This window comes from Pistacia vera, unplaced genomic scaffold (assembly GCF_008641045.1).
Source record: "Pistacia vera cultivar Batoury unplaced genomic scaffold, PisVer_v2 Contig1145, whole genome shotgun sequence".
Classification (NCBI taxonomy): domain Eukaryota; kingdom Viridiplantae; phylum Streptophyta; class Magnoliopsida; order Sapindales; family Anacardiaceae; genus Pistacia; species Pistacia vera.
In genome coordinates this window covers 15,887-151,634 of record NW_022195188.1, presented here as the reverse complement: position 1 = coordinate 151,634, position 135,748 = coordinate 15,887, and the positions used below count along the sequence as shown (strand labels likewise).

General features: G+C 37.2%; 10 protein-coding genes and 4 pseudogenes across 12 annotated transcripts; 5 read left to right on the top strand and 9 right to left on the bottom strand.

The window, feature by feature from the left end:
* Positions 1 to 6,193: 6,193 nt before the first annotated feature.
* Positions 6,194 to 10,132, bottom strand: LOC116145831 (vacuolar cation/proton exchanger 3-like). The gene is made up of 12 exons (XM_031431265.1): positions 9,683 to 10,132; positions 9,219 to 9,482; positions 9,032 to 9,099; positions 8,709 to 8,737; positions 8,202 to 8,398; positions 7,869 to 8,081; positions 7,470 to 7,607; positions 7,093 to 7,209; positions 6,962 to 7,015; positions 6,716 to 6,832; positions 6,414 to 6,510; positions 6,194 to 6,246 (listed from the first exon to the last, which is right to left on the bottom strand). Exons 1-12 carry the CDS (start codon positions 9,734 to 9,736, stop codon positions 6,194 to 6,196), a joined length of 1,401 nt encoding a protein of 466 aa, XP_031287125.1. The 5' UTR covers positions 9,737 to 10,132.
* A 1,584-nt stretch (positions 10,133 to 11,716) lies between these two features.
* LOC116145822 lies at positions 11,717 to 15,017 on the top strand. Its single transcript, XM_031431258.1, has 4 exons — positions 11,717 to 11,824; positions 12,182 to 13,347; positions 13,494 to 13,566; positions 14,099 to 15,017. The coding sequence occupies exons 1-4, from the start codon at positions 11,717 to 11,719 to the stop codon at positions 14,261 to 14,263; spliced, it is 1,512 nt and encodes a 503-aa protein (XP_031287118.1). The 3' UTR covers positions 14,264 to 15,017.
* Positions 15,018 to 17,569: 2,552 nt separating this feature from the next.
* On the top strand, positions 17,570 to 35,679 carry LOC116145810 (zinc finger BED domain-containing protein DAYSLEEPER-like). The gene is made up of 4 exons (XM_031431252.1): positions 17,570 to 17,624; positions 33,467 to 34,260; positions 34,468 to 35,535; positions 35,638 to 35,679. The coding sequence occupies exons 1-4, from the start codon at positions 17,570 to 17,572 to the stop codon at positions 35,677 to 35,679; spliced, it is 1,959 nt and encodes a 652-aa protein (XP_031287112.1).
* A 12,957-nt stretch (positions 35,680 to 48,636) lies between these two features.
* LOC116145875 (glucose-1-phosphate adenylyltransferase small subunit, chloroplastic/amyloplastic) lies at positions 48,637 to 53,077 on the bottom strand. Its single transcript, XM_031431313.1, has 9 exons — positions 52,774 to 53,077; positions 52,005 to 52,301; positions 51,535 to 51,804; positions 51,262 to 51,441; positions 51,026 to 51,129; positions 49,913 to 50,024; positions 49,623 to 49,721; positions 49,303 to 49,422; positions 48,637 to 48,794 (listed from the first exon to the last, which is right to left on the bottom strand). The coding sequence occupies exons 1-9, from the start codon at positions 53,047 to 53,049 to the stop codon at positions 48,678 to 48,680; spliced, it is 1,575 nt and encodes a 524-aa protein (XP_031287173.1). The 5' UTR covers positions 53,050 to 53,077; the 3' UTR covers positions 48,637 to 48,677.
* A 13,086-nt stretch (positions 53,078 to 66,163) lies between these two features.
* On the top strand, positions 66,164 to 67,078 carry LOC116145800 (annotated as a pseudogene).
* A 10,710-nt stretch (positions 67,079 to 77,788) lies between these two features.
* Positions 77,789 to 78,866, bottom strand: LOC116145911 (ethylene-response factor C3-like). The gene has a single exon (XM_031431348.1). The coding sequence runs from the start codon at positions 78,772 to 78,774 to the stop codon at positions 78,046 to 78,048; it is 729 nt and encodes a 242-aa protein (XP_031287208.1). The 5' UTR covers positions 78,775 to 78,866; the 3' UTR covers positions 77,789 to 78,045.
* A 5,664-nt stretch (positions 78,867 to 84,530) lies between these two features.
* On the top strand, positions 84,531 to 85,224 carry LOC116145790 (ethylene-responsive transcription factor ERF098-like). The gene has a single exon (XM_031431234.1). It carries the CDS (start codon positions 84,703 to 84,705, stop codon positions 85,222 to 85,224), a length of 522 nt encoding a protein of 173 aa, XP_031287094.1. The 5' UTR covers positions 84,531 to 84,702.
* A 2,681-nt stretch (positions 85,225 to 87,905) lies between these two features.
* LOC116145782 (ethylene-responsive transcription factor ERF098-like) lies at positions 87,906 to 88,599 on the top strand. Its single transcript, XM_031431228.1, has one exon. The coding sequence runs from the start codon at positions 88,078 to 88,080 to the stop codon at positions 88,597 to 88,599; it is 522 nt and encodes a 173-aa protein (XP_031287088.1). The 5' UTR covers positions 87,906 to 88,077.
* A 325-nt stretch (positions 88,600 to 88,924) lies between these two features.
* On the bottom strand, positions 88,925 to 89,720 carry LOC116145944 (ethylene-responsive transcription factor ERF098-like). The gene has a single exon (XM_031431373.1). It carries the CDS (start codon positions 89,718 to 89,720, stop codon positions 89,247 to 89,249), a length of 474 nt encoding a protein of 157 aa, XP_031287233.1. The 3' UTR covers positions 88,925 to 89,246.
* A 1,799-nt stretch (positions 89,721 to 91,519) lies between these two features.
* Positions 91,520 to 94,094, bottom strand: LOC116145931 (dehydrodolichyl diphosphate synthase 6-like). 2 transcript variants are annotated; one of them, XR_004130446.1, is made up of 3 exons: positions 94,015 to 94,094; positions 92,034 to 93,363; positions 91,520 to 91,774 (listed from the first exon to the last, which is right to left on the bottom strand). XR_004130446.1 is itself a non-coding variant. In XM_031431361.1 (2 exons), exon 2 carries the CDS (start codon positions 93,344 to 93,346, stop codon positions 92,450 to 92,452), a length of 897 nt encoding a protein of 298 aa, XP_031287221.1. In that variant the 5' UTR covers positions 93,347 to 93,363; positions 94,015 to 94,094; the 3' UTR covers positions 91,783 to 92,449. The 2 variants fall into 2 exon arrangements, 1 of the variants encoding a protein (XP_031287221.1); XM_031431361.1 differs by lacking the exon at positions 91,520 to 91,774 and having other exon boundaries at positions 91,783 to 93,363.
* Positions 94,095 to 96,517: 2,423 nt separating this feature from the next.
* Positions 96,518 to 109,627, bottom strand: LOC116145772 (annotated as a pseudogene).
* Positions 109,628 to 110,061: 434 nt separating this feature from the next.
* Positions 110,062 to 112,927, bottom strand: LOC116145898 (GABA transporter 1-like). Of its 2 annotated transcripts, XM_031431342.1 has the most exons (7): positions 112,617 to 112,923; positions 112,269 to 112,499; positions 112,080 to 112,177; positions 111,624 to 111,810; positions 111,422 to 111,552; positions 111,018 to 111,251; positions 110,067 to 110,734 (listed from the first exon to the last, which is right to left on the bottom strand). In XM_031431342.1, the coding sequence occupies exons 1-7, from the start codon at positions 112,729 to 112,731 to the stop codon at positions 110,354 to 110,356; spliced, it is 1,377 nt and encodes a 458-aa protein (XP_031287202.1). In that variant the 5' UTR covers positions 112,732 to 112,923; the 3' UTR covers positions 110,067 to 110,353. The 2 variants fall into 2 exon arrangements, with proteins under 2 accessions (XP_031287193.1, XP_031287202.1); XM_031431333.1 differs by having other exon boundaries at positions 110,062 to 110,734; positions 112,269 to 112,927.
* A 760-nt stretch (positions 112,928 to 113,687) lies between these two features.
* LOC116145955 lies at positions 113,688 to 115,933 on the bottom strand (annotated as a pseudogene).
* Positions 115,934 to 116,453: 520 nt separating this feature from the next.
* Positions 116,454 to 128,621, bottom strand: LOC116145762 (annotated as a pseudogene).
* Positions 128,622 to 135,748: the final 7,127 nt, after the last annotated feature.

Sequence of the window (135,748 nt, the reverse complement as noted above, 5' to 3'; positions counted from 1 at the left end):
AGAGGACTTGCTTTAGCGGGTAACTGGTCATCACATGGATTGTGTGGGCGTGGAAGTAAGGTCGCAACTTTTTGGAAACGATTAGTAGGGCATAAGCCAATCGCTTCATTTCTGGATACCGTATCTCGGCAACCAGCAAACGCTTGCTCGCGTAATAAACCGGCCATTGAACCCTGCTCTCTTCCCGAACTAAAGCTGCACTGACCACATACTGAGAGACGGACAAATATAGGAGCAGAATTTCTTGCGGGAGAGGCTTGGACAGAGATTTTCCTAAGGATACTCCGAATGAGCATTTGAAAGGATTGAGCTTCATTCTGTACTTCCGGAGGATGTCAAACATCTCAACGAGATGCATTATGTGATCTAAAGTGACATGCGACTTAACTAGCATGTCATCGACATAGACTTCTATTGACTTTCCAATCTGCTCGGAAAACATTCGGCTAACCAGCCGCTGGTAAGTCGCTCCAGCGTTTTTCAGGCCAAATGGCATAACCCTATAACAATACAGCCCCCGATCTATAACAAAGGAGGTATGCTCTTCGTTCGGCTCATACATCGAAATTTGATTGTATCCTAAGTATGCATCCATAAAACTCAACAGCTCGTGTCCAGAGATGACATCAACGAGCTGGTCGATCCTGGATAAGGGAAAACTGTCATTTGGGCAGGCTTTGTTGAGGTCGGTAAAGTTAACACAGGTCTGTCACTTTCCATTGGGCTTCTTCACTAGAACTGGGTTGGCAACCCAACTTGGGTAAAGAGCTTCTCGGATGGACCCATTCTGAAGGAAATTATCTACCTCGATTTTCAAGATAACATATCGCTCTGGATCCATCGCTCTTCTTTTCTGGCGAACCGGCCTAGCTTCACTATCGATGTTCAAGGCATGGCAAATTATGTCCGGGCTGATCTTAACCATATCGGCACGCGTCCATGCGAACACATCAATATTTTCTCTGAGGAAGCTGGTCAGGTCATTAGTGAGCTGGGGGTTGAGATTGCTTCCAATCTTCAACACTCCGCTCGACTCGTTCTGGTCGATTGACACTTTCGATAGATCCTCAACTGGCCCACTGGAAGGGCATTCTTGGATATGAGGATCCATATTATCCTCGGTTGGGCTAGGCTGTGGTTCAATCCAACTGATTGTCATTGCCTGCTCGGGAAGCCACGGGGGATGCCCTTCCCCTTGCACGCCATCTGCACTGCCCTTACATAGCAGTCGCGAGATGCATGCTGAGATCTGCTTACTTCCCATATCCCCGTTGGGGTGGGGAACTTCATCTTAAGATGGTAGATCGAAGTGACTGCCTTGAAGCTTCTTAGTAAAGGTCGCCCTAAGATGCCATTGAAAGCGGAGGGGTAGTCCACTATCAAGAATTCAGTGACCCTGGTCACCTCGTCAAAGTCACCCAGCGTGACTAGAAGATAGATCATTCCCTTAGGAATCAGGTGATCCCCTATAAAACCATATAGAGGGATTGAGGCAGGCTCCAGGTCGGCCTCATCCAATTTTATTCTTTCGAAAGCTCGTTGGAACAGGATGTTCACAGCGCTTCCGTTATCCACCAACATTCTGTGGACATCGCAGCGCCCTATTTGGGGCGTGATGACGAGAGCATCATTGTGGGGATGATGTAATAGGACTGCGTCTTTTTCGGAGAAGGTGATTCTCCTCTCTGCGAACCTTTGATGGTCGCTGCGTCGTGTTCATCACACGAATAGGGTCGTGATGGGCTACGTGAGCATATCTTTCTTGGGCACCTCGTGAGTTTCCTCCGAGATGTGGTCCCCCAAAGATTATCCCCATACTACAGATACCCTTGCGATCACGACGCTTCTTACTCAGTTCCTCTCGATTTTTCTCCCTTACGGGAGCAGAGTCATCAATATATTCTTTGAAATGCCCCTGCTTGATAAGATCTTCGATTGCCTACTTGAGAGCTCGACACTCATCGGTGTGATGCCCATTGTCCCGATGATAACGATAGTACTTTTTACTGTTTCTAGCTGAAGAGGGATTTTTCATGGGCTTAGGCTCTTCGAGCAGGTTGACCTCTTCTGACTTGTCAAGAATGGCCGAGACAAACGTATTCAAAGGGGTATATTGATTTCTGTCGCGATCGCGATGAGGAACTGGAGCATAAGACTTCTTGGGCTCAAACCGTTGTTTCTTTCCTTTTCCCTGATCGTCGTTAGCCCATCGGCGATCAGCCCTTCTATTTTCCCCCCGACCTGGCACACTGCTTGAAGTACCAAGGTCATGGCGGTGGAGCACCACCACAGAGTTCTAAATACGGAGGTATTTCTCCGTAAGGCTATAAAAGCGGGTGAGAGAAACATCGTCCTCTGATTGTAACTCTTTCCACAGATCTGTCTGTGGACGAACTCCCGCTATGATGAAAGTCCGAACGGACTCTTCGAGAGTGTGAGTTACTTTATGGAGCTCTTTGTGGAACCTATCGATATAAGATTGGAGGGATTCATCCCTCTCTTGCCTTATGTTGCTGAGGTAGCTCAAAGGCATTGAGAACTTCTTGTTCGCTTGGAAGTGTCTCAAGAATGTCGAGCTCATTTGATTCTATGAGCTGATCGATCCCGTCGAGAGCGACCTAAACCATCGTTTGGCATGAGATGTAAGAGTCAATGCCAAGCATCGGCATTTTGCCAAATCAGAAACTTGGTGAAGTTCCATCAAGTCGTTGAATTCGTACAAATGATCCTGCGGATCAGAATTTCCATCGAACGCCCACATATTGGGCATTCTGAATCTGAATGGGAGAAGGGCGGCTAACACAACCGAAGAAAAGGGAGACGCATTTGCGACCTACCCTTGCTCATTTTGCTGAGCCTTTAGCTGATCCAGAGCTCGATATAACTCCTCAATCTGAGGCAGCGAAGCCATCTGGGGATTGCTTTCCCCCATGCAGGTTCGAACCTCGCGATTGCCATTGTGGAAAGTCCGGAGGTCAGATTCCTCCTCGCCTCGGCCGACAGTTTCGATCGCTCTTAACACATATTGGCTAGAGTCGTGCAATGGCGATGAATGGTCCGGGGAACCTTCTAGACCTCTGCGATGGTGCGACCTGCAGACTGTAGGAACTTCCCGCGCAACGACGATCGGGGTTGTCATTTTGACGATAGGGGGAATCTCCCCGCCTTACACTTTTGTGGGAGTGCTCGCGCGATGTGGCATGGAACAGCTCGGGCTGCGACCTGTCACCGAGTCTTTGCGCCATGGTTATTCTACCTAGGGTGCGGTCGGTGTCGCTGGTCCCTCGGAGCCTCTACGCCCGTTGTTCGCCACCTGCTTTCCCATCCTTTGACGCGTTGCAGTGCGCGCGGCATGGGCTATCACCCTTTTCTGCACTTTCATGCGACCTGTAGGCGTTTTTGGCGGTGGCACCACCTTATTTGATTCAGGTGGTACAACCTGATCCAAACGATCCAGCCTTTGGTTGACCGTTTGGAGAATATTGTTAAACCTCTACAGGCAGCTCATGATGGCTGGATCAAGCTGTGAGCTTGAAGGAATATCCCCCACAAGATTTTGTGGAACTGGGGTCACTTCGGAAGAAGTGTCCTCTTGCACTTGGGGGATTTCTTTTCACCATGATTGGTTCACTCAGGTTCGAATCTGCGAGCCATTTGCTGTTGTAGGACCGATTAGTTAGAGATTATCCTGATGAAGGACGAATACTAAATCAGGCCCTCCTTCTAGCGCCAAACTGTTGATGCCTGATTTTGACACCAATTAAACGCACGTGGGAAATGCTGAGCAGACTCAGAAGACACACGTGTACAAGGGTATTGAAAGGAATAGAAGAAGAAGAACAATGTTTAAAGTGGTTCGGAAGCTTAAGTAAGTGAATCCTACGTCCACTGGTATCGTATTAATGTATTTGAGATTAGGTCGAGTTCAGCGAGCTGACTTACAAGAGGTTATAAGAGAGAGAGAGAGAGAGAGAGAGAGAGAGAGAGAGAGAGAGAGTATATATGTTATTCTAGAGAGAAATTAGCTAATCCCACAAACGGGAGAAGATCCCTTTATTTATAGTGGGATGAATTGAGGTAATGATTACTAAATCAGGGAGTAGGTTAGATTGTCGTGTAAGTCCTTCCTAACGTCCTGTTGCTCACCTGCTCGAGTGATTTTCTTGACTCTTACAGGGATTGGACACGTGGATCTTCTCCAGCTTTTCACCAGCCTGGCGCACACCTACTGTACTGGCAAGAGCATGTCGCTTGCGTTAGCGTGCGACGTAGCTGCGTCTGAATGGCTGCGGGACTTACCTAAGCTCTGATCGCTTACACTGACAGGGCTCTGGATCGGCCTTACTTTTCCAGGCATAACACATTTCTATTAATTAATGGAAACTACATTAATAATTAACCTGGCAGCGTCCTTGTATCTTCGCAATTGTTAAAGAAAATTAAAAATTTCCTGATAGCATGGGCATCAAGTCAAAGTTTCTTATATATAAAATATAATACAATATATGGATATCACAGCTGTGCAAGACTATACTGGATATTCCAAGAGATCTAATAATGGAATTTTCGTTGATTCCAGGGCATGAAAAAGACCTCCATTGTAAGTTAGTGAATAGCATGACCATCAAGTAAAGCTGAAGCAGTCCTGCGTTCAAGTTCGTAAAGCCATAGGATTTGTGCTAGCTTGCTGATCCTGATTACGTATATGATCATTATGAGAATATAGTAGAAAAGGATATGGGAAATTCATTTGAAGTTGCCGGCTGGTCTAGACCTGCAAAAAAAACAAGCTTTCCTGAGCAACACTTTTCTACATTGCCATATATATGCTATGTCAAAAACAATTCCAGGAAAAACAAAGTGGAAAATGAAGTATTTGCCAGTTTAACTGGTCCCATCGGATGCCGGCCAGTTCAGTATTTACAGTTTCATGCCTTTAAATTAAAGTCTTTGTTATCCAAGTAGATCGATGCTTCTAATTGTAGTTGCAAGGGAATCTTATAAGGTCCTCAAATTAAATATCAAAAGAAAATGGGAGTAAGTCTTAATAACTGCAGCTATATTTACCAGTGGCTTGATGGGGCTGTACGTAGTCATTGTTTCTCTGTCGTACGTACAGGGTGAGGACAAATAAGGGTCAAACTAAGTTTTAGACACCAACATATTGACTCAAAACTAAGTTATGGTATCACACACACACAAGACTTTTCATTCCTTTACAGACACTCAAAATGGGATATGTAAACAAATCTAGAAATATTTGGCTAATAATGCAGAATTTGGGTGGTTGACAAGGTAAGAAAACCAATCCTCGTACCGTTCACAGGTGTTCCCTGATGCAGCCCGCAGGACAGCAAAATATTAAGGTCAAAGTTTCATATTATGGTTCACAATTTCATTATTCACAACTCTACAATTTCAATATTTCCTAAAATGATGAGATCGATGGCCTAAAATTTCATGGGTTAGTCCTGTCCGTATTAGTAACTTCACCAACTGTTAAGTGAAGAAAAGGTTGCGGAAATTTATTGCTGTGAGCTGAGAGACAGCCCACCTAGAATGCTAATAATTTTGTACATAAACAATGAACTGTCAGTATTTAGTATATATAGATGCCAGATGTATTTTTTTAATAAATGATCAAATAATTTGAGTTCTGCAAAAGAAATATATATATATCAAGAATTCCTACTCTATACATTTCGTATAAAAGCTAGAGCCTATCCCTAGCCATCCTCTTTATACCGAAGCCACTACTACTAGGCACAAGAAAGTAAGAAATGGTTGTGTCATTAGGAAAGTTGCAGTGAAAACAAGATCCGGGAAGTTGTAACTGATACAATGGATATTTACGCAGAAAACTTCAGCAGCAGCAACAATTAAACCCGAAGCTTCAGAAGGTCAACCTCATGGTCACGAAAGCTTGAATCCAGGTAGAATGATTAGAAACAAGAGCTCTCTGCAAAAACCATTTTCCAGTGTACAAATTGACCTTGAGCTCGAGCCAATCCACCGCATGAATCCAGTGTATTCAGCCATGTTTGTGGTGTTTATCCTCTACAAAACCATGAGTTATAAAATAAGCAACAGTAGTAAAAGATTATGAACGCAACTAGAAGTCATATAGTATTGACAAGAGAAAACAATAGTGAGAAAATTTTTGGAGAAAGAAAGGGGGAAATTAGAAAAGAATTCATTTTGTTGCCAATGGCATCAAAATACACCATTTGATCTTCTGCAAAGTAGCTGTTTCAATAAAACACAGCAAGAAAAGCAGCAGTTATAAGGCCTGTCTAGCTCAGTCGGTAGAGCGCAAGGCTCTGGATTCGAGCCCCACGGTGGGCGTAGTAAAAATCTTGCTGTTATTGTTTTTATTTATTTGCCACATTAAGCAAAGAGGAGCAATAACTTACGCAATGAAGCAGGATCAACATGTACAAAAAAACTTGCAGCAACTATCACGTAGCAAAGCATTAGCATTAGTCCTTTAAAGTAGTTAGAAGTTCCTTCCTGCAACCCCAACACAAAATAATATGTGAACAACAAATTATAAAATGAACATAATATTTTACAGACAACAAATTTTTTTTCTAAGTTGGATTTGTTGAAAAAGTTAAAGAGATGCTTCTCAAGATTAAAATATATATTCAAGCATAGTTTTGTCCATATATTGGCAGGTATGGAAGCAAGAACATAATTTTCAGAAATGGCAAACCTGCAGCATGAAGGCTACCACTAGAACAGTAATTATAAGTGTGGCTGTCTCAAAAAGTTGAAAATTCAAATCCATAGGCTGTCCCATGATCCACCCAACAACTACACAAAAGGGAACCTGCACTCATAACAACAATAATATTAGGCTCAGGGGATTGATAATTCAAAGAGGGGAATTAAAACAAACAATTTGAATTGTCCTCAAATCTGAAAGTCCTCTAGAATACATGTTTGGCTTGCTACCTACCCCAAACATAGCTATCTGTGTTGACGAACCAATTGCCACTCCCAAAGATATGTCCTACAGAAGAGATTTAAGTTTTAAGAATAATTAATTGTGTTCAGTTGCAATATGAAATCAACAGAATAGGCACTTACAAGCTTATCTCTCATTGCAAACATAATAGCACCCGCATGCTCTGCCGCATTCCCAACTATTGGGAGTAGTATAACACTAATAAATGACATTGGCATTTTCATCTCAATAGATGCTCCCTGAAAACTCAACCATATATGCTCTAAGCACAAATATTCAATAAGAGTGCAGAAAGACAATTTTTTCCATTGTTCAGCTAAATAAAAGAGGCTGCATGCAATGGATGAGAAGAAATGCAACAAATAAAATGTAAATAAGCAAGTTGGAGAGATTTATTGCAGGTACCTTGGTCATCATCTCATTATAATATGCATAGAATGTATTCACAGTAATTTGTTACACAAAAGACGTTGAGATATATTAACAAAGAAAATATTACCTCAATGGCATCAACCAAGTATTCTGAGAGGATTGAAATCCATGCTGTTAAAATAGACAGCCATATTATTGATTCCCATTTTGTTATCTCAGGAGCTTCTTCATCGTCTGAATCCACCCGTTCACTCAGACACTCTCCCTGAGTAATGCCAGTTATTATAGAAACCATAAATAACGCTTGGGAAATGAAGTGAAACTACAAGTAATTTTCAAAAGTATATGAAGAAAGTATCCTCTGTGGATGTAGACAATATGAAGTAAATTCTTCTGTCCTCTGTTCTTTTCTCTTGCTATTTTCACTACTCATTTAATATTTTCCACTGCACAACACTAGCTTTCTAATTATATCACTGCTCCCAAATTATATAACAATAGTTTTCTCCAGAGTGATGATACTAACCTGATCAAGTGGATCATATAGATTCCGCTGGCTCCTCAGCTGAAAATATAGATAGGCAGCATAAGCTACAAGCATGACACAGCTACTAAATCTTGACAAAGCCAATTCAGACTTCCCAAAATGCAACTCAGTGTGTGTAGCATGAAGTACAGCAGGGAATAGTAGGCCCATGACTGCCATCAGTAGCAATCCAGAGTTCACTGAAGCAACTGCCTATCAATAAACAATTTAGGCATCTTTGTCAAACAAGTAGTTAAGGATATCAAAGAAAGAACAACTTAACCATTTTCACCTTGGTTTAATACATCAAATTTGATCAAAGTGTTGACATACCTTGCTAAAGACTTGTTCCCTCTTAGTAACCACAAGTCCCCCACAGAAAAACGCACAACCAAGCACCAGTAACATATTTGACAGAATTGAACCTAGTAATGACTGTTGAACAACACGAATCATGCCATTTCTTAATGCATAAATTGATATTATCAATTCTGTTGCATTTCCAAATGTAGCGTTTAGAAGTCCTCCAACTGCAAAGCACATCTCAGGGCATTCAGAGAAAATAATATGAAGAATATGTTTACTTCAACTGAGAAAACTCCATTAACAAATTAACTGCTGTTACTATTTCTAATGCTTTTGATTTTTTTTTTCTTTTCTGAGTCTTTGGACATATTCTATATTTGTAAATGGTGAATTCATAAAGCTTAAAAAAGTAGAGAATTCTGGGCGGGGGGTGAATAAAAAAGTTCAAAAAAATACGAACTTTAAGAAAAACTTCAACAATCAACATCTGGCAAAATTTAAATTTTTGAATGTAAAGAATGAAAAGAACATTACTTGTGGGTCCAGTATAGAAAGCCAGCTGCCTGCATAAAGAGTAAGCTTAAGCTGCATTAGGAACTCATCAAATCATGTAATTAATCACTAAACACAATGAGTTTTCAAGTCTAGTACATGTCCAGATTTCAAATTTATCTAATTTTGATAGTCTAAGACATTGAAACACATCTAAACTATAAGAAATTCTCCAATTTGGTTACCTGTTCAAAAGGGTTAACAGGATATGTAAATTCAAATAATTGGATGATTCCACATGACACATGTATTCTCCGGAAAAGCACTTAAATAAACAAAGAATCAGATTATATATAGAAACTCACTCTGTAGCAAAGCCGAGACGCTCAGCCAATGGTATGATCCCCAACAAGTTCAAAAGAAAAACCCAACTCTGTAATGCCCTCAAAAGTTTAATTTAAATAAGCAAAGCATATAATTTGTTTATATATATATATATATATATATATGATTGTATAACAGAACAGCGCAAAACAAACACAAAACACTCACATGATTTCCAGAAGTTTTATCTACAACAATCGCAATGGGGCCAAAAATCATGAGTATATTAAGTTTTGTAGAGAATATAACGACCTTGATGCTCTCAACAAAACCACCCATATTGTTGCCCTTTAGATATAAAGATTCATTGATATCATCTAAACCACCTTGAGATAATGATCTGTTTTTAAATGGATGTTTCTTTCTTGCAGGACTCTCCATGGCCTCATCTTCAACCTCAAGCACTGCTCTTTCTTGCATAAGTGACCCCATCTACACAAACAATCAACATCCTTTTATCAAAAAACAATATTTACATAACATAAATAAAATAAAATAAAAAACAAAAAACAATTCAATACCCTTTTTTTTAATCAAAAATCAATAATTACATAACATTGAATACGAATGCTAGAAAAAAAGGATATATAATATTCAAGACGGGATGAAAAGAAGATTAAAAAGAAACAAACCTCAACATGGGAATGACTATGAGTTAGTTCTGTATTATTGCTTGTGGTATCCATGTTGTTGTTGCAGACTGATTAGACCAAAACAGAAGCAAAAATTCCATGTCCAAGCACGAGCATTACTGCTCAGTCATGTTCTCCACAATGAAAGATTGATAAATTATTCACACAATCATCCAAGAATCGTGGAATATAATATATTCTTTGAAGGAAGTTTCAAGGAAAGTATGTTAGAGAAATAAGAGCGGGATGCAAAGAAAGTGTGCGCGTAATTGGAAGTCAAATGGTGGGTGGTTCTGGCATTGAATAAGTAAAGTCTAAACAAAGAAAAGAAAGATTAGAGACAGAACGCGGGTATTGGTTAAAAATGTTTTGTTAATGGGCAAGCATTAACTGTAAAGGGCTGATATGGAGGGGCTTAAAAACGAGAAAAGTAAGTAATGGAAATTCAACAATAGCCACTCGCATGCGCTGTTATCGCCTTCAGTTCTCTTCTTTCTTTCTATTTTCAGACTGAAAACGTGTTGCTGGCCATGACTTTGTGTCTCTGTAATTTCTTTTCTATTTCTACCGGAGAAATAGATGAGAGAAAAATAAAATGGTCTCCATTAAGTCTTGAACCTTACATTTAGGATTGTACTTTTAATGAAACATCCAATTCTAACCCACCATCTCTCCTTTCTCTCAACTACCAACTGTTATTTAAAAGATAAAATATTATTATATTCATGGATTATATATCACGCAGCTCAAACATTCTCTCCTTCTTCGTTGAAGAGGAAACTATGCGTCGTTAGATAAAATCGCAATGTAAATATAAAACAAAACTTTAAAGTAAAATCACAACTAAAGTTCATATTTTAAAAATTATCAAATCAATTAGACATAGAATAATGCTCTATCTTCGTTTAATACTTTGAGTAAACGATTTTTTCACCCATAGACTTGTAAAATAATATTTTATTATCTAAATTTATATTTCGTATCTGATTCCAGTATCGTTGCAATCTCATATTACCACTGTTCTCTTTTCCGATCATCACTCATCAAAATCCTTCAAACCCTACTCTTGTAGACCATGTCAATTGTCGACAATCGAGCGATTAAGGTTTGTACAGTCATCTCTCCTAAGTCAAATTTTGATCAATCATAACCACCAAAATCTAACATTCCACTATCAAAAGATTTGTTAATCTCCTTTCTTCAAAAGCTCTAACTACCTGGATCGAGTTTGCTCTTTATTCACCACTGGAATATAAATTTAGATAGTAGATTAGTATTTTAAAAATATATGGGTGAAAAAGTATCATTAAGCCATTATTTGGGTGGGAAAAAGTCGTTAACTCTTTAGTACTCAATAAACTATGATTGAATTAATGTTGTGCTTCAGACTCTAGTTAGTAAATTCGCGAATTATTTGCGAATTATACGCCCATCGATATAATTCGCGAACAGCTGTATTTTATAAGCCCAACCATATTATTCGCGAATTATATGCCTCAACCGTATTATTCGCGAATTATTCTCGTATCCGAATTTTTGCCGAATTTTTATAAACGTATTTTTCACCATTTTTCGTATCTTACCCGTAAAATTCCCGTACCATTTTTTTGCCGTACCCGTATATTTGAAATGTTATATAGATTTTAACCAAGTGGCCTATGAAAAGTGCTAAAACTAGGATTGATATTGCCATATTTTTCAAAACGTATTATTGACAATGTGTCGTATTAAACATGTATATACCCGTATTGTATTTTTTTTGTATCCGAATTTTATGGCCGAATTTTTACAAACATATTTTTTACCATCTGTCATATCATACTCGTAAAATTCTCGTACCATTTTTTTGCCGTACCTGTATTTACTAACTAAGCTTCACACAAAGAACCGGCTAATTCAAATTTGGAAAACCCATATAGATGGGAGATAAGCTCATGGGCCATGGCCCAAGAAACATTTCTTTTACCCAAATTTCAACCCAAGCACACACACACAGAGACGGATCGCACAATTGTGTCTAAGAGAAGAGAAGAAATGAGAACCAAAACGCGAGGTGGCAGAGCTCGTCTCTCTAAATTGTCTTCACCAACTCTACCTCCAACCGCCAAAACCTGCTCACTTGTTTTTCCCACTCTCAAACTGGTACTCTCTCTCTTTCTAACTATTCTTTTTTTTTTTTTTTTTGGGTTACGTTTGTGTCTCTGCAAGCATTCCGGTAATAGTCGCGAAACGACGTCGTTTCATCTCCCAATAAAACGAGTGGGAGAGAAAACTGTACTTGTGGATTTGTAATGCTTGGTTTTTTATAATTATTTTTCAATTATTGGTGATAGAAATGAAATTCTTTTGATTTTTTTACATTAGGAACTTCAAATCGTGACGTGTTGTGTACGTTGTGGTAAAGTTACCGAGATTTTTATTCTCTGTTGATAGGTCTTTAGTTTATCAGTTTTGTTAATTAAATGACTAGCTTTTTGAATTATTTGGATATTTAAACAGGATGAAGCAAATGGAAACAATGATGATATTAATACGGCTTCAGCTTTTAGTGATATTGGGACTGATAATCTAGTAGGAATGCCTGGTGGTCTAGGTTTCAGTGGAGAGTTTATGGAAATGGATTGGTCAGATGGAGAGAGTTGTATTATATGTGATAAAAGTGGCAGGAATTTGTTGGTTTGTAGTGAAATTGGCTGCGCACTTGCCCTTCATGAGAACTGCATGGAATCTGGACCTAAATTTGATGATGTAGGGAACTTTTACTGCCCTTATTGTTGGTATAAGCGTGAAATGGTGAGGACTCAAGAGTTGAGGAAGAAAGCTATGGAAGCAAAGAGAGCGTTGCTGCATTTTATTGATTCGAAAATGGATGGTGATGATAAAGGGAAGAAGAATGGTGGAAGAGATAAAGAGGAGGAGCTGAATGTTTCTCCTCCTGTTGGAGAGAAAAACTTTGGTGATTGTGAGGATAGGAAGGATGATAATCAACTTGAGAGTCAATTTGTGGAAGTCGAGGATGATCAAGAAAATAATGAGGACACTGCAAAATTAGTTGACTCCTGTGATCAATGTAAGACAGCTGTTGAACACCAAGGTGAACCTCTTTCAGATGATCAAAGTATGAAGAAATCACCGGGGGTCAAGTCACCTGTGAATATCACAAATAAAGAAGGATCCAGTAAGGAAAATTTATCTGAAAGTCATGAGTTTGAAGTTTTAGAAGATGAAGAAGAAATACGAGTGGAGGATTCAGGACAAGTTGATGATAGTGGAAACGAAAGGACTGTTGAAGATCCACCACAAACAGAGCCCTGTATTGCTTCCAGAGTACAAGAAAATGCTGCGGATGGTCCACATCAGGAAGAAGGAAGAGAAATACGTGTATCTTGTTCTGTAAAGCTAAAGCGAGGAAGAATGGAGGATGAAGAGAAAATTCTCCCGGAAACATCAGGAGCTGAAATGTCTGATTCTGATGCACAGACACTCTTAATGCGTCAGAGGCGTGTTGGACAAAAAAGTAAGAAGAAAGCGCATCAGAATGTTGATGCACCAAAGAAACGATCCTCCCGACTAAATGCCACTCCAAAGAAAATTGCTAGGACTCACAATGAGAAAGTAACTGCCTCAAAAGAGCCTAGTCTACAAAAAGCAGCCGCTAAGAAATTGTGAGTCTTCATGTACATATGGCTAATTTATTCTCTGATAAAGTTTCATGTTGGAAATGTCATAGTTTTGTTATAATAGGCATTAGTTGAGTGGTTGAATTGTTTTTGTTACATAATTCGAAATTAATTTTCCTTTTATGTTGCAGCACAAGCCAGATGTTTTGTAATGAGAAGCGTAAGAGACTACACTGGACGACTGAAGAAGAAGAAATGCTCAGGGTATGGACTTATTGACATAGCCTTCCTCCCTTTTCTAAACTTCTTGCTATTAGATTTTCTTAGGTAAAATATTGTGTATGGGAAATTTTTGTTCCCTGAACTATTTCCGAAACACAGATGTGCTGGTTGTGATAGGTTTTATTTCAGCAACTACATGAGGATATAAATCTATATAACACGAGTCTCTTAGTGGATAAGTACCTGTGTGTGCACCCCATCGGCTTTCAGATAAATCAGTATTTTTTTTATTTTCTAAAATGTTCTTTACATCCATTCGATTGCTTTGGTTAGTTCTAAACTTTATAAATTACAGGTTCAAAATTAACAGCTTCTGTTTAATGAATTACTTACAGGAACATAATTTGGCATATATTTTATGTGTTTTCATGTTTTTAAATGTGAAGTACAGGGTCAAATTCCAAAAAGTTAAATTGTTGTTTTAATGGGGTGTTTAATACTTAGGATTGAGTCAGAAGATGAAATTTCCATTATCTGATTTGCCGAGTTGTTGCCATCTATTCTTGTACTGCAGGAAGGAGTGCAGAAATTTTCAACTAAAGTGAACAAAAATCTACCTTGGAGAAAAATTTTGGAATTCGGTCGCCATGTTTTTGATCCAACTCGTAATCCAGCTGATCTCAAGGATAAATGGAGGAACATCATGGCCAAAGAGTCCTCAACTGTCAACAGGAGCTAATGTTGATTACATTGGTGATTGGACTCAACAGGAAGAAGGTTTATCAAATATAGCTGCGAATTGCATTTTGGCCCCAAAAGAATGTGGTAAGCGGAGTTAGAAATACCATCATCGATGTAGTCTTAAGAGGCTATTTGAGGACCCTGACTGAACAATTCAAGGCTGTTTTACCCTCGAACATAATCAAGATCTAAAATGTACAACGCAATGAAGAAAGAAAGCAATAGAATATCAGCTCTTTGCTAACCAGTTCATTACCTGAAGTAAATCCAAATGTCCGCTAGTACTGCCTTTCTGAGGCAGGTATACCCAGTAAAATTCGAAAGTATATTATATTATGTTGCAATTAAAACTCTGTATCAGGCTTCTTAGACATACTTAAAGAAACAAAATTTTGAAATGGAAATAAACCACTAAGAAATTGTCTTGAAAGCAGCCTGTTTTAGTAAATGTGTTTTGTGTTGTCTTTCTCTCTGCTGACGGGAACTCTAGTCAGCCGGAGCCTGAGGATTGTTCGTATAATTATCAATACTCCAAACCCGAGGAATCGCATGGACACGGCCCAAATAGTTGAGGCGAAGTGCAAGAATCAGTATATGCTAAATCTGTGTGGATAAATTTTCAATCCTGGAGCATTTCCTATCTGTAATTCACAGCTTTATCAATAAAGTTTATTATAAAATATGAACATTTATAAAATAAATGTTTTGTTTGTAAATTACAATTATTCGTTTCTTAAAAGATAACATCCAATCAAGTATGTGTTGTAGCTTATTTCTTTTGTCGGTGTACTACCAATGAAAATTGAAAAGTTGTGAATTTTTGTTTTGTCAAACTTATTATTTTAACCTTTGTGCTTTGCTTGCAGTTGCAGTTGCAGCCTACATCTTATTAACAATGAGTTCATGGCCTCTACTAACTTGTTTAAGGTAAGCTCTTTGGAATGTCTTTTCAATGGTTGACTCACCGAGTCTTCAAACCACAATCCCACCCTGTCCCCGCCCAAATCAAGCCTATCTTTTAAATTTTCAATCCAATGCCGTGTTTTAAGTGTTGTGATATACAGCAAACCAAACACGTCATTGTTGGCTTCTTTTTGACATTTTGTAACGGCGATATGATTACAAGAGGTTTATATTTTTGACTATTTATTGTTTCAAAATGAATGGTGCAAAGAATTAAAGAATTGTCAAATAAATATCTCAATCGAAGTGGTTCTCTTTTTCCAATTGAGACTTGTTGAATGGTAGATGCGGTCAAATAAATACAGCACAAGAAGCATTAAATTCAACTGGGTGGGGATTGGTTACGTCTTTATATATGTATGTCATTGAGTCATGCATTTGATAAGATATTGAACCAACTTAGCAATGAAAGTGTTCTCTAAGAGTGTTCCTGTTTGCGTTTTGCTTGTAGCCTACATCGTATTAACAATGACTTCATGGCCTCTACAAACAGAAGCAAAAATTCCAGAATTCGCAGCTATCCAAGGTACAAATAGCTTCATTTTTTCTGATTTACATGATGGGATATAGCTTTTAACTCACATAATGTTGCAGTTAAAACTCTGTATCAGGTTTTCTTTGACATACTTGAAGAAACCATATTTTGAAAAGGAACAGAACCTGTCTGTTTCAGTAAATGTATGTGTTTTGTGTTCCAGTTGTTAACTTTTCACTCTGTTCTCGTGTTTGTCTCTGCTGACAGGAAGTCTAATCCGCCGGAGTCTGAGGCCAGTTCCTGTAACTCTTAGTAGTCCTAGTAAGAATGGACTGCGTCAACAGTTTGCTCCGTTGTCACCTGGTTTAAAATAATGACTCAGTATATACCGCATCTGTCTTGGATAAATTTGCATCCTGGAGCATTGTCTATCTCTAATTCATGTATTTATCTATAAAATTCGTCCAACGTTTGATATTAATTAATAAAATACATATGCTTGTTGCAATTCCTTCTCTTACATTATTAATCGTCATATAAATATGTTTCTCTTATTAGTTATCATCAAATTAGGTTGGCAAGAAACTTGTTTACACATCCTAATCAATTGACAGTTCGTTTTAGGAAAAACAGTTAACCCGCTGGATTGAATTCGTGGATGATGACTGATGCAAAGAATTTATGTAGAACCTGACGGAAATGAATTTAGCAGTACAATTAAGGGCACCATGATAATGGGAGTAGCTGAACTCATAAACCAAAGGAAACTGCTGGATTGTTCAAAGTTCAGAAAAACTAAAAAACTTTTTCTGGCATGTTCAAAGTTTTGAAAATAGAAATACAGTTGTTCTTAATAGTAACTACAATAGCTATCATGCCGCCAAGGAAATTATCGACTTAGAGAACTCGAAGCGTAAAATTTGACTTTCTTCCTTCTGAGTTCACAATGTTGTTTACTTTTCAAGTTTGAGGCATTCCCATGGTGGATAATCAAATATAATTTAATACTTCTCATTCGTTTTTTTTGGCATAGAAAATGCCAGGTTGCCGAATTTTTCCGGTATCCAAGGTTCAAATCTTGACAAAAACTTGGGGTGATGCATTTATTGTAGCATATTTAGAATTTGAAATTATTCTGCAAATTCAAATTAAATGGAACAGAAAAGAATTACCAAACGACTCACCTTTGTTTATTTATTTTTTGCTCCTAAATTTCTCTTAATTAACCATGCCTTTGCCCTTGACACTCAAGAGGCAGAAAGTTTACTCCATCAAAGTATGACAGATGGTCCAATACGTCGGAGCCTATAAATATATGATTGAGTAAACTACATGTTACCACCCAAGGTTTGACGAAATCCCAAGTTAGTATGCCAAGTTCCATTTATTCCATATTCCCACCCTTAAAGTAACGGGAAATGGCTAGATATAACGGCTCAGGGGTAAATTGGTCATTTCACAGAGGAGGCGCACATTAGCAGACCGCAACCCTTGATAAAGTTCTGGCACACGTTAGCCAACCTCACCGCCGATGTTTTTCGCCCTTTTCCGACTATTCTTCCACCCAAAATCACTCTTGTCACCACCATTCGAACCCTTATCCTCCCCTCTACAAAATCGTACCCTTAACAACCCCTTATCACTCACCGATCGCCAGCCACGATAGCCGCCACATGCGGCTGGTTTTCGTCGATCTCCACCGGCGAATGACCACTAAACGGTTGCTGGGACATAGGGGTTTTGTAGATTAGGAGATGCTGGTTGTAGTGGTGACGTCGAATTAGATTTTCATCGTCGGAATCGACCGGAATCCGACGAAGAATGACAAAAACCTAACCCTGACGGCGCCGTCGATTGGAGAGGTCAATGAGTCGGGAATCAGAGGGGTTTTGGATGATGGATGATGGGGAAGCTGATGGAGGTGAGAGGGGTTTCGCCATCATCGAAAACAGCCCAGATCCAATGAAAATCGAGACGGTGCACAGTCACTGAGGGTGTAATTGAAGTAATTTCAAAACAAGATGGTTAATTTTATAATTTTAGTAATTTAGGGGCTAAAATATAATTTATTAATTTAGGGTTAAGGGCATTATGGTAATTACACCCTCACTACCCCAAAAAATGTTAACAATGTTATTTTAGGGGTGGGAATATGGAATAAATGGAACTTGGCATACCAACTTGGGATTTCGTCAAACCTTGGGTGGGAACATGTCGTTTACTCTATATGATTCCTGAAAGCGACAGAAGTTCGAGCCATGGACAAATTAAGGGATGCACCCATCGGAAAAAACAGGGTTAAAGTACTAATTAGCAATAACAAACAAAGTTGAGGGTATTACATGTCTTAAAAATCTGCTCTTTTAGAACATTGTCTTTGCATTACTAATAAAATGACACATATATATAACTTATACAGCACGCAAACAACTAAATTTCAAGTCAAATCTTTTTGGAATATTTTAAATAGTTGACTGACCAAGTCTTCAAAGTTCAAATTCAAACAACTATCACATCACATGCGCACAAATGAAGTGCGATCCATTTAGTGACTTCTATTTGACTTTGTACAATGCTGAAAGGATTACAAGAGGCTAAATTTTGCATTTTTTTTCAACATGAACATTTGACTATTTATTGATTAACGAATAGTTAAGATTGTGATTTGAGCTCTCATGAATTTTTAAAAACTTTATAATACAGCTCTTGACATTGTGGTTAAGATGTGCTTCCATTTTTCTACAGTCACCTAACTTAGCATTAATATTTCAATCACCATAGAGTAATTTGATGATTAAAGAGTAAAAGGGTCCAACATGATTCTTAAGTTTGAGTTCTCTTAAACACTAATAGAAGTGGTTATTGAAGGGATTTACATAATCGCGTGCAAACTGGTGGAGAGTTCTTGATCATAAAAAAAAAAAAAAATATATATATATATATATATTGATTATTTCAACTAGGATGGCATTAATTTTGTCTTTAAATATATCACTTGACACATGCACTTGATAACCTATTCAGAGAACTAGGCAATGAAACGGATTGTGAGTGTTCCTGTTTGTGCTTTGCTTGTAGCCTACATCGTATTGACATTGAATTCATGGCCTCTACCAACAGAATCAAGAATTCCAGAGTTCGCAGCTATCCAAGGTTCAAATCATTCTTCTGATTTACGTGATGGGTTACAGCTTTTAACACACATACCATGTATATAATCACTCCAATCTTGGGCTGTATCGGACTTTCTTTGACATACTTGAAGAAACCCAATCTTGAAATGGAACAGAACCGCTTAGAGATTTCTAAGAGTGAAGCCTGTTTCAGTAAATGTGCTTTGTGTTTCAATATCTAACTCATCACTCCAATCTCGTGTTTGTAACAGGAAGTCTTGTTCGCCGGAGTCTGAGGCCGGCTCCTATAACTAATAGGAGTCCTAGTACGAATGGAGTGCATCAACAATTTGCACCCGCATCACCTGTGAACGAAATAGAGACAACAACAGGAACAAAATATAATAATAAAACAAATCAAACAGTAAACAAAGAAAATAACACACGCGATTTATCCTGGTTCACTCAATATGGGCTACATCCAGCTGAGTCAATATTATTGCAATATGTCTCACCTCTCTCGTTTACAATGAATGAATTGCTCTCACATACATAACAAGAGAAAAATATGTTTATATACTAGGTTTAAGAGACTAAACATAGTTTTACAATGATTCCTATTCCTAAGCCCAACACAATAAGGAATTAGTAACTTAAAAGAAATCATACAACGGTTATACATAGAAAAGCCCAAAACCGCCTACGGGCTCGGGGGCGCTGCCCCCACGACCCCCGCCTGCTCACCGGGGAGCGGGGTACCCGACCGCTAACCTGGCAGTAGGACCCCCGATTGCGTCTCCGTTACCCATTAATACTAAAATAGTCGACAACTCCAACAACCTGGTCTAATTAGTTGACGCCGAGTACAAGAATCAATATATGCTGCATCTGTCTGGAAAAATTTGCATCCTGGAGCATTGTCTATCTCAAATTATGTTTTTCATCAATAAAATTCCTTCCAAAATGAATGTGTTTTTTGCAATTGCTAGGCTAGTTATCATCACATCAAGCATGCATGCGTTGCAGTGGCTTCTATGGCAGCTTGAGCTTCTTTCCTAATGGTGGCGTACCAAGGGTTGTAAAATTTTGTTTTGCCAAACTTGTTATTGTACCCCAATTATCCTAAACCTTCGTGTGAGTACAATTTTTACCCGTCCTCTTATATACTTACGTCTTACAATAAATTCACCATTTAAGTTAGCTGGTTTATTAATTATAACGAATCAAGCTCTAGTCTCAGGAATACTCACAGGTTGGCCAAATTTTGTATATACTTAGTAACCAAATGTCCATGCGCTGAAGAAAAAACAGTAAACCTGATAGATTAAATTTCTGAAATAGAAGAGGAATGAAAAAAGAACTTATGTAGTCACATTAATGAATTTAACAAATGTAATTACAAACTGTAATCAAGGGCACCAAAAAGATGGGTAACTAAATACATAAAACCAAAGGTAACTGCCGGCTCGTTCTAAGTTTTGTATATTCAAGCTGTCCTTTTGACTTGGACAAATAAAGCTTAAATTTAATAAACTGGAAAAATATAAAGTGGAATGAAAGCATTCTCCATGGTGGATCCTCTCTGGTTGCTATCCTTATATAAAGAGTTCGCTTATTTCTAGTAAAATGTTTGAACTGTAATCAGACAGAAATTAACAGTGACAGATTCTCATTCATTTTTTTAGAATAGAAATGTCCAGTTGCCAAAGGAATGCTGCTGTATCAGCTTTACTTGTTGCCTACATTGTTTTACAATCAATCTCCTCCTCTCATGGGCAGAGGATAAATTTTGAAAAGTTGATTACAAATTACTAATTCCACTTAAATACTTTCTACACCTTTTTTTTGTTTTTTGGTTCAATTCATCTAGTCTTGTCAAGTCAATATTTTCCTCCCTGGGCCTTTTTTTATTGGACTTTACTTAAAGTTAACTAGCTGCTTTCTTAGTTAACCCCTGTAAAGTTTCCATTGGGCTGAGCTCATCGTTTTTGCCCAATTACAGCAGCAAATCCAGCTCCTACAGGGTAAATCCTACAGCATCATGTGTCTTCTCTGCATCCGGCAAACTCAACACGAAACTGAAGCAGTTGGCCTTTCTTTTCTTTTATCTTATTATTAATTTAGCGTTTGAACTTTCTTTGGTCATGCCTTTTCTTGAACTCTTAATTGCAGAAAGTTAAGCTAATAAAAAATATGACAGAAAGTCCCGCCCGCCTGAATCTGAGGCCACTTCTTGTAAGCCAGGATACTCCAGTAAAAGCTTTGCCGAAGCGAGTGGTGGTACTTGAAAAGAAAATCATGGACAAGCTTTTTACTTTTTACATGCATCGAAGGAGATCTGGCATTCATCAGTTTGACACTTATGTTTCAGTTTTCTTGTATTAGTAGAGTTCCAGAACTCCAGCAAGCTACGACGTACCAGTCTGAAACTAAAGCATTTTTAAATTTTGATTGATTTTGTAGTGGTAGAAGCAAGTGTTTGAGTTTGTATAATAAATTTCTTTCTCAGAATTGCACTTCACTGGGATTATGTTTGAAGATGTCTGATAATTTTTCCTTCACTAAGCTACATGGTGAATACTTACGAACTAATAATAACGGTTGATATTGAGACGACATCATACCATGTTTAGCAAAACACTGTCGGGTTGCAAATGTCAAATTTATGATGCTCCTAATAAACCCTATACATAACCCCATCTCCTCATTATCAAATACACCAGAAGCAGGCCTGTACACAAATTTATCAATCTTTTAGTACGTCTTAACATGAGTAACACATTTAAATCGAAATAAATGGAAACGCATGGCCAAACTCCATTTAATATAATTTTCCACATAAAATCATTAATAATGTGCATGCATAGTATTTGTGAAACCATGGAACGAACGTTTACAAAGAGAAATAAATGTAGCAGATGTGTCCTCAGCAAAATCCCATCATACATAAAATCATCTCCATGAAGCTGCACTTGAAGCAGATCACCTCACATGCCATGTTGATAATTAATGACAGATGATGGATACAAATTAGTATGTAACTCTCACACCATTAAGACCAAAAATGCAAAAAAAAAAACTATATATGAACCTTTAGTAAACAGTACTGAAATAACGGTGTCTTTTGTATGATGCTAAGATCACCTCTAACATAAATTGGTTTGGATATTGAGCTTCTGTGATCCTATATGTTGATGTTGGATTTTGACACCAATTATTCGCACGTGAGCAATGCCAAGCAGGCTTAGAAGTCACACACGATAAGAGAGAATTTAATATAAAAAAAAAGGGTGAAAGACGATGTTTAAAGTGGTTTGGATGCTCAAAAAAGAATCTTACGTCCACTGATATTGTATTAAGGAGAGTAAGGTCAAATCGCGTTCAGCGAGCTAAGTTACAGCTTAGAGAATACAAGAGATAGATAGATAGAGAGAGAGAGAGAGAGAGAGAGAAAGCAAGCTATTCTAGAGTGAAATTAGCCAATCCCGTAAATGAGAGAGGAGTCCTCTATTTATAGTGGGATGAATCAAGGTAATGATTACTAAATCTGTAAATGGGTGGGTACCGTGTAAATCCTTCTCTGCGTCTCATTGTTCACCTGCCCGAGTGATTTCCTCGACTTGTGCAGGGATTGGACACGTGGACGATTTCCAACCATTTGCTAACCTGGCATTCACCTATTGCACTGATAGGGGCATGCCACTCACGTCATCATGTGACGTGGCTGCGTCTGAACGGTCGTAGAACATTCCTAAGTTCTGAACACGCCACACTGACAAGACTCCGTGTCGGCCCTACTTTTTCAGGCATAATAGAAGTCCCCTAGTTTTTAAGGTTTGAGAATCGAATCTTCAGAACTTCACAATTATGCCTTGATTTGATATGTTCCGAATGACGCTTGATCGATCCGACCTAGCTACAAAGAGGTCATAAGACATTTCCTTACGAGTGACCTGATATGGTCTCCTTCCGACAGGTCGAAGACCTAGACCAGACCCTATTCAGTGCCATATTGATGTGCCTCTTATCTTAACTGAGGTCCGTGACCTGGTTATACTTAGCATATTTTTGCTGAAGGCAAGGAGTCACATCGCTCCGCAACGGACATGCGACGAAGAGTGTTTTGTCCCAACGACCTCTTCAAATGTTATCCGTTGCGCTTGATAGCTAATCCATTTAATGAAGTGTCTTTTACTTTGACAAACGTGTCTTATGCGCAATAAGTGCTAGTCATGCGCAATAAGTGCCAACCATGCGCATTAAATGTAAGCCATATTGAAACGATATTATTTATCAGAGCATTAAATGCGGATGAGAGCGCATTTAATGTGGAGGAGGGAAACGAGTCATTGCTTGATTATTTCAACGGAGAGAAGTGACGATTGAATTTCTCGAAACGTGGCGGTTACTTCTTCTCGCCGATTGATGACACGTGGTCATGATCAACGGCGAGAGATGACTTTCGCCCAAACGTCGCTTGGCTTTGGGAAAACCAATCGTCACTTCCTCCACTATAAAATCCCAGGCTCACCTTAAGCAATGTGACAACACCCACTTTTTCAGAAAAAAGCAAGAAGCTTTCCAAATTTTCCATCCTTCGAGTTGGTGCGCATTTGACGTTCATAGCAGGAAGTTCAATTTCCACACCCAAGAGGTAAGGAAGATCCTTCCATTACTTTCTTTTTTCTGTTTTATGGATAACCATGCAATAATGATGGGTGTTTGTGGGCGGTCAAACAGAGAATGGGCTTTCTTCTAGGGTTTGAATCTTTGGGGGTGGTCCCTAAGGATTCTTAAGGTTTTTCTAGGGTTTAAGGAAAACACATTGTGTTTATCTTTTCTTCCACGTCATCGTACAAAACTTTGTACGAAGACTGAGTAATCCCTGCATGTCGCTCTTTTTCAGACCGTAGAAAAGATGGACCCTTTAATGACCAAGATAGGCGAGGGGATGAGCTCGCCGGTGCAGGATGCCCCAGCAGGTCCCTCGTAAGAAATTCTGTCAATGGCCACAAGAGAGGAAATACAAAAGGTGGTTGACCAATACGCAATTAACGTAGACGTCTACCAACACAGGACGTATACAGCTCAGAATCTACCAGAGGGAATGGCTGCGATCTCCGAGCGGAATGCTGATTCCCTTCCATCCCTTTTATAAGGTCGATCCTCGATCACTTCGAGGTCACACCTCGAGGAAATCTACGATCGAGGGAGGGATATTTAATTACCACAGCAACATCGGGGCATATGAGACGAAATTTTCCTTTTTCCCTTACGATGGCATTTGCCATTTTAGGGAACCGAGTAGGTTTTCCCTTCTTTTACTTGGTGAATTTCCTTTCTTTTAATCTTTGCTAATGAACTCTTCCGTTTCTTCGCAGTAAACAAGATGACCAAGTTGTTGGCTCTCACTGATTTTATCAGAATAACTGCTTTCAGTCTTCTACCCGATCAGAGTCGCGACGCAAAACTGCTCGTGACAACTGCTAACTTAAAGAAGTACAACTTCTTTAATCCTGAAGCGACCTTGGAATCCTTACCGAGTAAGTGTCCGTAACTTTAGCCAATCTTATTTCTTGGATGCAACGAATTATTTTGCTAACGATTTTTGCATGCAACGACCATGCCACCCAAGGTGCCCAGGTCGTTGAGAGCCAAAGGGTTTGCCTTTCCTCGGGTTGGTACCATGGGACTAGCCAGGTGGACCCCACCGGTCCTACCGTCGAAAGAACGCTGGCGAGGACACCAACTCAGCCAGCGAACGCTCCCCAGCCTACGGCTGCTCGTCCTAAGTAGAAGAATGTGGCCTAGAAATCTAAGAAAAGGAAGCAGCTTCAAGTCGAGGAGTCAGAGTCTGAGCCGGACAGCTTGGGCGTTCAGCCTGTAGGGTTGCAGCCTTACTAGGCCTTTCACTCGGGAGGGCCCCCTAGGCGCACGATCGGCATTACACTTGCCCCTGAGGGTTCACGTAGAGGGCAACGGGAGGGTGCGACTCTTGGAAGGAAAGCAGGCAAAGAAACAGTGGGTGAGACGCCACTTGCTGTGAGAACTGTCACGCCTGTGCTAGATTCTATATGGCAATTCCCGGAGCACTTGCAGCTGGTGATGTTCACCCTGCTAGAGTGCCAACTAGCTTCATGGCCTCCAACCCTGTGGACTTGATGACCATGACTTTTTAGTTGCAAAGCCAGGTACGAGGGTTCGTCCTCGTCGAGGACTTTCTTATATTTCCCTTACTTTTTCAATGAAAATGAATTTAACTCCCTGTTCCCTTTGCTATGCAGTCTGTCTCTACTCGCCATGCACTTGGCCTAGCAGAAAACTCAATTGGGAGCCGTTGAGGGGCTCGTCGAGCTGAGAGAAGAAAACGTGTGGCTGAAACAAGACTTAGAGACCGCGCAAATGAAGATGAACTTGTCCACCGTTTAGGCGAACCAGTACCTGTCAGAAAGGAATGCTGCTCTCCGTACGGTGGAATTCCAAAAGGCCGAGCTGGAGAAGATGGGAGAAGAGGTTAAAGAGCTCCAAAAGACAGTGGCCAGACTTACCTAGGAGGCTGGCGAGAAAGAGGTAGAGCTACGACCGAACTCCGAGCGGGCCTTGCCAGCAGAATAGGAGAGAGCGCAGTTGTGGGAAACCACCGAGAAACAAAGGTGGGCACTTGAGGCGGAACTTCAATTGTCCTAAGGACGCGTCACTTCGTTAACAGGAGAGATAAGGCAACAAGAGCTGGAAATTGAGAGGAGAGCTGTTGACTGGTCGATCCAGTCCATTTATGCCCTACGACCAAAGAATCCGAACATAGACCTCATTGATCTCCCATACAACTACCAGAGGATTCTCGCTTCCATGGAGTAGGCCGATGACGAGGAGGAAGGTCAAGGGCCTTATCCGGAAGATGAGCATCCAGAGGAGTACATCCCAGAGGAACCGGCGGCTGACCAAGTGGTCAATGACCAACCTGGAGATACTGAGGTCGCACCTTCAAGGCCTAGGAACAAAGGCCAATGATGGTTTTTGCTTCTGTTTTTCTTTTTCTTATAACCGTACCTGTGCTCTCATTTCTGTACTTGCTTTCAATTATAATAAATAAAGAGACTATTTCTTTAATCATTTGTGAGTACTTATAATTTTTCGTGCCTCACAAACATTACACATGTGGACACAATGTTGCTTTATAACTTTTTGTGATAGTATTTGTACAAACATTACATATGTGAACAGAAAGGCACACATGCGAGAAACAATATTACATAAGAGTTCTCTTACTTACAAGGCTTAAAAGAGTAAATCCTTTACAAGAAAATTAGAAAATGAGTTCGGAATTACTGATAATAGGGGCGAAGATGTTCAGCATTCCAAGCTCGCAGTACTTCGGAACCGTTGAGCCTTTTAAGGTGATAAGTCCCTAGTCGTATCACCTTAGCGACGCGGTATGGGCCTTTCCAATTTGGCCCCAATACTTCTGCACTTGGTTCTCTCGTACCAAGAAGGACTTCTTTCAAAACTAGGTCACCGACCGGAAAGTCTCTTCTCCTGACTTTAGAGTCGAAGAATCTTTTCGCGCACTGCTGGTAGGCCGCTATCCTTAGCTGAGCCTTACCGCGATGTTCTTCAACTAGATCTAGACTTGCACGCATAAGCGATTCATTGCCTGTTTCATTAAACAGGTCTCTCCGAAGTGAACTAGTCCCTATTTCCACTAGGATCATTGCCTCACAGCCATATGTTAGCGAGAAAGGTGTTTTTGAAGTAGACGTTTTCGGAGTTGTCCTATATGCCCATAGGACTTCTAGGAGGTCGTCGGCCCAATTACCCTTGGAAGCGCCAAGTTTAGCATTCAAAATATGCTTGATGGTCTTGTTGACAACTTCAACCTGGCCATTTGCTTGCGGTCTTGCGACTGAGGTGAACTTTTGCTCATCGCAAAACTACTTGAATTTCTCGTTATCGAATTGCTTCCCATTATCAGAGATGAAGGTATGAGGAATTCTATAGCGGCACACTATGTTTTTGAAGACGAAGTCCTTGAGCTTTTTGGTAGTGATCGTGGCCAAGGGTTCGACCTCGGCCCACTTGGTAAAGTAGTCCACCGTGACCATCATATACTTGACCCCTCCCTTTTCCACTGGCATGAGTCCAATAAGATCGATTCCCCACATGGAGAATAGCCAGGGACTGATCATGGTTATCAGCTGATGGGAAGGAGCTCGCGGTATATTTGCGAACTGCTGGCATTTGTCACACTTTTTTACAAAGTTGAAGGTATCCTCTTGGAGTAGGGGCCAGTAATACCCTTGACGAACAACTTTGTTGGTGAGGGATCACGCAACAGTGTGATTACCGCAGATCCCTTCATGTATCTCCCTCATGATATAGTCTACTTCCTCATCAGTTACACATCGGAGGAGAGGAGCGCTAAACCCCCGCTTGTACAATTGATCTCCTATAAGTTTGTAACGAGCAGCTCTAGTTCGCATGGTTCTTGCCTCGATCTTGTCATTGGACAAGGTCCTATCTTGGAGATACTGAATAATTAGGGTCATCTAGAACACTGTTTCTGTCACATTCACAGCCTGTTCGAGCGAGCTGATACTAGGGATCTCTATAAACAAAACAGGAATATTTTCTGGTGCATCTGAGTCCAGCGATGAGGCTATTTTTGCCAAGGCATCCATGACAGAATTACTGTCTCTAGGGATTTGCATGATCGTGAAGTGCTTGAATGGCTCGAGCGTGGCCTTAGCTTTATTTAGATAACTGATCATGTTTTCTTCCTTAGCCTGATATTCCCCCAAGATCTGGTTAACAACCAGCATGGAGTCGCTATGAAAGCTGATCACGGTTGACCCCATTTCTTTTGCCAACCGCAGACCAGTGAGCAATGCCTTGTACTCGGCTTTGTTGTTGGTCGCTTTGAACCCAAATCGAAGAATACCATGGATGCAAGTCCTTTCAGGACTAAGGAGGAGAAGACCTGCCCTGACCTTTTTCCTGTTCAAGGACCCATCGACATAGAGGCTCTAGGTCGATAGATTCTGAATTATTTCCTGGGTGACCTCACTGGCATGTTGCTCGGATTCCTTAACCAGTTGGTATGAGAAGTCCAAAATGAAATCGGCAATAGCTTGCCCTTTAGTGGTTGCTTTCGATCTGTATTGCAGATCAAACTGACTTAGTTCCATCGCCCACTTAAGCAACTTACCTGAAGCCTCTGGTTTTTTGAAGACTTGCTTGAGCGGATAGTTGGTCAATACATGGATTGTGTGGGCGTGAAAATAAGGATGCAATTTCCTGGAGGTGATCAGCAGAGCATTAGCTCTATTTCTGGATACCGTATTTCGGCGTCCAACAGACGTCTACTCGCATAATATACCGACCATTGGACCTTACCTTCTTCCCAGATTAGAGCTGCACTGACCGCATGCTGAGAGAAGGACAGATACAGAAGAAGAATTTCCTGAGGGAGAGGCTTGGACAGAAGAGGTGGCTTTTCGAGGTGCTCTTTAATGCTCTGGAAAGCCTGTTCACATTCGGGAGTCCATTCGAACCTCTTGTTGGCCCTGAGTATATTAAAAAATGGCAAGCAACGATCTGTTGCCCTTGATATAAAGCGATTGAGTGTCGCTATTTGCCTATTGAGACTCTGAACCTGTTTTCGGTTGGTCGGGCTTCTCATATCAAGGAGAGCTTGGATCTTTTTGGGGTTGATTTCTATTCCTCTCTGGTTAACCATATACCCCAGGAATTTTCCCGAGGATACTTTGAATGAACATTTGAGAGGATTGAGCTTCATTTTGTACCTTCGGAGTATACCAAACATCTCAACGAGATGCGCTATATGATCTGAAGCGACATGCGATTTGACCAACATATCATCAACATAGACTTCCATTCATTTTTTTATCTGCTCAGAAAACATTCGATTAACCAGTCGCTAGTAAGTCTGTTAGTGTATGCCCTAGGAACCAATTGTGTTGTCGGTTTCATGACATTATATCTTGTAAATGTATTATGAATAAAAGAAAGTGTTCTTATTTCACATGTTGATTTTCTGCTTCATTTATATTATATTATATTATATTTAATATTGCATGTGAAATGTCCGGATGACATGGATCTTCAGAAGATCAAATCATCAAAGAATTCCCTACGCAAGTAATGTTAATTGGGCAATAACATTGTGTAGTAGACATGCTGAATGTCTCCATTGAATATCATGCGATGGTATTAGTGTGGGTGATTATAAGAGGTATGTCACTGATAAGAGTGTAATTTATATATTTTTTTATTCCTTCCATATTATGTTTTTTGTTATGTTTTATGCCTAGTTGAGTTGATTAGAGTTTATTTTGTAAGTTTAGCATATTTGGATAGACTTTATGAAATAATTGAGAAAAGATTAGGAAATTCCAGATTTTTTGTTATTCTGACCAGTGCTGCGTTTTTTAGGTTTTTCATGGAGTCAGATTTCTCGATTGCAAAAGTATTCTTCAAAAAAAGTAAAGTAGACGAATCAAGCCTTCCAAGAAGGTATTATGGGCGAGAATCTGAGTTCGTTTGGACCCTCATTAGTTGTTGCAAAACCAAACCTGAAATCCTATTCACAGAAGGATTTCCTCGCTGAGTATTGAGTCTTCGAAAAGGCCTAACTGGAGCTTCAAATATTTAAAATAGGTGATTCAAAAGCCCAAATTCATCTGCACATCTAGGACTACAACTTTTATGAAGTGACCAAGCCCAGAAAATTTCTTTTACATTGTGAGAATCCTGGTGCAAGCTGGATTACGAATTCTGTTTTCCATATCTGATAAGGAATTGACAGTTTTGGAAGTCTATCGTTTAGGAAAGGTCTAGGAAAGTAATTTTCATTTTTCCTAGGGCAGAATTGAGGTAAAACACATTATTTATTTATGAGTTGTTAGGTTAAACAAGGGGGGGAGAATGGCAGTGGAGGTTTTTGTTTTTGAGGTTTTTTAACTTTCTACGTCAATATGTGCGGCTGATTTTTCTTCTTCAATTCCAGGGGATTTTGAAGCCTGAATTCATGTCATTGGTGTAACTTAACTTTAGTAACATTGTTCTTAATCTCGTTCTTATTGGAATTGTTTATGTTATTCTGTTTTAATTGTTTATGATTTTTGTTTGGGTGATTTAGTAATGGCCTGCTAAATTGTTTAATCAGAATTTTATCTATTAGAATTAGGAATTCTGATACGTAATTTTCCTCTTTCTATTTTATGAGTAACACATGATGATAGATGATTACGGACAAGTTTTCAGTCTGTCACCTTGAATAACATAACCTAAGTTTAATAATCCGATCTTGCGTGATTGTTGCTTGGATTGATCTATTTTCCTAATTCTTAAGGCTGCCATTGAATTAAACTTAGAGAGCTTATTCTATATTGTTCAAGGGTTAGGATCTAATTGAAGAGCTTATTTCAGTAGTAACAATTAAGGGAAAATTCAGGTAACAGAGCTTGTTGTTTCTTAGGGTCAATAATTTCATAATAACGAGATAGAATAATGTTACGGTTAGTTCATGTCCATTCATGTTTAGGTGGATCTTGAACTGAGAACTGGTTGTTTTTAATCTAATATTTTCTACCATTGGAGATTTATTCGTTTCACTTTAGATTGCATTGTCTACAACCCCTTTCATTATTCTGTTGTCATGTTTACTATTTAGGATTTTATTTTATTTTATTTTTCTGTTGTTTTCGTTGTGGTTATTGGTCAGAATATAGGATTTAATCGAATCATTCCCTATGGGATCAACCCTTGCTCACCCTATATGCAATTTAGTAGTTAGGTTAGTAAGGTTTTTAATTTGGAGCATTTGGCAAGCTACCAGTCACTAAGGCATTAGCATGGATAAACGGTTAGTGAACTGTTTATCGAATACGACCGATTATGATGAATCACATGAATATGGTCAATGATGCATCGTAGGATCGTGCTAGTGTACCACTGATCCTTAGACTTGAAACATTACGGTTGGATTCAACATAGGATGCATATGGTGTATAAGCACGATACTAGTCATGTCTTGTGTAATAAGTCAATTTGGTCATATGTTATTCATGTGCGAGGACAAGTGATGGTCAAGATGGGATCCGTTAACTCAAAATAGTCTAATCTCGAGTTCCCAGACGAATGTCAATAAACATTGGAAAAGGGAAATCTCTGGCCAGAGTATAATGAATGTTAGATGAAAAGTAGTTTCATGTTGATGAGCTCCATTGTATCGATTGAAAATTCTATTAAAGATTAAGTTAAATGTTTTGACATACCATGAACCATTCTTAATCAAGATTAGATAACGGAGGGATTTGACTACACGGTATGTACGATCAGAATAGGTTCATTGGAGTTTACACTTCATTGTGGTTTAGGGGTTATGGAACATTGCTAGACGTCTACCATAATCAGAGGGAGTTTCGATTATAAAGAATTATAACGAAACATATCAAAATCAGATATTGGGCCCATGGCTAGATCACAGTGAACCAAAATGGTCACACATAAAACCAAGCTCAAGGAGAGAGAGTAATACATATCATTAATCAAATTAATGATGTTCGGATGTAAACGGTTGCATCCGAATTAATGTATTAGTGAGAAATGATTATCTATGGATAGCTAGCACTAACCAAAGGTAGGATTGTAAACGAGCCGAGCCGGCTCAGCTCGACTCGGTTAAAGCTCGTTTCGAGCTCGACTCGATTATTATCGTGTCGACTCGGCTCAAACTCGGTTTGTTAACCGAGTCGAGTTTGAACACAGTGAAGCTCGGCTCGTAGGCTCGCGTAAACACTGTGCACTTACATAGGGTGCTTTGGTGATTTTTAAAACCATTAGGTATTAAACTGATATTTTCCAGTGAAAAAAGTTCAAAAAAATGACAGCCCCCCCAAAGTGCAAATTCGTATAACACGATACACCAAATCAATTTCAATTCCCACTTGCCCTAAATCCCAAATCGCAAACAAAGACCCCCAAATCGCAAACTAGACACGATTCCTCGCCGTGAAATCGATAATCTTCGTCGCCATCTCTGATCTCGGCAACTGGAAAAAGAGGCCCGAAATCGTAGACACTCTGAAAATCTCTGAAACTTCCAGGTTAGTTTGCTATGCGTGGAGTGTAGCTTACTGGCACTTTTTTTTTTTTTTTTTTTTGATGCTTTTTGGATGAGTTGGTACATTTTCTTTCTTAAATGTCTCTCTACCTATTTGTTTGAAATGGGAGCAGTTGTAGATGCTAGAATGTTAGCAGAGATGGGGTCGACTTGGTTGAAAATTGTTAAACTATTTGCTTTCTTAAATGCATCTCTGCCTATTTGTTTGAAATGGGAGCAGTTGTAGATGCTAGAATGTTAGTAGAGATGGGGTAGGCTTGGTTGAAAATTGTTGGCAGGATCTGATAACTATTTGCTTTCTTGAATGTCTATCTGCCTATTTGTTTGAAATTTTCGCAAATGAGCCTCAACTCTCCTGTTACCATCAACAACTTAGAGCACACATTTCTTCTCATATTACATCCTTTGATTTGATCATACAGCCTGTACATTACATGGGATAAAAGCTAGGGCAAAGTTTTTGATACAAAAGCAAGTACTGAGAATTAAAGAGTTAGCTAAAACAAAGTTGGGTTTACTTCTCGCAAGCATTTTCTTTCACTTTGTTCATTTTACTAGAGTCATTTAGTATTCACATGGACCCTCATTCACGCCTTTAATCCACAACCACATGAATTTCCTCAAATGGATTTTCACATTTCAGTATTAAGTAGGGATGAAACATCTTCTACTTTGTGGCTGCAAGAACCGCTGGCCCTTTCACCTGAAATTTCATCCCACCAAATTGACAAAAATGGAAATGGAAATAATAGTGACCTCAATTGCCTACTTTTTTTTTGTGGGGGGGAGGGGTGTAGAGTGGTTCCCAAGAAAATAATATTTTAGACACTTTTATTTTTATTTTTTCAAAACACTGGAAGGAATAATTCATGTACATGAGTCATTTGATGTCACTAGATTCTTGATAAGGGCATGGACATTGACACATATACATATAGTACTTATTATCCAACAAATGCAAATGCATGAAGTATTCAATTCCAAAAACATTTTATATGTTTTTGGAAGTAAAAGGGATAAGTAAGAGTCGCTGCCATGTCTCAAAAAATGATTAATAAAAATAATGTTTTTATTATTGTTTTTATACATGTGATGCTAGAGGAACAAAATAATTGTGATTTATGTTATTTTTATCAAATTTTAAATAATATAATTTCAATAATTTTATGGTTGCTTACTACTGTTCGATTGTCTATGATTTTTATTTTTTTGATACATGTGTCTAACACTAATAATTTTAAACCACCAAGCAATGGCTTTTCAGTTTGCTTAATGGTCTCTATTGGCTTTTTGAAGCCCTCAAAAGTATAATTCTAACCCATGAAAAATATAACATATTTTTTTTTTTTAAATGAATATATATTATGTCAAGCAGATAACAACCACAAATGAACCAGAATTTATTTTATTAAGCATGTCAAAAATGAACCAGAATTATCAATTATATATTATTTTAACTTTATGATATTGTCTAACAATAATGGTTAATTCATTTTTCAATTGTAGGTATGGAATCGGGAGACAGTTCCTCAAGCACCCCTACATTGGATGACATCGACGATTGTGTTACGGTAAGAGCAGTCGATCGGGGTAACATTTATGGAAGCACATGTGATACCGAACAAAGTGTGAGTAGCCCCAAAAATGTTGAGGACAGTGACAATCCACTAGAGAGGAAGAAGAGAGCAAAGACATCAGCTGTGTTGTCAGAATTTAGGGAGGTGGCTCTCCCTGGTGGTACAAGGAAGGGAGAATGCATTCATTGTAAAACAAAGTTGAAAATGACTGCTAGTGGAAGCACAACACAATTCAATAGACATTTGAAAAGGTGTGCGAAGAAAACAGCTCACTTGAGGCAACAACAAATAAATTCCCCCTCTTCCAGTTCTCAGGGTGGCTCTACTATCCTGCCTCCTCCACGAGGCCAATTCAGTATGCTGAAGATGAGGGAGCTTATTGCACATTGGGTATTGATGCATGAGCATCCATTTTCTATTGTGGAGGAAGAGGGGTTAAACAACATGATGAAGCACGGAATTCCTGAATGGACTCCGATATTCCGTAATACTTGTAAGAATGATTGTATGAGAGTGTTTGAAAATGAGAGGCAGAAGTTGCTGACCCTATTGAAGGGTGTTAAGAAGATAAGTCTGACCATAGATCTATGGCATTCAGGCAACCAGAGGATGGAATACATGGTCTTGACTGGGCATTGGATTGATGATAATTGGAAGTTTAATAGACGGGTGTTGAACTTTATTCATTTCCCTCCTCCCCGTTCTGGTATTGCCATTGCTGATGTAATTTTCAAGTGTTTGATGGACTAGGGAATTGAAGCTAAGGTCCACACGATATCGGTGGATAATGCTTTAAGCAATGATATTACAGTAAAAGTGTTGAAAGATAATTTCCAAGCTACGGGGAAGCTCATATGTAGGGGCAAGATGTTTCGTGTGAGGTGTTATGCACATATCTTGAACCTGGTTGTTCAAGATGATCTTTATTAGATTAGACACATTATTAAGGACATCCGTGATACCGTGGCATATATCAATTCATCGAAAAGTAGACTAAAGGTGTTTACAAAGATTGTTCAGATGCGCCGATTGCCATTTCGCAAGCTTATTCTTGATTGCAAAACACGATGGAATTCAACATATGATATGTTGACAATGGAAATGAAATTTAGGCATGTTTTCCCTTGTTTGAAGGAGAGGGATTTGAGTTATCATTATTGTCCCAAGGAGGAGGATTGGGACAAAGTTGAGAAAATTTGTTCAATTTTAAAGGTGTTTGGTGGTGCATCGAATTTGATATCAGGGAGTGATTATCCAACATCAAACTTATTTCTAAATCAAGTTTTTACAATAAAAATTATGTTGGATAGTAAGAGTCAAGATGGAGATGGGTTTATACATACCATGATTTGGAAAATGAAAGAAAAGTTTGACAAATATTGGGGAGAATGTAATCTATTGATGGGTGTAGCTGCTATTTTGGACCCTAGACTAAAGATGAGGGTAATTCAATGGGCGTTCCCTAAGATATATTTTGAGCCTGAATCGCAGGCAAATATGGATGTTGTTTCAGATGCCTTGTATGAGGTATATAGGGAGTATGTTGATGCCAGTCAAGCACTAACAGCTGCCCGTGCTTCTGTATCTACAAGGGGTGGAGTTCAGGTTGTTGGTCAGGGGTCGGGGGCAGCAACAGAGAGGGCGGATGATTGGGATGATTTTAGTGAGATTTTGGATGTGGTTGAGACGGTTGAGCCAACGAAATCAGAGTTAGACTGTTACCTGGGAGAGGGATGCCATAAATGTGTTGGGGACCTTATGGCGTTTGATGCTTTGACTTGGTGGAAGGCTAATTCAACAAAGTTCCTTATCTTGTCTATCATGGCTCGTGACATATTAGTCATCCCTATTACTACGATTGTTTCTGAGTCTACTTTCAGCGTCGGCAATAGCGTTATTGACACGTACCGATCGTCGTTGACTCCCAACACGGTGGAGATGCTCTTATGTGGATGTGATTGGAGCAGGACATTGAATGGGGTGAAGAAAGGATGTAAAGTAGGTTATATACTTATATTGAATATTGTTTTTATTAAATTTAGTTATTACTTTATATTTATACTAACTAAACTTCAATTACTCCTCCTTTGTTATTTTCAGGAAGAGCAGCAACCGTTAGAGATCAACCTTCCTATCCCGTAAGTTCCTGGGATTCAGTGCATGGTTTGGCTGTGGTAGGAGGCATGCATAGGTAAAACTTTTATTCCTTTTGCTTTTGTTTCATGATTATAAATATTTTTCTCTTGTCATAGTTACCTTAAAAAATACTTACTAAATTGAACATTTTCTACAAGCAAGGGGAAATTGTGGTTTTTGTCAAAGACAGGCCTACTGCAAACTACTGGTGGATAGTGATTTTGATTGGTGGACTGTATTTTCATACCTTGGAATGTTATTTGTATATATTCAGAACTGTTTTTTGATTTTGTAAAGTAATAGGCATTTTGTAAAGTTCGAAACTGTCATGGTTAATTCAATATTGGATGTAAATATGAAATGTTGTATGCAAGAAGATTGCTGTAAAAAAGGGGAAATTGGCTTGATCAAACCTGGAGAAATGGTGGTTTGATCGAGCTCGCTAGCCTTATCGAGCTCAAGCTCGATATCGGGCTCACGAGCTCGTTATTGAGCCGGCTCAGCTCGACTCGAACTCGACCAAGCTGGAGTTCGAGTCTCAATTCTGAGGCTTGCTAGGCTCGAGTTCGACACTGTTGTAAACGAGCCGAGCTCGATAAGCCAAAAGCTCGGCTCGGCTCATTTACAGTCCTAACCAAGGGTAATAAGGATTTATTAAATATTATTATTGAACTGGATTCAATGATGGGGGACAAAAGTGCATTGGTTTTATTCTAATGGGTTAGAATATTTAATGGAATTAAAATTTGGTCTAATTATGAATTAACCATAAAGCCAAGGACTTGACATAAATGTTTATTCTCAAGTTAATTTTAAATTGTTTGAGGCCTTCCCAAAACAATTTAAAATTACACTTTGTGCCAATGGTATATAAATTAAGTTTTACACAATTTTAATTCAATTGAAACAAAAAGCAATCTCTCACTTTCTCTCTCACTCTCTCGGCTCTCTCATCTTTGGCTTGGGTGGACTTCATTTTGAGTTTCTTCATTCTCTTTTGAAGAATCTAGAATCCAAGTTTCAACATCAAGCTTTTAATAGCAAAAGGAGTTGGTAATATTCTATCATTTTCTTACATTAATATGTTAATGTTATAATGGTTTGTTTTCTACCTTATGTCCATCATCTTGATCATCATTTTCTCTCCATTTCCATGTCCAAAAATGCATGAATCCCAACAAAGTCGCCCCAACGTTCTTTTGGTCAAAGGGCATAACCTTATAGCAATACAACCCCTAATCTGTAACAAAGGAGATATGCTCTTCGTCCAGTGCGTACATCAGAATCTGATTATATCCCGAGTAGGCATCCATAAAACTCAGCAGCTCGTGCCTGGAGGTGGCATAAATGAGCTAGTCGATTCTTGGCAAGGGAAAGATGTCCTTCGGACAAGCTTTGTTAAGGTCGGTGAAGTCAACGCAGGTCCGCCATTTTTCGTTAGGCTTCTTTACCAAGACCGGGTTGACAACCTAGCTCAGGTAAAGTGCCTCCCAGATGGATCCGTTTAGGAGGAGATTATCTACCTCAACTTTCAAGGCAACATATCGCTCTAGATCCATTGCTCTTCTCTTCTGGTAGACCGGCCTTACCTCACTATCAATATTCAGGGCATGGTATATAATATTCAGGCTGATCCTGACCATGTCAGCATGAGTCCATGCGAATACGTCGATATTTTTCCTAAGGAAGTTAGTCAGGTCGTTGGCGAGCTGGGGGTTGAGATTACTCCCGATTCTTAACACTCGGCTCGACTCGCTTTGATCGACCAATACCTCAGATAGGTCCTCGACCGGTCCACTGCAAGGGTATTCATGGATGCGAGGATCCATGTTATCCTCAGCTGGGCCAGGCTGTGGCTCAATCCTGCTGATCGTCATTGCCTACTCAAGGATGCCGATTGGAGTTCCTTTTCCCTTGCACGCCATCTGCACTGCCTTTACATAGCAGTCGCGAGATATGCGTTGAGATCCACTCACTTCCCCTATCCCTGTCGGGTAGGAAACTTCATCTTCATATGATAGATTAAAGTGACTGCTTTGAAGCTTCATAGTAGAGGTCGTCCCAAGATGTCATTGAAAGCGGATAGACTGTCCACTACTAAGAACTCAGTCATTTTTGTCATCTCGTTGGTCTCTCCCAACGTGATCGGGAGTGAGATCGTCCCTTTAAGAATCAAATGATTCCCAGTGAAACCGTACAAAGGGATAGAGGAAGGCTTCAGATCTTCCTCGTCCAGTTTCATCTTCTCGAAGGCTCGCTGGAATAAGATGTTCACGACACTTCCATTGTCCACCAACATTCTGTGGACCTTGCACCATCCTATTTCAAGCGTGGGGATGATACAATCACACTGCGTCTTTCTCAGAGAAGGTGATTTCCTCCTCCCTACGAACCTTGGCGGGTCGCGGCGTCGTGCTTATCACACTTATGAGGTCATGACGGGCTGCGCGAGCATACCTTTCATGGGCACCTCGAGAATTCTCTATGAGGTGTGGTCCTCCAAAGATGATCCCTACACTTTAGAGACATTTGCGACCATGATGCTTCTTTCCCGATTCCTCTTGATTTTTCTCCCGAACAGGAGCAGAGTCATCGACATATTCTTTGAAGTGCCCCTGCTTAATGAGGTCCTCAATCGCTTGCTTGAGGGCCCAACACTCATCGGTGTGGTGCCCATTATCTCGATGATAGTGACATTATTTTTTATTGTTTCTAGCTAAAGGGGGATTTTTCATGGGCTCGAGCTCTCTAAGCAAACCAGCCTCCTCTGATTTATCCAAAATAGCCGATACTAAGGCATTCGAAGGGGTGTATTGACTCTTGTCACGATTGCAACGAGGAATTGGGGCATAAGATTTATTAGGCTCGTATCGCTGCTTCTTTCCTTTTCTCTGATTGTCATTAGCCCATCTGCGATCAGCCCTCCTGTTCTACCCCCGATCGAGAGCACTGCCCGAAGGACCGTAGTCGTGGTGGTTAAGTGTAGCCATGGAGTTTTCAATGCGGAGGTACTTTTCAGTAAGGTTGTAGAAGCAAGTGAGGGAAACATGGTCCTCAGATTACAGCTCCTTCCACAAGTCTATCTGCGGACGAACTCTTGTGATAATGAGAGTCCGAACGGACTCTTCGGGAGTGTGAGCTACTTTCTGGAGCTCCCTGTGGAACCTGTCTATATAAGATTGAAGGGATTCATCCCTCTCTTACCTTATATTGCTCAGATAGCTTAGCAGCATTGAAAACTTCTTGTTCGCCTAGAAGTGCCTCAGAAATGTCGAGCTCATTTGAGGCCACGAGCTGACTAATCCTGCTGGGAGCGACCTAAACCATCGCTTGGCATGAGAGGTAAGGGTTACCGCCAAGCAACGACATTTTGCCAAGTCATAGACTTGGTGGAGTTCCATGAGATCGTTGAACTCATACAAATGATCCTACGGATCGGAGTTTCCATCGAATGCTCGCATGTCAGGCATTCTGAATCTTAATGGGAGGGGAGCGGCTAACACTGCCGGAGAAAATGGAGGCACCTCTGCGACCTGCTCTTGCTTATTTTGCTGAGCCTTAAGTTGATCCAAAGCTCGTTGTAACTTCTCAATCTGAGGCAGTGGAGCTATTTGAGGATCACTTTCTGCAACATGGGTTTGACCCTCACGGTTGGGGTTGAGGAGAGACTGCAAATCGGACTCCTCCTTGCCTCGGCCGATAGTTCCGACCAATCTCGACACACGTTGGCTGGAGTTGTGTGATGGCATTGAGTGATTCGAGGAATCTTTCCGACCTCCACGGTGGTACGAACCGACCCGCGAACGGTGGGAATCCCCTACACGATAACGATCAAAATTGTCACTTTGGCGATAATGGGAATTTCCCCGCCTTGCACTTTTGTGGGAGTGCTCGTGCGACAGCCGTCCCGCGCCATGTCACCGAGTCGCAATGCCACAGGTATTCTACCCGGGGCACGATCGATGTTCACTAGTCCCTCAGAGCCTTTGGGTCCGTTGTGCACCACTTGCTTTCCCTTTCTCTGACACGCTAAAGTGCGCGCGGTATGGGCTTTCACGCTTTCACGCGACCTGCAGGCGTTTTTGGCGGTGGCACCGGCTCATTGGATTCGGGTGGCACGACCCAATCCAATCAGTCTAGCCTTTGGCCGACCGTCTAGAGAGTATTATTGAACCTCTCCAGGTAACTCATGACGATCGGATCAAGCCTTGAGCTTGAAGGGATATCCCCAATGATATTCTGCTGGGCTGGTGGCACTTTGGGAGAAGTGTCCTCCTGTACCTGGGGGATCTCTTCATTGCCATAATTGGTTCGCTCAGATTCGAAACCACGAGCCATTTGCTGTGGTAGAACCTATTAGTCAGAGATTTTCCTCATGAAGAGCAAGTACTAAATCAGACCTTCTTTCTAGCGCCAAACTGTTGATGCTGGATTTTGACACAAACTATTTGCACATGAGAAATGCTAAGTGGGCTTAGAAGTCACACGCGATAAGAGAGAATTTAATAAAAAAAAAAAAAAAAGGTGAAAGGCGATGTTTAAAGTGGTTCGGATGCTCAAAAGCGAATCGTACGTCCAATGATATTGTATTAATGAGAGTAAGGTCAGGTTGCGTTCAACGAGCTGAGTTACAGCTTAGAGAATACAAGAGATAGATAGATAGATAGAGCTATTCTAAAGTGAAATTAGCAAATCCCGCAAATGAAAGAGGAGTCATCTATTTATAGTGGGATTAATCAAGGTAATCATTACAAAATCTGTAAGTGGGTGGGTACCGTGCAAATCCTTCTCTGCGTCCCATTGTTCACCTGCCCGAATGATTTCCTCGACTTGTGCAGGGATTGGACACGTGGATGATTTCCAACCATCAGCTAACCTGGCATTCACCCACTACACTGACAGGGGCATGCCACTCACGTCATCATGCGATGTGACTGCGTCTGAACGGTCGTGGAACCTTCTAAGTTTTGACCATCCCATGCTGACAAGACTCCGCGTCAGCCCTACTTTTTCAAGCATAACACTATATAAATGCATAATGAAATGCCCCCAGTTGTATTTGTACGTCAATAGGAATACTGACGCAAAGACTGCAGTAAGCAGCATATGAAAAATGAATTTAATAAATGTAACCTATGGCTCAGTAGCAAGAATTTCAACAAATTAAGCTGTGTTCTTGCATCAACTCACATTTATAATTCATAGGGATTTCAATCTGCATATAAGCTCTAATATGCTAATAAATTATAGGAAACAGCACAGCTTGGCCCAAATCCCCATTATTACACTAATTACGCACATCCTAAAAATATCAATGTTTTTGCCTAAGAAAAATAACCAAGTTAGATTGAATTTGTCAACACGCGGTATTGATGCAAACTCAAATAATTTAGGAAATGCGATGATTCTTCACAAGAAGTCTCGTGGGAAGATGCTACTCTATTTAAAGGTTTGTATATGCAGTTTATCTGATAATGTATACAAGCTTTCTCCAGTTCCTTTAATGTTGTTCAACTGTCCACTTCACAGCACGATGTTATATTGACTTTTTCCTCCACACAGAATTTTTTTTAAGTTCTATTATCAACTATAGAGTCATCAAGTCATAGGAATAATTTATATTTATTTTAATTAAAAAGAGTTGGGTCAGAAGACCTACAGGGTGTAACGTAACTATTTGTTGAGGTTACCACCTTTGGACAGATGGTTTGACTTGATGATTTGGATCATGAGCTACATGTTTGAAACTATGACACGCACCTCAACCAAATATGTATTAGAGTTTTATTCATTATCTATACAGCGCTTCACTATCATTTTTGTAGAACTTGAGAATGCAGAAAATATTCTTCAGAAACACTACTGTATTTGCTTTATATGTAGCTTTTATATTGCTAACAACCATATGGTGTTCTCTCTCGACAGAAGCAAGAATTGCCCAGTTCTCAGCCATCCAAGGTGAAAATTTTTCTAGTTAGCTTCAATTTTTCTCTGTTTTGCTTGCTGGCAATAGCCTGTTTGATTAGTCAGATGTTTTTTTTTTTTTTTTTGGTGTGTGTGTGTAATTATATCACGTTGTTCTAAAATCTGCAAACTTAATTATATGACAGAAAATTTGGTGAAGAGGAGCACCAGGGAAGTTCCCATATCAATATACAGTCCAGTACCTAATCCAACACATGGAAACACCCAGCAGTAAAACCAGGTTACTTATGTAATCTCATGTGCCCTCCATCTTATGCACAAATTAGGATGATTTGATTGTCTGCCAGTCAGATTAATCTTCTGACAAGTGGTTACTAATCCCAATAAAAATCCGGTTTATGCACGACATATTGTCCTCTACCGCCGGACGACATGCTGTTTGTTTCTGAATGCAGTATCGGATGCAACAAGTTATGATCTGTTTCATATGATTGTCGTTTGGTTCTTAATATGACATGTATTTTATTGTCATTAACTTTTCTCCTGCACAACATTCCAAACTCTTCTTGTAATCTATAATCGATCGACTTCGACTTTGATGCTGACCATTTGGTAATCCCATTAGAAAATTAATGAAAATAAATGGCGAAGACGCAGAGAAAGTGTTATAATTTAATGTATAATTAGGACTGGGTACGTGATGAAGATGTTGGAGCTCTATATAAATATTTGTGGCAGATGTGCGTTTCAATGTCTTGCAAACGGCACGAAACTTGGCTGCTCCAGAGTATTAATGGTTTCTTATTTGGTGGCAATCTCTTAGTTTTCCAAATTGTGGTGGCGTTTTTTATCATATCAATGGTTGTGTTAGGAGGATTGGAGGAGAGAAAAAAGATGATGACAAAAGGGAAGGCGGAATTGTGGTAGGTTGTTGCTGTGGGTGCTGTCGATGGGGGAGGTGGCCATATCTAGCTGTCGTAATTTATTGATAATCCATCCATGTTATATAGAATTTGAATGAAATGATCAAAGTACTATATTTAATTAAACCATATTAGATAATGAATTATATAATCATTAAGAGTAATTACGATAAGGTCGGGTGCGTTTGTTTCTTTATTTTTGCCCCATTTTATTCCTATCATTTCAAAAATACTCATTTGTTTTCTATTATGATAATACTATTATATTTTATTCAATTTTAGACTCTCTAAGTTTGTTAATTTAACTAAATACCCTCCAAAAAAAGTTTAAAAATTGACAAAAACACCCCATTCACCCACATTTTTCAGATTCCGACCACCACCATTGAAAGACGCACCAATCTAGCCTTTTCTGACCAGATCCACATTGGATCTGGACCGAATCTAGTCGTAGATCTAGCCTTTTCTGGCTAGATTCACGGTGGATCTGATTGGAAAATGTCATATCGGCACACGACCAGCCAGATCCAATCGGTCTTGTGTCGATACAACGTCTCTGGCCACCCTCTGACGGTAGTGGTCAGCTGTCGGTATTTAATGGGTGGATGGGGGTATTTTTATTAATTTTTAATATTTTATTATAGGAGTGTTTAGTAAAATAACAAACTTAGGAGAGTGTTTTTGTTATTTTTAAATATTACCTCGTAATAACCAACAAACTCTTATTTTTTCAAAAATACTATCCAAAATACTAAAATAAATGCACCATATATTAATTCATCAATATGTATTTTCCGTTGAGTGGGATCCCGGATTATATTTAAATTTATTACTTTAAAGGGCTGAGAATAGAAATTTCATGAAGTACGTATTTTGCAATGTGTTTTTCAAAACTTTTATTTTCCAAATGTGCTTTTAAATTTAAATGAAAATATTTTAAAAAACTACCATATGTCTAATGCATCATTCATCACGTCATTCATAGGTAAAACAATAAAAAATGTGTCGTATAAATAGTTGTTTTAAAAGCCATCAAATATCAATCATGTACTGGTGCTGTTGAGATTGATGAAAGAGAAAATAAATATAGATAATTTATATTTCTTAATTTGTTGCCTATGGTAGATTTTTCTTGTAACAATGAATGGTAATTAGTTGATATCCATGTTTAAAATTATTATATTGTTTTTATAAAAAGAAAAAATAAATAAAAATTATAAAGCATTAATATAAATATAAATGTGAAAGAGATAGAGATAGAGAGACAACAACATGTCTTGGTTAACAATATAAAACATTTAAATAATATAAAACATTTAAATTGTAAAAGTGTAAGTAATGATTAAAAAGATAGTGGCAACCATTGTCATACTTATCCTGCATCAATATTGTTAAAGAATAAAATTACGTTCATTAACCAATGTTTATTAATCCAAATACTAATATTTAAAATTTAAAATTTTTAAAATAAAAATTTTAAATTTTAAATATTAGTACTTGGATTAGTACAAATTAACTAATACATATAATATTAGTCATGTTAAATTCACATCTTATAAGTTGATATAACATAATTTATAGAATATTATCAAATCAACTGTCACATCATACATAATACTAAGCGTAAATATAATATTATTTCTCTTAAATATATTTTTTTATCATGTATTATTGATGTTAGAAAAACTTAAAAAAGAAACTTAGGTCGACCTGCATAGTATTGGGGTCTCAAAAGTCTTAATGTTCAGATTTCTTTTTATAAAATTCATAATAAAGATATGAATTTTCACCGAAATAAAAAGAAAAGATTTCACAAATTCATATGAATGGATGGTGTGAATTTTAGGGAAAATGTGAAAAAATGGTATGAATTCTTGGGATGTGTTTGTTTTATTATTTTGAATAGTATTTTTTTTAAAAGTTAAGTTGGATTATTATTATTACAAGAAGAGAATGTGAATTTGAAAATGTGTTGGTAAGATTATTTTTTGATCCTCTATATTTATTAATTTAGTTAGACACCCCTCTATAATAAAAGCTTTAAAATTAATAAAAACATCCCATTCAGTTAGAAGGTTTAAAAATAGTTGAATAGAATAAAATTAGATTTTATAATCAGAAAACAAACAGAGAATTTTTTGTGTGGGTGCATTCCACTTCGGATGGGAATAAATTACTAACTAATTTGGTTGCATTCAGTTATAAAGTAGCATAATCATCGGATGACTTGTCCTCTACGACATGATATGGAAACCAAACGTCAATTATGGGAACTATTATTAACCGTCATGTCGGATATGTGTAAGATTAGGGAGTAACGTGTCGTCCACATACAGAAAGTAATAACCCACTTGTCGTCCAGCCTTGGCTTTTGTAGACAACATGTGCAATATGGTTAACGATGGTCGACTCGATGCTTGTTTTTGGCTTGAACGAGAAGATTTTTTTGACAATATCTAAAAGATTTAAGCTAAATTTGAAATGTTGATCATCAACATTTCTGTGTTCACTGAAATATACTAGTAATCTATTAAGTGGGGTGTGGGGATATTGAAAATGGAAAGCACGAGACCCCTTCTAGAATAAATATATGTAAAATAGATCAATCAATGTATTTCATGTTGAAAATGTTGCACTAAATTAAAAGAATATTTTCTTGACAATATTATATATAAATATGTTTATCTTCCATGGATCAAGCTGTACACCACGACTTACAGTTGCAACTCATCAATGAGAGAAGATAAGAATACGAAAGCCCACACTAGATACTCTTTACTCTCTTTCGCTACCTGGCTTCCAATTCTTCTTTTAGGATCCAATTATTAGGGCAACAATGGATTTCCTTCCTACTCAGGGATTGTTTACCTTCTTCTTTTAGTGTCAGGCAACAACAATCAGAAGGAAAATATGGAGCTCATGAAGTGAAACATTCTCTTTGTTGCGTTATATAATTGTTTTGATGGTTGAGAGTTGGAATGTGCATTTTGAGAAACAAGTAAATAGATAAATATTATTGGTTTGTAATACAGAATGTCAAAGTGTTACAAGATTAATGTTGGTGTATGTGCTTTGCTTGTTGCCTGTATAGTTCTATCAATGAGTTCATGGCCAATGGTAACAGAAGCGAGAATTGCCAAGTTCTCAGCTATCCAAGGTGCGAATCTTGAAAACTTCAGTTTTATTTGTTAAATCGACCCTGCTTTTATTTAGTTTGTGTGTAGTAATCTTGTATTTGAACTGTGAATGACAGAAAGTTTAGTCCGCGAGAGTACAAATGGAAGTGTAGTGCGACGTCGTCGAAGTCTGAGGCAAACTCCAGTACGTCAGGCGACTCCACTACCAGCTCCACAAATTAGACAAAATGGTTGAAGTACTGTCCTTGGAAGATTTTGATTGCAAAGTTATGTACGAAATGAGTTGTTGCCTGATGTAATTATGTATGGGTGATTGTGGAGATGAGTCTGAGCAGTTGGATTGGTTTTCACGGAGGGATCAAAGGTCACGAAATGTCAAAGAATCCACTGTGTTTTTGTGAAATTTCAAGGTTTTAAATTGTGTTGTTCTAACATTAATAACTTTTTTGTGGTGTTGTTTAATTAGGATTTGTTGGTTATTTAAGGGGTTGTAAGACCCTGACCAAAATCAGTCAATTTTATGTTGTTTTATTATCAATAAAATCTGTTTATTCAACGAAACAACTGCATGTATTTATCTTTCTTTCCCCTTTCGTAAGAGGATATATGATTTAGGGCTATTTGGATCACGGATAAATAAGATAACAGGAGTAATCTTTGTTTATTTTGCAAGATTCCTGTGTTTGGTTTGCAAGTAATAAAATATCGATAATCTTTTATTGCAAATATTGTTTACTGTTAGTAATGCGAGGGGTAATTTTATTACCTTGTTATAGGTTGTTATTAAAGCATTACTAGGGTAATATAATTTTTCTACCCATTTTGCCCTTAGTTAAAAACCATTTCGGACACAATTGCTCTCAAATGTCTCTCAAATAACAATTATCCAACCCCCCTACATTTAAAAAATTAGCTATAACACCCCAACCACAAAAAAAGTTTAAAAGTCAACAAAATTCCCCGAACCACCCAAGATCATCGCCGGCCATGACTTACCACCGTCGGCCGTCGGCATCAGTCGTCGTAATGGTGCACGACAGACGGGATCTAGCCGGTCGTGCACCGTTAAGGCCTTTTCCAACCATGGATCACAGATCTATGGCCGAAAACGGTCAGATCTAGCGTTTCTATGACCGTTTCACTGCCAATGCCAAAGATGTGGCCATGAAACGACCACAGATATGGTTGTGAAACGGTTATAGATCTGGCCATGAAAAGGCCAAATCTTTGGCTGTGCCATTCACAACAACATCTTTGGCCGTAAATTGACCATAGATTTGTGATCCATAGCCATTTCTGGTTTTGTCGACACACGGCTGGCCATATACGGTTAGTCGTGTGCCATTCTGTCGACTGTCAGCAACGGACGGCGATGGTGGCTGGCTACCGACAGTGGCTTGGGATGGGTGAGGGTGATTTTGCTACAAATTAAAGTTTTATATGGTTGGAGTGTTTTAGCAAAATTTCAAATGTAGGAGGTAAAAAAAATTCAAAAAATAATAATAAAAAATACAATTATATTAATAGTTAAAAATGAGGGCAATTTAGTAATCTATATAACATACCTACCCATTTATCCTCCCAACCAAACATATTATTCACCAATTTATTTGAACAAACCAAACACATTTTTTAAACATTTCCTAATAATATTCAAGGTGATATTTCTTTATGTTAATATAATATACCTTTATGATAAAACATTATATGATCTAAACACCAATTTATCTAATAACAGCGTGTTACCAACATTCTACACTTTTTGATACTCTCTTGTTTTAGTGAATAGCAATGAATATATAATATGAGGTTTCTCTCGTAAGTCAAAGACATCTGCTTCATTTTGAATGTTGTTTATAAGTCTTGACTTATTAACTAGAAATTGGAAAGGGGAATCCTTCTAGAACAATATTTTCTCCTTAAATCAAGCAACGTATTCCAATGTTGAATATACTGCACTTATTTTGGTAAAACTTCTTTCTCCTTATCAAGTCAAACCTTAAGTCCTCGGTAAGATGAGAATATCAGACTAATTCAAAATTCAGCCTCTTGTAATAAGAATCCGACTTTGTGAGTCAACCACTAAAAATATTCCAAAAACGTTGACTTGAAATGAAATTAATTTATAAATTCCAATGCATATAACTTACAGACAACTGTGGTACATTTACTAATTCAACATGACAGCTTTTTAGTACACCTGCTCTTACCGTTTTGCTTGTTGCGTCCTCTATACTTGTTTTCATCGCCTTCTCAAGTAGAGGCGAAAATTACCAACCTCTCAGCTGTTCAAGATGCAAATCTTTACAACTTCAATTCTTTCAATATAACATCTTCAACGCATATATTTTCTTGTTTATAAAAACATGTCTTTCAACTCTGATTGACAGAAAGTTTGTTAGTTCGTCAAAGATCAACGGGAAGTCTAGTCCGTCGAAGTCTGAGGCCAGTTCCAGTTTATCATAGCATTCCGGATGCGCCAAAAAGGGTTACTTATTCTCCGGCTAGCCTTCCTTATTCTCCATTTGGAAGGGTTCCCTACTGTCCGGGATCAAAACTCGTAAGTACTGGCGTGGACTGCAGTGTTCTAAATGCTTTTGTTTTGATAATGAATTAATGATATAATAAATGTTGTTATTACCATATAATTATATACTCCCCTTTTTTAATCACGGCATGAAAGGGAGTCTAGTCCTTTATTCTAGGTCAGTTTCTATCCAGTTTTTCTAATCAGTATATATATATATATATATATGTGTGTGTGTGTGTGTGTGTGAATAAGACCAAAAAGTAAAAAACATGCAAGTGGAGATGAAAAGCTTTTATTTCTGCATAACTAGACCTTTACAGCATAACTTTCCAGGTCCTCTCTTCCTCTCTCTTTTAATTACATTATAATGCCCGGAGATATACATACACCAATATCAAAAAGGTAACCTAAGCAGAAGCATAATTGCAATTACGACATACTCAAAGAGCAACAAGTTGAAGGGTAGGTGAAACTGAAAACATGAAAACTCTAGATTATGGTTCCACTGGGAATCAGGGCATCCTTGATTATGGTGACTATCCCGCTTTTAATGAAGTACCCATCGGTTTCTCTTGCCGCTTCTTGCACACTGTCGCCGTTTATGATCTGAGATAACAAAAAAAAAAAAATTACATGTCGGAAACAATCTTTCAGGACGCAAGCATGTATTTAAGAGTTAAGACATCAAGGACTATACATATAAATTAAATGGAGTTTATGGAGCAATACAATTATACGACAATCCAGTGACATTGGCTGTATGTATCTTTGAAATTAATATACATTTAAAAAAAAGAAAACGAAAAAAAAAAACTATTGAGTTCCAGTAAGTTAAAGCTCTTATCAGATAGTTTTCTTGGTGGCCAAAATGAAATGGACCATCAACAACTTCATTAGAAAAATAACTAGTAACTTACAAAACTGTAGCAGGAAAAATAAGAAAAAAATTGAAGCATGTGGTATTTTAGTGATTTAGCAAATTACATAGGGCTATATAATATAACTTCCCTATTTTTCCAAGCGGAGGAAGATAGAAGTTGAAATAACACATTAACTAATCAGCACAAATTCAAAAGATAAAACCCACGAGAAAAGATTATGAAAGGATTATAACCTTCACGTTGTTCCCAATTCGAGCATTTTTGTCAATTATTGCCCTCTTGATGTGGGAATCCTTGCCAATACCAATTGGTACACTACCCTTTGCAGCCAGAAACCTCCTGTCTGCATCCGTCTGAAACAAGAGAGAATACAATCATATAATGAAACAAGAGTTAAAATTGTCACTCAAGACAAGTCAACCTCCAAACTTTTACAAACATGCAATGCATAGTATTTCAGAACACAAACTACACATCTTGATCGAATAAACAATTGATAATAAGTCATTAATGTTTTTGATAAGATAAGTGATTAATGTTTAGGGCATTTTACCTCATAATAATCAGCTCCCATGAGCAATGTGTCTTCTATGATTGCACCTTCTGATATGCAAGATCGAAGCCCAACCACAGAATGGTGAATTTTGCAATTCTACAGAGGGGTGAAAAAGGATAAGAGGATTGAACTCTATGAATTACATACATCATAACTGCGACGACTGGAATAGAAAGTAAATTCTGTTTGACATTGAAAAGATTAATAGGTGACTGGCTGTACAATGAAGAGATCATAACACGTAATAGCCAGCACAACATCTTAATATCCAGCCTTCAAGAACCTACCTTAATCACACAACCTTCACCAATGACACTATCTGTGACATCAGCATCAAGCATCTTAGATGGAGGCAAATATCGAGGTTGGGTGTAGATTGGAGCTGAGCGATCATAAAAGCTGCAAAAAAAAAAGAGGGTCCAAACTATTTAGACACTGTTAGAAACCCCAAACTTCACCTGCAAAAGATCACTCACAAACAACCACCCAGACCACTCTGAAACTCCAATAGTCAACAACCCAGAAATTCCAGTCAGACTAGAACAGTTTAATCAAGTCAAAAAAATTGAAGAACACAAGTTATACTGAATAACCTTAATTTATATATAGAATAGCAACTCTGTGACAACACTACTCCAATAACAGTTCATCTACAACTACAATTCAGCATAACAGAAGATAAACATAAACCAAACCATTTAAGATAAATTTGCTAAGAACAAAGAAACCCGCTGGACTTCTAGGGCCAGCACCTCCCCAACCCTTTTCCCTTTTTACTATTTTCGAATGATCCTAGACAGATCCCTCACATTCTCTTTTATTCTTCGTACTCTCTTCCTATAACCGAATTCAGCTCCCCATCAATCATCACTTGCCACTTGTCACTCTCTCATAAACTTAATACCACCCACACACTCACACATACAGCCTGACAATTAGTCCCTCATCAATATCTAAACCTTAACATTTTTTGTTCCAAGACTCTGTAACCAAAAATGGTGGACCATGGTTGTTTGCAGGAATAGAGGATCTGGAACACGCGGTCTACCAGGATGCCAAGTTGAGGAAAATAATTCAAGAGCTGATTGTTAACCCAACTAGCCAATTGCTTTTCAAACTGGTGGGAAACCAATTGATGTACCATGACAGGTTGGTCGTGTCACGCACTGGTGATCATATTCAGACTTTATTACAAGAGTTTCACTCATCTCCCATTGGGGGACATTCAAGTTTTTTTCGCACTTACAAACGCCTGCCAAACGTAGTGTATTGGGAGGGTATGAAGAAAGATATCCGAACATTTGTCGAAGCATGTGAGGTTTGCCAAAAGAGTAAATATCATACACAATTACTATCAACCTAGTCGCAAGACAAAAAATTAAAAAACTAATTGTAACAACCTGAAATCTGGTATTGGCTTTTTGGTGATTCCCAGATTCGCATTATAGAAAGCCTCAATGGTACCAATGTCTTCCCAATAGCCATCATACAAGTAAGCTTGCACCTACAGAGATTAAAAAGAAATTAGATGTACAAATACAGTAAACTTCATCGTAATTTAAAATTTTCCAATGCAATACATAATATCTGCAATGCATAAGAGTTCCGGAAAGAAACAGAAGAAAGAAATAAGTACTCTCATCCCAATGGAAGTTGCACCAGGGATAACTTCACTTCCGAAATCATTAGCTCCTGGAAACTTATCCCGAAGCAGATTTAACATCACGTCTTTACTGATAACATATATGCCCATGCTAGCAATGAAAGGCATCTCTTTGGCTCTTTCATCATCAAGACCTAATATAGTAGTATCAACCTGAAATAGATCATTGAGACAGTATATGAAATTAATGATTTAAAATGGAAGAATAAATAAATCACAAAAATAATAAAAATAAATCGAATTTACCTTCATAGCTCTAAGTTGCTCTCCTTTTGGCTTCTCGGCAAATTCAATTATGCGTCCTTCTTCATCAATCTTCATCAGACCAAATGCAGTAGCCCGTTGTTCATCCATCGGCAGGGCAGCAACTGTGATATCTGCATCGGTTTCTCTGTGTGCTTGAATAAATCTCTCATAATCCATTCGGTACAAATGATCCCCAGCAAGAATGAGAAATTCCAGAACATTGTGCTCCTCGAACAGCCACAAATACTGCCTCACTGCATCTGCTGTGCCCTGTAAATTTCAAATCTAACTTCCATGAGAATCACCGCTAAGTAAATGGATACCAATCAAGGCATTCTTTCTATAACCCAAAATAGGAAACCAAACCAGTAACATCCAATTGATTATTTATCAATAGTAAATAATAGCTCACAAGTAGTAGTATAACAAAAAAAAAAAAAAAATTTACAAGCATTGCAATGCAATATCACCTGGAACCAGTTGGGATTCTCGGGGCTCTGCTGAGCAGCAAGAACTTCAACAAAACCTTCATTCTTGTAACCACCCATGTTGCTAGCATACGCCCGTGAGAGGTGACGATTGAGGGACGCTGAATTGAACTGCGTGAGCACATAGATCTTGGAAATGTTACTATTCAAACAATTGCTCACAGGAATATCAATCAGTCTGTAATTTGCTCCCAACGGAACAGCAGGTTTCGCCCTCTTCTTAGTGAGCGGGTACAGCCTCGTTCCTGCTCCACCTCCAAGTATAATTCCCAAAACACTCTGCCAACAATTACCCAAAAGAACAATCACATTACTTGCATCAACGATCTTTATAACTCATGACATTACTATAGAAACACATAACTTGATGTTAGCGTGTAGTATACAAATTCTACACCAACATTTAAGAAACATAATTGACAAATATTACCATAATATTTTTTAATGCAACACGACGTCGTATAAATAAATAGTATTAACGATTTTAATAACTCTTAACATCATTTTACTGATTAATGAAATGTAACGTCGAGTAAAGATACAATAAAACATGATCCATGATTCAATAATATATCATCACATTTTCAATTCACAGTTTCTATGATTTCTCGTTAGTTAATCACAAAAATCCAAACAACAACAACAACAAAAATGAAATTGACATACGGCGTCGAACTGTAGTATCAGAACTCTGCTCCATTTGTTTAATCAGAATTATAACGTTTAAATTCTAAATTACAACAAAACTTACTCGACTGGCTTCAGGATCAAGACAGGTCTGAGAGTTTCTTGAATCCGACACGGCTTTGGGAGACACAACAATCGGACGTCTGTCATTCGCTGCGCTCCGCCGATCACCGACAACCGCTTGGGAGCAGAGCTTCTCACCTGCAAGATGAGAAGACGAGAACGCGAGTCGTTGCGAAGGAATGATCCTACGAGTGAGATTCGACGAACTAGACGGTGTGGAGGAGGATGATGAAGAGGACGGTACTCTTAGTGCTCCGATCGAAGCCATACTTGCCATATTTTTGGAAAGCGAGTGTGCGAGTGAATGAGTGAGTATTTAGATGAGTAGTGGAGAGTTGTTTCTAACTCGTGACTTTATGTGGAGAGTACGATTTGATGGGTTTTTGGGAGTCGAAGTGCTAATCATTTTCGGAGGAATTTACGGAACGAACCTTACGGGTCGGAGAGAGAATACGGTTATTGGGTTGAAAGTGGGGGTATTTTAGGAACATTGAAAGGAAAAAATCTTGGAAGTGTTGAGGAATAATTGGTGGATGTTATTTCACCATTGGAGGGATGATACAACACTCACGTGGAGTTGTTTGTCTTTTGAAAAAAATTCAAACAAATTACCACCGTCCATTTTTTTTTTTTTTTTTTACTAACTATTTCAATAATCATTCTTGAATAAAAAAAGAGTTTTTTTTTTAAGTTAATTAGCACCGTCCATTTCGTATCTTTCTACAGATTGTTTCAAAAATTAAAAAGATTTCATTTACATTTACTTGTAAAAGGGAAAAGAAATAAAGCAACGTAGATGAGAAGAGTAAATGGCAGCTTTGATCATGTGAGTTTTGCTTCACATGTAGGGATATACTTTTGGATTACTTTGTTCCTTATTATATAGTCTATAATACATGAATATTTTAGAAGAGGTAGCTTGCAAGAATGTATTAATGAATGAATCAACTTTAGGGATGGCTGGGTTGAAAGATAAGAAATTGTTTCTCTTAATTAAAGAATTTAATAGAACTTGGATTTTATGCTAAAGGACATAGTCACGTTGGAGTGCATCAACAGCTCTTATTTAACTTTATAGTTTTTTAATAAAATGTGATTGTGAATGGATCTTATCATAATATTTCAAGGGAGGACTGGATGAGCAGTAAATGGGCCAAGAGGCCCATGGGCTAAGGTCCTGTAAAGCAAGCTATGAAGCGGGCTCGGAGCCCAAAAACTCGGAATAATGATTACTGGGGGCACCATCACACGAAANGAAAAAGGAGCCAAAGTCATCCTTAATCAGTGCGGGGAAAGTAGAAATGCATTTCTTGGAGCAAAAAGGTCAAACACACAACAAAGAATGACGATAGGCAATTAAATTTAAGTATTACATGGATCTCACTAAGACGAAAAATTAAAAGAGAAAAGTAGTTTGATCTCCTTAAGAAAATCGACAGTTCCAACTGCTCCATTTGTTCCTACCCTCTTTAGAAAACTTCAGGGCTATTGATATTGAGTTGATTAGCCTAGTAATTTAAATAAAAGTGAATACAGAGATAAACAACACAATAGATCTCATAATCTTGAACGATTATCTTACCAATTTTTGTACACTAAAAATGATAAGATATTTGTTAAGAAAGTTGCGTTCATATTCTAGAAGGGCAAAATTTCCATGAGAATGGGAAAAAGCAAAAAAGTGAAACCCCTAAAAAGATAACTCTGTCTTTTCTTTGGAATAAACTCTCTTTCTAGGCATAACCACTAGAACAACACACACTCTACCCCACATCACACCCACAGAGAGAAATTGACAACACGGACACAGTAACATGAAGGTTCAGGGAAACTCAGCGCAAAAAAATAATTAAATATTCAGATAAACAGTGTCATATAAAAATATCCTCAAAAAAGAAAAAGAAAATATCAGGTTATTATAGAAGGGGAAAAAGTTGAGCAAAACTGAATTCATTAATGTAAGATTACAAAACAGATTCCACTTTCATCTGTATCTAACAGTATTGGATTGTTAAAATAATTTAATAATAAGATGTGATACATAGATCCAATTATCATGGCCAGTATATAATCCACCATCATGAAAATAACATTGGATGAAGCAACTCTATGGTTTTAATGCTCGTTTCTAAACAATTATAATATGGAGTAAGCCCCTTATTGACATGATGCATAAAAGAAAAACGTTTCATAGTTAGAACATTAATCCAAGAAACATGCAAAACTCGAAAAATGAATGCGATGCAAAGTTAAAAGGGAATCTTGCATGCATGAAAAAGAGAAGAAGTAGCCTAACCTGTAAATTCGGTCGTTTAATGGAGGAACAGAGAGAGTAATGTTACAGAAAGAGAGAGAATAATTATGCGAAATAAAACTGGCAGATTTGTTAGTAATTTATAGTGGAGAGGCAATTCAACCAACTGAAATATTCGACCGGTATATTCCCCTTCTTTTGCGCGCCAACCCTCGGGAAGCCTCTTGGGCTACACACCTCGCCTTATCACTTTAGGGGCTTTTGCCGTTATTTAATTACATAAAATAATAGGCGTCAAAAACGTCAACAACTGTCTTTTTCTATATTTAAGTCAAAGGTAAACTAGCATAGCGTGTGAAATAAATAAATCCATATGAATGCAGACAATAAGTATGAAATTTCTTAGATGGTGAAGTTCCTCTGTATGATTTACACAAGCAAGTTTCTCAACTGCTCCAAAAATTATATGAGGATGTGGGTCTTGTAACAAAGTTGAAAATTCCAAGTCTCCTCCTGCACATGGTCTTCCTATATAATTAAAACTTAACACTCATATTGAATATTCAATCTTATATAATTTCATTTTCATTGACCCACTTGTACTGTTGTTGGAAAAGACCCATCACACGTGATTTAATCATATACACGTGTCTACCATTGATTGGGTTTTCAAATCATTGACTTTGAAGTCCGCGAATATTGGTATTCCGTTCATATTTTCCAACTTACCGAAAACGCTATGACTTTGGATGTGGATCACTTCAATAATAGGGGGGAAGGGGATTAAAAAATAAAAAATCTTCCTGATTAATTAATATAAATATATACGTCACCGTCAAGTGTAAGTTTTATCCAAACTGCCTCCCCTTCAAATGCCTTCAATTTTCATATACAGTATTATTTAGTTTACAGTTTTATTATTATAAGTATTTAATTACAACCCCTTGAAAAACGAAACAGCTGTGAGCAAACTCTTGACTCAAAATTCAACAATAAAAATTACCTTAAAAATTGAATTAATGTTCAAATTTCAATTTATGACTCTGATTAATTTTGTAGAGCCAGGGTTACATCATTGCGGAAGAGAAAAGAATTTAAGCTGATATATTAATTTTAAAGAGTAAACGGCTTTTTCCCAACCAAAGGTTTGTCTTTTAAAGACACTTTCTCACCTAACAAATTTTAAAACACCACTTTTCAACCTAACGCTTATATTATGTTAATACTTAAAATATACATCACTTTCTTAACTGACATTCAGTCAGTTACCAAAAGCTAGGATAAGAGGGTTTTTGAAGTGTGAACGCCGGTGGGTCAAATAGTGATGACCAATCGAATATTTGTCATCAAAATTAACCGAAAATCAGCTAAGAATAAGAAACTATAGTTTTTTAGTGACCAGCAATAGACGAGAAATTAAATACCAAAGTGAGAGAGGTTTTATAAAAAGGAGACCGGAAGTTCAAATAGTAATGACAGAGAGAATTTTCACCACCAGAATCGGCTTTGGGTAGTATCGAAATATTAACTTTGGATAGAAAAGTGGTATTTTGAAACTTTTTTTTTTTTGTGGAAAAGTGTAAAGCTTGGGTGGGAAAAAGTCGTTTACTCTTATTTTAAAATACAGGAGCAATCATAGTTGCCAAAACGCCACTTTCCATGGTTTAGATGAGCCAACAATTGAAAATTACAACATAAAAGTCAAATTAGATTAATTTAATTGTTGAAAATTCATGTACGTTACTTTAAACCATATTTATAACAATCGTGATATGCCCATTGTGAATAAATACAACCAAGTTGGTGATTAACTGTTAACTTTCAGCCAACACTATGATGTTTGCAACCATGTGATTTTAATATATTAATGTCCATTCTCAAGGGCCAAGGTTTAAAGTAGAATTTCCTGGAGCTTTTTTCACCGTTAATGTACATCTCCAATCAATAACTATGGCTGTGAAAAAAAGTCGTCACAAAAATCTTATTCGATCATGCTCATGACTACTGCAGCCTGAGAATTCTTTAATTTGTTCTATCTGTCTCCCCACTTTTGGATTAGTGGGAAGCACAGTGAAAACTTTTTAACTTAAATTCAACTGCATATTGAAATGGTATCCCTCAAACTCCCTAATTCTGTGTAACGTGGCTCAATAAATGGAGTACTGTGAAAGAGAGATGCCCAGAATTTATCTTTAGAAGTTATGGATTGTCTCATTTTTAGTGCTAAAACTTTCCATCTCATGAGAAAGAGAGAAAGGAGCATGAGAATTGAGTCGACAGACACCTGATATTTTATTATTCATCCATAGAACAAATTAAGCCCACCATTACTTAAAAAAAAGTAGCATTTTCTTGATTGTTAATTCTCCACCTTGAATCAATGATAGTTCTTAATGTCAGAAAAATCTTGTAGATCATGGTCATGACTGCTGCTTTGAAACTCTTCAACGTGTAGTGTCTCCCCACTTCTGGTTTAGTGGGCAGCACAGTGAAAATTTAAAGTAAATTCAATATAGGCGACCAGCATTTTTCCATAAATGCAGAATGAAGTTCTATCTTCTCTTCTTCTCCTTTATTGACAAGAGCAGAGAAGACTCAAGAGGGAGCACTTGGAACGTGGGTTCCCAGAAACTCCTCAAATCCTCGTGCTGGTGCTGATGGGTTGTGAAAAAGACAAATGCAGCTTTAAAAGTTGTGGATTGTCTCATGTTAGTAATAGTGGGGGCGAAAGTGCATAAATATCAAACTTCTCATGAGACTGAGAGTCCCAATAGGCCATTGTTCAACTGTTAACTGCTTAATGGACCTATGTAGTTATGTTTAGCATGAGAGACAATAGTTGCCTGCAGAATAATTAGTGATAGATTTTCGGTTTTTGACAAAGACAAATTGATAGCCTTGATAACTGATTTTTTTTCCTAGATTGGATGGTCACTAATTATATGTATTCATGATATCAAATAGTATAGTATATATACAGTATATAAACATCAACATCCTAGAATGACCCAATAAGTAGTGATTTATTCTGAATGGAATCTAACTAGACCAACAACACATTAGTGTATGGGAGGAAAAATAAAGGTGTAAAAAAGCGGATGAGGGACTAATTGTTAGGCTGTATGGGTGAGTGTGTGGGTGGTATTAGGTTTATGAGAGAGTGACAAGTGGCAAGTGATGAAGAGAATGGGGAGTAGTGTTGTCACATAATTGCTATTCAATATATAAAGAAAAATGCTACAGACACTAAATACTGGTGTCGAAATTTTACACCGATCTATGTGGTATCTGACTCTGACGTGCCACGTAGGACACAACATAGGTATTCAGTGAATGAACAGCTATCCAATAATTATGGACATCCGTCCATATCTTATGGACGACCATTCATCACGAATAGACGAGAGTCTAGAAAATATCAATGGACTCCAATCCATATATTATGGACGAGAGTCCCTTTACTATAGACGATCATCCATATATTATGGATGGGAGTCCCTTTACTATGGACGGTCATCTATATTATTTAGATGAAATATTCATTTTTAAAGCACAAAATTTTTAGATGAAATAAAATAAAAAACTTTGATTTTAAGTAAAAGTATGGACGACCATCCTCATTAGATGGACTGGCATCCATTCTCAAATAATTTTTTTTTTTAATTAAAATATTTTTTTTTCATTTATAAACAAAATGCAAAGTAAGAGAGAAATGAAACATGTTTTGGGAGGCCTAAATTTTTAAACATTCTAATTGAAAATTTTAAATAAATTTTTTCATTAAACTAAAATTTGGGTATGGACAGCTGTCCATCTTACACGGACAGTTGTCCATATAAGATGGATGCCTGTCCATTATTTGTTTTAAAACTTTTCTGGACAAGCGTCCATCGTCTATAGTAAATGGACACCCGTCCATATTATATGGACGGGAGTCCATTGATATTGTCGTGGATGATCGTCCATTCATGATGAACGGTTATCCATAACGTATAGACGGCCGTCCGTGTAAGATGGACGATCGTCCATTCACGGAATCAGTATTTTCTGTCCAACGTGACTGCGTCTTAGTGGATGCCACATCGTTCGGTAAAAAATTTCGGTGCACAAATTCAGTGTCCATAGCATTACTGATATATAAATTGAGGTTATTCGGTATTGCTTGTGTTCTTTAATTGTTTTAAAGTGATTAAACTGTTATGGTGTGATTGGAATTTTTGGGTTGTTGACTATTGGAGTTTCAGAGTGATATGGGTGGTTGTTTGTGAGTGATCTTTTGCAGGAGAAGCTTGGGGTTTCTATCAGAATCCCTGTTCCGTTTTTTTATTAACATTTAAATTTACTATTTTATCCTTTAATAAGGCTTGAGAATTTCGTATGTGGTTTGTTTGCTTTAGCAAACATGTGCCTACCAGTATAAAAGTCCCTTGTACATCCCTATAATGGCAAAAAAAAATTAATTCACTTTTCTGGGATTACATCTTTAGGTTGTGTAGCTCTCACTAAAACAATTATTTATAGCTTCCCATTTTTGGATGAGGGGGAAACACAGTGAAAACTTTTTAACTTAAATGCAACTGCATATTGAAATGGTTCCCTCAAACTCCCTAATTCTATGTAACGTGGCTCAATAAATGGAGTACTGTGAAAGAGAGATGCCCAGAAGTTATCTTTAGAAGTTATGGATTGTCTCATTTTTAGTGCTAAAACTTTCCATCTCTTGAGAAACAGAGAAAGGAGCATGAGAGTTGAGTCGACAGACACCTGATATTTTATTATTCATCCATAGAACAAATTGAGCCTACCATTACTAAAAAAAAAAGTAGCATTTTCTTGATTGTTAATTCTCCACCTTAAATCAATGACTCTACAGCGGAAAGCAGTTCTTAATGTTAGAAAAATGTGGTAGATCATGGTCATGACTGCTGCTTTGAAACTCTTCAACGTGCCACTTATGGTTTAGTGGGCAGCATAGTGAAAATTTAAAGTAAATTCAATATAGGCGACCAGCATTTATCCATAAATGCAGAATGAAGTTCTATCTTCTCTTCTTCTCCTTTATTGACAAGAGCAGAGAAGACTCGGGAGGGAGCACTTGGAACGTGGGTTCCCAGAAACTCCTCAAATCCTGGTGCTGGTGCTGATGGGTTGTGAAAAAGACAAATGCAGCTTTAAAAGTTGTGGATTGTCTCATCTTAGTTATAGTGGAGGCGAAAGTGCATAAATATCAAACTTCTCATGAGAGGCCCAACAGGCCATTGTTCAACTGTTAACTGCTTAATGGACCTATGTGGTTATGTTTCTAAGTCAGCGTGAGACAGAGAAAGACAATAGCATGACCATAGTTGCCCAATAATGACCTGATATTTTTGTCTGCAGAATAGTTTGAGTATCCTGGATAATTAGTTATAGATTTTCGGTTTTTGAGAAAGACAAATTGATAGCCTTGATAACTGATTTTTTTTCTGGATTGGATGGTTACTAATTATATGTATTTATGATATCAAATAGTATATATACAGATCAATATTAACATGAACATCCTAGAATTACCCAATTAATAAGCAGTGATCTATTCTGAATGGAATCCCTGTTCCATTTCTTATTAACATTTAAATTTACTATTTTATCCTTTAATAAGGCTTGAGAATTTCGTTTGTGGTTTGTTTGCTTCAGTATAAAAGTCCCTTGTACTTCATTATAATTTAATTGGAAGGAAGATTGTGTGGTGTAGGAGACTTTTGTAATCTAATAATGCTCTACTAAAAGAATTATTTATAGAGTTAATTACACTCACCTCCTCTGAGGTTTAAATATTTCACAAGTACATAAAATTGATGATTAGGTTCACACAACACACCATTCCGTTAGCTTTTGTTAGGGCTCCATTAAATAAAAATCTCCCTTACATCCCCTCAAACATAACAATCTGCAATTACCCACCACTAACTTGTATTTCTTTTGAAAATTTTATGTGTAAACTATTTTTTTTTAATTTAAATAATTGGAATATCATTTAATTTTTTTTTTTTTTTTTTTTTTTTGTAAATTAATAAATATATGATACCGGATCCAGGCAGAATGGGAATATACACCTCTAGATGACCGAAGAACCAAAACAGATGCTGGTATAATATGGGGTCTCCCCCTCCAGCGGGATCAGAAAAGGTTGTATTAAAGTTTCGATCGGTTAATAACATGGTAAGTGCCCTTGCCAGTTAGAGGTGGCGATGGGCCGTATCGTGTCATGTCTAAAAATTCAAGGCCTATAATGTCGTGCCAAGGCCCGCAAAAATTCGTGCCTTGTTGTGTCGTGCTGACCCACCAAATTTGAAGGCCCACGGCACGGCCCGCTATATATCGTGCTGTGGGTAGGGAAAAACATTTAATCTTGATTTATTATTAATAATTATTATAAAAATATTTTATATGTTATATTTAGTGACATTTTGTATTTATATTAATTAAAATAATATATAATCACTATAAAATATAATAAAATAATGAGACATTGAAATATTAATTGAATTTCAACACTTTTTATTACTTATAAGTTATAATTATAAGTTACAAATACAAACTTAGAAATTAGGATTAAGAATTATTATACATCTTCATTTTCATTAATTTCTAAATTCTTATAATTTTAATTTTTTTAATTTTTTTAATTTTAATTTTTTTGGTGCTAGCCCATGTGCCTTTTTTAAGGCCCACAACACAGTCCACCTATTTTCGTGTCGTGTTGTGCCGTGCTTTTTTTCATGCTGTGCCGTATCGTAGGCCGACACGGCCCACCATTGGCTTTACTGCCAATACCGAAAGTGATAATAAAAGTGCAAATGTTGTCACTAGAACGTACCATACAAATAGAGGTGATCTATGCATAATCGTTCAAGGTCCACGCATGTTGGAGATAGTTGTTATAAATTTGATAGAACCTAAAATGGATGAAACACCACATAGATGAAGACTAGAAATTGCTGGTGTAAAGTAAAAAATATAAAAACTAAAAAAATTAAAATATACTTATTAATATATTTCTTTTTGTTATTTGAAGTTTCAAAAATTAAAAAGGAGATTGTTGATTCTACTGATCTAAGAATGCTGGTTTCGGCAATCTCTATTAAATATTAAATCTATTTTAATTTTAAAATATTTTTTTATTATTTTGAAATATTTAATTTATAATTTTTTATTATATCATAAAATTTTTATTTTGCCCTGCTATTAATTAACTATAATACCAAAAATTTTCGATAGGAGGTGTAGATGTAATAATTTTTTTTTTATATTTCAATTTACAAGAAAAATATATTTTAAAAAGTATTTTAATTTTTTTTTTAAAGTTATTTATATTTTTACTTTACAAAATATTTTAGTTTTTTATTTTGTATTTATTAATTTAAAAAAAAATTAAAAATCAAGTTTCAACCAGTGATTAGAAACCCGACCCGTGCAGTGACCCAGCCAGGCCATCGAGTCACGGGTCGAGTGGTTTGATTGACGAGTCAAACCGGTGTCTAAATGTTTGAAATCTAACAAAAACACCCCTGAAAATTATGGAAGTCCCCATAGGTTTGAAATCTTGCAAAAAAAAAAAAACCTCAAACACTACCATTGGCATTGGCAAATAGGGCATGTTTCCAACGACAGCAACACTCACCAATCCCCATCATCATAAAAACACTCCCCTCAACCTCCTGACCAAAACCAATCTCATCCCTCCCCCGTTTGCCTCCCCAATCGCCGATGATAGCAGACTTTTTCCAGTGACATTGTTTTGCGATTTCTGGTCGATTCACTCATCGAAATTGACGCCGTTGCCACCATTCTACTCATCGGCCATTCCTCCTCAAAAGCCATAACATTCCAGTCTTCAATTATTCACGGATTGATGTCCTTATTTCTAGGGCTTTGAATGAATAGGAAATTTTGTAACCTGGCTCGATGAACGTCACGGGTCACAGTTGAACCGGCCGGGCCGGGTCAGGTTCCTAATCACTGGTTTCAACATTTTAAAAACTTTAAAATTGTTTAGTTTACTAATAAAATGTTGAAAGAAATACAAGTGTTTTCAATAAATTGTTTAAATTTTTTTATGAATTTTTTTAAAAAATATTTATGGGTATATATGTAAATATAGACGATGGAGGTATCATTAAAGATATTTAGCTAGTTAGTGGTGGAAACTGTCAAGTTTTATGTTTTACGGGTGTAAGGGAACTTTTCAGTTAATGGAACCCTAATGGAAACTAAGAAAGTGGAGTGTCTATGTTAACCTTATCATCTTTTTTTATGCACCTGTGAATGTTGAAACCTTTCAAGGAACGTGTAACGCCCCACTTGAGGTATGTAGTTAAATTATTGTTGCATTGCTTGAATGTTTATTGATTTGTTCTCATTTGAGCTTGCTTGTTGTTATTTTTGGTTGGTTGGCCCTTAGTTAAATTTTGTTAAAGTTATTTTGAGAAAAATGTGAAGAAAATCTCTTAAACTTTCATTAGGGGTAAAATGGTCTTTTCACTCAAAATTAGTTGAAAAATTGGGTAGTGAAAAGAGATAGAATTTCATGGAGAATGTAATAAAAATGAGGGCATTATTGTATTTGACTAAGGGACATAGATGAAATTTCCAAGAAAGAGCAAGGGCAAAATGGGAATGATTGTATGTAAGTTGAGCTAAAAAGGGTTTAAGTGTTGAAAGCCCTTCATTCTTCACCATCTCCACCGCCATTCTCATTCCCTAATTTCTCTCAATCCTCCACTCAATCTTCCAAGAATTTCTAAGGATTTTTGGGGTAGTTTTTAGTAGAGATTTAATCTAAAGCATCCTAAGGTAAGGATTCTTGCTTTAGATGAGAATTTGCTTATGATTTGTTAAAGTCTTATGTTGTTATTGTTTAAAGTTGTAGATAGAAGACAAGATACAAAAGGGAAGGAGAAGTGCTAGAGAAGCCATTTACCCATAAGGTAAGTAAATCCAACCAAGTTAAGATTTAAGAAAATCAAGTGAGTAGAGATTTCTTTTAATTATGTATGTGTTATGATTATTGAGAAATTGAGATGAGATTGATGATGAATTATGCTTGTTGTTGGATATATTTGAATTATGAGAAGTGCTTTTGATTGTATGATGATGGGTTGAAGTTTGATTGAAGTTGAAAGAAGTTTGAGTAAACTTTTGGGAGTGTTTTTCCTTGACAGGTTTTGTGATGATACAAGGGAGCTTTACTCCCATTTTGGATGGTTAAAGAAAGAAGAAGAGTTATAGCTAAAGTAGAATTTATGTTTGCACATTTATTGTTTGATGAAATGCCTAAGTGAAAACTGCCCTGTCACAGCCGTGACCTTTTGAGTGATTTTTGGGCATCTTACAGATTGAACTGGGTTGAGACCAAAACATAAAAGTTGTAGCCCTGTCTCTAAGCTTTAAAACGAGACCAAAATCGTAGCAATCCGATATGTATAACTCAAGTTATGCCTTCTTGAGTGTGACCTGTGCAGAATGACTATCTTGATGCAACATTGCATTTGTGCATTTCATGAGTGCATTAATGAGCATGAATCATCCATATGCATTAATTATGCATTAGAGAAAGAGTAGAAAAAGAGTAGAGAACTTTGAGTGTGAGCTTTATTAAGAGAAAAGAGAGAAAAAGAGAATAAAGTAGGTTGTGCGATGGGGAACCCGTGAGTAATGGGTAGAGTATTCCCGCATATATGCCGCATTGAGAGAGCGGCATGAGTATGAGAGAGAGAAGTGGTGTAGCCCGTGAGAGTGCATGCGGATGAGGGCTATACCCGAGATTACCCGAGAGAGAGATTATATACTCACATGGCCAAGGGTTCCGAATCCATGCATAATCGAGTCCGATCGGCTAAAAATGAGTAGAAGTCACAGAGAGCGGGAGCAAGTCCCGGTCGTGCCCCCGATAAGATGGGGTTGTGACTTACTAAAGAGAGTTAGTAGAAAAGAGTTCTAAGAAAGAGAAATAGAGAGAGAGAAACAGAAAGAGAAAGCAGAGAGAAGTATAAAAGAGAGAGTAAATGAGAATTGTAAGGAAAAACTTAGAGAGAGAGAGTTACGGGGATAGATGACTAGAGGGTTTACTTACTGAGCATTATTTGTGCTCACTCCGTTGTCTTTCTATGTTTTTGCAGGATTTAGGTGAGGACACGGTCGGATGGACGTCGGCACGCGAGGAGGAATGGCTACACTGTCTACATAGTTTTTGATAGTTTTTGTTTATGATACTAATTTTGTATAAAGAATATATATGTTTAATAAAAGAAAAATTTGGGCCCAACTACTTATGTTATCATACATGTTTTTTATTATATATATTTTTATGAGTATTTGAGTAGGAAGTAGTTATTACAGAATGTCAGTGTAATTAACTCTTATTTATAAAAGTAAACATCTTGAGATCTTTAATATAGATGGTGTTTGGTTGTAGAGAAAGGGAGGAAAATGAGAAAAGGTTCAAGAAGTACAATGAGAGAAATTATTGTTTCTATTTCCTTTTCCCCTCTAAGTTGTGTCTAATTACATGGACCACTCCTCCTTGTACAGGCAACCAATATGCCTCAGAAGGGGGAAAAGGGGCAAATGACTTTTGATTTTAGGTTTCTCCTTTTTTCGCTAATTTGTTTTTCCATTTTCCGGGTTTGGGCCTGCACTCCTTTTACTTAAGCCGATTACTGCAAAGTACAAATCCAAAACACAAACCAAATTTGGTTCCTATAAAAGGAAAATGTAAAATGAAGTGAAAAAGAAGTTAATACAAAACATCCAAATACATATAAAAGTTAGATAAATTTATATTACTCGAATTATTAGTTTTGAAATTAGAGATAGTTCAGCAGTCATAGTCATGGTAGCAACTTGTGATTGACAATGTTGCTAATTACAAAGTAAACTCTATTAAACATTAATAATTTTAGATTAGCCGGCAAAACTTAATAAAAGAACTGACCTATATACCATTTATATATCTCAGTTTGCAAGCAATTCCAAAGCCAATGTTTAACTTTATTATTTGTACTAATAATAAACAACTATTTTTCATAGATTTACATAAGGCCACACTATATTCGGAAGAAAATCTCTTAGAAGATTCAGTCTCTATAGTGGAGCCATGGAGAAGCTCGTTTCAATGTGGTATAAAGATGAATCCTTGCCTGAGAATTACATATTTCCACCTGAAACAAGACCTGGAAAGTCCATTGTTCCTTTATGCAATACCATTCCTGTCATTGATTTAAGTCAAGCAGTAGGTCATAATCGAACTGATACAATTCAGCAAATATTGAAGGCCAGCAAAGAGTTCGGATTTTTCCAGGTTCACACGTCTTTCTCTCACAAGTTTCTCAAACTGATTCTGCTTTTTTTATAAGAATGATTTTTTTTTTTTTTTTATAAATTTATTTCATTCTGGAAACCAGGTCACGAACCATGGAGTTCCAGAGAAACTAATAAACGAGACCATGAGTGTCTTCAAGGAGTTCTTTGAGATGCCTGCAGAGTACCAGGCAAGTGTGTATTCTGAGGATCCAAATAAAAGCTGCAGGCTTTGCGCAAGTTCTGTAAATTATAATCGTGAAGAGATTCACTACTGGCGCGAGAACTTGAGACATCCTTGTCATCCTTTAGACGAATGCCTACAACAATGGCCTGAAAGGCCAACTAGATACCTGTAAATCCTACTGTTTTATAACTTTTATGAAGGGGAAATTCTGTGTGATGGATGTTTTATTTCATATCTTATTTGTGTTAGTGAGGTTGTAGGGGCATATTCAATTGAAGTAAAGAAATTGGATTCAGTGATCCTGGAGCTAATTAGTGAAGGACTGGGACTAGAAACTGGTTACTTCGGACATGACTAAGTGAAGCGTCATTATTATCAGTTAACTATTATCCACCTTGTCCAGATCCAAGCTTGACCTTGGGAATTCCAAAACATTGTGACCCTAATCTCATAACAATCCTACTTCAAGGGGATGTTAGTGGGCTTCAGGTCTTCAATGGTAAAACTTCAATGGATGATAAATGAAGAGGGTTTAGCAAGTAGATGATGGCGGCATTGTAATGGGCCAAGGATTCTTAATTACGAAACTTGATAAAGAGCTAGACTATAAACTTGGGCCACTCCAATAGGTATGAGAATCGGTGTAGGTGGACTACTGTTTATCATTAAAAACTTCTAATTTCAGGCAATTAAAAATCTGGGCTGCCCACTTGTCCTCGATAGGAAATTGGAAATTCTCCTCTTACCTAATTCACGCAATTCTTTAAATATTTATGTTGATTATGTTAAGAAATTTATTTCCAAATCTATTAATTTAATCCGAAGGGAAAAGATGGGTTTTTGAAGCCGGTTATTTACATGCACACTCCCACAATAACTTAATCATTGAAAACAATTTGACCATTTTGAGAGCTTGCCAAGGAATCTCGTTTAATTGTTTTTTACATTCTAATCTAAATCAGGTTAGATGTGGAATGTGAATCCACCCTTGTATATTTTATTTATTGGGGATGGAAATCCTATGTTTAATATTTGTACATATTCAAGAGAATTGAGCAATCAAAATATGAGAATAAAAAAAAGTAGGACCTTAATGTTTGTCTAATGAACAGGGACAATGACAATGTGAGTTAAAGGTGAGACAATTATATGAGAAAGTAAATCAAATCTTCACACGTTTGTCTGTTAATGTCATTTTCTTTTGGAAATATGGATATCAATTTGATATAGATTACAATCTCTGTCCCTTATAATTATAGTTAATTAAATCTAATATTGATTTAACCCAATTAAAATATGTAAATTTTAACCCAAAATGTAAAAGGATATGGGGAATCCACATCTTAACACTTGGAGGGGTTGGGCGAAGAACTCCAAATTCCAAGTATGAAGAGAGCTGAAACTTAATTAAAAAAGTACTTGGTTTGTTAGGTGGGATAAAAAGTTGCGTTGAACAATTATTGATCAACTTAAGATTATACAATAGAAAATGAGTTATATAATTCTTATATCATGCTGATAGCTGGCTTCCTCGTACGTAAAACTAAAACTCAATCCACATTAATTTTGTTTGACGTAAATTCATCAAATGCAACTGCAACTCTAGATCTATATATAATATAATATAATTCACTTCATACAAACTAAACTAAAACAAGACTTTTTCAATCAAACAAAGTAGTATCTTATTTTAAATGTAAAAGGGAGGGGATATTGTAGCATACTTTGGTCAGAAAAGAAACCGGAAAGGATGTTTGAAATCCTATCATAATTCATATATATCTATCTACTCAGCCTAACTAGAAGCTCCTCCGTTTTTTTCGTGTTTTAGTTCCTAATTAATTAATTAATCAATCTTTTTCCCCCTTTAAAATACAAGTTGGCAACTTGAGTTGGGTGTTGAAATCTCTCTAAATTGGCTGCGGAAACCTCATACTATGGACGTTGACGCTCCCACGGGAAAGTCCAGAAAGGAAAGTCTGAATTCCCCAGCTCAAATTTGTTCTAGAAAAGTCGATGCTCATTACATCGTTTATGTAATCCATGTCCAATTAATTGTTGGTCAGAGAATTATAACACACACATGACTTAGGATGTTTGCTGTTTTACCTAGAGCTTGTTAGCTGAACAACAAGAAATACACCCTTTATTATAATTAATTTTTCATGAAGTCATCATTAAGGAATATAAACAAACCACTATCTGTTGATGTTTGATTTTGACATCAACGACCTCGCACGTGTAAAATGCTAAGCAGATCTTAGAAGTTACACGAGATTAATTTGTGAGTTAGAACAAGGTTATAAAAAAGAGCAAAGACTTAATGATAAATAAGACAATGAGAATTTTATAGTGATTCGGATGCTTAAAATGACTCTTACATCCACTGTTTCTTTTATATAAATGTGTTATAAGAGGTCGCGTGCAGCGAACAACGAACAGAGGTACAATGACTATGTATTAAGAGAGAATAATAAGTCAGTCTCTTTCTCGTGAGTTGCCTTTGCTATTGATTGTTATGAAAATCAGAGATCGATCGATCCCAAATTTGAGAGGGGGAGTCCTCTATTTATAATTGTTGAATTCAAGGTAATGATTACAAATCTACAAGTGGGTAGGTGTCGTGCAAATATTTCCTTGTCTCTTATTGGCTGAAAACTTAGAAAATATCTTCAAATTATTTGGGGCTTGGACAAGTATGCGGTCCCCATTCATTCATAGACAAAACCTGAATCTACTAGGTTGATAATAGTCGTATCCTCTTTGTCTTGGGGCGACGTAACAGCTCCTAGACGGTGCAAAACCTTCTTCTTGAACTCTGATTGGTGCTTGCTGATGTAAGTTTACATTAGCCCTGATTTTTTTAGGCATAACACTATCAATATTATGTTTTATTTTAATTTGATTAGATTTATGGAAGAGTATTGATAGATGAGAGTTTAAATTTGTACCATTTAATGATAACAATGTTGGAGCTAGTTGTCAAATACTAGGATATATATTTATGTGTTTGAATGAGAACAAATTAGTGAAACATGCTTGGTATAGGGATACTTTTATTATGTATATATAATGTTTGATCATTGACATTATTAAGCCGGCAAAACAATATTAAAAACGTACATTTGTAGTTTATCAACATCAATCATAGTATAAACTGCAATAGTTGATCAGTTACATGTATACAAATACAATTAATGCAAATATCTAACCCTACCGTGATACCCACCAACATTAAACTAGGTAATCTATTGATAATGCTGCTCTAATCTAGGACTATAAACTATTAAAAAATAAATAAACATTAATAATCTCAATAGGCAATATTATAAATAGAGTTAATTATATTTATATTTTAAATATTAGAATATTCGTTCCGATGTTACAAGGACCACAATTGAAATACAAAGCTTTTTTTAACATATAAAAGGTAAATCAATATCTAAAACATAATCCAGAGAGAAAGAGAAACATAAGACGGTCAATTTGAGCACTTTATAATTTAATTAAGACGGGGAAAAGAGAGAAACATTCATGTTATATTCTTACATAAAATATTAATCAATGAGCAATTAGATTTTTAGTTCTCTTAAGACTTCTAATAAACGAATGAAAAGGATATTATGAATTCCTAAATTGGTATAATGAAAGTACTAGCATGTGCAATGCTCGTGCGGCATAATCTAGTACAGTACAATATAAGAGGAAATGGTAGTTATTTTGATTAATAAAATTAACCACCTGCATGCACACTTAAGTTGGTGAGACGGACAACAATAACTTTACTCACAAAGGTTGATGTTTGACAATTTACGTACACCTGCCTACACAAGTAAAAACATGTTTTTGACGCATACAGGAGAATCAAAGTCTTTAAGGAATATCCCATTGTTTTATACCAGATTATACATAGTTTAATGAACTTCAATTTTTTCCATTGATAATGTGAACTGATATTCAACTATGTCAAATTAATACTAGGAAATATCAGTGAGAAGAAAATGATGAAACATGGAACGCTAATATTTGATCATTATATCAAATATTCCCTTTCATTATTTCCTAATTTACTGTGATCACAACATTATGACGCAATATTGTGTTTCCTTACAGAATGACAATACAATACACACATAATTTCTCTTCTTCTCCTAGCATACTCCGGCAGTCTTAATTATCTCTCTCTTTCTGATCCTCTCTGCCTCTCTTGCTAGCTCAAACTCTGACATGGTATCAGAGCATCTCTTCTAAGTCAGCTTTCGCTTCTTTCTCCTTTCCTGCAATCACAAAAAATCCCATTAGAATAACCAAACACTACCACACATGACCACTCCAGAATTTGAACCAGGCTTGACCAGCGCACAACCAAAAGACCAAGATCAGCCCACAGAAAATCCAGCCCAAACTAACCAAACCTCAACCTCATCAGGCCTGACCCAACCCTCAACAACACAAAGCCCCAACCAACAAATTGGCCCAAATCCAAACACATACCCATTTCATTTCCCAGGTTATAATCAGGGTCAAACCTATCCAAATCAACAAACGGGTCCAAATCCTTACCCATTTGTTTTCCCGGGTTAGAATCCGGGTCAATCTCACCCATACACCTTCCAATTCATCCCAACCACCCATCATCGACCGGAACCCGATGATGTGTTATACACGCTGGCTTCCGATTGCCTAGAACTCGTTATCGTCAAACAAACGCTCACTAACTTAGAAAACTATGCCACATTGGCACCAGATTTCCGGCGAGCGACGATAGTAAACGACAAATAGGGGTTTCTCGACGGCAATGTTCCCACACCCACTGAACCACATCTCATCCGCCATTGGAACCGTTGCAACATGTTACTTCGCACTTGGATTAGCAACATGCTAGAGAATTCTCGCCATGAACCAGTCGCCTTTGTCTTTGTAAAAGGTGGGATAATTGGATCTGGAGAGAGACTAGGGTTCACGCCACTTGACACAAAACGTGAGCTTTTATATGGGAGATCCAGCGGCCAAGATGACTCTATCAAATCCGATGGTCCACAACTGATTGCCAACTTGCAATCATCCAACAACCCACACAATGCCACGTCACACACTAATAGGCATGGGCTAACAGGGCAGAATGGGCCTGGCACTTATGGGCAAAATGGGTCTGGATCTTATGGGCTTGGTTCCTCCAAATTTGGTAAGGGAAAATTGTATTGTGAATATTGCAAACACAGAAATCATACTCGGGACAAGTGCTAAAAATTTCACGGGTATCCTAACACGACCTCCAAGGATAAAAGTAGGCAGCCATCAATTTTTCAAACTACCACTACCGAGGGTTAGAATTCCACACCTATGATTAGCACAGAACAAGACAATCACATCCTTCAGATTCTGAATCAGGTTCCCCAAGCAAATTCGGCATCCTATGCAGGTACATCATTTTGTCTCAACTCCATTAAAAATGATGTCTGCATAATTGATTCAGGAGCTAGTGACCACATTATTTGCAATCCAAAATATTTTTCCCCTGGGCATATTCCTGTTAAATCAACCACTTCCGTCTGCATGCCAAATGGAAACATTGCCCCAGCTACTCACATAGGCACGGTCCACGTAAATGAATACCTAGTCTTTAAGAATGTTCTATTTGTCTCTGCTTTTCATTTCAACCTTATCTTTGTCTCAAAACTTTGCATTATTAACAGTTGTTTTCTGAAATTTCTCCCCACTAAATGTGAATTTCAAGACCCTTCAACTGGGACAATAATCGGCTTGGGTAAAGTTCTCCATGGTTTATACTATTGGACCAATGCTAGGGATTTTTCACAATCATCTTCTTGTATTACAAATAAAACTTCTTAGTGTAATACAAACATTAATAAAAAATCATTTCTTTTTCATCAACGATTAGTTCATAGTGGATCTATTTCTCACCTGCAATGTCCAATTTGTCCACTTGCAAAATAGTCCCGTAACAATTTCCCAAATAGCACCTCCACTACTACACATCTGTTTTCCCTTATTCACCTAGACATATTTGGGACCTTACCACACACCCAACCATGATGGCTCTAGATTCTTTCTTACAATTGTTGACGATTTCTCTCGCTGGACATGGGTATTCCTCATGCAATCAAAAACCCAAGCACTTGCCCACATTAAAAATTTCCCCCATGGTCTAAACCCAATTCCATACTTCAGTTCAACGTATCCGAACTAATAATGCTAGGAATTTTTTTAACTCTAGTTGTTCCTTGTTGTAGCCCATGCCCTTAAACACCAATCTCATAGCCCTGTAGGTTTTTGAGATGAATGTGTGGTCACAACTACTTACCTGATCAATCAGATGCCCACTCGGGTTCTTAGTGGCAAATCCCCTTATGACATTCTCTTTGGGAAACCACCTAACACCAATCATCTCCGAGTGTTTGGGTGTCTCTATTACTCTACCATTGTTGCTTCTCATGGCAAATTTGTGCCACGGTCCACAAGGTGCATTTTTATGGGATATCCTTTGTTACAAAAGGGATACCGCTTATATGATTCGGTCCATAACAAGTTTTTTTGTTTCCAAGGATGTTATATTTCATGAAGACACATTCCTTTTCAAGGAAACCGATGAAGCTCCCAGTTCCCCATCTCCACCATTCCTGGATGATGATTTTTCTTCTTCCGCACCTCGCTATATTTTGCTACGTGCCAAGGAGACTAGTACACCATTTTCAGACTCTCCTCCTTCACCAACTCCGGCTACTGATTCACCTACTGATAAAGATTCAGTAGATTCTTCTGATTCTGTAGACATTGGTACTTCTCTTGACTCCCAAGATATGTCACCAGCTTCGGCCCCTCCTAGACGATCCTCTCATCTTACTCGGCCACCTGTTTGGACGGCTAATTATGTTTGTCCTTCTATCCTAGATTCCTCAGGTACCACTTATCCCACCTCCAACTATGTTACTTTTGACATAATATCTTCTACCCATAGGATATGTGTTAGCCAAATATCTACTGACCGGGAACCATCTTGCTATTCTAAAGTTGTCTAGCATTTTCATTGGCACTTAATGCCCTTGCTCAGAATCATACATGGGACTTGGTGCCCTGTCCTACTCATTGTAAACCCATTGGCTGTAAGTGGGTATGCAAAATTAAGTACCGTGCTGATGGTTTCATTGAACGCTACAAAGCCCATCTAGTTGCTAAAGGTTTTACTCAACATGAGGGTTTTGGTTGCTAGGAAACATTTTCCCCGGATGCTAAGCATGTTACTGTCCGTGCTTTCTTGTCTATTGCCACTGTTTGCGGGTGGTCTCTACATCAAATGGATGTCCACAATGCATTCCTTTATGGGGATCTTCATGAGGAATCTATATGGACTTGCCTCTAGGCATTCGCAGACAAGGGGAGGATACTGTGTGTTGTCTGCAAAAATCCCTTTATGGCTTGAAACAAGCATCCCAATAGTGGAATGAAAAGTTCACAGAGGCACTCACAGGCATAGGATTTAATCAGTCCAAACATGATTATGCTCTTTTCTCCTAGCACCGAGGTAAAATTTTTATTGCTCTTATCATCTATGTTGATGATATTTTTATCACAACAAATGATAAGGTAGCCATTAGTAACTTAAAAGAGCATCTCAACAGAAATATCCGTATTAAAGATCTATGGGAGCCCAAATATTTTTTGGGTATTGAAATTGCCAGATCTCCTGCTGGCATATCCCTTAGTCAGCGAAAATATGTCTTACAACTCATTTCAGACTCAAGATTATCAGCCTGCAAACCAAGTGCTATTCTTGTTGAACAAAATACCAAGCTCATTACCCAAGAATACGATAGTGGAGTATCATCCTCAGAAGTTGATCCAACCCTTGAGGAGCCATCACACTACCAAAGGCTCGTGGGTCGACTGATCTATCTTACAATGACACGACCCGACATAAGTTATGCAATCCACATTCTCAGCCAATTCATGCACAAACCAAAATAATCCCACATAAAATGAAGCATTGAAGGTTCTAAGATACTTGAAAGGATGTCTTGGTCTAGGACTTCTTTTACCACGGGATGGGAATCTGGATCTAACAGCTTATTGTGATTCAGATTGGGGTACTTGCCCTATGACAAGAAAGTCCCTCACCGATTTTTGCATCAAACTTAGAGGATCCCTCATATTTTGGAAAAAAAAAGAAGAAGCAGTCAACAATTTCTCTTTCATCAGCAGAAGCAGAATATATAGCTATGGCTAAAACCACATGTGAAATTGCTTGGATCCTTGGATTTCTGAAGGACCTTAAGGTACAAGTTAAAGAACCAGTCACTCTATACTACGATAATAAGGCTACAAATGATATTGCTGCAAATCTAATTTTTCATGAGAGAAACAAACAAGTAGAGATCGATTGTTATTTCATTAGAGAAAAGATTCAAAAGGGGATGATCAAGACTTTGCACATCCGCACTACAGAGCAACCAACAGACATCTTCACAAAGCCTTTATGCAGCAGACATCATTCATATCTACTACATAAGCTTAATGTTTTGGACGTATACAAACCACAAGCTTGAAGGGGAGTGATGAAATATGGAATGCTAATATTTGATCATTATATCAAATATTCCTAGGGGTGAGCACATGTAGCGGATAGAACCAGAACCTGTAGGTAGAACCGAAATCGGAACCTACCCGAACCGAAACTGTGCGGGTAGGTTCCAATTCCATTTTTTTGGAACTGACACTATGCAGTTCCAGTTTTGATTCCTACATGTGGAGGAACCAAAATCAGAACCGAAACCTAGAAAAAAGAACTTGCAGTAGGTACTTGGCTTGGAACCTACAGCGGGTACCCTGTTTTGAAACCTGGGTTGAAATAAAATATATGTGAAGAATGGGGGGTCCATATAATTTTACATATTAAAAAATTAAATTTTTACAATAACCTAATTAAATAAATATACAATTATACTTATTACATATAAACTACACCATATAAAAAACTTTAATATATTAATATTAAAGTTTTGATTAATTAAGTGTATAATTGGAATTATGACCAATTAAAAGAATTATTTTTGAATAAAATAGTATATTTGATTGAATAATAATATAATATTTAGTTATTTACTTCAATTATCAAGTTCTAAATATATCTGTAATTAATTAGTATTAATTAATTAATTATATAAAATAAATTGATAAACATTAATACATTACTAGTTAAATGATTACTTAATATGGTTAAATGATTACTTAGTTAATTATAAGTTTATAACATTACATTAGTAATTTAGTACATTACTTAATTAAATAATTAGAAATTGAATTAATTATAATATTACATTATAAATAAATGATTACTTAATTAATTATAACATTCCATTATAAACATTAGTATAATACTTAATTAAATGATTAAAAATTTAATTAATTATAATATTACATTAAAGATTTATAGTATGATTACTTAATTCATTATAATATTACATTTATAGTATGATCACATAATTAATTATAACATTACATAATTAAATGATTACTTGATTAATTATGACATTATATTATAAACATTAGTAATTTATTACATTAGTATAATACTTAATTAAATTATTAGAAATTTAATTAATTATAACATTATATTATAAATTTATAGTATGATTACTTAATTAATTATAATATTACGTTATAAACAAATAATCACTTAATTAATTCTAACATTCCATTATAAACATTAGTACAATATTTAATTAAATTATTAGAAATTTAATTAATTATAATATTATATTAAAGATTTATAGTATGATTACTTAATTTATTATAATATTACATTATAGTATGATTACATAATTAATTATAATATTACATAATGAAATGATTACTTAATTAATTATGATATTATATTATAAACATTAGTAATTTACTACATTAGTACAATACCTAATTCAATTATTAAAAATTTAATTAATTATAGCATTACATTATAAATTTATAATACGATTATTTAATTAATTATAACATTCTATTATAAACATTAGTACAATACTTAATTAAATGATTAGAAATTTAATTAATTAAAACATTACATTATAAATTTATAATATGATTACTTAATTAATTATAATATTACGTTATAAACAAATGATTACTTTATTAATTATAACATTCTATTATAAACATTAGTACAATACTTAATTAAATGATTAGAAATTTAATTAATTAAAACATTATATTATAATTAAATAATTACTTAATTAATAATAACATTACATAGTTAAATGATTACTTAATTAATTATAAATTTATAATATTACATTATAAATATTAGTAATTTACTTAATTAAATTATTAAAAATTTAATTAATTATACCATTACATTATAGATTTATAGTATGATTACTTATTAATTATAATATTCTATTATAAACATTAGTACAATACTTAATTAAATGATTATAAACTTAATTAATTATAATATTAAATTATAGATTTATAGTATGATTGTTTAATTAATTTAATTAATTGTTTGTGTTTTGGTTTTGATTGAGGAATTTTATGTGAATTGTGATGAATAGATTGAATTCAAGTGTTGCCGAGAGATTAGAGGATTTATGAGTCACATTAGACACAAATGAATGAGTAATCAAAATTTGTTAGGGGTGTATTTGTAAACTTTTAAGGTATTTTTATCATTTTTTTAAACTAATAGAGGGGTAATTAATTTTTTATAGGGTACCCGGGAAAGGAACCGGAACCTGCGTTTTAGGTTCCGGTTCCTTGAATTTCAGAACCTGCACTGTGTGGTTCTGGTTCCGATTCCTTTTTTTAGGAATTTACACTGTCTGGTTTTGATTCCCCCGAAAAATGCAGGGTACTCGGAACCACTCACCCCTAAATATTCCCTTTGATTATTTCCTAATTTACTATGATCACAACATTATGACACAATATTGTATTTCCTTATTGCTTATTCTTTTCTTGTATAAATACAGTAGTGTCCAGAATGACAATACAATATACCCAGAATTTGTATTCTTCTCCTAGCATACTCCGGGCCTCCGGCAGTCTCAATTATCTCTCTCTCTCTGATCCTCTCCGCCTCTCTTGCTAGCTCAAACTCTGACACAAAATAATTCATTGTTTAAGGCCAACTTGTTTATATAACTTGTAAAGCAATATAATCGATCAAATGTGACAAATTCTGGTTTGTTGTTCAGCAAACCCAGATCATTGACAAATCTTAAGTCGGCCAAAAAGAGTTCAATATTTTAATATTTATTATAGACTGCAATAATGGAGTTAGACAAGACAGTGCAACTTTTTATACACCTTTGCTTTTGAAACTTTACAAAAAAACAAACACATGAAGAAATAAGAAAAAAATGGGTAATACATTAAAACCAGATTGGTCTAACCCCACCAAGACACCGTCAATAGTTTAAAAACAGATAAATACTAATTAAAAATAAACCAAAGGAATCTAGTGCACTGATGATGATGCTTCACCAATTAGGAGAAGCACCACTTTCACATGAGCTCAAAAGTTGTTCAAGATAATCAGCTCCTAAATCTTCAAGCACCACCACATTTTGTGACCCTACAACTTCTGTCCTATTTTTACAACTTTTCTTACTTGATGATGATGATTTCTTTCTCATCGAGTGTCGTCTTTTTAGAGCCACAACCGGCGAGCAACCTTCCTCACAACGGTACTTCATTTCATGAAGTGATTCTTTTACCATGTCAATCGGAAAATTAAGGGTAGCTAATGAACCACGCATTGAAAATGCTGCTTGGTCATAAGCTAAAGCCGCCGCCTCCGCACAATCAAAGGTGCCTAACCAAACTCTCACTCCATTTCTCGTTGAGTCCCTTATCTCCGCTGCGTATTTCCCCCATGGCCTCTTTCTAACGCCTCTATAAGCCTTCTCCTTCTTGGAGTTTGAGTTTGAGGAAGAAGACTCTTCAACTCTGGGCGCAGTTGAAGTCACCTCGTGATCTTCTTTGTTATTAACTCCATCGCCGGAATTATTGGAGTCGGAAATTGATTCTTTAGTTCCTTCAGCTGGAACGTCAAGAAACAACATTTCGCCGGGGTCATGAATATTAAAAGGAAGAGAATTATGAGTGAAAAGAAGGTTATCCCAAGAAAAAGGTTCAAGCGATGAAGAAGCAAAGGATGATTGTGGGGAAAATTCAGGAGTTGGGTAATCAAAGAAACAAGATTCCATGTAGGATAAAATTTCAAGTTTTGTCGATGGATTTGTTGGTAAAGTGCGGCAACTGTGTTGCTGTTCTAAGATGAAATTGATTAGCCAAACGTGTTTATATACCCGAAGAAAAGAGAGAGTTGAAATAAAAATAATAAAGAAATTATAGATTAAAATAAGAATGGAGGATAAAACCAAAAGAGAATTGAAAGGTTTAGTTATCGGTCAAGGAGGATGTCTCAAATTGTTGGGATATAAATTTAATTCGGGTATTATTTTGAGGACCACATAATAAAGCGTTTAGGCACGTGAGTGAATGACGTACGGCGGCGCCCTTTGGCCCACTTACGGATCACTATGACTCCATTTGATGACGTTCTTCTTTTCCACGTGGCACTATTTTACTAAACCTCGGTGATCTTTTCCTGGTAATTAAGACATTGAAGACGACAGTTGCAGTAACCATTAAATCTTTTTATTTTTTATTTTTTTTATTTAACATAACTGTATACATCAGTTAATAGTTAAATTAGTTAAGATATCATTTTTCCGCGAATTCAACATAAAAACCTCTAAGTTTGAGTAAGGTCAAAGTGTCGTAAAATAGAGGAAACATTTATGAATGGTTAAACGGTACGATAAGAACTTTTGAATGTATTATTCAAAAAATTTTAAGTTTAAATTTTTTACCAGATACTAATATAAATAGTTATTAGAATTTTTATTTGGTTGATAGTTTTAAGGTCTCAGAGAATCACTTGAGATATGCAAAAGTTAGCTCAGACACCCTAATCATAATAATAAAAAAAAAAACAGTTACAACACATCACACGAATCTCACAACAGAAACGCATTATATGGAATGAATTATATTTTTCTTTTTATTTTATAAAATACATTTGACTTGTGGGGATTGAATTGGAGTAGGTTGGTATTATTATACGTGTTATATATTATATTGTATTGTATTTGGTTATAGATGAAATTAATAAATTGAATTATTAAATTTTATGTGTTAAACGACAGTAAAAGCAGCCTTAATAGTGTTACAGGTTAAATGTGTTGTCCAATCCCCAGCAACAAGCAGGAATGCAATGAGCCATTATTACTCTCTGGTAATGTTCATCAATTTCATGATTCACCTCTGGTAAATGAGATTGAAATTTTCGAAAAATGATTAATTAAAAATAAAAAATGCAATTATGATTGTTAGTGCGTATGAATTTTAGCTGGGATGAGTCCAGAAAAGGATAGAGCACGCATGCAGCAATTAAAGCTTTGGTTTCTTGTGAAATGACAACGAGGTAAAGACTTGAAGTGTCGTTGTTTGATGGCAAGTGAAGCAGTCCAGATACAGGCCTTGAAGAAAATTTGAATTTACAATTACAGGTCCAAACCAATGTTTGAAAATCAAACGAAAACGGTTACCAATTTATGACACTTTGATTCAACACGCAGTAGTAAATCCATCACTCCCTTTGAAACTCTTTCCATATTTCAAAGTGGTTATTCTGTTTCTTTTGTGTTTAAAAATAAAAACACAATTCTAGTTAATTGATGAGAAGCAGGGCCGGCGCAATTCGGGTCTCCTGATCTGATTCAAGATCTTAAATATCTAGATAAAATTATGAATGATGTTTATATAATTTAAAATACAGCAAGACGTTAGTGTATATAATCAAAGAAATATTCATAAAACTTACGTAGGCAGTCCATACTCTGATAAAAAATCAGTCATTGGAATTTTGACTAATTACTAAATACACTCATTCAACATTCATTGTACTTGTCCAGTTTTAGGATCACCTCATTATATTTTTATTACGGACCTTTCTTTATTACGAGCCATCATCAATGACTCCACCCTTACTAATTTTGCATTCTTTATTTTTGAATTTTTGGTAAGACTAAAACAAAAACCAAAACATTGTTGTTATTTAAATTTCATACGTAAGTAGGTAGACTTTCAATTCCAAATATTTTAATCATCCACTTGTATATAAAAATACACAACTTGTTTCCTCAATATATCTTCACTAAATTAATCATTTTTATTGTATTCCTTTATTTAATTATAACCTCATCCTAATTTTGGAAATCTGACCATGTAGAATAGTTATTAATTTCATAATTGGGAATTATTTTATTGTATCTTTGGATTAGTGGGTAATTACCATGTTTAAAGATCAGGATGAATCTTAAGAATGTGTAATTATCCTAATACCATGTACCAATAGAAGTAAATCAATGAAAATAGAGGTTTTATCAAACTTTTTCTTGTTAATTGATTTATTTCTCAATCATTTATATTAATGGATATATTGATCATGTAATTAACCGGGTGATTAAAAATGTTTACTCTTTTCATTGACTTTCTAAGTTCAAACCACCTTCAGGTTACCTATCACCATGTAATCACTTATGACTTATCACATTTGTGTTTTACTTGTAACATTGGATTTATTGGGTGTTTAATGAGTTTCAAGAATTAGTTGAAGTGCGAGCAGACGAGCTTGAACACCTTGATTATAAAAATAAAATAAAATAAAATTGTGTAATACTAAAAATTATGAAAAAAAAATTTATGAATATTTCCAACCACTCAACCAAACTTTAAGAATATCGTAAATTCGTAATAAACAATAATAATGTTTTAAGATATTTATGTATTATTCTGCTATTGCAATTAAAGGATATATATATATATATTTATATATATATATTATTAAAATTGCATCATTGTAAGAAGTGGGGGTAAGAATAAAAAATTGAAAAATAGGGAGAATTAGGTGAGCAAGAATTAGTTTGATAATCCAATGGGATTTTAGTGGAGGGCCAACGCCAAGTTGCAAGTTGTGATGTTAATGGGGCCTTGGAATATGAAATATTTTTGGTTTGATGCATGAACCCGTATCCATAATTCCTTGGAACTTCGTTCTTACTCGTAACTTCAACGTGTCAAAAATATTTCCATACCTTAATTAATTCTCCAAAAATTATGCTTATTAATTTCCTTTCTCGTGAGATTTAACTTTAAGCAATCAAATGCATGCATCTCTTCTTCTTTTACTTTTAACTTGATTCCTCTAGTTTTATAGTTTAAATCAATGTTTTAAAACCCCATCTAGCCTGGCCAGTTGAATCAAGATCCGGGGTTTTCATTGGGTTGGGTTACAAATTTTCCTATTCATTAAAAATCCTAGAAATTAGGACATTAATCCGTGAATAATTGAAGGCTAGAATGTTAGGGTTTTTGAAAAGAAATGGTCGGTGAGTGCAATAATGGCAACGATGGTGATTTTCGGTCAGTGAATCAACCAAAAATCGTAAAACTATATTGTCAAAAAAAGCTCGTTGTTGTCAACGATTGGGGAGGCGAACTAGGGAGAAGTGAGATGAGTTTTGGTTAGGAGGCTAAGGGGAGTGTTTTTATGTTTATGGGAAGTGTTATCGTTGTGGGAATAGACCCTATTTGCCAATGTTGATGGTGGTGTTTGAGGTGTTTTGCAAGATTTCAAACCTATATAAATTTACATGTAATTTTCAAATGTATTTTTGTTAAATTTCAAACCGGTCAACCCGAGACCTGACTACTTTGCCAGGTTTCACCCAGATTGGTTTTAAACACTAGTTTAAATCAAGAAAAAAAAAAAAACTATTGAATTTGCATTGTCAATTGATGGTACCTTATAATAAAATACAAAATGAAATGATATGGTTGTCAGCCAAATCTTGTGAAGTCCGGTGAGGATTTAATATTGGATTAAGGTAATATGTTTCCTTTTCTTTTTGGAAGTGATGGATTCTATCAAAATGCGGACTATGTTGAAAGTCATAGGAGACCATCATACAAATTAAACAAATAATTCATTAAGTTTAATTAGAACCCTTAATCATATCTTATTTCTTTTTGTGGGGTCAGCAAAATCAGAATTTGGTCATTGGTTATGTCACCCATACTAAAGTTAATGGCAAAATACATGCACACTCCCACAGTAACTTAATCATTGAAGCCAATTTGACCATTTTGAGAACTTGCCAAGAAATCTCTTTTAATTGTTTTTTACATTCTAATCTAAATCAAGCTAGATGTGGAATGTGAATCCCACCTTGTATATTTTATTTATTGGGGATGGAAATCCTATGTTTAATATTTGGACGTATTCAAGAGAATTGAGCAATCAAAATATGAGAATATAATAAAGTAGGACCTTAATGTTTGTCTAATGAACAAGGACAATGACATAGTGAGTTTTAGCCTAGTTAAAGTGGGACAATTATATGAGAAATTAAATCAAATCTTCACACGTTTGTCTGTTAATGTCATTTTCTTTTGGAAATATGAATATCAATTTGATATTGATTACAATCTCTGTCCCTTGTATTTATATTTAACCAAATCTAATATTGATTTAACCCAAAATGTAAAAGTTCATCCGATTATTAAAAAATCATCATTTTATTTTTATGGGCCTACTTAGAATATCTTTAAAATCTTTTGAAAAGCTAGAAGACAGGCAGCCTGAAACTTGGCCCAAATCAAAGGAAATTGAATATAAAGAGTAAAAAATGGATTTGTTTAGTGATAAATGAATTTAACATATGATAGGTAGGAGAGGAATTCAAAAAAGGATGCTATAACCTTAACATACCATTGTGGATTGAATTCAAAACATTGCAATAAAAAATCTTATTTTTGTTGGAGTTGTTAAACAGAAAGTGGGTTGATTCAATTGGGTTGATCCATATATTGGGTTTGATAGGCTGAGATCGGGCTGATACGTGTGAACCCAAACATCACATTCAAAGCCTTGCTGCTCCACTTTGCGGCTTTACTACAGTCTACCGCTTTAGACCATATGGGTTATTTTCGATTAAAAAATACCCTTTTTATTTTTTATTTTATTTTAGATGTAAAAACTAAAAAGGAACTTGCCTTTTATGAACTTTTTATTACAGTGAGAAATTCAAATTATTACTGTATTTTTTTTTTAATATTAAAGATACCCTATTGTTATTAATAAAGTGATTTATGTGAACACATCATATAGTGTTTTAAAACATTTGTTCAGGAGTGTGGTGATAATAGGAATTGATGATTGTATTGTATGTATAGAAAGCTGGATACTAAATTGGTTTTTTCAATCAAACATAAAAAGTCTTAAAATTAAGAATTTACCTTTTAATTTTGTCCATCTATAGTACCCAATGTTTGTCAATAATGTTAACTTCGACTCTTTTTACGACATGAAGAAGCAATTTGTGGTCAGATTTATTTCCAAATAAATGAAAAAATGCTTATTATTTAAGTTATAAATGAAAAAAGTTCAATGAACAACTCTTTTGCTTCATAAATAATATGGCAGACATTGACAGAAGGATGAGGAAATATAAATTAAACTACCAATTACAAAATAAATCGCTTGTTCTTGTGTTGGCATTGCATAGATATGACAATCCATGTGACCCATCATCAAATTCAAATTTATTTGCAATCTCCATATCCACAGTTAAACAAACAACAAAGACACAATGGGGATCAGGGAAGGGAGTGTTTTTCCTTCTACTCTCATCTTATCGTCTCCATGCTAACTTCATCCTGCCATCATGCAAATCTGGTACTAAATATTCTGAAATTATTATATATTCGTTGGCCCAAACATTACAAAGTCTTACTTGACCTCCTTCTTTCATCATGTAATACTTAGAAATCCAAAGCCCTGTGTATTTCTTATTATTACTTTTTAGTGCGAAGAAGTTTCCCAGTAACCACTTCTCATTTCTCAACCGTCAGCTGTGACCAATTTTTTTTTTCTACATCTGATGTGGCTATACCATTATATACATATGTATCCTATGGCGTTCCATTATAATTAGTTGCCACCAACTTTCTAATTAAATTTTTTTGGACGTTACGAATTGTCTCACTGCTGTTATTTCATAAACAACATGGAGACACCCAGGGGAGGCAGAAACACCAAGAACAACAACAAGAAGATGGAGAGCAATGAGATTAATGGAAGATCAGAGGTTCGTTACAGGGGAATTCGTCGGAGACCATGGGGTAGGTTTGCAGCTGAAATACGTGACCCAACAAGGAATGGTGCTCGCCTGTGGCTTGGCACTTTTAACACTGCTGAAGAGGCGGCTCGAGCTTATGATAGAGCTGCTTTTGCTTTCCGGGGTCATTTAGCCATTCTTAACTTCCCAAACGACTATCAGTATCATGCTCAATCCACCTCTTTCTCTTCATCATCATCATCTTCTCGGGCTAATTATGGTAATGTCTCTGGTTCTGGTTCTGATTCTGGATCTGGATCTGGAACTGGCTCTGGCAGAGGAGTTTCTTCTAGAGCTGGAAAAGAAACTAAAAATGAAGTTATAGAGTTCGAGTATTTAGACAATGAGTTATTGGAGGAGCTTCTAGATACAAAGGAGGATTATTGGCCAGGTAAAAATAACAATAACTAGCTAGATTCGTTTGTCAACAAGTTGTTGCTTATTGTAGATCCTTTTCTGCGTAATTGAAATTTTTATTCTTTGCAAATATCCGCGTTTCGAGCCATGGGAAGTATCATTACAGTAGACTGGTACTGGTGATCAACTGATCATAAATTTTTAAAAACGATATGCAGAATTTATGTATTCTGGGTTTTTAATTAAGTTCTGGCAAGCAGGCTACTTGTATTTCACTCATTTACTTCATGATAATAAAGACTTAAACAACCTAACATCTCATATTCAGCAATTGGATTAAGCAACATGAAAATTAAAATGAAACATTACCCTTTTTCGGTAAAGGAACCTTCTTTTGGGTGGAGGGGGAGGGGCTGGCGAACAAGAAACATATTTAAAGCAAAAACCAATACCGACGCGTGGCTGAGATTTGACTTCAGAAGAAGTCAATTCATTCTCATATACATCGGAGCCGTCAGAAATATATTCTTTGACAGATAAATGTCCCCCCAACAGTTGTAATTAATAACTACAGAAGCCATAATGACGAAATTCAATAGTCTGTTTCGTCATTTGACCGAACAACCTTTCTTAGTAAGTAAAATATATTTTTTCGATTTACTCGATGGTAGAGGTTGCATATGGACGTCGTATTGGTGATTTCATTCATTCTTGGTCTTGTCTTCTTCAAAGTTAAGAAGGTCCTCCAACAACTGGTCATCCAAGTACTCAATTTCAAATACTTCTTTCCCTGTTTCAGCACCACTTCTTTCCACTTTCTGAAACATTGTTAAATTAGAAGATGATAAGCACGATGCTGATGAAGAAGAAGAAGAGGAGGAGGAGGAAGAAGAAGAAGAGAGTGGTGAAGAGGAAGAAGAACTGACATTAAATGAGAAGTGTTCGTCAGGGAAGTTAAGAATGGCCAAGGGACCCCTCATGGAAAAAGCAGCTTTATCGTAAGCTCGTGCCGCTTCTTCGGCTGTGTTGAAAGTTCCCAACCACAACCATATATATATATCTATATAGTATATATATATAATATATATATATATTATATAAAAATATATATATATATATATATATAAGATTGAGCAATCAAAATATGAGAATATAATAAAGTAGGACCTTAATGTTTGTCTAATGAACAAGGACAATGACATAGTGAGTTTTAGCCTAGTTAAAGTGGGACAATTATATGAGAAAGTAAATCAAATCTTCACACGTTTGTCTGTTAATGTCATTTTCTTTTGGAAATATGAATATCAATTTGATATTGATTACAATCTGTGTCCCTTGTAATTATACTTAACCAAATCTAATATTGATTTAACCCAAAGTTCATCCAATTATTAAAAAATCATCATTTTATTTTTATGGGCCTACTTAGAATATCTTTAAAATCTTTTGAAAAGCTAGAAGACAGGCAGCCTGAAACTTGGCCCAAATCAAAGGAAATTGAATATAAAGAGTAAAAAATGGATTTGTTTAGTGATAAATGAATTTAACATATGATAGGTAGGAGAGGAATTCAAAAAAGGATGCTATAACCTTAACATACCATTGTGGATTGAATTCAAGACACTGCAATAAAAAATCTTATTTTTGTTGGAGTTGTTAAACAGAAAGTGGGTTGATTCAATTGGGCTGATCCATATATTGGGTTTGATAGGCTGAGATCGGGCTGAGGCGTGTGAACCCAAACATCACATTCAAAGCCTTGCTGCTCCACTTTGCGGCTTTACTACAGTCTACCGCTTTGGACCATATGGGTTATTTTCGATTAAAAAATACCCTTTTTATTTTTTATTTTATTTTAGATGTAAAAACTAAAAAGGAACTTGCCTTTTATGAACTTTTTATTACAGTGAGAAATTCAAATTATTACTGTATTTTTTTTTTAATATTAAAGATACCCTATTGTTATTAATAAAGTGATTTATGTGAACACATCATATAGTGTTTTAAAACATTTGTTCAGGAGTGTGGTGATAATAGGAATTGATGATTGTATTGTATGTATAGAAAGCTGGATACTAAATTGGTTTTTTCAATCAAACATAAAAAGTCTTAAAATTAAGAATTTACCTTTTAATTTTGTCCATCTATAGTACCCAATGTTTGTCAATAATGTTAACTTCGACTCTTTTTACGACATGAATAAGCAATTTGTGGTCAGATTTATTTCCAAATAAATGAAAAAATGCTTATTATTTAAGTTATAAATGAAAAAAGTTCAATGAACAACTCTTTTGCTTCATAAATAATATGGCAGACATTGACAGAAGGATGAGGAAATATAAATTAAACTACCAATTACAAAATAAATCGCTTGTTTTATTTGGTAACAGTTGTTCTTGTGTTGGCATATGACAATCCATGTGACCCATCATCAAATTCAAATTTATTTGCAATCTCCATATCCACAGTTAAACAAACAACAAAGACACAATGGGGGTCAGGGAAGGGAGTGTTTTTCCTTCTACTCTCATCTTATCGTCTCCATGCTAACTTCATCCTGCCATCATGCAAATCTGGTACTAAATATTCTGAAATTATTATATATTCGTTGGCCCAAACATTACAAAGTCTTACTTGACCTCCTTCTTTCATCATGTAATACTTAGAAATCCAAAGCCCTGTGTATTTCTTATTATTACTTTTTAGTGCGAAGAAGTTTCCCAGTAACCACTTCTCATTTCTCAACCGTCAGCTGTGACCAATTTTTTTTTTCTACATCTGATGTGGCTATACCATTATATACATATGTATCCTATGGCGTTCCATTATAATTAGTTGCCACCAACTTTCTAATTAAATTTTTTTGGACGTTACGAATTGTCTCACTGCTGTTATTTCATAAACAACATGGAGACACCCAGGGGAGGCAGAAACACCAAGAACAACAACAAGAAGATGGAGAGCAATGAGATTAATGGAAGATCAGAGGTTCGTTACAGGGGAATTCGTCGGAGACCATGGGGTAGGTTTGCAGCTGAAATACGTGACCCAACAAGGAATGGTGCTCGCCTGTGGCTTGGCACTTTTAACACTGCTGAAGAGGCGGCTCGAGCTTATGATAGAGCTGCTTTTGCTTTCCGGGGTCATTTAGCCATTCTTAACTTCCCAAACGACTATCAGTATCATGCTCAATCCACCTCTTTCTCTTCATCATCATCATCTTCTCGGGCTAATTATGGTAATGTCTCTGGTTCTGGTTCTGATTCTGGATCTGGATCTGGAACTGGCTCTGGCAGAGGAGTTTCTTCTAGAGCTGGAAAAGAAACTAAAAATGAAGTTATAGAGTTCGAGTATTTAGACAATGAGTTATTGGAGGAGCTTCTAGATACAAAGGAGGATTATTGGCCAGGTAAAAATAACAATAACTAGCTAGATTCGTTTGTCAACAAGTTGTTGCTTATTGTAGATCCTTTTCTGCGTAATTGAAATTTTTATTCTTTGCAAATATCCGCGTTTCGAGCCATGGGAAGTATCATTACAGTAGACTGGTACTGGTGATCAACTGATCATAAATTTTTAAAAACGATATGCAGAATTTATGTATTCTGGGTTTTTAATTAAGTTCTGGCAAGCAGGCTACTTGTATTTCACTCATTTACTTCATGATAATAAAGACTTAAACAACCTAACATCTCATATTCAGCAATTGGATTAAGCAACATGAAAATTAAAATGAAACATTACCCTTTTTCGGTAAAGGAACCTTCTTTTGGGTGGAGGGGGAGGGGCTGGCGAACAAGAAACATATTTAAAGCAAAAACCAATACCGACGCGTGGCTGAGATTTGACTTCAGAAGAAGTCAATTCATTCTCATATACATCGGAGCCGTCAGAAATATATTCTTTGACAGATAAATGTCCCCCCAACAGTTGTAATTAATAACTACAGAAGCCATAATGACGAAATTCAATAGTCTGTTTCGTCATTTGACCGAACAACCTTTCTTAGTAAGTAAAATATATTTTTTCGATTTACTCGATGGTAGAGGTTGCATATGGACGTCGTATTGGTGATTTCATTCATTCTTGGTCTTGTCTTCTTCAAAGTTAAGAAGGTCCTCCAACAACTGGTCATCCAAGTACTCAATTTCAAATACTTCTTTCCCTGTTTCAGCACCACTTCTTTCCACTTTCTGAAACATTGTTAAATTAGAAGATGATGAGCACGATGCTGATGAAGAAGAAGAAGAGGAGGAGGAGGAAGAAGAAGAAGAGAGTGGTGAAGAGGAAGAAGAACTGACATTAAATGAGAAGTGTTCGTCTGGGAAGTTAAGAATGGCCAAGGGACCCCTCATGGAAAAAGCAGCTTTATCGTAAGCTCGTGCCGCTTCTTCGGCTGTGTTGAAAGTTCCCAACCACAACCGAGCTCCATAATTACTAGAGTCACGAATTTCAGCTGCAAATTTTCCCCATGGCCGTCTTCTTACTCCTCTATAACGAACACTTGGTTTTTCCTCTGCTTTGACCTTCCTTCTATTATCTCCTTCCATGAATTAAGCTTACCACTTCACTCTAAAGTCTAAACCATTTATATAACGTAGAAAATATACTTTAATCAGAAGTTGACATTACCCTCCAATAACGGGTTTTAAAATTTTCAATCTGCCGAAAGAAACAGTTTGATGGAGATAGATTTTGGGTTCTTGGAAAACAAAACGAATATGATTGGTAGATGAGATGTGTAGGGGGGGCCACTACTATGTAGGTATTTGGATTGTTTGGTAAGTACTTTTTACAATTTAGTATTTTTTAGGTGGGAATCAAATAGGTTGAAATCGTGTTATGTCATGTGGGTGACGGTGTCCTGTTTTTGATCATGTTAACGTGATAGATTCGGTGTACTTGTTTTAAGATGGGCAAAATTATTAAGATAAAACAAATCAAAGCTTGCGTTTGGATTCGGGGGTAGCCTAGATTTCAGGTTGGTCTTGATGAGAATGAGATCATGTGATTACGTTTGTGTATGTGTCATCAGAGTTACGTTCTTAATTAGCTATTATTTGATTAATATAATCCCACCACGAGGTCGAATCTGGAGTGTGGAGGACTGGTCCATTTTGGTTCTACAAAGCAAAGGTGAGGTCATATGGCTTACGATTATATTTCCATCATCAAGGTTCTATAATGGATTGCTTATGTCAGTTGATGACGATGATTGTGATGATGCCAGAGGCCTGAATCAGACTCATTAGTCGTCAGAATAATCGAGTATTTCATGAGTTTGGAATCTAATTGGGTAAACCAAATCCCTTTTCAAGTTCAGCTCAAATGGCACTTCTTAAACAATTACTCGGATAAGACCTCAAAAAGTATAATTTGTACCAGGGCTCGTGGTTTGGTTCATTCATCCCATAGGTTTGTTGCGATTAGGCCTAAGACAAGGTGAACATCCAAACCCTTAATTGCCCTGTGTATTTATCTCAATTCATTTTGCAAAGTGAAAATGGCAATTGACTCGTAATGAGTTGGGGATTATAATAATGAAAAAAAAATAATAGTTGAGGTATTTTCAGGTGTGGCTTAATAAGAGGAAAGTTGAAGATTTGGTAGTGATGGGAGCAGCCATGACCAGCATAGCATCTCAACGTTTGTAGAGTGATAAGGCTAAGGCTACACCATTATTGACAAAAAGAAAAAGTTTGAAAAATTCAATGCTCTTGACCTTTTCAATCGAGCCTAATTAAAGAGGATACAATCATCGTGGTCCTATCTCTACTTGGTCCCAGATAGCCATTAGCCAGCCAACAACTTTTATATTTCATTGTCACCTCACCTGTTTAACTTATATAACGACCACTGAATTAGTTTTATTCCGATGATGGTTTAATAATGGTGGTCCTGGCCTGCTTTCGAGTCCTTCCCATCATCATATTCTTTTTTGCCATAGTGTTTTCTCTGTTTCGTGGCAGCCGAATGATCACATTTGAAATGCCTGTAATTTTTCACATCAAATCACTCGCGAGCCCTATAGAAGATTGCCAAATAAGTACAAAAGTTAACCAAAAAAGCCAACTATTCAAAAACCATCTCAATCCACCATATGAGGGGTCAAAATCTCGCCAAAAGCTATAACCACCAATATAGCATACATAGTGAGGGAGCATTAATCCAGAGTGGAACAGATGAATCATTAAACTCTATCTGCTTGTAGGAAAGTAACACTCTAGAAAGGACCAAAGGCAAAGAGAACATGTAGTCTATGGGAAAAATTAAAAATAAAAGTACCAATTAGAAATTCAATTCTTCCCAAGAAAGAAGCATAATTTTTATTGAATTATGCATCTCTATATAAAAAAGTAAGTCTCCGAGGCAATGGTTCACAAAAACTTACTTAGCATTGGGCTATGGTTCCAACAATGCATATGACTAGACCGTTCACCTGAAATCGCTCAGTGATTTTAGAAGGGCTCTTACCCGACGCTCTATTTATATAGATAATAGAAACACAGACAAAATTTTAATGTCTGACCCAGATGGTCACTATGTTGTCATGTAAAAACTTCAGCCGCTGCCTCTGTCACTTCTTTTCTTCTCCAATCAATAACTTGAAGCATATACAGCGATTAGATAGGCAATATGAAGCAAAACTCAACAAAAAAACAAATGTGTTTATCTACATAACAAGAGATATTCTCAAAACTTTTTCATAACATGAGGTCGATGAAAGAACGAGAAATCTCCACTATGCAAGGAATCTTGGAGTCATCACATACTCACCATTGCTTAAAATTACAAATAAACCAAAAAATATGCATGACATATCAACCATAAATACTTCAAGCTCGGGTGAACAAAGGGCTAACCTGAAGAGAGGTCACAATTTTGGCTGCGATTGTATTTTGGTCTTTCAAATGAAACACCCTAGTCTATTCTACTCTGAAGAAATCTCTGAGACAGAGGCAGTAGAAATATTAATGGCCGTTCTAACTGATATCTTGAGTATATTAAACATAAAGTAGATCACCCGTAATTCATGGAAAATATAAACTACAACCGTCAATGTATGCCCAAACTTGGTTGCAGAAACACATACTGCAGTCTCAGAAAGTATTTTCCTTCTTTGCTGATCAATATACTGTATTCGTATTTTCTAGGGAATGTACCAACAGCCGGGACACCAAAAACAAGTTCCAGCCCATGTTGTAATCTTTTACCGTCGCTGAGAGTAATTCAAGAACAAGAAGTGATAAACCAAGAATCAAATAAAAGTCTTAAAAGGTCAGAAGCCATCCTGCAAAAGATGCTGTAATTGTTCCCCTTTTTTGTTCAAATATGAGTGGTGTCGCTGAAAGTTTAATATTGCCCAAAGAAAGTGGCGCAAGCCAATCTCTGGCCAGAGTACAGAAGGTGAATACAGATAGCAGAATGCACTCTGCCATAGAAGAAAATTGCTCAAACGGGCCTCACCAGAAGTACGGATTATGATATCCGGATCAGGTGCAACTGCCATATACATATGCTTTTCTATATCTACAAGTTTTATAAGGGGCTCACTTTCATGATGTTCAATCCCTCCAAGTTTAATTAAACCATAACCTGCTCCACTAGCTTCTAGTACAGTAATTTGATTCCATTTCTCTTCAACTGATTCCTCAACAGCATTAACAATTTCGTTGGTTGAAGTGTAGGCGACACAGATTGACAGAACAGCTTTGGAATTTTTTGCAGTAGCCAGCATAGCCCTCTCTGCTGCCAACCTAACAGGTTCACTCAAGAGTTTTAGATTCCCTACAAAGTAAACTCTTACTCCATAACAGTTGACAATGCTCTCATCCTTAATCAATCCTTCTATCTTTTCCTGCATTAACTCCATCAAGGATTGAACTTCTTCAGGGCTCCGTTTAAAATTATCAATGCTGAAGGCATAAATTGTTACATTTCTTACACCCAACTCATAGCAAAATTTGAGCATGGACGTGACAGCCAAGAACCCAACCTTATGGCCAGCCCCATCTATCAAATTCAGCTTCTTAGCATATCTTCGATTCCCATCCATTATGAAAGCAATGTGATTAGGTAAGGGACCCATAGAAAGAATACGGAAAATGAATTTCCGCAAGAAGCTAACCAAACTGTCGAGGATCTGCCTCGCTCTACTACAATTAGATTTCTCCATTTGAAAGACCAAGAAACCTGTTAATAAAAAAATTAAATTTCAGCTTACATTAGTCAAATAACATGAATGGTTCACGGAGCAAAACTTAAAAAGTGGATTCGCTTATATGGTGCAGTCTTGTATCTAACAAGTGGATATAACTCATGGAGTGTAACTAAACCATAAGGTAGAGCTCTCAAGACCAGATTTAATACTCTCAATAGCAGATGTCACATTTCTGGTCTGGTTAACAAATGTGCTAATCAATTAGTGCTTCCTCGCTTATTTACTATGTAAAGCACTACCAACTCCGAGAGTACTTCCAGAGGACATAACACATAATCATGAATGACCAAGACTCAAACTTTGCCAACTAAGCTAATAAGTAACGTTGCATCTATTCCACATAAAAAAAAAAAAAAATAAAGCAAATTCTACATTATATTAGCTAAGTTAAAACAGAACATCGCCTAAGAGATTAAACTGGAGCACTTCTGAAGATTAAACATGAAAACAATGAAAATCTAGGCTGCAAAGCAACAAGAAACAACACAATCACAACCTATTTAAAAAATATGTTACCGAGAATTTAAAATACTTAAACTAGCGACATGTTCTGTTTGGTTTCCGAGAAAAAGGTAAAGAAAGTTAAGAATCTTTTTTGCTGCATATATAAGAGAGTTAGTTACCTCGAGATGTTCGACCGAGTAAAGATTTGTAATTCGTTCCTCTGTTTTCTGAGTTAGAGGGAGACAGAGAGACAGTTGGGGATCTGTACTACAATTACCGGTTCACTACCGTAAACTTTCAAAATATGAAACGCAACCGCTTTATCTGCGTTAATACGTGTCGAATCATGATAGGTTTATTGGCTTTCATTCTTGAAGTGTTAACACACACTAGTAGCTCACTGGTAGAAACGTTGTCCAGTTGAAATGACAACGTTATCCATAACAACCGGTTCATTTTATGGTTAAATAATACGGAGAGGTTTAAATCATGCCATCACATCAATTTTTTTTAACACATTAAATAGTGTCTTAAATCTTAATGCCATTTTCACTAGCCGTTAATATTTATTCATCCCAAAAATTAGAATAACCACATCAAATCTACATAATTAATATTTATACATTCCTTTGCAATTATTTCAATTAATTATACTAATTATGCTGACAATCTCCTTGTAATTCCTGTGGCAACACTATTGTTGAAGTGGAAGCTTGAAAACTCTGTAGTATTAGGTTAAGTTGGACAACGTCGTTTCATGGAAGTGTTATGTGAATCCAGACCACCAATTTTTTCATCAGATCCAACGACCATTATTTAGCCTCCAGGTCAATCGTATTTAAACCCAGTTTTTCCCCCAATTTTTAGATTGATTGTTCTCTCCATTATTCAATTGAGTGAAAGTTCTAGGGTTTGTGGAAGTTCTTAATCAAGATTGTTGTAATCAGGTAGACTTGAGTGATTAGGGCTGTAATCATTCTTGGGAGGGCTTTGTTCTCTCGGGTTTAGAGTGTCCANAACAGGTTCCAAACAGGTTCTAAAACAGGTTCCAAAGCAGGTTCCAAAACAGGTTCCAAAACAGGTTCCAAACAGGTTCCAAAACAGGTTCCAAACCGGGTACCCCCTACAGGTTCCAAACAGGGTACCCTTTTTACAGGTTCCGGTTCCGATTCCGGTTCCTCCACATGCAAGAACCGGAACTGGAACCGCACAGTAGCGTTTCCAAAAAATTGGAACCGGAACCTACCCGTACAGTGCAGGTTCTGGGTAGGTTCCGGTTCCGGTTCTTACCCCCGATTCCGGTTCTACCCGCTACCCGTGCTCACCCCTAGTTAAAACCAATTCAAGGTTATGAGAAAGGAAAATAAAGAAAGAGAGAACGTGAGGATACAAGGGGTTCTAATGTAAGGGTACCATAGGGTAAATGGCTCTAGGTATCGGGTAAATACTAAGGGTTATTAAACACCATAGGAACAAGATGTTTGACTGAAGAATTAGAGGATCCAACGATCGCTCAGAATGAAGGTTGATGGTGTGATAAAACACTTATATCATATTCATATTATTATAGTGAAAACCCTCTTATTCGTAGATGTAGGCAAGCTATGTTGAACCACGTAAAATATCATGTGCCTTTATGTATTGTTATTTGTTGTTTTTTATTTTAATATTTTTTTTTACTCCTCTGATTTTCAACATGGTATCAGAGCTTATATTTTTAAGGGACTTGCGGGAGAATGGGCCTAAGGAAGATGCAGCAAAAATTGCAGGATGATGGTCTACAAGAATGTCGGCGACAAGATCGACGAGAGAAAGCCATCAAGACTCCAACCAAGGGTGGAGAGAAGAAGCCAACACTAAGGGTGATAGGTTGAAGTTGTAGAAGAAATGAGGAGTAAGAGAATGAAGAACAAGCTTAGAAGATGAATTACCGAAAAAGTTCAAGGAGGAGTGTTGGAATGTGAACACTTTTTGGTAATTGATGAAGAAAAGGCAAGCAAGAAGAAAAGAGAATTTAAGTTTTAGGCAGAGTTCTAGTTTAGGAATTTGTATTGGAGAATATTTGTTTTCCTTTTACTTTGAGTTTTATTAGGAAAAAAGAATTGGTTTAGGATTTTATTTAGAGTTAAAATATGAGAATGAATAAAATTAGAGGAGTCCTATTAGGATTTGAAATATGAATCCTAGTAGAAAAAGATCCTTATTTTACCTATAAATAGAGGGGGTTAAAACCAATTCAAGATTATGAGAGAGGGAAATAAAGAAAGAGAGAATGTGAGGATACAAGGGGTTCTAATGTAAGGGTACCATAGGGTAAAGGGCTCTAGGTATCGAGTAAATACCAAAGGCTATTAAACACCATATGAACAAGATGTTCGACTGAACAATTAGAGGATCCAACGATCGCTCAAAATAAAGGTTGATGGTGTGATGAAACACTTGTATCGTATTCATATTATTATAGTGAAAATCCCCTCATCCGTGGATGCAGGCAAGTTATGCCGAATCATGTAAAATATCATGTGCCTTTATGTATTATTATTTGTTGTTTTTTTATTTTAATGTTTTTTTTTACTCCTCCGATTTTCAACATGAACAGGAAATGCTTTCAGGTATTCCATCTATCAAGCTTCATTCTGTCTATTATAATCAATACATGATGTTATTGCTAATATTACACATTTAGCAAACTGATGCCACTGCTACCAAACCTGAGAATACTACTGCTATCAACTTCTTTCCCCAGAATATTATGCTCTATTTGGATGGCTTGAATGTCACAATGTAGAAAACCATTGGCAGTATGAAATCTAAAGGTATGCATCCAGGTGCTCCAAATAGTGTCATAATGTCTTCGAGGAAAGGTAGCATTGCAACAATGAATGTGGCAATGATCACAGAAGGTGTCTTGAATATCGGCCTTGTACATTACGCCTAGCGAATTGATCCATCTTTGGATTTGCAAACCATTTTTCAAAAATTTCATTTGTTGGTTGCAAGTAAATCTGTAATAAACATTATAGTAAGAAAAACCCATTATAGTTTTCTCTTTGTGAATATGGTAATGGCATTAGAGATACTAGTATTACTAGAAATGAGTAGCTCTTACCAAAGTGATTGCTAGTAGTTGCATAAGAGTGAAGATGTTGGTCATCAAAAGAAACCAAATGGGCAGCAATGGCTTCCCATCACCCATGAAATTAGTAAGAATTTTTCGGCATGGCTTGATTCCCAAATGCCAATACCTGGAGTTCGCCAAGCTGAAAAATGTGGTAACTACGACTGCATAACAGATGCATAATCCTTTGAACATCTTGCCTTTCACTAGAAGTGTTGTTGAAAGGTGAACCTATTTTGGTGAAGAGAATGATGGCCACGGTTGAAGAGTCGGAAGAAGAATGGTTGAAGACAGAGGAAAGAAGCAGAGTCACTTGGTCATCGTAACGACATAAAGCATCGCCATAGTGACAGTGAGCGTTGAGAAGCAGCGCTTAACGTGGAAAAAGAACGATAGCCGCGATGATGGAAATGGTGGTTGCTGCGAGCGCCCTAGATTCAAGTTTTAGAGTTCATATTAATTTCCTATTTTAAGTAGTTTTGTTTTAGGATAACTTTTATGTTTTGGGAAGATTTACTATTCTAGTTGAAATCTGGTTTTAGGAATAAGAATTTGAGTTTATGTATTTTCCCTTTCTTAGTTTAAGTAGAATAAGGAAGTAGTTTTCAATTAGGATTAGAGTTGTGATCTCTTCCAATAAAAGAGATGAGAGTCTTCAATGTGTTTTCAGTCATTTAGATTAATAAAAAGAAGAAGTTTAGTTTTCTCTCTATAAGTTCATCACGTTTTTGGGCTATGCAAGTTTGATTTGTTACTCCTAAATTCTAACAATTGGTATCAAAGCAAAGTTGTCTTAAGGGATCTGTGGTGAGGTTCTTAAGTTAGAGAGAGAGGGAAAGGAAAATCTGAAGGAAGATGGCTCTGTCAAGTTTAATGTCGTCGATTCCTTTATTTACAAGAGATCTCTATCATATTTGGAAGGTGAAGATGCAAGGGTTTCTACAGGCTACTGATTTGTGGGAAGTCACCAAGACTGGAAGAAACTTTCAAGGAGAATTAGAGGATCCAACGATCGCTCAATTGGAGTTACAAAAGGTAGCAAATAGGAAGAGAGCAAGGACTCTGTCACATTTGCAATTGGCTATCTCCGATGGAATTTTTATGAAGGTCATTGCCTGCACTACCGCCAAGGAGATTTGGGATAAGTTACAAACAGAGTATCAAGGTTTTGAGAAGACAAAGAAGATGAAGATTGTCACATTGAAGTGGTAGTTTGACAATATGAGGATGACTGAGATGGAGAGTGTATTGCAATACTCTGACAGGCTAATGAAGCTTGTGAATGAAATCAGAATCTTGGGCAAAATCCTTCCAGAGAAGAGGTTGGTAGAAAAAGTTCTGGTAAGTGTGTTAGAAAAGTTCGAATCCAAGATTTCGTCTCTCGAAGATTTAAGAGATATTAAATCAATGTCAATGGCTAACTTGATAAGTGCTCTTGAAGCACAAGAACAAAGAAGGAAGATGAGAGATGAAATTGGGCTAGAGGTTGCTCTACGAACGAAGACTCGGATTTCGGGAAAAGGTAAGGGATATAGAAATAGAAGAAGTCAAGCTTTTTGCAACCATTACAAAAAGAACAATCATTCGGAGGATGATTGTTGGTACAAGATTAAGCCAAACACATGTTGGTTTTGTGATGGACACTTGGTCACCAAGTGGTATAATAGAAAAGGGCATAAAGGGAAAGGGAAGACATGACAAGGCGGGACATATGGCAAGGGAGCAAATGGCACAATGAAGGCTCAACAGATGGCAATTAGTGTCAGAGTTTGTTAAGAGGAATGAATCTTGAGTGAGAATAAAAGGAGAGTAGTAGCATAGGATAGAGCATGGAGAATTAGTAGCGAGTTGTTTAGGAGGAACTGGCTCTCGAAGTTCAGTGTAGTGCTGGGTCTATTTCCATTTCCTGTTTTGTTACAATTTATTTCTCATTAATATAGTCTTATTCTAGTTTATTCCAGTTAGAGTAGTGCTTGTGATTGAACAATTACTTTTACTTTTATTATTTGCGATTAAGCATGAGTTTAGAAGGTTGGTTCCCATCAAACTAGTATCAGAGCTCGGCGATTACGGGGCATGGTTGGTACAAGGATGGAGAGCAGGATGGATAATGTAGAGAAGGATGTTGCTAGAGTGTCAAAAATAGTAAACTCGATGAGGGAAATCTTGATGGATATGCATAATTGGATGCAAAAAAAAGATGAAGAAGAGGAAGAGCGAAGAAGGAACTTATCTGGAAATTTGAGTAGAGGCAGGGAAGGCTAAAATAATCCAGAGCGACTTGAGAAATCTAGAGGAAACCATGGTGGTGGACGAGCTGAGCACGAGCTTCACATGGAAGGTGGGGAACATAACGAACATGAGATTCACTGGGACACCAGGAATCACAATGGAGAAGGATGGTACCAAAACGGGGAAGCTTGGAGCCACCACAAATGGGGTGGCCGGAAATTGGAGCTGCCTATCTTTTTTGGTGAAGAGCCACACGGTTGGATCTTTCACGTAGAGCATTACTTCGCCATTAATCAGATCAACGATGAGCTGAAAGTGTCTGCGATAGCTTTATGCATAGAAGGGGAAGCTCTCCACTAGTATCAGTGGATGAAGACGCGAATGGCATTGACTACTTGGCCAAAATTTAAGATTTCTCTGTTCCAGCACTTTGGAGGAACTTAGGAGGTGAGCTCGCTGGAGCTTCTGATGTCGACAAAACAGAACAGTATCGTGTTGGGTTACTGTCATCGATTTGAGGAGATCATCGCATTGATGTCAAGGGAGCGTGAGAAGGTGCTAACAATGGCATTCTTAATAGTTTGAGGCCTGAGATCCGGGCTGAAATAAAACTCCTGCAACCCAATTTATTAGCCCAACCCAACTCACTCACTCAAGCCACCTATTTAGCCCAAAGGGTGAAAGAAAGAAACCAGGCCATTGAGGAGGCCAAGCTTGGGCTAAGCCGATAAGGGAAATGGGCCACTCCAAATATTGGGCCACACATTTACACAACTCTAACTCGACCCAACGAAATTAAACCAAGCCCAAACCTAGTTGAATCAACCTACTTCACGATTTCAAACCTACCTAACACCTGATGAAATCCAATCGAAACCCAACATAGCCCTGACTCATCGACCTTTGTTAATTTCTGGCCAAATTTTTTCTAGTGAGACTACCCTTACAAGAAAATGACAGAAAGTGAGATCCAAAGAAAGAGGGAGAAGGGCCTATGTTTCCGGTGAGACGCCAAGTATTAACTAGGCCATCGGTGTGAGGACAGAGTGTTTCAAGTGCTGTTGATTAATGAAGACGACCCAAAGGCGAATGAAATTTTTGTCACAGAAGGTGCGATTGACGATGAAGCTCCAAGTGCAGTTGAACTTTCCATTAGTTCTGTAGTTAGGATAAGTGGGCCAAAGACATTGAAGTTAAAAGGAAAATAGGCGACAGAGAGGTTATTGTACTAATTGATAGTGGAGCCTGTCATAACTTCATGAACAGGGAGATAGTGGAAGAATTGAAAATTCCAGTGGCACAGACAAAGGCCTTCAGAGTCAAAGTTGGAGATGGGTATAACGTGAGGTGTCAGGGAAAGTGCCGTGAGGTTTGCTTGGAATTACAAAATATCACTCTGGTCCATAATTTCTTCCCTTTTGATATGAGTAACACCAATGTTATTTTGGGGATCGCGTGGCTGGAAACATTTGGAGAAACCACAACTGATTAGAAAAGATCAGTCATGAAGTTCAACATGTCCAAAGAAGCGGTGACTCTTGTCGAGGATCCATCACTGTGTAAAACAATGGTATCTTTGAAGGGAATGGTTAAGACATTTAGGACTGAGGGGTAAAGATGTTTGGTTGAGTTCGAAAGTCTACAGTTGCAAGAAAAAGGCAAGGCAGAGGAAGACAGTCGTATTATAGAACTGTTGCAGGATCATAATGCCTTACTTGAACCTCTATCAGGGCTTCCACCTACTAGGGCCCATGATCACACCATCAGACTTGAACCAGGTACGCCAGTTCCTAATATTTGTCCTTACCGATTTTCGCATTGTCAAAAAAATGAGATAGAAAAGATTGTAAGGGAGATGATGGTTTCTGGAATTATTAAACCTAGTATCAACCCATTTTCCAGTCTGATATTACTAATAAGGAAAAAAGATGGGGGATGGCGTTTTTGTGTAGATTACCGGGCCCTCAATAAAATCACTATCCTTGATAGGTTCCCAATCCCTACCATAGATGAGTTATTTGATGAGCAGGGAGGAGCTACCATATTCTCAAAATTAGATCTCAAGTCAGGGTATCATTAGATAAGGGTTAGAGAGGAGGACACCCACAAGACTACATTTCGTACTCACGAGGGGCACTACGAATTCCTCGTCATGCCCTTCGGATGATCAAACGCTCCATCCACCTTCCAAGCTCTTATGAATGACATCTTCAGATCCTACTTACGGAAGTTCATCCTGGTCTTCTTCGACGATATTCTGATCCATATCTCAGATTTGGAGACACATTTGCAGCATCTACGGATTACCTTTTAGATCTTGATGAAACATCAACCGGTGGTAAATAAGAAAAAATGTAAGTTTGCTCAAGTTCAATTGGAGTATTTAGGCCATATCATTTCAGCCCAATGCATTGTGGTTGATCCCTCCAAGGTAGACTGTATTTTAAATTGGCCAATTTTGAAGGATGTCAAGGTGCTTCATGGATTTCTAGGACTGACTGGTTATTACAAAAAATTCGTAAATGGTTATGGCAAGATCGCACTACCTTTGACCAATCTCCTTCGCAAGGGTGCCTTCCGTTGGATAGAATCATCTTAGAGAACTTTTGAAGAATTGAAACGAGTCATGACCACAATACCTGTCTTAGCAATGCCTAATTTTTCTAAGACATTTATCATTGAAACAGACGCGTTGGGGCAAGGAATTGAAGTTGTGCTAATGCAAGATGGCATACCGCTAGCATTCCTTAGTCAAGGTCTCTTTACACGATCTTGATTGAGGCCAGTCTATGAAAGGGAGCTGATGGCCATTGTTTTGGCTATCAAAAAATGGCAACACTATCTATTGGGTAGGCACTTCATCATTAGGACTATCAACGGAGCGTACACTAGCTGAATGAACAGGGGTTGCAAGGAGAAGAACAACATAAATGGATTATCAAGTTACTGGGTTTGGATTATGAAATACAATATAAACTGGGGTTAGAAAACAAAGCGGCAGATGCCTTGTCTAGATGAGATAAAACAGCAGAGTACAATGTCATATTCATATGTTACTTTGCTAGTAGAGATGAATAGGAAGAGACTATTCGACAAGATGTTAAGCTACGGAAGATCTGTCAAGATTTAATCACGGATCCTCAAAGTCACCCATATTTCAAGCTAATTGGCCATCAATTGTATTATAATGATCATTTAGTCTTTCCGAAATCTAGTTTACAAGTTTAGCAACTACTACAGGAATTTCATTCCTCCCCCTTAGGGGATCATTCGGGGTTTTTTCAAACGTACAAAAGACTAGCACATGTGGTTTATTGGGAAGGGATGAAACAAGACATTCAAACATTTGTGAAAGCTTGTCCAACTTGCCAGCAGAATAAATACGAGGCCCTCCAACCTACAGGACTGTTGCAACCATTACCTATCCCTACCCAAGTATGGGAAGATATCTCAATGGACTTCATCATTGGCCTTCCAAGAGCTCATCAAGTACAAATTATCTTAGTAGTGGTTGATCGCCTCACTAAATATAGTCATTTTCTTCCTTTGAGGCATCCCTACACCGCTGAAGATGTAGCTACCCTGTTCCTTAAAGAGGTGGTTAAACTACATGGGTTTCCTCGCACCATAGTTTCTAATCGAGACTGAGTCTTCATGAGTATTTTTTTGGAGAATTGTTTAAACAATTTGGTACACAGCTCCACATGAGTACTGCCTACCACCCACAGTCTGATGGGCAAACGAAAGTTGTGAACCGATGTGTGGAGACTTATTTGCGTTGCTTTATGGGACACCAACTGCAACATTAGCCTAAGTGGCTGGCATGGGCCGAATACTGGTTCAACACCACGTATAACCATTCTTCAGGCATGACCCCCTTTCGAGCCTTATACAATCAAGATCTGTCGGTTATCCTCAAATAAAATGAGCACAATTTTGTTGTGGATGATGTCGATCGATAGTTAACTGACAGAGACTCCATTTTGGAAGAATTAAAAGCCAACCTGGCAAAGGCTCAAGATAGCATGAAGAATTACGCCGACGAGAAAAGACCAGAAGTTCATTATGCAGTAGGGGATTCTGTTTATTTAAAAATTCAGCCCTACCATCTTAAATCCTTGGCACAAAGAGTTAATGAAAAGCTTAGTCCCAGATTTTACAGTCCCTATATAGTTGCGAAAAAGTGGGTCCAGTTGCTTACATGCTCAATCTTCCCCTACAACCCGCATTCATGACGTCTTCCATGTTTTCCAACTCAAGAAAGCCACCTCCTATCCCATTCCTGCATAACCCCTCCTAGATATTCTTGCCTGTGATCTGACACTCCAAGTCGAGCTCGAGCAAGCTTTGAAAAAGCAATGTCTGTTAGATGGCAGCTATGAAGTGTTAATTAAATGGAGGACCTTACCCACCCGTGATAACACATGGGAAGCTTACGACACAATCTGTCATCAATTTCCTTCTTTCCACCTTAAGGACAAGGTGGCATTCCTTGGGGAGGGTAATGATGGACACCTCGTCACCAAGTGGTATAATAGAAAGGGCATAAAGGGAAATGGAAGGCATCACAAGGCAAGACAGATGACAAGACAGTTGGCAAAGGAGCAAATGGCACAATGAAGGCTCAACAGATGGCAATTAGTGTCAGAGTTTGTTCAGAGGAAGGAATCTTGATTGAGAATAAAAGGAGAGCAGTAGCATAAGATAGAGCATAGAGAGTTGTTTAGGAGGAACTGACCCTCGAAGTTCAGTGTAGTGTTGGGTCTATTTCCATTTCCTGTTTTGTTACAATTTATTTCTCATTAATATAGTCTTATTCTAGTTTATTCTAGTTGGAGTAGTGCTTGTGATTGAACAATTGCTTTTACTTTTATTATCTACAATTAAGCGTGAGTTTGGAAGGTTGGTTCCCATCATTTTGTAATAAATCGAGTCTCCTTCAGAGGGATTGTGATCAAAAGAAGAAGAATCAACAATAAGAGCGAACTAGTGAACCATAACAACAAGTAAACGTTGCGAAAGAAAAAGATGGGGGAGAAGAAGAATTGTTGTTCACTGCCATGATAGTGGACGCTAAAGAGCAAAACGATCCATGGTTTATTGACGGCAGATGCACTCAACACATGACCAGAAAGAAAGAGATCTTCACTCAATTGGAGGACATGAAAGGAATGGTGAGATTGGGTAATGAAGACAAAGTGCCAATCAAAGGAAAATGTACCATTGCTGTCTCAACATTAAAGGGTATGAAATTAATTTCAAATGTTTTTTTTTTTGTGCCTGATTTAAATAATAATTTGCTGAGTATTGGACAAATGATGCAAAAAAGGTTTGTGTTTGAATTTGCAAACGATGTGTGCAAAGTAAAAGACTCTAATGATGTAGAGTTTATGAATGTGCCCATGAGAAATAGAAGCTTTGTAGTGGATTGGAGTGCTATGGATGTTGATGCCTTTAGAAGTAAGGAGGAGAAAGTATTGATGTTACCAATCGTAGAGGTCATTGAAAAAGATCCTCAAGAAAATGAAGGTGTGGATGATGTGGGACCAAGAGGAATGATGTCTCTTAAAGAGATTAATCAAAGATGTAATAGCGCCATGATAGAACCAATTAAAGAGGAGCTTAAGGAAGAAAAATTGTGACCTCGTGACTTTTCAAGTATTAAAATGATTGTTCGAATATCTCCAAAATCCAAGGATGTGTGTCAAAAGAGAACCAAGGATCAAGGTGTTTGGTCCAAAAGAATTAAGGAGAAGTATCATGCAAATCAAGAAGAAAAGAAGTAAGGTGGCTCCAAATTTCAAGTAGCAAAAAATGTCCAAGAACTTGTGTGGAATAGACACCAAAAAGGTTCAAGGAGGAGTGTTGAAAGGTGAACCTATTTTGGTGAAGGGAATGATGGCCACAGTTGAAGAGTCGGAAGAAGAATGGTTAAAGACAAAGAGGAAAGAAGCAGAGTCACCTGGTCACCGCAGTGACATAAAGCATTGTTGCAGTGATAGAAATGGTTGCTTCAGCGAGCGCTGAGAAGCAGTGTTTAACGTGGAAAAAGAAAGACGGTTGCGACGATGGAAATGGTGGCCATTGCGAGCGTCTTAGATTCGTGTTAATTTCCTATTTTAAGTAGTTTTGTTTTAGGATAATTTTTATGTTTTGGGAAGATTTACTATTTTAGTTAAAGTCCTGCTTTAGGAATAAGAATTTGAGTTATTTATTTTCCTTTTCTTAGTTTGAGTAGAATAAGGAAGTAGTTTTCAATTAGGATTAGAGTTGCGATCTCTTCCTATAAAAGAGATGAGAGTCTTCAATGTATTTTGAGTCAGTTAGATTAATAAAAAGAAGAAGTTTAGTTTCCTCTCTATAAGTTCATCACGTTTTTGGTCTGTGCAAGTTTGATTTGTTACTCCCAAATTCCAATAAGTGCTATCGTTGCTTGTGAAGGAAAAAGATTTAACTTTCTTAAGGAGTAACAATATTTTTGTTCTTTTATGAGTTAACAATACTTTTGCAACTGACTAAGTAGGTAATCAGGGGAAACCTATATTTTTGGGATAATTCCACTTGCATATGTTGTAGAGATGATTGATATACCATTGAAAGCGCCAAAAACGTGGTTTAGTTGAGATTCATTATAGAATAGTCCCTAGCAGGTGCATTCTTGTACTGTCCTGTGAGATAAAAAACCTATGCATAAAGCACATAATGTACACATAAACTTCTTTGGTTGTCTTTTGTTGAGTTTGTGCTTACCTATGTAAATGGAAACTGCAGTAGCACAAGCGCTGGAGGCCAGACAGAGGACTAATGAGATGCGATTGATATGCCTCAAGGAGTGAAAAGATGGCATTTGTGACAAAATCAGGGGTATGGAGGCAAAAATAAATATGAATTGGTACAGCTGCATTGTTCCTTTTGGGTGGTACAGCAAGTAAATGAACTGCAAAAAGTTGTCAAAACCACAAAAGAATTCTGTACTAGTGGACCAGAATCATTGTATTTTAATATGTCAATACACTAAAAAGGTTCGGGTAGATGGGTTCAAGAGTGCTTTTGATATAAAATAATCGAATGTGTTTGCTTTATACTGTTTATTTATAAACAAAAAAATGCATGTCGAAACAAAATTTTTTGTGCAGTCTTTTTGGATAAAGCGCTTTTGTTTGATCAGAAGAACTCTTGGAAGGATTTTTCAATGTCCTCAAAGGAAAGGGAGAGACTGACCTTGAGGCTTTGTCCTCCAAGAAGAGTACAACCAATAACAGTACCATAGTAAATGGCAAACTGAAGAGGTGCTACAAGAAACTTACCCCAACAAGGTCTTGTCAATTCAATTTACATAATCTGTTAAGTAATTTTGTTCTGTTGATGCTGTAAAAAGTGTTAACAAACATTAAACTTTTCATGTATGGCATATGGAACTAACCTGAATGTCCCTCGCCATGTCCTTGAACCAAAGTTGACATTTCCCAAGCTGTGCATTGTGCTCCAAAACAACAGAAAGAAGACTGTATGCATAGAAAGTGATGTAGGGAAAATAATGTTAAATTAAGAGTTTAGTTGACTTAGGAAGTTTTAATTTAGTTAAATTTTACTTTCTTATTTTATAATTAGTCAACCGTTGGGATTTCTTATTTTAATTAGTTTTCGTATTTAAGTAGGATTTTATTTTCTTGTTTAGTTAGAGTCTTGTTAGGGTTGGCTGGAACCACCCTATATAAACATATTATTCGTTTCTTTTGAGGATATAGAATATTCAATAAATTAATCAGTTTTTACTTCATATTTTACGGTTTAAGTTTCTGGATTGAGACTTGTGTTATCAATTCTAAAGGTGTAGTCGTGTGCTAGCCTTGTTTATCACGCTAACTCGCTGCGTCAGTCAATCTAGAAACTTAAATCGTAAAATTTGAAGTAAAAACTGAATAATTTATTGATATTCTATATCCTCAAAAGAAACGAATAATATGTTTATATAGGGTGGTTACAGCCAACCCTAACAAGACTTCAACTAAACAAGGAAATAAAATCCTACTTAAACACGAAAACTAATTAAAATAAGAAATCCCAACGGTTGACTAATTATAAAATAAGAAAGTAAAATTTAACTAAATTAAAACTTCAACTAAACTCCTAATTTAACACTATTTTCCCTGCATCATACTCCCTCTCTTAAAAATAAACTCGTCCTCGAGTTTCAATCTGGTGGGTGATACTTAAAGTAGAGTAACAAGTCCTCATTTGGAGCAAATAAATAACCTGTCATTGATCTTCCTAGGACCGTTATAATGCGCTATAGTCTTCAAGTCGCAATCGAATGTCGTCAATGTTTCATCCTTTTGATCCTTAACTTGAATGTGTTCTTCTTGCTCAAGCTTCTCCTTTAGGAAAACTTGCTTTTACTCAAGCTTCTCCTTTATGATAGTTTTCTTTTGCTTTTGCTCAAGCTTCTCCTTTATGATAGTTTTCTTTTGCTTTTGTTCAATCTTTTCTTCTTGGAATCGTTCAACTTCAATTTCTACTTTATGCTCAATCTCCTTTGATGTGTGATCCTCAATTTGTAACATCTCACGATCTTCATTGGCTTTAAGAATTTCTTTAGGAAGTGCTTGATGCTTCTTGTTTTCTTCCATAACTGGTGAGGCATGCATTCTTTGAAGAAGAATTCTTTTTTTAATTCTTAATTGTGATTCTACAACAAAGGCTAGTTGAAGAACATCAACTAATGTATGGTCAGGTTGTAAATCAATTTGAGCTCGTATCTTTACATTCAGCCCATTAAAGAATCTTAAAGCTATTCTATATGGATGTTCATTATAGTCAAGGTGGAGTAACAACCGTCGATATTCAACAATATATTTTTGGACAAATCTTTGACCTAATGGCATCTCTGGTACTGTTGGAACAAGATCTGCTCATAATTATGAGGAAGAAAATCCCTTTGTGACAACTGCTTCATCCTGTACCAGGTTCTAATTGGTGCTTTCCCCTCGCAAAATCTTCTGGACTGTAATCTTTCCCACCATGCAGAAGCTCCACCCTTCAATCTGCACGCAATAAGTCTCACCCTTATTCCTTCTGGAATCTCCATATATTCAAAAAACCTGTCTATTTCCACAATCCAATCCAAAAATTCCTTAATATCTAAATTTCCTCTAAAGCAAGGGATATCTACCTTTAATTTGAATTCGTTGGATTCTCTGTCACCATACTGATTTCTGCCATACCCCATGTTCCTTTTAGGTTCTTCATAATAACCATCTTCTTTGTCTGACTCTTCCACATAAACTAGTTGTCTACGTCTATTTGCAAGAATAGGTCTGCCAATAGGCCGTCTGTGAGCGGCATCATCCTCGATACATTGCCTTTCGTCATTCTTATTTTTGTTGGCATCTACGTTCAAAGCATCAAGTTGATCTGCAATTTCTTCAAAGCGTCGTTGCAAACACTGGAATATGAGATCGATTTGTTGCTGCAAAGCCCTCAACGCCACCCCTTGTAAGGTCTCAGCTCCCTGATCTTTGTCATGAGAATCGTCGCCTCCTACAACTTCATCACCTGTCATTAGATCAGACGAATTTTGCCTGCTCTGATACCAACTGATGCAGTGAGTTAGCATGATAAACAAGGCGAGCACACGACTACACCTTTAGAACTGATAACACAAGTCTCAATCCATAAACTTAAACCATAAAATCTGAAGTAAAAATTGAATATTTTATTGAATATTTTATATCCTCAAAAGAAACGAATAATATGTTTATATAGGGTGGTTACAACCAACCCTAACAAGACTTCAACTAAACAAGGAAATAAAATCCTACTTAAACACGAAAACTAATTAAAATAAGAAATCCCAACGGTTGACTAATTATAAAATAAGAAAGTAAAATTTAACTAAATTAAAACTTCCTAAATCAACTAAACTTCTAATTTAACACTATTTTCCCTACATCAGAAAGTCCCCAGAGTTGCAAGAGTCACACTGAGAACTCCAGGAACCCACCCTAAGAAGGCCAGTGTAAAGGGTGGACTGAAAATTACAGGACCAACAATTGATGTTGTCAAATGATATCCGCAGTGCAGCCATGATCCTACACAACCAATCACACCCAATTTTAGAAACAAAAGCATAACATTCACATTCATAGTTCTTACAAGTCCACATTTTCTTCAAGTATAACTCAAACTTCTTGCTGAAAGAGTTTTTCAAATACAAATAGTTTTAGTGAACTCATTTTACATAGAACTTAAGTTTGGATTAAAAAGCATGTGGATGTTTGACAAATTGTTGAATATTCATATTCATAATTGGCTAATTTGACTAACCTCTTAGACTTGAGGATGAACAAAGCTCCAACATCAAGCTCTTCTGGAGAATCAATGATGCCTGTTTCGTTATCAGTTTTTGATATATCCATGGAGCTTGGAATTACAGTTCCCATCTTTCTCCCTGTGCTTGACTAAGAGTTGTACATAAAGTATCTGTGCAATGAGAAATCTAAAACATTAGAAAAGTGAGAATGTTTCTTTCACTGCCAATTGAACTGTATAAATCTTCTCTTGAAGAAAGTCACATTCATATTTTACTCAAGTGTTATGAGTTCTCTAATTGCTTATTTATCTTTTTTTGTAAACTTTTAAGGCAAAAACCAGAAAGGAAAGACTTGCGTTTGATATAAGCGATGGCGGTCAAATTCATCTACTGTATTTTATAATTCATGCATTTTTAAATGGATACGCTGTCATGTTAGTTTAAACTTTCTTTTATAATTCATGATTACTAAGATATGAGACTCAACTTTGTCACAGTTAATATATTTACTTTTGGTCAGTAGCTGTCATTTTCATCAATTGAAGAAGCACATAAGGTTTACATAATTGAAGTATCTATAGGTATTGTTCAAAAAATGCTTTAAAGTATCCTATAGAGAGCAACTTTCTGCAAATCCACTTTCTATAAAAGCCTCACCAAATTAATATTTGGGTCTATTGTCAAAATGAGGTTTCATGTGGTGATGTCTCGTACACTCTTCTCTCCTTTTTCTTGCTATGAAGCTGCTCATTTTAGTACCTTATTAAGAATTTCTTGTGTGTAATGTACGCATACTTGGCAAGGTGAATAGTTTCATTCTGGCCACAATAATCAGTACATAGTATTATCGTTGGTATTACATATTAGCAAATAAATTGTACATCTTAGCGTCAAGAACTATTTGTCGAACTGATGCTACTGCCCCTACTGCCACCAATCCTGAGGATACTACTGCTATTAATGTGTTTCCCCAAAATATTATGCTTTGTTTGGATGGCTTGAAAGTCACATTGTAGAAAACCATAGGCAATATGAAATCTAGAGGTATGCATCCAAATGCTCCAAAAAGTGCCATGATGTCTCCAAAGAAAGGTAACATTGCGGCAATAAATGTGGCACTGATCACTGAAAGTGACCGGAATATTAGTCGTGGTATGACGTTGCGAATGGAGAATTGATCCATCTTCGGATTTGCAAACCATTTTTCAAACACTTCATTTGTTGGTTGCAAGTAAATCTGCAATAAACAATATATTATCATATTGCAACCCGAAATATTGCTCAAGTTTGGGCCTGGCTGGCTCATTTCAGTTTATGGAAGAAGTTAACTTGACTCAACCATGGTAGAAGCAATATTATTTTGCCAAATCAAAGGTATTAACAAAAATAATGCTAGGTTGGAGAATAGAAAACATTGCAGTGCTATTTATCTTTGAAGTTCCATTCTTTCTTGATTCCTTGTGTGTGATTTTGGACAGATCATTAGAATAATTACCAAAGCTATAATGGGCAGCTCTTACCACAGTGATGGCAGCTAGTTGCATAAGAGTGAAGATGTTGGTCATCAGAAGAAACCAAGTGGGCAGCAATGGCTTTCCATCACCCATAAAATTGGTAAGGATTGTTGGTAGAGATTGATTACCAAATGTCCAGTACCCAGAGATGGCGACACTGAAATATGTGATGACTATGACAGTGTAACAGATGCATAAGCCTTTGAACATCTTGCCCTTCACTGGAGGTGCTATAGTTGCCTGTGAAAGTTCAGGATTTTATGCTATTAGCTATCTTAAATCACCTTATATTATTGAACCAGATTAGTACTTCAGTTAAATTTGTTGACAGTTAGATTCATTTGAAAATTAAGATAGTAAAGACAAGTATACATGTTCTCATTACGAGAAGAAGGAAGTGAAGGAAAAACCTGTATTTCAGGTATAATTCCACTTGCATATGTGGTAGCGATGATTGAAATACCATTGAAAGCACCAAAAATGTGATTTACTTGAGATCCATTCATTGAATAGTCTCTAGCAGGCGCATTCTTTGAATTTCCTGAGAGATAAGAATTGTATGCATAAAACACATTGTTGCATGTAACTTCTGTCTTGTGATTTTCTGCTTACCAATATATATGGAACCAGCAACAACGCAGGCGCTGTAAAGCAGACAGAGGACTAAGGAGACAAGGTTAATGTGCCTCAGTGAGTGGAAAGATGGCATTTGTGCTAGAATTAGCGGCACAGCTGAGAAAATGACTATGAATTGGTACAGCTGCATTGTTCCTTTTGGCTGATAGAGCAAGTAAATGAACTGCAGAAATGTAAATTGAAGAATAAATAAAGTAAACAAAACTCATAATTCTTACTTCTTTATACTTTATATTGAATATATTCTAGCTTTTTCTTCCAACAAACCACCATAGAATTCCACTAATCAAAATCATTGAATATCAGTATGATGTTAGAGCATTGAACATTTTAAGGTAATTTCATACTTGTTTTTCAGTGTTTGATTGATATAAAACTGCTTTTTAAAATAAAAAAATTACATGAATATTCCCATATGAGACACTAACTGACCTTGATGCTCTGCCCTCCAAGCAGGGTACAAGAAATTACAGCACCATAGCATATTGCAAACTGAAGTGGTGCTACCAAAAATTTGCTCCATCCAGGTCCTGGCAAGTTACATATTTGGTTACTTTCCCTTCTGTCAATTAAATATGTTCCATAGATTCTGAAAAGTGTGTTCAAATATCACAGACTAACCTAAAATGTCCCTGGCCATGTCCCTGAAACGAAGCTGGCGTTTTCCGAGTTGAGCGTGGTGCTCCAAAACCACAGAGAGAAGATTATAGGAATAGAAAGTCACCAGGGCCGCAAGAGTCACAGTTAAAACTCCAGGAACCCAGCCAAGCAAGGCCAGAGTAAAGGGAAGACTGAAAATCACAGGACCAACAATTGATGTTGTCAAATGGTATCCACAGTGCAGCCATGATCCTGCAGCCAAATTACACCCACTTTTAGAAAAGAACACAATACGCATTCTGATAAAGATAATTTTTCTGTCATATTTCTTCTGAAGTTTCACAAAATTTAAGCTAATACTATGCCTACCTTTCGACTTGAGGACGAACAAAGCTCCAGCATCAAGCTCTTTTGGAGTATCGATGATGCCTGTTTCTTTATCCGCGGTTGATATATTCAGGGAGCCTGGAACCAAAGTTCCCATCTTTTCTCTTTGCAATTCACTGACAGTTCTGTGAACAAAGTATCTTAGCAACGAGAAATTAGTATTTGGGTCCTGGAGATTATATGCAGAACCCAATTTGCAGGTTTGGTCAAGTCAACTGGTCACATTCGCCTGCTAAATATTAGGATAAATCATGCAATATTCAAGCTTAAAATCAAACTCTACAGCAAATTTTGGATGTTATTTTCATTGTCAATAATTTTATAATTGTTGAAAACCGCATTGAACTTTTCCTCAGGAGAGTGCAACGTGCAAGGAAAATCCAATGGCGAAACGAATATTTTACTCTTAAAATATTCATAAACTTTTCAACTGTTTGAACCTTTAAGCAATCTATAGTCAAATTTATCTGCTTTACTTTGTGACGTATATTAAGTGGGGTGTCTCTATCATGTGATTCTTTTAATTTTTTTTTTTGAATCATTTACTCAGATACTATACTTCATATTTTGTCAAATGTTAAAAAACAATGAATCCAAATATTTTCTTCCTTTGTTTTTGGCTTGTAGCTATCCATCCCCATCACTTTAAGAAGCACATGTAACGTTGTGAAGAAGAATAAAAGAAGGGGGATATTTTTTATTATCAATAAAAATGCTGAAGATTCCAAGGATCTTCTTTGGGAGATATTTTAAGAAAAATCAATGAGCCTGTCTCTTTCTCTCTTTCATATGTGAAACTAGAAATGACAATTTCATACTTATAGATGATTTTATCAACTGTTACCATTTTGAGAGTGTTGTGATGATTAGTTATGTTAATAAGAAAATTAATAATGGTTGTTGCTTAAGTTTACATGATCTTTGATGGGTATTCTTCTGCGTCGAGGTTGCAATTTTTTTTTTCCGAATAAACGACATATGTTTCTTAATTATAAGTTTCTTGACTAGCATGTACTCATTTTGCAGAACAACATAAATGATCTATTTTAGCCTCTACAAGTTAGCGAACAAGCTGTAAGTTTTGGCATCAACAACCATCTGCCTGATTGATGATATTGCCCCAAGAACTGCCAAAGCTGAAAAGATTATAGCAATCAATGTGTTACACCAGAAAATCAGGCTGTGTTTGGGGGGCTTGAAGGTCACATTGTAGAAGACCATTGGCAAAATGAAGTCCAGAGGCAGGCATCCAAATGCTCCAATTACTGCATTTATGTGTCCGAAGAACGGAAACATTGCAGCAAGAGTTATGGCTGTGGCTACTGATAATGATCAAAAAACCAATCGAGGTATAACGTTGCGAACGGAGAATTGATCAAGCCTTGGGTCAGCGAACTTTCGTTCAAGCACTTCATTTGTCAGCTGCAAGTTTACCTGCACCAAGTTTTTCAGCCTAGTCAAAACAACATATACTACAAATAATGAGACAATTATTTATTTGCAGGCTTATTATTTCAAATAGTCCCCATGTTCTTGGAATGAAGCTCTTATTTTTTGATAGGTTTCTGAAAAGCTCTATATGAGGATACCGATTGCCATTGATTTCGCAAATTTTTCTGAGGTAAATGTGTGTGGAAAGACATCATTAAATGAACAAGAAATTTGCCAAAACTACCGAGTAAAAAAAGACTCACCACACAAACAGCTGATAGTTGCAAGAGGGCAAAAACATTGGTCATCAAGAGAACACAAGTGGGCAACAGAGGCTTTTCATTAACCATAAAATTTGCTAAAACAGTTCCCTGAGATTGATTGCCAAATGCCCAATACCCAGAGATTGCAACACTGAAAAAAGTTGAGATGACCACAGCATAACTCTAACATAATCTTTTAAACATTTTACCCTTCACTGGAGGTGCTATAGTTACCTGCCAAAAAAAAAAAAAAAAAGAAAAAAAAATGGCTTTAAGCTTATAGTACTTTCTCAAAATAACTATTATAGTTGAAAATGCAAATCTGATTCCTAAGGTTTCTTTCCTTCCCCTTAAATTTTCCCATCACCAAATAATAAGGTCAGTGGCAATAAACCTGTATTTCCGGAAAAATGCCATTCCCATATGTTTTAGCAATAATTGCAATAGCATTGAAGGATCCGAAGACACGATTTTGTGCACTTCCCTTTATTGAATAGTTCGTGTTGGGCGCATTCTTGGAGTACCCTGTTAGAGAATAACTCTTTAGTAGTTAATGTATAAAAATCGATTAAAAGCAGAACACTCCTAAATTTACTGTTTCTTACCAATGTATATAGCACCAGCTGTGGCACAAGCACTATAGGCAAGACAAAGGATCAAAGAAACCAGATTTATATGTCTGAGGGAGTGGAAGGATGGAATTTGAACCAATACGAGCATCAAAATGCCAAAAATCATGACAAATTGGTAGAGCTGCATTGTTCCTTTAGGTCTAGATAGCAAGTATATAAACTGCAAAACAAGAAGACAAGTTTGAAGATAAATGAAAAACTTATACCTTCAAATAATTTTCGGTTCACTTGGATAGTTTTCACATCAAGTTAAGGAGCATATCTAATATTCTGAAAGATCATAAGATAAAGAAGAAAATAGTGAGACTGACCTTTAGGCTCTGCCCTCCAAGAAGAGCTAAAGCAACAACTGCTCCATAGCATAGGCCAAATTGAATTGGACCTACAAAGTATTTGCCCCATTCTGGTCCTGTTGAATTAGACTATGAATACTCAATCAACAAATTTTTTATTATTTGAAAATTTTCTCCTATGTTAATGTGGACTATTAGAACATTTGATAAAAGAAATATCATCACAAACCTAGAATATCTCTAGCCATGTCACGAAATCGAAGCTGGTGCTGTCCAAGCTGTGCATGATGCTCCAAAGCCAATGACAGAAGATTGTAGGAATAAAATGTAACAAAAGCTGACAGGATCAAACACAATATGCCTGCATACCGACCCATCAAAGACAAAGCAAAGGGAAAACTCAAAAGTGCTGGAGCTACAATTGTTGTTGTCATGTGGTATCTGCAATGCAACCATGACCCTGTAACATCAATTATCCTTTCCCCATACTAGATAAACTTACTGATTTGTGTCTCTATTACACAACTTGAAATGATAAAATCATTTTCCGATCCATTAATATACTAAACTCGTGATTTAAGCACAAATAAAGCTCCTGCATCAACCTCTTTCGGAGGATCAAAGACCTCTTCTTTGCAAGTTGTTGATACATTCATGGAAGTTGGAACTGCAGTTGCCATCTCTAGCTCTTACACTTGCTCACACAGGTGGACTAAAGATATAAACAAATTAACTGTTTCCAGCAATCAGAGTCTCCTATATCTTATCAAAAATGTTCAAGTGGGTCCTGTAGTTAAAAAACATTCCTGAAATCAAAAGTTTTATATCGATGCATCAAAACAATTTTGGATCATGAGATTCAAGTTGCTCAAGGACTCTAAATCTTTCTTTATATATGTCATCCTGTCAGCTTTCACTGACCATAAAAAAGTTTCTGGCGAGTTCTGTATTTTCTAAGTACTCAATAGCGTGCAAGGCTCAAGATATATTATAAAGTAGTCAGGATAAAAAGGTTGAGTGACTTTCTTCAACAACCTTTGAAATCTGTTTTGGACTATTCTGAGAAATTACATTATACAGAAAAAGTCCAGTCAAGATACACATATTTTACTAAGGATTCTTATGAAAGTCAAATTTGTCCTATATTTTGTATCTTATACAGAACTTTAAATGGATAAAATACTAATATTAGAAGCTGCAGACTATTATTATTCTTACTAATTTTCGCTTTTTGACAAGGAGGCTACAGAATTTTATGAATTGCTCCACATACTTTTTGCTGTGATTTTCATTGTTCATACATATTATACTTTTGAAATTTTCTAGCGTAGTCATTCCTGATTAATGTAAATACTGGTTATCGTTACACGTTAGCGAATAAGCTGTAGGTGTTGGCATCAAGGATCATCTGCCGAATAGAAGATATTGTCCCACCGCTGCCAACAATGTAAAGATGACAACTCAATGTGTTTCCCCAGAAAATTAGTGTCTGCTGGAGGGCTTAAAAGTGACATTGTAGAAGACCATTGGCAGAACAAAGTCAGGGGTATGAATCCAAATGCTCCAAGTATTGCATTGAGTCTCCGAAAAGGGAAACATTGCGCAACATTTGTCGCGACCACCACATAACGATCGGAAAACAACCTTGGTACTACATTGCGAATGGCGAATTGTTCAATCTTTGCATCTACAAATTTCTTTTCAAATGCTTCATTTGTTGGCTGCAAGTAAACCTGCAGACCAAAATCATTATATCTGGCTCATCTATCATATTGATATTCCATTGGGACATGGCAGGGAATGAGACAGGTCTTACCATGAAACAGCACCACTTGGAGGATCGTAAAAGCATTGTCATCAAGAGAACCCAAGTGGGCAACAGAGGCTCATCGTTCACTATAAAATTCTGAAGAACTATTCCCGGGCCTGATTATTCCCAATGCCCAAATCCAGAAATCGCAACACTGAAAAATGTGGAGACCACAACAGCATAACCACACTAATCCCTTGAGCATTTTCCCCTTTACTGGTGGTGCTATAGTTTGCCTGGAACAACGAAAAATTCGGAAACTTGTTTCATTTGAAACAACTGCTAGCCGTGTTTTAATTACTACTGCAGAAAATCAACATTCAAGTTATAAGGAACCTGTATTTCAGGAATATTTCCATTCCCATATGTGGTAGCGATGATCAAAATAGCATAAAGGATCCAAAGACTCGATTCTGTGCTCCTCCCTTAATAGATAGTCCTTCGCAGGCCGCTTTTTGGATTCTTCCTGCAGAGAATCATAGTTAGTTAAATGAAATGGTTTTAGGACAAAGCTACTTGTTATTTCAGAATTTATTGTCCTTCCTTACCTATGTATATGGAACCAGCTGTGGCACATGCACTATACTCTAGAGAAAGGTTAGAGAAACCAGATTGATATGCCTCAGGTTGTGGAAGGATGGAATTTGTCCCAAAATTAGCATTAGGATTCCAAAAATTACAACAAATTGGTAGAGCTGCATTGTTCTGCTTGAGGTAGAGAGCAAGTAAATACTCTGCCAAAACAAAAGAACGTTTTGATTAAAAAAAACGCAGAAAATTATTTTCTGACACAAGAAGAATAACAATGACCTTGAGACTTTGCCCCCCAGAAAATACAAGCGATAACCGCGCCATAGCAGACGCCAAATTGAATTGGACCCACAAAGTATCTACCCCATCCAGGCCCTAAAAATCAGACCAAGAACTCATATCAGCACCTTAAATTTTGCATAAACAGGAAACTTGGAAGTTTAGATGATGATGATGAAGTGTTATTATAAAACTACAATATCTTCATTCAATAGTATTAACTTCACTTCCCCACCTAGAATTCTGTCGCCATGTCGCGAAAGCGAAGCTGGCGCTGTCCGAGCTGTGCATGGTGCTCCAAAACAAGTGACAAGAGGTTATAAGAATAGAATGTTCCCAGAGCTAACAGAGTCAGGCTGAACACCAGAAACCACCCATCAAAGACATGCCAAGGGAAGACTTAAGAGCTGAGCTACAATTGATTGTGTCAATGATATCCACAGTGCAGCCATGACCCTGCAGCCATAATAAATTTAGAACAAAGAGTGCAGGAAGGACCACATAAAATAATCATAACAACATTTTTTTTCTTCTCTTTTAACCTCTGGATTTAAGCACAAAAGTGCTCCAGCATCAAGTTTTTTTGGAAGGTGTCCTCTTCATCCTTCGCTGCCGTAGATGTATTCATTGAATTGGGGAGGATGGTTCCCATATCTCTTTTCAAACCTTTTAATGGATATACAAGACATTCAAATTCTATGGATGGATGAGTAGTATAATTTAATGAATTCTCGTATGATTTGATTGTATGAATGAAATTTAAGTGTTTCATGTAGAGTTATAATAAGGACAGAAGAAGAAAGCAACCTCAGCGCCTAAAGTAGTAGAGAACTATTCAATGTCGTGCAAGAGTTTGATTAAATAAAGCAAACTGCTTTGGACTACTGTAGAAATAGTATCATGAATTTTAGCATGTTACCGAAGTCAACTGGTCATTTAATGGGTAATCATATATGTGGTGACGTGGCTCCTGATTTGCCACTTGGATGCAGCTTAAGTTTTTTCAGTCAAACTTTCTATGCACGTCGTTTTTGACCAACCTAATGACTTATCTAATTAGGTCTTCTCATTTTCACGCAGCCTCCTTTCCTCTCTCTTTTTTGTTTGGTTCGACAGCCTGTTGGAGGAGGACAGCTCCTCACCTTGAAGAAAGTTCTAGAACTGATCCAGCAAGCTTTCGGTTTTGGAGAATCAAGGACAGATGGCTGATGATCCAGGAGTAAAGCTTGCGTATTTAACACTAGCTGGTCCAGAAAGAAAGGGCAAAGTTTGGGCTAGAGATTTAGGGTTTTACGAATCGGTGTGTCCTTCCTTGTTTGATGTTTTACCTTATGTTTTGATGAAAGCTTAATCACTGTACATTCTTAATTGATAATAAAATCCCTAGTTGAGCCTTGGAGAGTGGATGTAGGCTGTAAACCAAACCACTATAATTTTGCTGTTGTTGTTCTCTACTTGTTTATTTTATCTGTCATGAGTTTGATTGTTGATTTGTTACTAAGTTTTCACCACAAAGTATAGGTTTTCATAACCCTAGAAACTTAACAAATTGGCATCAGAGCTTGATTGAAGGTCCAATTAGGGTTTCTCTGTTCTTTAGTCGTTTTTAGGATTTCCTTAAACTGATCTCTTTCCTATTACTGAATGTTTTTCGGATCTATAAGAAAGACATGTCGACTAAATTTGAGCTTGAAAAGTTTATAGGTGAAAACGATTTTGGCTTGTGGAAAATGAAGATGGAGGCAGTATTGGTTAAAGAGGGTTTGGCGTTGGCTCTGAAAGGAGAGACGAGCTACTTGATACATTAACCACCACAGAAAAACAAGACATGCTGAACAAGGCCAAAAGTTCTCTAATTCTTGGCTTGGTGACAAAGTACTTCGGGAAGTCAAGAAAGAGAATATTCTACAAAGAATGGAGCAGGTTAGACTCACTTTATCAGTCTAAGACTGTGCCTAATAGGTTATTTCTAAAACAGAGTTTGTTTGGGTTTAAGATGGATGAACAAAAGTCACAAAAGACAAAAATGAGTTTCTTAAGATATACAAGATTTAGAGAGTATATCTATTGAAATAGGTGATAAAGATCAAGCTGTAATCTTGTTAAACCTATCTAAAACTTATTCAAATTTTGTAGAGACTTTGAAATATGCAGGCAGACTCTGAAATATGAAGAAGTATTAGAAGCTATCTCAGCTAAAGATACAGAAAATAGAATTAGGGATAAGAATGTGAGTGATGGTGAGGGTCTTGTAGTAAGAGGAAATCTGAAAAGAAGAACTGGAAAAAGGGGGGGCAGAATAGACATAGGTCTAAGTCCAAACCTGGGAAATGAAGTGTTTCTTCTGTCATAAGGAGGGTCACCTTAGGAGAGACTGTCCTGAAGAAAAAAAAAGAAATATGAGAAAGAGGATGATGGAGGCAGTGCAGGGGTAGTATCAGAAGGTTATGGAGTTCAGAGGTCCTAGTTATTTCAGAGGGCAGTACTAGGGATTAGTGGATCTTAGACATTGGTTGCACCTATCATATGACACCTAATAGAGTGGTTTAGCTCTTTCAACCTTTAGATGGTGGGAAAGTAATGATGGGAAACAATGTTGTCTGTCTGTCATATCAAGGAATAGGATATGTTAAGCTGAAACTCCATAGTGATTAACTAAGACACTTACTGATGTTAGGTATACCCTGACTTAAACGAACCTTATCTCTCTTGGAACTTTAACTCTATAGGTCTGAATTATAAGACTGTTAATGAGAGTCTTAGTGTCTTAAGGGTCTTTGGTTATTATGAAGGTTGAAAAAAGAAATGGGCTGTATGTGTTGAAAGGTAGGACTGATAGTGGGGAGGCTAATATTGGGGCAACTGAGGAACTAGATAAGACTACCTTGTGGCATAGAAGGCTTGCCCATGTTAGTGAAAAGGGCTTAGTGAACTCAGTAACAAAAACCTACTAGGTGGGGATAAAATAGGGAATCTGAACTTTTGTGAACATTGTGTATTTGGGAAAATGTGCAGGGTAAAGTTTGGGACTGGACAACACTATTCAAGCTCACCACTTGAGTATGTGCACTCTGATTTATGGGACCATCTAAGCATTATTCACTTGGAGGGTTAGGTATTTCTTTAGTATTGTAGATGACTACTCTAGGCATGTTTGATTTATTTTCTTAAAACTAAGGATGAGACCTTTTCTAGTATTAAGGAATGGAAAACCATGGTTGAAAAGCAAAGTGGAAAGAAACTGAAAAAGCTAAGAACGATAATGGTTTGGAATTCATTAATGAGGAGTTCAATAACTACTGTAGAATTAATGGGGTAGTTAGACATAGACAGTGAGACACACTCCACAACAATGGACTCTGTGAAAGGATGAATAAGACTATTTTAGAAAGGGTAAGAAGTATCCTGTCATGTTCCAAACTTCCGTCAAGTTCTGAGTAGAAGCAGCCCATACTGCAGTCTACTTGATAAACAGAACACCCTCATCAACTATAGGTTTTAGAGTCCCACTTGAAAGGTGGACTGTCATCCGGTAAACCTTGAAAACCTTGAGATTTTTGGATGTCTAGCCTATGTCCATTCTAAGGATGAAAAGTTAAAACCTAGAGCCACTAAATGCATTTTCTTAGGAATCCAGATGGGGTTAAAGGTTACAAGTTCTGGAATTTAGAAACTAAGAAATGTTTTGTGAGTAGAGATGCCATATTCAGAGAAAATACCCTACATGCTTAGGAAACAAACCTGATGAATTTAGAACTCTTATTCAGAGCGAGACACCTAAACTAGAAGTGACGACTCCAGTTTTAGCCCAAGTTTGAATCAAGGTGGAGTTGAGGAGTTAGACACTCATGAGGAAGAACCAATTGGTGATCATGAAGTAGGACAGAATACCCAGGGGTAGATACTTCAAACTTGACTGATATCAATTATCAAGAGATAGAATTAGGAAATAATCAGACCTCCAAGTAGACTAGGATATGCAGATCTGGTGGCTTATGCTCTTCAGTGGAGGAAGAGATGAATGTGAACCTAAGACATTCCAAGAAGCAGTTTCTGGATTTGAAAAATTGGAATGGAAGAAAGCCATTAAGAAGAATTTGATTCCTTTATGAAGAATCATACATGGGCTTTAGTTGATAAACCAGACTGTAGGGTGGTAAAAATGTAAATGGATTTTCAAAAAGAAACCAGGTTTAAAAACTCAAGATGCACCCTAGGTACAAGGCTAGGTTAGTAGCAAAAGGTTCACACAGTAGAGGGGGTTGACTATAATGAAATTTTTTCCCCCGTAGTCAAGCATACATCTATTGGGTCCTGATTTCTCTTGTAGTTCAATTCAATCTGGAATTAGAACAACTTGATGTGAAGACAGCCTTCTTGTATGGGGATTGGAAGAAAGTATTCTAATGAGCAGCCTGAAGGTTACAACAGTGCTACAGGTAAAGTTTGTCATTTAAAAAATCTTTGTATGGTTTGAAACAGTCACCACGACAGTGGTATAAGAAATTTGATTCTTTTATGCTAGAAATAGGGTTTAATAGATGTAACTTTGACAGCTATTTTACTATAAAAGAATCTCAGAACTGACACACATTTTTTTACTGTTGTATGTGGATGATATGCTTGTGGCATGCCATGATAAATCTGAGTTGTGTCGATTGAAGAAGCTGTTGAACACCAAGTTTGAAATGAAAGAGCTGGGTCAGGCTCAGAAAATTCTTGGTGTTTCTTTGTCAGAAATAGAGCTGCTGAAAGTCTAAAGTTAGTCCAACAAGACTACACTGAGAAAATTCTGAAGAAATTCAACATGCTAGATGCTAAATCTGTTCAGACTCCTCTCGTGCTCACCTAAAGCTTTCACATGAGCAGAGTCCACAAACTGAAATTGATAACTTGAAATGCAGGGATACCTTATGCTAGTGCATTGGGGAGCCTAATGTACTTGATGGTTTGTTCAAGACCAGATTTAGGTTTGTTGTAAGTTTGGTTAGTAGGTTCATGAGCAATCCAGGAAGGACTCACTGGATGACTCTTAAATGGATTATGAGATACTTACAAGGAACCAAATCAATAGGAATGTTTTTAAGAAAAACCATAGTTGTGATGAGTGTGTTGAGGGTTCTGTTGATGCATTATGCAGGGATTTAGACAAAGAAAGTCTACATCTGGGTTTGTTTTTACTTTACGGGAAACACTGTCAGTTGGAAATCAAAATTACAGCATATGGTAACTCTGTCTTCAACTGAATCAGAGTATGTTGCATTGACTGAGGTAGCAGAAGGCCATCTAGTTGAAAGGTCTGATCAGTGAGCTAGGGATTGAGCAATAGACAGTGAAGATAATAGTGACAGTCAGAGTGCAATCCACCTTTGTAAAAACCAAGTTTTCCATGAAAGAACCAAACACATTGATGTCCGTCTTCATTTCATTAGGGAAATGATCGAAAGAGGAGAAATTGAGATTGAGAAAATTGATGGATCTCATAATCCTGCCGACATGTTCACCAATCTATCCCATTTGAGAAGCACAGGCTCTGTATGAGTCTCTTCAAGTTCAAGAGTGAACTGGTAAAAAATTTCCAAGGCCACATGGAAGGGTGACAAATCAAGAAGCCAAGGTGGAGAATTGTGGTGATGTGGCTCCTGATTTGCCACGGTGGAGTCAACTTAAGTTTTTTCAGTCAAACTTTCCTATGCGACGTCTTTTTGACCAACCTAATGATTATCTAATTAGGTCTCTCATTTTCCCGCAGCCTCCTTTCCTCTCTCATTTCTGTTTGGTTCGACAGCCTGTTTGGAGCGACAGCTCCTCACCTTGAAGAAAGTTCTAGAACTGATCCAGCAAGCTTTCGATTTTGGAGAATCAAGGACAGATGGCTGATGATCCAGGAGTAAAGCTTGCGTATTAAACACATGCTGGTCCAGAAAGAAAGGGCAGAGTTTGGGCTGAGAGATTTAGGGTTTTACGATCGGTGTGTTCCTTCCTTTTTTGATGTTTTACTTATGTTCTGATGAAAGCTTTATCATTGTACATTATTGATATAATAAAATCCCTAGTGTGAGCCTTGGAGAGTGGATGTAGGCTGTAAAGCCAAACCACTATAATTTTGCTTGTCTTGTTCTCTACTTGTTTCTATTTATCTGTCATGAGTCTGATTGTTGATTTGTTACTAAGTTTTACCACAAAGTATAGGTTTTCATAAACCCTAGAAACTTAACAATATAGATATTTAATGTAATTCAAAGCTTGGAGATAGAATGAGGGAATCCATTTTGGGGTGATTGGAAGAAATATTTGTTTGTTTCATTGGGTGATTAGCTTAGGTGGGTGTAAGGGTGTTCGGTTCCGGGTACCCTGTATTTTTTGAAGGAACCGGAACCAGAACCAAAACCGACAGTTTCTTGAAATTTGGAACCGAAACCAGAACCGACGGTTCTAGTTCCTAGGTACCCAAAACCGGAACCTGAACAACAGTTCCAGTTCCAATTCTGGGTACCTGTAAATTTTATTACCCCCCAAAAGTTTTTAAAATGGCAAAAAAAACCTTAAAAACTTACAATCCTTGGCACTTGTTAACAAAATAAAATTACAAATTATAATTCAAAATTCAAAATTACAAACTCCATTACCTTGTAAAGGTAGATTCTCAAAAGTCAAACTAACTTATTTAATGTTATGAAATATAAATATAAATGTAATCACATTACTTTTTCACAAAAGTTTTTATTAACCCCCTTACTCTTTAATTTTATTTTTATTGTCTGGTTCCCGGTTCAGGTTTCAAAAATTTGAACCGGAACCTACCCGTTACGGCCGGTTCCGGGTAGGAATCAGACCAAACCCGGTACCCATCGGTTCCGGTTTCAATCGGTTCTTTTGAACACCCCTAGGTGGGTGTGTATGTTATGATGAATATATATATTATGTATCCCATGATGCATGGTTCATACACGGGGAAATTCTTGTGCTAAGTTGGACCCAAAATTGATGCATCAAGAGTACCATTGGTGAGCCATCATTTAACCAAAAAAAGACAATTTATTGTAGTGAACCTCCACCATTTACCTCGTGGTCGAGGTAACTTGAGACGGTGAAAGTGGCAGGATGTGATGGCTATAAATACCTCCTATCCCTTTCATTCTCTACATCCAAAATTTTTGAGGGATTAACAATATCAATCACATATTTCAATTCTCTCACTTTGTCTTTGTTATTTACTTTACCTTCTTGAGTTATTACTAAGTAACATCACTAAATCACAACACGTTATCAACACGAAGAGCTTAACAAGTGTAATGTTGTACCCTTATTGAAAGTACGTACTCCGATCCTACATGTGTTCTTTAATCTATGTTTCCACCTTTATGGCTAGATTTATTATTATTATTAAATTTCACCTCAATGGTCAGATTTATTTATTATTGTAAATTCCGCCTCTATGGTCGAATCAATTTATATTGTTAAATTTCGCTTCTATGATAGATAATTTTTATTGTTGAATACAGCCTTCATAGTTGGATCTGTTTATTCTTGTTGAATACAACTTTATAGCTGGTCTGCTTTTATTATATTTCGATAACCAACGTATAATTGTGCTTCCATCTATATATGATAAATGAACTTGAAGTTCCATAAATGAAATTGTTTTAGATCTTGAAGTTCTAAATACTGATTAAAACATGAAGTTTGTAAAACAGAGACAAAAATGGACTTGAAGTTCCATATCATGAAGATGAAGTTCTGTAAACATCTTTCTAATGTAAAAAAAAATTAAGGATAGACTTCGAAACCAAGACATCGATATCCACTAATGGTAGAGGCATTTGTATGTAAATAGTGCAACAATGCACACCATCTTTCGGGATAGAAAATGTTTCTTAGGTTTGACCTTTACTAAGGCTAAAATGAATACCATATTAGGATCTGCAAACATAATTGAGGGCTCCGAAATAACCACTCTTGTTACCAAGCAGAACTAAATTAAGTATCCATGATGCTTTATACTCTTGCAAATCTAGAAGAAATTTGTTAGTTTCAAAGATATACAACTCAATGGATACCACATTGAAACTTTAAGTAAAAAGGATGGAGAGTTTCCATGCATCACTACTAATATTTCACGCCAAAAGCATGTATTGGAGAAACTCCCTACCTTCTCAATAGGGTATATTACACATACCTGAAGAATGTTGAAATCTATGTAGTCATGAACCAGAAGTTCACTATTCCTGAACTTTTAAAATTGGCACAATCGTCTTGGTCACCCAGGATCTACTATGATGTGTAGGATCATAGAAAACTCACATGGGCACCTATTAAAAAACTTGAAGATTATGTCACCTAATGAGAGTGCTTGTATTCAATGTTTTAATACTCAACCTGCTCCTTGACCCTGTCAAAAGGCCGGTCTCGGTTTAATCAGTCTGCCAACAGCCAACCGAGAATGCGTATGGTTAAGATCTGTCATCCATCATATTGAAAATACATACAAATTGCCACGTAACTCAAATACTCCCACAATTATAAATGAAGACAATGCAACGTATTGTTCAATTAGGGGAGGATATATCAAAGGAGACAGAACCAAGCATATTCACTGAAGTTCTTTTATACTAACAAATTCCAGTAAAATCAAGAGATTGATGTTAAACAAATATGCTCTAGTGATAATCTTGCAAATTGATTCACTAAGGCCTTATTGAAATCAACATTTGAAAAGTTAGTATTGGCATTGGTATGCGGCGGCTCAATAAGTTACTAAATTAATTTTACCATTCTGAAGGGGAGCATTGATCAAGAGGTGCATCGATTAGGGGGACTTTTAGAAAGGTTTATTATACTGGACATATGTGCACTGTACTCTGTACTCTTTTTTCCTTGACCAGATTTGTTGACAAGGTTTTTAATGAGACAGTATGAAGCAAATCCAACTTTATAATGTTACAATTTCACTATAAAGTTATATTTCTTTACTTAGGTTTTTTACCAGGGTTTTTCTTGAGTAACGTTAAATACAATTCTTGTAATTGGTAGATGTCCAAGGGGGAGTATTGTAGATAGTGAATCTCTACCATTTACCTAGTGGTGAGGTAACTTAAGAGAGGGGCGAGGGTATTGAAGAACACTGAAGGTCATAGTTCAAATGACGACATGTGTACCTTTAAGACATTTGGTGAGTATAATTAAAAAGAGTTAATAAGGAGAAAATTTAACTCCCCCGACATCCTAAGTTTCCATTTAACAAAATGGCCATGAAAATCTTTTAGATTTTTTTTCAGTTAAAAAATATGACGTGTCACACTTAAGGTAATTAAAGCAGCAAAAAGGATTAAGGTGAAAAGATTTAAACATTTGTGGGTTAGAGTATAATAAGAGAAGTTGATTTAAAATTTGAAAGGCAAAACACATTTCTCTTAGCTTCTCTTTCTCAAACAGGATTCAAACACCTTCCTCCTCTCGTTTTGTCTTCCAATTTTCTGCAATTTCTCAATTTCTTTACTCTTTGCATTTTTGTCATTCCTTGCCATTCTCAGAAATAAACCTGTATTTCCAAAAATGCCATTCCCATATGTTTTAGCAATAATTGCAATAACATGAAGGATCCGAAGACACGATTTTGTGCACTTCCCTTATTGAGTAGTTCGTGGTTGGCGCATTCTTGGAGTACCCTGTTAGAGAATAACTCTTTAGTAGTTAATGTATAAAAATTGATTAAAAGCAGAACACTCCTAAATTTACTGTTTCTTACCAATGTATATAGCACCAGCTGTGGCACAAGCACTATAGGCAAGACAAAGGATCAAAGAGACCAGATTTATATGTCTGAGGGAGTGGAAGGATGGAATTTGAACCAATACGAGCATCAAAATGCCGAAAATCATGACAAATTGGTAGAGTTGCATTGTTCCCTTAGGTTTAGATAGCAAGTATATAAACTGCAAAACAAGAAGACAAGTTTGAAGATAAATGAAAAACTTATACCTTCTAATAATTTTTGGTTCCCTTCGATAGTTTTCTCATCAAGTTAAGGAGCATATCTAATATTCTGAAAGATCATAAGATAAAGAAGAAAATAGTGAGACTGACCTGTAGGCTCTGCCCTCCAAGAAGAGTTAAAGCAACAACTGCTCCACATCATAGGCCAAATTGAATTGGACCTACAAAGTATTTGCCCCATTCTGGTCCTTTTGAATTAGACTATGAATACTTAATCAACAAAATTTTTATTATTTGAAAATTTTCTCCATGTTAATGTGGACTATTAGAATATTTTGATAAAAGAAATATCATCACAAACCTAGAATTTCTCTAGCCATGTCGCGAAATCAAAGCTGGCGCTGTCCAAGTTATGCATGATGCTCCAAAACCAATGACAGAAGATTGTAGGAATAAAATGTAACAAAAGCTGACAGGATTAAACACAATATGCCTGCATACCAACCCATCAAAGACAAAGCAAAGGGAAGACTCAAAAGTGCTGGAGCTACAGTTGTCGTTGTCATGTGGTATCCGCAATGTAACCATGACCCTGTAACATCAATTATCCTTTCCCCATAATTAGATAAACTTACTGATTTTTGTCTCTATTGCACAACTTGAAATGATAAAATCATTTTCCGATCATTAAGCTACTAACCTCATGATTTAAGCACAAATAAAGCTCCTGCATCAAGCTCTTTCGAAGGATCAAAGACCTCTTCTTTGCAAGTTGTTGATACATTCATGGACGTTGGAACTGCAGTTGCCATCTCTAGCTCTTACACTTTCTCACACAGGTGGACTAAAGATATAAACAAATTAACTGTTTCCAGCAATCAAAGTCTCCTATATCTTATCAAAAATGTTCAAATGGGTCCTGTAGTTAGAAAACATTCCTGAAATCAAAAGTTTTATATCGATGCATCAAAACAATTTTGGATCATGAATATTCATGTTGCTCAAGGACTTTAAATCTTTCTTTATATATGTCATCCTATCAGCTTTCACTAACCATAAAAAAGTTTCTGGCGAGTCTTGTATTTTCTAAGTACTCAATAGCGTGCAAGGCTCAAGATATATTATAAAAATAGTCAGGATAAAAAGGTTGATTTACTTTCTTCAACAACCTTTGAAATCTGTTTTGGACTATTATGAGAAATTACATTTGTTGATGTTTGATTTTGACACCAACTAATCGCATTTGGGAAATGCTGAACTGATTAAGAAGACACACGTGTATATAGGGATATTGAGTTGAATAAGAGATGAAGAACAATGTTTAAAGTTGTTCGGATGCTTAAACAAGTGAATCTTGCGTTCATTGATATTGTATTAATATGTAAGATCAGGTTGTGTCTAGCAAGCTGATTTATAGCTTTGAGAGTACAAGAGACAGAGAGGGGGAGAGAGAGAGAATTTGCTATTCTAGAGTGAAATTAGCTAATCCCACAAATGGGAGAGGAGGATCCCTCTATTTATAGTGGGATGAATTGAGGTAATGATTACTAAATTTGTGAGTGGGTCAGATTGCCGTGTAAATCTTTCTTTGTGTCTCGTTGCTCACCTACTCGAGTGATTTCCTCGACTTGTGCAGGGATTGGACACGTGGAACGTCTCCAGCCTTTCGCCAATCTAGCACACACCCACTCCACTGGCAGGAGCATACCACTCACGTCAGCATGCGATGTGGCTGCGTCTGAATGGCTGTAGAACCTACTTAGGCTTTGACCGCCCATGCTGACAAGGCTCGACGTCAGCCCTACTTTTCCAGGCCTAACAGAAGTCCTCTAGTTTTTAAGGTTTGAGGATCGAACCTTGAGAACTACATAATTATGCCTTGATTTGATGCGCGTTGAATGGACACTGGTCAATCCAGCCTAGTTGCAAAGAGGCCGCGGAAACATTCCCATGCAGGCGACCTAAAATGATCTTTCTTGAGGTCTGCGACCTGTTCTAGATCTTATTCAGTGCCATAACGATGATTCTGGTCTTCGACCGAGGTTCTCGACCTGTTTACACTTGGCGAATTTTTTGTTGAAAGCAAATTCATGTCGCTTCGCAACTGACATGCGACGAGGGCAAAGAGTTACGTCGCTTCGCGACTAACACGACAAAGAGTGTTTAATGTAACGACCTCTTCAGATGTTATCCGTTGCACTTTTGCAGCTGATATATTAAATGAAACACCTTTTGTTTTGACAGACGTGTCCTGCGCGCAATAAATGCCAACCATGCACATCAAATGTGAGCCATGTTGAAACGACATTCCCTATCAGAACATTAAATGCGGATGTGAGTGCATTTAATGTTGAGGAGGGAAACGAGTCGTCGCTTGAGTGTTTCAACGAAAAAGAACGACGATTTGGTTTTCGAAACGTGACGGTCACTCTTCTTCGCTGATTAGCGACACGTGGTCGCAATCAATATTGAGAAGTGATTTCTGCTCAAATGTCGTTTAACTTCGGGAAAACCAAACGCCACTTCCTTCACTATAAAACCCCAGGCTCACCTCAGGTAATTGCACAATATTCACTTCTTCAGAGAAAGCAAGAAACTTTTGTGAGCCTTGATTTTCCGTCTTTTAGACTGGTGCACGCTTGACACTCAGAGTGGGAGGATCAATCTTCATACTCAAGAGGTAAGAATGGTCCTTCTGCCGCTTTATTTCTTTTTTGCTTTTGATAGTTGCCATGCGGTGATAGTGTTTGCCGGTAGTTGATCGAAGATGAAATCTTCTCCTAGGGTTTGAGCCATTGGGGGTGGCTCCTAAGGATTCTTTTAGGGTTTTCTAGGGTTTAAGGGAGGAAGTATTTATTTTTTCCTCCACGTCATCGTATGAAACAGTGTACAACGATTGAGTGATTCCTGCATGTCGCTTTTTTCAGACCGCAGAAGAATGGACCCTCCACTTCATCGTATGAAATAGTGTACGACGATTGAGTGACGATTGAGTGTAGGATGCCCCAGCGGATCCCTCTCAGGAGATTCTATCGACAATCACTGCCGAGGAGATTCAGAAGGTGGTAAATCAATACGCTCTCAGCGTAGAGGTCTTCCAGCATAAGACGTACACAGCTCGGAATCCGCCAGAAGGAAGGGCTGCGATCTTCGAGAATATCTTTAAGAGTGGAGGGTTGATCCCTTTCCACCCTTTCGTTAGGTCGGTCACCATTACAGCTTTCACCGAATGCGTATATGATAGCTGTGGCTATGTATATCGCTTGCGGCAAAAACGATTTGGGCGAGCTATCCGCGCTAGAGCTCGGTTGCTCGTACATCCTGAAGAAGAGTAAGGACAAAGATTCCTTTTACCTCTCGAAGCTACCTACAATCGAAACGGGAATACATAGTTACCCCAGCAATGTTGGGGCGTATGAGACGAAGTTTTTCTCTTTTCGATATGATGACATTTGCCAATTTAAGGAGCCGAGTAGGTTCTCCTTTCTTTGAGTTCACGAATTTCCTTTTAGCCTTCGCTAATGAGCTTTTTGTTTCTTTGCAGTTAATAAGACGACCAGATTATCGGCTCTTGAGGACCCTGACAGAATCATTGCTTTCGACTTTTTGCCTGAAGAGAGTTGCGATGTGAGATTGCTCGTGATAACCGCGAACTTGTGGAAATACGGTTTCTTCAATTCCGAAGCGACCTTAGAGACCATACCGAGTAAACACCATAACCTTAGCCTGTTTTTCTTTATCTTGTATGCAGCGAACTATTTTGCTAACGATGTTCGCATGCAGCAACCATGCCTCCTAAAGTGCCTAGATCACCGCAACCAAGGCAGTTCACCTTCCTCCGAGTAAGCATCGCCGGACCGGCTGGAGTGGCTCCTACCGGTCCCCCCGTTGGAGGGACACCAAAGGGTGCTCCGGTCTGACCTACAGGGGTTCCCCAGCCTTCGACTGTTCGTCCGAAGCAAAAGACTATGGCCTAAAGTCCAAGAACGAAAGCAACTTTGGGCCAAAGAGTCAGAGCCCGAGCCAGAGGGCCTGGGCATTTAGCTCGAGAAGTCACAGCCTTACCAAGCATTCTGCTCGAGAGGGCCTTCCAGGGGAGCGATCAGCATCTCCATTGCCTCAGAGGGTATGCGGACAAGGCAAAGGGAGGCTACAGGTCTTGGAAGGAGGTCGGGCAAGGAACCGGAGGAGGGAATTCTACCTGCTGCGGGCATGGGCACGCCTGTGTTGGACTCGATGGGGTAACTTTCGGATCATTTGCAGCCGGTGGTTTTCACCCTACTGGAGTGCGGGCTCACAGAGGTGTTCGAGCAATTCGTGGCCTCCAACCCCATGGACCTGATGTCTACATCCTTCCAGCACCTGAGCCAGGTAAAACGAGTTGCCCTCAGTGAGGACTTTACATTTGCTTTTTTCAGTTGAAAGGAAACTAACTCTTAACTCTCTTCGTTATGCAGGCCCTGCTCTCTATGCACTTGTCCATACAGAAGGCTCAGTTGGGGGCTGCTGAGGGGCTGGTCGAGATGAGAGAAGAGAACACGCGGCTTAAACCGGACTTAGAAGTCGCTCAAGCAGAGAAAGAGTTATCCACCGTTCAGGTGAATTAGTACCTATCTGAAAGGAATGCTACTCTTCGCACGGTGGACTATCAGAAGGTCAAGTTGGAGAAGTGAGGAGAGGAAGTAAAAGAGCTCCAAAGGACAGTGGCCAGACTCACCAAGGAGGTTGGCGAGAAAGAAAAGGAGCTACAAACGAACTCCGAGCGGGCCTTACGAGCAGAGCAAGAAAGGGCAAAGCTATGGGAGACCACCGAAAAGCAAAGGTGGCCTCTTGAGGCTAAACTCTAATTCACCCAAGGCCTGGTCACTTCGCTGACTGCAGAGATGCAGTAGCAAGAATTGGAGATTGAGAGGAGGGCTGCCGAGTGGACAATCCAGTCATCTACGCCCTCCGACTGAAGAACCCTAGGATGGATCTGACTGACCTCCCCGAAGAGTACCAGGATGCCCTCAGCTTTATGGCGCGGGCTGAGGATGAGGAAGCGACTCGGGGACCTAACTTGGAAGAGGAGCATCCGGAGTACGTCCTAGAGGAGCCCGCACCCGACAGGTGATTGGTGACCAGCCTGAAGATATTAAGGTCGCACCTCCAGGACCTGGGGATGAGGACCAATGATTTTCTGTTTTTGTACCGCCTTCCCTATGTACTTTTCATTTTATTAATAAATAAAGACATCGCTTTCTTAATTTTTTGTGAGTACTTATAATTTCTCGTACTCCACAAATGTTACACATGAGGTCGCATTTTAACTGTTTACAATAGTATTTATGCGGACAATAATTATGCGAATTAGAACTATATACATATGGGAAAAGATATTTCAAAAGATCTTTTATTTACAAGTCTTGAGAAAAATCAAGTCTTTACAAGAGAATTGAAAAGAAATGAGTTCGGAATTACTGATAATATGGGCAGAGATGTTCAGCATTCCAAGCTCGCGGCACTTCGAAACCGTTCAGCCTTTTGAGGTGATAAGTCCCCATTCTTATCACTTTGGCGATGCGGTATGGGCTTTCTCAATTCGGCCCCAATACTCCCGCACTCGATTCTCTTGTACCGAGAAGGACTTCCTTCAGGACGAGGTCGCCGACCTAGAAGTCTCTTCTTCTAACTTTAAAGTCAAAGAACCTTTTCGCACGCTGCTGATAGGCTGTTATTCTTAGCTGAGCCTTGCTGCGATGTTCTTCAACTAAATCCAGACTTGCGCGTATGAGTGCTTCATTGTTTACTTCGCTGAACAAGTCTCTCTGAAGTGAACCAGTTCCTACTTCCACAAAGATCATTGTTTCGTAGCCATATGCTAGCGAGAAGGGTGTTTCTGAGGTAGAGATTCTCGGAGTTGTCCTGTATGCCTATAGGACTTCAGGGAGGTCGTCGACCCAATTTCCCTTGGCTGCGCCAAGTTTGGCCTTCAAAGTGTGCTTGATGGTCTTGTTGACAGCTTCAACTTGACCATTTGCTTGCGGCCTTGCCACTGAGGCAAATTTCTTATGGATACCCAGCTTGTCGCAAAACTGCTTGAATTCCTCGTTATCGAACTGCTTTTCATTATCATAGATGAGGGTATGAGGAATCCCATAGCGGCACATAATGTTTTTGAAGACGAAGTCCTTGAGCTTTCTAGTGGTGATCGTGGCCAATGGCTCTGCTTCGACCTACTTGGTGAAGTAGTCTACTGCAACCACCACATACTTAACTCCTCCTTTACCAACTGACATGGGTCTAATGAGATCAATTCCCCACATGGAGAATGGTCAGGGGCTAGACATGGTTATCAGCTGGTGGGAAAGAGCTCGCTGTATGTTTGCGAACCGTTGGCACTTGTCACACTTTTCAACAAAGTTGTAGGTGTCTTCTTGAATCAGGGGCCAGAAATACCCTTGACGAACAACTTTGTTGGCGAGGGACCGTGTGATTACCACAGATCCCTTCATGTATCTCCCTCATAATATAGTCTGCTTCTTCATCGGTTACACATCGGAGAAGAGGGACGCTAAACCCTCGCTTATACAGCTGGTCTCCTATAAGTGTGTAACGAGTAGCTCTAGTTCGCAGGGTTCTTGCCTCGACCTTGTCGTTGGGCAAGGTCCCATCTCAGAGATACTGAATGATAAGGGTCATCCAAGAGACTGACTCGGTCACATTCACGGCCTATTCGGGTGAGCTGATACTGGGGGCCTCTATGAACCGAATAGGAATGCTCTCTGGCGCATTCGAGTCCAGCGATGAGGCTATCTTTGCCAAGGCATCCACGACAGAATTGCTATCTCTAGGGATCTGCGTGATTGTGAAGTGTTTAAATGGCTCGAGTGCGGCCTTAGCTTTCTTCAAATAGCCGATCATGTTTTCTTCCTTGGCCTGATACTCCCCAAAATCTGGTTGACAATCAGCATAGAGTCGCTGTGGATGTTGATCGCGGTTGAACCCATTTCTCTTGCCAATCACAATCCAACGAGCAGAGCTTCATACTCGGCCTCATTTTTGGTCGCTTTGAAGCCAAAACGGAGAATGCCATGAATGCAAGTCCCTTCGAGACTTAGAAGGAGAAAGCCTGCCCCGACCATTTTCCTGTTCGATGACCCATCGACATAGAGGCTCCAGGTCGGTAGGTTCTGAATAGTTTCCTAGGTGACTTCGCTGGCTTGTTATTCAGATTCCTTCATTGGATGATATGAGAATTCTGAGATGAAATCGGCAACAACCTGCCCTTTGATGGTTGCTTTCGATTTGTATTGCAGATCGAACTGACTTAGTTCCATGGCCCACTTGAGCAATTTACCTGATGCCTCTAGCTTTTAGAGGACTTGTTTGAGCGGGGTAACTGGTCATTACATGGATTGTGTGGGCGTGAAAGTAAGGTCGCAACTTCCTGGACGTGATTAGTAAGGCATAAGCCAATCGTTCCATTTTCGGATACCACATCTCGGCATCCAGCAGACACTTGCTCGCATAGTATACTAGCCATTGAACCCTGTTCTCTTCCCGAACTAGAGCTACATTGACCGCGTGCTGAGAAATGGACAGATATAGTAGGAGAATTTCTTGTGGGAGAGGTTTGGACAGAAGATGTGGCTTTTCGAGGTGCTATTTAATGCTCTGGAATACCTGTTCGCACTCGGGAGTCCACTCAAACTTCTTATTGGCTTGAAGTATATTGAAGAATGGCAAGCAGCAATCTGTCGCCCTCGATATGAAGCGACTGAGTGCCGCTATTCACTTATTGAGACTCTGAACCTATTTTCGGTTGGTCAGGCTTTTCATGTTGAGGAGAGCTTGGATTTTCTCGGGGTTGATCTTTATTCCCCTATGGTTAACCTTGTACCCCAAAAATTTTCCTAAGGAGACTCTAAATGAACATTTGAGAGGATTGAGCTTCATT

Coding starts and splice junctions, on each gene's coding strand:
- LOC116145911 (XM_031431348.1), bottom strand. CDS start 78,774: ATGGAATCTTGTTTCTTTGATTACCCAACTCCTGAATTTTCCCCACAA.
- LOC116145782 (XM_031431228.1), top strand. CDS start 88,078: ATGGAGACACCCAGGGGAGGCAGAAACACCAAGAACAACAACAAGAAG.
- LOC116145875 (XM_031431313.1), bottom strand. CDS start 53,049: ATGGCAAGTATGGCTTCGATCGGAGCACTAAGAGTACCGTCCTCTTCA. Junction 51,805..52,004: donor AGAATCCCAACTGGTTCCAG/GTGATATTGCAT, acceptor TGAAATTTACAG/GGCACAGCAGATGCAGTGAG. Junction 49,722..49,912: donor GTGAAGGTTGTGTGATTAAG/GTAGGTTCTTGA, acceptor ACCCCTCTGTAG/AATTGCAAAATTCACCATTC.
- LOC116145822 (XM_031431258.1), top strand. CDS start 11,717: ATGAGAACCAAAACGCGAGGTGGCAGAGCTCGTCTCTCTAAATTGTCT. Junction 11,825..12,181: donor TTTTTCCCACTCTCAAACTG/GTACTCTCTCTC, acceptor ATATTTAAACAG/GATGAAGCAAATGGAAACAA. Junction 13,567..14,098: donor AAGAAGAAGAAATGCTCAGG/GTATGGACTTAT, acceptor CTTGTACTGCAG/GAAGGAGTGCAGAAATTTTC.
- LOC116145831 (XM_031431265.1), bottom strand. CDS start 9,736: ATGGATACCACAAGCAATAATACAGAACTAACTCATAGTCATTCCCAT. Junction 8,738..9,031: donor CGTCTCGGCTTTGCTACAGA/GTGAGTTTCTAT, acceptor CTCTTTATGCAG/GCAGCTGGCTTTCTATACTG. Junction 8,399..8,708: donor TTTCTATACTGGACCCACAA/GTAATGTTCTTT, acceptor TGTGCTTTGCAG/TTGGAGGACTTCTAAACGCT.
- LOC116145810 (XM_031431252.1), top strand. CDS start 17,570: ATGAGTCGGGAATCAGAGGGGTTTTGGATGATGGATGATGGGGAAGCT. Junction 17,625..33,466: donor TGATGGGGAAGCTGATGGAG/GTGAGAGGGGTT, acceptor TTTCAATTGTAG/GTATGGAATCGGGAGACAGT. Junction 34,261..34,467: donor CTGGTATTGCCATTGCTGAT/GTAATTTTCAAG, acceptor GATCTTTATTAG/ATTAGACACATTATTAAGGA.
- LOC116145790 (XM_031431234.1), top strand. CDS start 84,703: ATGGAGACACCCAGGGGAGGCAGAAACACCAAGAACAACAACAAGAAG.
- LOC116145898 (XM_031431333.1), bottom strand. CDS start 112,731: ATGGGAACTTTGGTTCCAGGCTCCCTGAATATATCAACCGCGGATAAA. Junction 111,553..111,623: donor TGCTGGTTCCATATATATTG/GTAAGCAGAAAA, acceptor CTTATCTCTCAG/GAAATTCAAAGAATGCGCCT. Junction 111,252..111,421: donor GAATTATACCTGAAATACAG/GTTTTTCCTTCA, acceptor GAACTTTCACAG/GCAACTATAGCACCTCCAGT.
- LOC116145931 (XM_031431361.1), bottom strand. CDS start 93,346: ATGGAGAAATCTAATTGTAGTAGAGCGAGGCAGATCCTCGACAGTTTG.
- LOC116145944 (XM_031431373.1), bottom strand. CDS start 89,720: ATGGAAGGAGATAATAGAAGGAAGGTCAAAGCAGAGGAAAAACCAAGT.